General features: G+C 40.4%; 1 protein-coding gene and 2 long non-coding RNA genes across 7 annotated transcripts in view; 1 reads left to right on the forward strand and 2 right to left on the reverse strand.

The window, feature by feature from the left end:
* LOC122161031 overlaps positions 1 to 6,307 on the reverse strand; it is an 87,328-nt gene extending 81,021 nt beyond the window's left edge. For 3 of the 4 annotated variants that reach the window (XR_006169064.1, XR_006169063.1, XR_006169061.1), the window contains exon 1: positions 6,178 to 6,307. This is a non-coding gene — a long non-coding RNA (uncharacterized LOC122161031). Of the gene's footprint in view, positions 1 to 2,803; positions 2,879 to 6,177 lie in introns of those variants that run through there. The other variant, XR_006169062.1, reaches the window with a different exon arrangement.
* Positions 6,308 to 12,711: 6,404 nt separating this feature from the next.
* Positions 12,712 to 99,783, forward strand: NR5A2 (nuclear receptor subfamily 5 group A member 2). Of its 2 annotated transcripts, XM_042820031.1 has the most exons (8): positions 12,712 to 12,991; positions 21,387 to 21,524; positions 23,583 to 23,701; positions 24,913 to 25,054; positions 27,710 to 28,356; positions 62,858 to 62,977; positions 73,412 to 73,559; positions 96,616 to 99,783. In XM_042820031.1, the coding sequence occupies exons 1-8, from the start codon at positions 12,925 to 12,927 to the stop codon at positions 96,861 to 96,863; spliced, it is 1,629 nt and encodes a 542-aa protein (XP_042675965.1). In that variant the 5' UTR covers positions 12,712 to 12,924; the 3' UTR covers positions 96,864 to 99,783. The 2 variants fall into 2 exon arrangements, with proteins under 2 accessions (XP_042675965.1, XP_042675966.1); XM_042820032.1 differs by lacking the exon at positions 21,387 to 21,524.
* On the reverse strand, positions 76,208 to 85,032 carry LOC122160984. Its single transcript, XR_006169018.1, has 3 exons — positions 84,921 to 85,032; positions 83,732 to 83,846; positions 76,208 to 76,358 (listed from the first exon to the last, which is right to left on the reverse strand). It is a non-coding gene; the product is annotated as an uncharacterized LOC122160984 (long non-coding RNA).
* Positions 99,784 to 144,179: the final 44,396 nt, after the last annotated feature.

Consider the following 144,179-nt stretch of genomic DNA (forward strand, 5'->3'; position numbering starts at 1 on the left):
ACTAAGAGCCAGCCTCCCTCTAACAGCTGGCAGCAGCAGACAACACACTCCCCCTTCTGCATATCCCTCTCTCACTACGCAGTACATGTATACATAGATAATAGGAGATCACCTCACAGGCATAACCAAAGAATCAAAAAACCAAAAATATCTAAGGTCCTGCTTTTCCATACACTGACTGACATGTTCAGACTCAGTGATGTTAGGTTTTTATCTTAGGTCTTCCAACTCCTTCCCATTCTCTACTCAGATCCACAAGCACTGAGAAAGCTTCACAACGGTTAGCCCTCTTCTTAATTTTTACTTCCTTAAATCTTCAGTTCTCATCTCTTGACAAAATCCATTCAAACAGGGTTCTCAAGTTAATGGTTAAACTTGTTGTTTGTAGTACCATTAATATAGGTCAAGCAGCACAATAGTTACAACTGCTGAGAGGGAAGGTACATAAAGACACAGTAAGCAGTTCAGGACCTTATTACAACACGTCTATCAAACGCAGGAGTACAAACAATGTGCCTGATTCATCAGAAAGATAACTTCTGCTGACAGTACACAGTGTTCCCTGGAGTCTCTTGCACATGGCTCAAAAATTAAAATTGGAAATGTAAACTACAGACATTCTTACAAATACATTTCAGCACAGCGAGCAGTCCTATGCAAAGCAGCAGATACAGGCAGTGGGATGAATTCAACTCTCATTTGCATCACTGAGCACCAAAGAAACTCAGTAGCAGCTATGACTTTATTCTGCATTTTCTCTCACATAACCAAGGGAAGAATTTGTCCCACAGGCCCAAGGACACACATTTTTTTCACTGCAGGATGCACATGCATAATACCTAGAAGAGGGATTACCTTATGCCTTATTCAAGAAAATTCAAAAAGACCTCTGTGCCTCAAAAAGTTAGTATTTCAGGAACAGACAGTAAGTATTTTTTCAAAGCTAATGGCACCCTAAAGCTTCACAACATGGATCATTTCTGCTCAGTGCCAGTCATTCACTGCCTGCAAGTTCAAATACATCATGTTCCAGTTTGGCTCCTGAGCTCATTAGCCAAGGTTCCCAAGCTCAACTGAATTCCCAAATATGCTACTGGAGCCAAAGCTGAAAGAAGTCAGGCCTTAGGACTGCAAGAGCCTACTGCATGTGCCACAGTCACCCTTCTCTTTCCAATTACTTGCATCATGATGGCACACAGAAGCATGAAACAAGTCTGCAATGTGAAGCATGTCTCTCTCCAATCCCCAACATGACAGCGCTGCCTTTTGTGACCAGGCATTTTGAAAGCACAAATTGCATTTCAGATCGTTTGTCCTTCAAATTAAAATAGCTCTAATAGACTGAGGCAAATGAAATATAACTAGAAAGCTTCTTATGCATATGACCCACCAACTGTAATTCCAGGATGATCAGTTCAGCTGCTGTGAATCTAGGCTGAAGGGATGAAATTAAGCAGAATATTTTTCACACATAGCAAAACAAAGAACTTACACCACAAAACAGAACACACTGCAAATTATAGCATGTGTAAGAACCGGGGTTTTACAACTAGTAAAAGCTGAAGACTGTTTTCATCTGTCTCACTTATAATTTGTACTTCTGTATTATTTGTTATCTCTTATTTCACTGTGGTTTATGAACCTTGGACTAGATCTTCAGCAAGCAGGAATCAGCTCAATACTGACTTTAAAAAAAGCTCTCTTCAATTACAGTACCTGAAGTGATTAACTGACATTGCATGAGTCTTATAGACAGATTGGACATGTAATGACACCAGCTGACAGTGCCCTCTGGTATGAATTTTCTCAGATTAGTAGCATTCTGCAAAATCGTAACTTGAAACACTGGTTGAAGCTCTCCTAAAGCATTCTAACCACCTTAAACACGGACAAGCCTGTATCGCTTTGTGCATTTTACACATTGCTATGTATGCCACATTTCTGGTACCTTCCAATATAATAAATCACATCACACAATTAAAACACTTCTGAGACTGCAGATACAGTCCAGTGCACATTACTTATAGTACATAACAGTTCAATAGGCTACTGTCTTCTCATTGTGTTTATATTGGAAAGGCAGCCCATCAAGACAGCTTGGATATGACTGTTCATGTTAAGACAAACACTGGCACGATAAGGGAATTTTTACACATCATATGGATATTTTTTCCTATTCTGTATTACAGATCTGTTCTAATGCTTTGTATGTTGCATTTTCCTTACCAGGATGAAGCATGCTGCACTTAAGCACAGATGTACAGGAAATCCCACTACAGTATAGTTCCTCCCTATGAACAAGCTACATGTTTTTCTGTTTTTTATAAGCAGAGACTGCTTATATTAGCACTAACAGCATTGCCTCACACTACTGTTTTTCTGGAACATTAATAAAGATTTCATTTAATTCAGAGAAGGAGAAAGAACAAAGAAATTGAGAACTGTCCACAGCACGTGGAATAGGAAACATAGGAGGAGTCCACAGAACATGATGTAATTGCCTGCAAAAACACACGTGCCTCCTGCCTTCCTCCCAGAATGGATAATTCATGGTATGTACAGGCAGTTGGAGCAAGGCGGCTTCCTTAGGTACTCACAGGATCTCTGCCCTGTCATTCAGGAAGCATGAGCCAAGTGGCTCTCTACTGATGTTCACACTGCTAAGATAAGAAGCAAAAGGCTTTGCCTCCTCACCACCACCTCTGTTTCACCCTAAGATGCTATCTGCAGAACTCAGCTAATGACAATTCAACCCATTGAAAATGAGGAAGTAACCAGGCACTTAAATCCAGCAGAAACTTACCTAACCAAACCAGCTCTATCAGCCCCTTTTTAAGAATGGCATTCAATTCTAGAAGTTTGTCTTTGTGACTCTTCGATAAGCATTAAGTCAGTACAATTCAGCATTCAGACATATTTGCATTTCATCTGCCAGAACAAAAACAATTCACCTTGTTTGGTCTGAAATGTCAATAGAAATACATTTACCAATAATGCTTCTGTAACTTATCATACCTTTGTAAAATATTGAGAAAATGCTTTGAAGACCTTTATGCCAGGATAAAAACACTGATATGTCACATGAAACCTAGCTCCTTGCTTGCAAGTCTGTGCACCCAGTTATGAAGCTGGTGGATGATTCTGGAAACATCTCTCATCGTGAAGGAACATAGATATTAGCGGAGCTCAATCTGAAAGCAAGTTCACACTACACCTACTTGCTATTCTTCCTATCATCTCTAAGTTATGCAGTTCTTTCAAGGCATACTTTAAATGTGGTGAGCATTTCACAAAACTGTGAGTAGCAAACTCTCCTTCACAGCTCTTCAGGAGCTTGGTGGGACAACAGGGCCTACAGGTAGCTTCAAACTGAGAAGCCAACTCAGAGCTCTCCAGTGCACGCAGAAGTCTCATTTCACAGAGGTTTCATTTCAACATAAACATATATTTCCTAGTCATCTCAACACAAAGGTGGCTTGGCAGAATCACAGACAGAACTGAGAAAACTGCAGGAAGCTTCAATTTTGAGCAGGATGAACATACTGAACTGGGATCACAACTACTTCTAGAGTAATCAAGGTCTTATCAGCAGTTACCTCTCATGAATGACATATTAACCTGGCTGCCTGATCTAAAGCTTTTCTCAACCATCTTCTGCAATAGAATAAGGATTAGATTCTTATGGGATTTGAAGCTATTATAAAGTCCCAGAAACAGAGCTTTTTCATTGTTTTTGCTGTAAGAAACAGAATATGGCTTCTGTAAGTGGCAGCCACTGAGTTCATAGTTTCATGAATTGTTCTGCTCAGGGAAACCTCCCCACAAAGCAGCCTTTCCAAGCTCAGCTGCCTTCACAGCAAAGCGGAAATGGGTCCCAATAGCCCCCAGCATCAGAGGAACATGGTAACTGAATGAACCTTGCGGGTTGCAACCTTCCAGCACCACAAAAGTATGCAGATCCAACTCCAACTGTGGCAAAAAACATCATCAAGGAAGACAGGACACTGCGAGCTCTAAGGTTAAAAGCAATCCTTAGTCTTCCAAAGACAATGCAAAAAATGCAGTTTAGGATACTAGTGCTGCCCACTGTGTTAGCATTGTACGTGTAGATTTACCAAATCTCATTTTTCTAGAAAAGCAGCAATTTCAGCTACACTGTTACTCCAAGCAGTACTAAAGCCTAACTTGAGAAAAAGCTGAACTTCCTCAACAACTGCATTTCACAAGGTGCTCGGTGCGGGGCCAAGGTAAGAGAGAACTTGGGAAGCAGCAGCAAGAGAAATTCTGTCCACAGCAGAAGACAGCAGCAGACCAGACAAAAAGAGAGAAATGGTATCTGAAGTCAAAAGGGAGATGAGGGAATAAGATCAGATAGTAACAGAATAAAGAAGCAAGATGTAAATGTCAGTGTTCGATGTAACAAAATGTGCTTTTACTCATATTGTGGAAACATTTTGAGCTTGATTTCATTTGGATTCTGCTAGTTTCTTAAGCTATAGGAGAAGTGACACTGGAAGGCCTAACTTCATGCCAAAATCCTACTGTCTGTGCAAAATTACTTTTTAAACTTCAAAATGAAGACTCCCCTCCTGCCATTCCCAGGGTTTTATACAACCACAATGTCAGTGACTACACAAAAGAAGCTCACTCTGGGATAAGTTAGGACTCTGGTTAATTGTCTTCAATAAAAATGACAAAGCTGGTTTCCATCTCCACCAGCCCAAGTCAGTCCCTCTCTACGTTCACCTGAACACTGATCTTTGAGTCAGAAAGAACTTCCACCCCATTCCATCCCTCTTCTGTCATTCACTGTTTGTCATTTGTCTCAGTGTGCTTTGGGTAAATAATTGATCTAATGCATTTATTTATTTTAAGCTTAACAGACATTTGTTTCAAAACTGAAATTCTTTGTAAAATTGTCTATTTCACAGATGGTGAAGTTTTGATACCTTAACGACAGAATTTTACACAGCTTCTTGACACATAGGAGAGGGATACGGGAAAGAAAAGATGATGCTGCTTCTGCTGCAAAATAGCACCGCATACACTGGCAAACCCCACCTCACTAACTGATCACAACTTTCCACACCGTTAATATGAAATGAAAAAAATCAATTGTTATTGTTCAGTCATTACCTCCCATGAACTGATGTACAAGTGTCCAACATGGCAGTGAGTTAATGGTAACCCAAAGCAGTTGCTGGTCGGCAGAAACAGGCTTCAGCCACACCTTGTAGGTGCCCCAGCTCTCTCCAGCCTCTCATCAGAAGTCCTCTGCCTGCTGCAGGTGCAAGTAAAGTAATGAGAAGGGCACCTGCCATATTGCAATCACCTGCTGCAAGTTCTTCACAAGCAAGGTCATGTGAAGGTCAGTCAGATTCTGCACAGATACCACAGAAGAAACAGAGCATGTTCTTTTTAACTGCCATTCATTGTAGCCTCAGTGAGCAAAATTGCTTCTCCCATAATGAAATAAAAAAGCCAAAATTACACATCAAAACACAAAATCCTGTGATACCATGTAAATGCTACCTGAGAAAGATCCACGTTCCAATCGAAGAGCCTTTATATTTCAGGAGAAAGGTACACACAAGTCCCACCAAATCCATCTGCTTTGTTACAGAACATTAGAGCTCACTCCATGAAGGAATAAAGAGAACTTTTTTGAGAAAAGTGTAGAGAGAAGAGCAGAATGTGGAAAAATGAGCACGATTACTGCTGGCTTTACTCACAAGGGAAATCTCAGTAAACTAAACAAAGAGTAGCAAAAGCCTCTCTGCTGCATAGAAGTAAAATTAATCTTGCAAAATGAAGTAACACCAGTAACACCAATACAAGAACACTGACAAAAAAATCCAGACATTCAGAAAATGTATGTTTACCTAACATACAGGCCTTGCTTCACTGACTTCAGCACAGCCCTTAACTCAGGACTTTGCTCTGAGTATTTTTTGTTTTCTAAACCAGATCTTCTTGTGGGCTTTGAAGAAAAGAAACAGTAGAGTAGACATTCCTTGAGTAGAGTTAAGTTTTTCAACTGGTAAGTCTTAAATGAACTGAAAGCAGTAACTTCTTGGCACAAAGACTGTGAGAGAGCAGCAAAGGCCAACTGTACCTTAAAAGGAAACAAACTAGCAGCCAACAGCAAACGTAACACAAAATGGGTAGGAACCTTACCAAGAGCACGGTCCCACAGCGCAGGAGCTGGTTGAGCAGAGCAGCAGCGAGTCACCAACAGTCATCAGGAAGACTACAAAAGATATACAGTCAAACCAGAAAACTCAAAGAACAATGCACGATCAGACCCACATTCAGCACAGCTCAAAGAAACAGCTGAGGCTCCACCCAAGAGTTTATATGGCCCCACAGCCATGTGGGTAGGTGCACAGGTGAGGCCAGTCATGACTCAGGGGAACCCAGGTGAAGTCATTAAGGCCTGCTGGTCTCTGATGAAAGCTTCTTTTTAAATTATTCTTCCACTACTACTCTACTAAATTTTTCTCCCTGCATTTATCTATTTGTTTTATGGGGCTTTCTAGAGCTCACCGTTAGGTATCTAACTCAGTTGTGCACACCATTGTCTGCACCACAGAAAAACGCTTCAGTCTAGTGGGAGGATAGGCAGTGGTGAACAGAAGAAAGTATAGTGGTGTTAGCAAGAGATTGATGGGAATTTACAGCTATTAAGGGAGAGGGCTGAAGTACCCCCAAAGCCTCAGTTTGAGATGCAGGACTTGGTCTGAGCACTATGCAAAGAGGAGGGCAGAACAGCTCCACGCACAGCACAGCAGATGTGCCAGTGGTCTGACCTAAGGCTGTTCTCTGTCACCTGGGGCTCCTCAGAAATCCTACAGGTTCCTGCTCTTCCCAGAAATACAGACAACCCAATTCCAGAGTCATCCCTATGTCATATGGTCATCCAAGCATTTAAAATGAAATGAGGATAAGGTCTGACAAACTCTGGGCACGCAGTATAAAAAGATATAAAAATATTAATTAATATGTTATACTAATCTATTATTCATGTGGCTGCACTGGGGAGATACGCTCTTGAAGGAATTAAGCATTTCTCAGATCTTAAGTCTATTTGTTCTGTTTTTTAAGAACTGCAATGTTTATCGAGAGTGGTGCCTACATGACTCAGAAGACAATGAAAAAGCTGTGTTTCTTCACTGCTACACGTGCTTGTGAAATACATCTGCTGGACAGAATAGATACGGTGTTTTACCATGAAGCTTACATCTGAAGAAGTTGCGGGTGTCCAGATTTCATCATATGCCTCCAGAAAACAACTACCTTAAATTTTAAATTGTCAAGATAAAGACTAGTGCACTGTTTAATTATTACTGCCATAAACCAGAGCAATATTTACCTGCCTATAACAGAGCTTAGGAAAATCCACTTATCTCTCTTGCCAGGTGCCACATTTCTCACAGTTATTAATAAAATGATCAGAAATCATTATTTCTGAATGGCCTTTGCCCCACTTTTCTCTGCTGTCCAGTACGCTTCCCAACAAAAGCTGGCTTTGAAATTGGGACAAATATTGCACTTGTTTGTTGGGAAGACAGAAAGAAGCAAAAGCTCTCATCTGCACCGGACCCAAGCCATCGCACCAGCAGTAAACCTCAATTCCTCCTGCCTCCTGTGGCAGTTAAGCCAATGCAGTGGGCATTATGTGCCGCTCCTCTGTCCCCCAGCTCCCAGGCAGCCCTCGTTCCTGGTTCTGCTAGGAGAGCCCCCCAGCAGGACACAAAGTGCCATGCTGAGCCGCTTGCTTTTGCTGCCTTCCACTTTGCATTAGCAGCCAGCTCAGGTGCACCCACACAAGGCAGGGCAGCGGGAGGTGAAGCACATGTCTGGTGTCCCTCAGGGGGAGAGACTGGGAGAAACTCATCAGAGTACGCGGGGTGTTTCAGGACGCAGGGTCCTGAGGTGTAAGATTTACTGCATCCAGTCTGCCTCAAGTGAAGGTGCAGGGCCTTTTTTGCTTTTGGTTTTTGTGAGGGGCTTGTTTTTTGCAGGGAGCAGAGGGCATTACTGTTCTCCCTGCACATATCTTGAAAAAACAGATAATCTAGCTACCAAATTCAAAAGATTTTATGTGCCACTTAACATTCACTTTAGGACTCTTTCTCCTCTCCTCCCTCCAAGGGAACATATTCCTAATATTTTATTAATAATGCTCTAAGGAGAAGCTGCTTTCTGCTCCTGAGTGCTGTGTACGATGACGGATGAGTTCACAACACCTGTTACTGGTACATACGTGGAAGTAATTTCCCCTTGCCCGTTCCACAGAAATCTGTTCTTTTCTCACATAGTCAAATACCCTGTTCCTATTTCTAGCAAATAGCTGCTAGATAAGCTTTGAAAAGGTTTTGTAATTAATTAATATCTTTTTTCTTTGTATGCCAATAAGTTAGATTATTGAAGGAAAGTATTTGTGCAAGAAATTAGAATTGAAGCTGCTTACATAGATATAGATAGACAGACAGGCATAAAACTTGCCTAGAAAAGGCTTGCCAAGAAGGTTGATTTTCTTCAGTGCAGAAAGTTAGCATGAAATCGTGCCCCACCACAGCTTACCCCAGCTCTGCTTTGGTATTCAGTTAAGACCAAAGGAGGACTTCAGTAATCCACAGCTGCACAGAGCTGAGTTTTCTTCCTAAGCACTCCTGAAGGCTCCCCTATTGCTCATTTAACCTTGGGAGTATTTCCAGACATCTGTATTTACCTACTCCTCTGGATATTCACTTATCAGCAGAAATATTCACCTAAAAAAAAAACCAAAACTTTTTCTAAGTAATTATCAGGGAAAAATCACAAGAAGCAATTTTATAATTTCTACAGTTCACCTTTCCTCTTCAAATATGGTTTCTGTTCAATTACGTTCATCCAGTCAGAGAAGATAAACTTATAAGAGATGAAAATATTCCAAAAGATTAAAGTAGTCACGGGAAAAGATTTGCATTGTTAACACCTGTGAAGAACTCACCAAGCTTCTGTCCAACACAGCTGAATTTGAATATGCTGAAAATCACAAGTAAGGAGTAGCACACAGTGACATGAACTTTTAACATCATTACAATTGATTACTGAGGTGATAAGCATGACACGTTTTTATATACTGGGCTGCTCCAAAAGTAATGCCTCCAATTTTACTGTATCAGTCGGCAGTGTCAGAGGTGTATGTTGGCTCCCACCAGCATTCCATTGCATTTTCTGGCTGCATGACAGATGGCAGTAGAAGAGCAGTCTGAAAAAATGGTATCTGACATGCAGGAAAAATGGCATCCATTGCCATTCATTGATGCTTGCTGAATACTTATGGAGACCAAACTGTGGATGCAGCAAAATGAGGCAACGGATGGTGCATTTCGGCACTCTCCATTGCCAAAATGCTGGGTCACCTCCGCAGACTGTTGTAAGTGTGACATGCAGGCTCTTGTTCCTCCCTGGAGAAAATGCGCAGCTAATATTGGTGACTGTGCTGAAAAATTATTTTTTTTTTGTAGCTGAGAATTTGCTCTATGAATAGTGTTTTTATGCTATTTGTCCCTACTGTAGTTTTCATGGAAAAAAATAGGAGACATTACTTTCAGAGTGGCCTACAAGTATGTATGGATACATAAGAAAATAAGCAAGACAATTAACAGTGCAATCATACCACATGACCAAACAGTAACTGAGAATGAGCTGCTGGAAATAATCTCATAAATTAGAACTGTTACATTTCAGTACCAGAATTGTTTCACTGATAACCCAAAAGATGACCAACAGGTATATCAGATTTTCTTAATTTCTTCCACAGAAAACTGTATTTTCAATTCCAGTTTTGCACATGCAAAATAATACAAAGTTCACGATGGTGGAGAAAATACAGTGAAGCATGCAAAAGAATTTTAAATGTCTGTGGTAGGCCAGGAGGAATGGCAGAATGACTGAAATGAAACTTTTACAGAGTGATTTCCAGATAAAGGAATAAGGCTTGTAAATGTCCTCCCACTTAAACAAAGCTGCAGCTGAAACCAACTGGCCTACTGTCAGGACCAGGTAACAGCTCACACCTGGTGGGCACCATGCTGGGCTCAATGCCACATTTGCCCTGGACTTTCAGTTATATGAGGGTTCTGTCCCTCACTTGATGACTGTGCCAGGCTGTCTCAAACCCAGGCGGGGTTTGAGACTCTTGGAAGAGGTCACTGTTCATTGGTCTAGCTGTTTCCAGAGCTTCTTAACATCCTCACATGCCCAGATGAAATGCTATGAGAGAAAAATGTCCACAAGAGGAGAAACTCCTAATTCCATTTGTGTGATAAATGGTTGCAAAATAATTTGATGTACAAGAGTCAAAGGAGGGATCGTTGCCAAGCTTTTGAAATCAGGTGCCTTTTCTTTGAGGGACATTTGATTGAGGGACAAACAAGGGACAATTTCATCATACAAGAATGGGCAAAATAAAGACAGTAAACAGTTTTCAATTAATTATCTTTATCTTCCTGAAAGACCTGCTAAATATACAGAGATGCCAGATCATGGACTGATACAGATCGTCCTGGAGTTCTCCTATGAGTTTATTTTTTCCCCTTCGGACTCAGTATAAAGAAAGGCAAAGAAAGTCTGTCTGGTCATGCACCTGGCACACATTCTTGTATCCATGGAGACAAAGTATCAGAAAGGAGAAAAAGAACATTTTTAAGTGACCCTGACATTTGATACTGATGCAAAAACAAGGAAAGGAATGACCTAGTTGGAAGCCAAAAGCATGAAGTTTCTTCATTTCCTATGATTTAGTATCTCTCTCCCTCACATAGGGCAGATTCTTTTATAGACACTCCAGCATATGGGCCAGTGGAGCTCCAGCAATGTCTCCAAATGGCACAGTAGAAAGTTTCAAGCCTTACATTCAGCTTTTCTCTTTTAGCTCCTGTCCTGGAAGACATTCCAGGTTGCTTTATTATTATTATTACTATTATTTGATGGAATAAATGATTAGTTTGTATCTTTATGAACAGAACTTAAAAGCGATTTGATGATTAGATGAATTGGAATTGACAGAGAGACCAATTCGTTAGGTTTGTATTAAAACTGTGGTAAAAACTGGCTTCTAGCTTCCAGACAATTTAATCAGATAAAAAATATCAGTGACTTTGTAAAAACACCCATAGAGTCTGTTTAACCAGACTTACAAATTATTTTTTCCCATAATAAATAGAAAGATGTGTTTACATTGCCTGCTTTTGCTTTTAAAGCATCTCATAAACATTACAAGACAATAATTCACAGCATTCTGAGAAGTAGCCCGGCAGTTTGCTCACTTTACAAGTATAAAAACAAGGAAGAGAAACTTGATCTCAGGAAGTTTTTGGTGCACAAGTCAATATGATTTTACTTGCTACATGTCCCATAAACACAATGAATATTTATGATTGGGACTCATTAAATGGGTGAACAAATAAATGGCCTATTATACACACCATCAGGGTAGATAACGCATCTGACATGCACTTGCAGTTGTTTAACAAGAATTTGGAAAACCAGGTCCTCCCTCTAAAACCTGACTCCTTCGCCGGGGGGCTGCCCAACAGCACAGGGCTCCTGGCTATAATGCCCACGCCTTACAAAGTCACCGCAGAGTTTTGCCACAACAACCCCAGTCTCAGGAGAATCCTGAAAAGTCGTCCCCTTTCAGCACTGCTTTATCATCCAAGTCCAACCATCATGATGAACCACACAAAAGAGCAGATGTTGCTTTACAGCCCTCTGCAAATATCAAAACCGAAACTCCGGCAGACCTCAAGAGGCTTCAGATCCAGCCCACGATGGAAGAACTTGATTTTCTAAGAGCCTTGACATATCAAATATCATCTGAGCATTCAGGTGGGAGCCTGCCCTCACACCACAAACTGCACCTAGGCTGTAGTGAGCACCGAGGGCACAGCAGCGTACCCCTATAGGGCCCACGGCCCCTACCCACCTGCATGACATGGGGTGCCACAGGACCGAGGTGCCACAAGGCACAGTGCTGCAGGGCTGGGGTGCTGCAGGGCAAGGTGCCCCACACCTCCTCTGCCGGCCACAAAGCAGGACTTGGCCACTCAGAGCCAAGCTGAGCAATCACCCAGTCATCTGCCCAACTTTATTCAGAAGCATTACACTTTTGGCTAAGCGGCTACAACCTGGAGCTGCCTCCAGCCTGCAGGCTGGGCAATAAAATCCTTTGTCTGACAAACCCATCACAGAGGTTTGCTCACACTGTCACTCGGGCATAGAATCCCAAGCACATTCCCAAGCCTCCTTTAAGGAATTAACGCTTGCTTGCTTTGCCATCCCGAGAGTGTTTACAGAGCCAAAACAACCGTGCTTGCAGTACACTGTGCAAAGAGGTGATGACATCAGGAAGATAGGTCACAAGCTTGAGTTTATAGTCATTACACTTACATTGGTATGGCTTTTCATCCACTCGGTATAATCTTATGACCCCACAACTTTACAACCCTCCACTCTCTGGGTTTCATAGCACCTCTCCACTCCGGGTTAATCATTTCTCTGTCATTATCTGCCAAGAGTTCTTATCTCTTCTGCTGTCACTTTATAACAGGGCCTTCTTATCAAGCTGTACTAAATCACGTGATGGGGCCAAACCTATCACAAGTTCCAATTCTTCTGATTAGAGACTATCATGAAATGGGATACATGGTTTACAGCAGGTCACTAATGCTGGAAAAAGTACAGAGTCCACTGAAAGACATGCTTGTTACTTTCTGAATTCTGGGATAATTTTTTTGTTGTTGTTCATCACTCCGACTTTCACTGAGGGTTATTATAGCCTTGGTCTCAAGGCCAGAAAAGTTTACAGGCTGCACCTCTTCCGTACTCAATGCTGTACACCTTGCACCCAAGGGTACTGTATATTTACACTCAATGATGTCTTCTAGTTCTCACACGGCCATCATACAGGAATCTATAAAACATGGACTTACATCAGTCGGTAAGTAACAGTTTTCTGTTTTGATGACTCTGCGTAAATATATGAGATTGAGGCTGCCCAAACCAAAAAAAATCATTACGATTGGGCAAGCAAACAAAACTGATTAATTTACATGTGTTTTTAGGCAAATGAGAACTTTATGACGCTATGTAAAATGAAAGTAAACAGCCGATGACTGAGTGAATGATTTTTTCCTGCAGAGATAATGTGATTACCAAATTTACCATTGGACCATTAATAGTATTTTTAAATACTATAATTGCTAATTACTAAGAAATTGCATATGCGCGTGTGTGTATCAGCACTGGTGAAAAGCATAAATTGCTACCGGCCTGACTGTTGTTACTGAATAAAACCTCAGGAATGTTTTCAGGGTATTTTTGTTGTTGTTGCAGTTCTGTAAGTAACATGGGTGTTAAATACAGATTCTTTTTAGTATCTAAAACACATACAGATATTCATTTAGTAGGGATGGGCTGGATAGTGAAGGTCGGTTGATACCTCAGAGCAGTGAAGAAACACTTTCAGATATGGAACAGCACCCGCTCGCTCTCCACTGAGAAAGCCGGCTGGCACAGGTTGCTCTGGCTTTCCAACACAAGGGATCTGTGCCCCAGCTGCCCAGGGCTGCAGGGGCTGTGGTGAAGCCCCAGCAGGGCTGCAGATGGCATGCCAAAGCAGACTGCTCCTACATGGACTGGGAGGCTGTTCTGCCTGTGCAAGGCAGCTCAGCCACGCCGCAGGTTCCACAGCCCCTGGCTGTGCAAGGCTGTGCCTTGGCACGGCAGTTTATGGCAAGGATGAAAAAGGGAGCTTTGGCCCAGGGCCCACGTACCTGGGATCACTACCCTCTTCTTACCCCAAAGTGCGTCACTGTGTGCAGGCAAGGCACTTGTCCTGATGCAGGGTGTGATATGGGCCCCTTGCCATCAAGGCACTGCAGCAATGGAAGGTGCAGCAACAGCTGCAGGAAGTACCCTCAAATCTAGCTGAAACCTGATCTTGATCTCCTAGGTTGAGCTGCTCCTTCTCTGGAGAAGGGGAGGGTACCCATGGACAGGTTCCCACTTGGGACCCAGCTGTGCCCCAGGCCGCCGGCCCCCAGGAGCTCCTTGCTCACCCCCTCCTCCTGCTCTACACCTCCCACACAAGGGCCATGCCCGACATCACAGCACAGTTTGCTGGGCTGTGAATGAATGGCTGGAGGATAATGTGCTATAACAGTTCTGTAAGGGTACCCATCCACAACAGCAGAAGAAGGAAAAATGAGACATTCCTCTCCATCATACTTACACCAAATGTATTTAGGGTTCTCTAAATCATGTAGATACGAAGGACAGAGGGTCGTGAATTAGCAAAGCCCTGTTGTCACCACACTTCCAAAATGCACTCATGTGCCATACTGTGGTCATACCAGGTCAGATTCTCTAAGCAAGGCGCAGGAAAAGCAAATCTGAATCCTGTGCCAGTCTCTGAAATCCTAAGTGCTCTGTGTCCAGGGCAGGACTGTTGCCTTGTGTGGCACAGCACTGCCACAGCTCCTGCTGGCTTTCCTGACAAGTCTAACCTGATGTGTGTACCCTGAATACCACGTGCCCTTAGGGTTAAATGTAAGGAGGAGCAGGATCCTGCTCTTATTTGCTCTCCCTTCATGGAATAAGCACAATCTGCACAAATGCCAAGTAGACTAAATCCCATCTCTGGACTTTCCCTTCTGTCCAGTCCTTCCCAGCACATCCTTTGCTCTTTCCTCCCCACGCCAAAACAAAGCAGGTGGGTGTGTGAGGTGCTCCTGTTGGGGGCACTTGTGCATGAACAGCCAGTGCTTATCCACTGGGATAAGTCAGTCCGTGGTACAGAGCAGCAACATACCACTGCAAGGGTGAGCCTGCTTCCTCTTGGCCTTGTCCAGTTCCCATGAACACCAATAAAACTCCTTCTCTCATTTAAAGGGGAGTGGATCTGCCCCTCAGAGAGCAAACAGCCAGAATGGAGCTGACACCTGCTTTTAGGTTTACAGTCATGTAGTAAAAAAAAAGTAGCTGGAATTCACGGGATCTTACTAGAACATCACATCTTCCAGGTGAAGATCATCATACGGTCCTCTGGAAGTGCCTTGATTTTTTTCTGGTTGGATTCCTAGGCAGCACAAAGTCACTCAACCAGCTGGATTTTCCTCCAGTCATACCGCTGTCTTAGCATCCTTAGGGACACTGCAATTGGTGTAAGCATGACTATATGACAGAAGTACCTATATACCTATGACTATATAACAGAAATAACTGTTTCATTAACTTAAAAAAATAGTTGCAGAGCAGGACAAATAATCTCCTTGCAATTTCTTACTTTGAGGCTTTTCAGCTTGTGTAATAATTACTGCCATCTTAATTTTAATGTCATCAATGTAATCAAAATTCTGGTTAGAATTTACAGTATTCTAACCAGTGCTGTCCAGTTTGGCAAGGTTTATTTGTATGGATTACTACTATTAGTATGCATGTATCATGCACTTTCACATCACTGGCAAAGACAGCAAATGCTGTCTTTACAAGTTTGGATGAGGATTCTGGCCAGCAGAGCAAGCAAAGCTTCCACGGGAATGAGCAGAGGTTGAGTGCAAGGCAGCTTTTAACAGTGACATCTCAATGCTAATCTTGACTTCTACGCAGTTTTCCCCTCCTTAAATATTTCTGCCATCATTATACTGCAAATGAACTATTTAGAAAAGTGGCATATACACTTGGTTCTCTTCAGTCTTATAAGGAAGTTAAATTTTAAATACTCAAATACATGGAGCAAAACAACAATGATGATGCCTGTGGTTTCCAGAGGAAAAGCCTCCAGTCACCCATCCATGTGGGCATCTAGGAGGTCAGCTCCCAGCCAGTCCTTAACAGGGTGGCAGGGAAGAATTACCTGCAGCAAGAGCTGTGCCTTGCTGTGGTGAGGACAGAAACGTTACTGAAGTGTAGAGTTTACTCTCCTATTCCACAAGTATTGCAGAGCTGATATGTGCATCAGTAGGTATTAGATATATTAATACATAGTTATAAATGGACAGCCTTGCATACATACACAATCCTTATCGAGATTTCTCAATATAAACCTCGCTATTTTATCTTTTCATGGTTTGTTTTATGATTATACACTTATGTGCGGAGAACCCTTAGATGATACATATACATCTATGAGTTCTGGGTTTGCTCATGATAAAGATCAGCTATTAAATTACTTTTTGTAAATAAAGTTTGCAAGCTTCAAAACATAATCACTATTTGGGAGGGGAGGGGGCAGGAACGGACCTAAAACATTTCCTTTTTATTTTTTTTATTTTTCACCAGCAGATCAAGGTCAGTTGCCTCAGCAAAAGAAATTTCATTTTTAAGCCTGTCTGTGCAGGATAGAAATCAATTACCTCTTCTGGTACAGAGGCCAGCGCTCAGCCCTGACAGGAGCCTTGCTTTATACACAAATATATTTGGAGTACTTCCAGACCAGGCTGCAGCCTTTGTAACTAAGATGCTCCACGCGCAGCTCCAAAGGGGCAGCGCAGCCGAGACAAACGGACCCCACCGGCAAAAAAAACAAATACCTGGGTGGCTGTTTGCACCCAGGCGGTTGGGCCCGGCTCCGGCGGGCAGCGCTGCCGAGCACCCCTCGCCGCGCCGCGCCGCTCCGTGCAGGGCTGGGACTGCGGCTCCGCTGCGGGGCGGGCGCAGGGAGGGGCCCGCTGCGCGTCCTCGGGGCGAGGACGTTTTCCCTCCGCGCGGTTAGCGGCAACAGGTCCGAGCAGTGCTGGGATAGAATGCGCCTCCCCTACGAAAGGCATAGCGTTTAGCGTTAAGAAAGAAAGAAAACTAGCATGTTTTCTACTTGCAAAACCGACTCTTTGAGTGTGTTAGGCTAAAGGCTGGCTTGCGCCGAAGGCTGCGGCTCGCTGCCGGTGCCGCCGGTGCTGCCGATGCAGGGAACCCCTCGGCAAGCTCCGGGCAGGGCTCGCCTCTCCCGAGGCGCCCGTGCCTTCGGCCGCCCGGGCCGGCCGCGCTGCCTCAGCCCTCGCCTCCCCCCGGGCCCCGCAGGAGCGCCGGCAGCCCTTGGGGAGTCGCCGGGAGAGCCGCTGCCCAGAGCCGTCAGGGGGCACCGCGCTGCGCCCCGAGCCCGGCGGGCTGCGGCAGGACGGGGTGCGGCATCGCAACGCCTTCCGGTGAGTCACCGGCAATAAAAGAAAAGCAATCACGGAGGTGCTTTGCCACCCACTTGGCCCGACGCGCTCCTCGCCCTGGAGTATCCCGCAGTTTCGCATCACCCGTCGCTGCCAGGTGTTTATAAGGCAGCAGGGCGTTCCAGCGCGCAGCAGTAACCTCGGCCGGGCGTTAAAAATAGCTTCTCGGTCAATAATTGACTGCTTGGAAAAGGCTCTCCGGTTCGGACCGGAGAGGATCGGCATCTCCGCAAGGCAGCGGTGATGACTTGCAGCAGAAAAAACGCAACAGGCTTTGGAAAGTGATCCTCTATGGTGTGCGTTTTGCTTGAGAAAGCACTGCAGCCCGATCACTGTCTCTGATTTGCTGACAGCGGATCAAAAACATTACGGAAAAATAAAGCATGTTTTTGTGCTTTCTGCCGTTTTCTGGAAGGGACAGTTTGCTTTCTAAAGCCTGAGCTGGAGGCACTAACAACCTCCGCCCAACTGAATCCCTAGGAACCAAAAGTAACGCTCCTTGGCTAAGTGATGAGAGGACCTCGTGGGCTGTGCGACTCCGGCGGTTTCAGGGAACTCTCCCTGTCGTACCGTGGGGGTGACTGTGATGGTAGGGATGGCAGGGATACGGCGGGGGTGAAGACATGGGGTAAGAGATGAGAGGTAAAAAAAGGAGAAAGGAAAAAAAAAAAGAAAAAGAAAAAGAAAAAGAAAAAGAAAAAGAAAAAAAAAAAAAAAAAGGAATAGAGCCTGTGATAGATACATATTTCCTGGCATAAACAATCTCGTAAAGTTGGGAGTGAGAAGTGAGTGAGATGAAGCAGACGCAGCATTACAAATGTTGCAGCTGCAGAGGGGAGCTGCTCACGCCGCTCAGTCACACGCTGCTTGCCCGGGGGCACTGCCCGTGTATGTCCGGGGCTGGGCAGCGTGAGGGGCGTGGGGCACGGGGAGGTGTGCCGCTAGGGCTGGGCTGCTAGGGATCGCTTGGGCCAGCTCCGTGGCAGGGACTTCACCCACAACTGTCTGAAGGCACCGATTTTGGGGAGAGATCCTTGAGATTCACTCTGGGGCTAAAAACGTGATACTCGGAAGAAAAGCTTGCTTGCTGGGAACATAAACCCAACCTTCTTCGGGCCACTTTCCCCCGCAGAGGTGACAGGGAGCGCTACCTGCTGCTCAGATCATCGGGGATGGGGATGTCTCTGTGTGTGCAACATCAGCCCCAGTTCTGTGGCCTCTTTGAAGCCGTAAGAAATTGGAGCTTGAAGTATCGCCGCACAGAACCCTCTGCTTTCTAACAGAGAGGTGGAAGAAGTTTCAAATTATTGAAAATCAGTCTGTGTGTTTTTTTTTTAATGTAAATGAACATACATTTAAATAGGGAAGTGTAAAATATTCCAGGTCTTGCTCCTTGTACTAATCAAGGCTGCTGGAGGCTCCCCGAGCCATCATCTTTTATAATTATAATTACACGCGTCAATCAAGACCTTCAGGCAAAGTCAGAACAAGGCAGGCAAACTCAGGAGAGAAATCACGTTTAAAAAAAAAAAGTTTGGAGAACTTGGTAAGGAATGGAGAAGAGATTAGAAGAAAGGGTAATTAAGGTTGCTCAAGGCAATCGTGAGTGCTAGGACTCCATGTTAAATTAAACATAGCCACAAGGGACCAGGTATCATTTATAATGTGTACTGCCCTAAACTGTTACTTTGGAGAAACGTGGATGTGTAATAAGCTTTCCAAAGTATGTCCATCTGTAGCGATGGCTGGCAGAGCAGCTCTGCAGCGCTGTGCTCGCCCAACCCCTGCCCGGCAGAACGATGTAGAGTCCATGAGTGAGACCAGAGCTCCCGAGGCCCACCGCCAGGGCCGGGCCCGGGGTGAGGGCGTTTTGGACGTTCTGCCGGGGCTGCCCGCGGGGCTCTCTGCCCTATTTTTCGCCCAAACGCGGGGGCTTTTCTCGGAGCAAAACTCACGAGAGCAGAGGCACGGGGCGCCTCGGCGGGCGGCGTGACCGAGAGGGGAGGGAGCGGCGGTTCCCCGACGGCTCGGCGGGTCTCCCTCTCGCCGGGCCCGAAGCCGCGGCCCCGCCGAGAGCGCGGCTCCCGGCCCCAGCTCAGAGCTTCGAGCCACGAGCCCCGGGGCGGGCGGCCGAAGGAGCGGAGCCGCCGCTGCCCTCAGCCCCGGCCAGAGCAGTCGGGAGCCGGCCCGGGTGACGCCGCATGGCGACGCCGTCTCGAGGGCTTGTTTGTGACTGAGGCCGGGGGGAGAAGCTCCTCAGCGGCCACACCGTCTCGCCCGGCCCGCTCCTTACCGAGGCACGGGCGCACTCCCTCGGGGGCTCTCGGCCGCGCCGCAGAGCACCGCGCTGGTGCCCCGCGGCTCGTCACGCCTCTGCATCGCGCTGCAGGAGAACCGCTAAGGTGTGAAGTTACAGCTTGAGAAATAACGCGATGACATAGACCAAAACTTCCCTGCCCGGCTACACGCCGAAGGGGAATGGCAAAACGTAAGGAGCCCGTAAGCTCCGAACTTCAATGCGCTCTGGGTCCAGCCCCACAAAGCTAAACACCCTGCACAGAGCAGGAAAGACGGAACTCTCTGTCTGTGTAGGTTCGGGGTCTGCACTCAGTTAAGCAAAGCTCTCCCCGTAGGTGGATGAGAAAAGTTCGAACTGTGGAGAAAATGGCACACGCGACGCACTCCGGCCCCACTCCCTTTCATTCATCACAAGCGGCTGTAAGTTCGGACACGGGTCCGCTGCTCCGCAATCTGTCCTAGCCGATGGGAAAAGCGGCCCAGCGCCGGGGACAGTTCCGTGCCTCACTTTCAATCGGAAGCAGTTTTCGGCTTTTAATATACAGAACGGTGACTGAAATCTCAGAGCAGCACGGGCGGGGGGTCTCGGATGCTCGCAGAGGTGACAATAGCGCTCAGCCCACACCGCCCGGTGGGGGCGGCCGGAGCCCGCGGTACCAACCGAACGGCCGGGACGGGCGGGGCAGCAGGGCAGGCGGACCCCCGGCCCCAGCGCGGCTGTGCGGGGCTGCTTCGCACTGCGGGGCCGCCCGGCTCCCGCTGAGACGCCCGCTGGAGAGAAACAAGTTATCTGAGATAACGCGGGGAGCAGTGCCGCTCGCCGCACCGTGAGCTGGAGAAGGGAAGCTCTTGCTCAAGCGATGGCTCGGCCGGGGCATCGGATTTTGTGCAAACGGTGCAACCGGCACTGATCGATTTCGCAAGAAGTTTTAGGGAAAGGAGACGCTAAGAGCCAGAATAGATAGGCGAGCTCCCGCCCTCTACATTCAGGCTCTGGGGCAGAGAGGCGGCATCGGGTCCCGAGGGCCGGGGTTCCCCAGACGCCGAGGTTCCCGCTGCCCGTCCCCCCCCCGCCCCCCGCAGGGAGACAGGCGAGCGCCGGGGGTCCCGCGGGAGGCAGAGGGGAGCTGCAGCGGGGCGCGCGGCGGGCCGAGGGCTGTCGGGCTGCTCTGGGGCGGGCGGGTTCGGCTGCGGCCCGCAGCCCGGCCAACAGGCGGGCGGGGGGCGATCACGCTGTGTGCGAGCGTGTGTGCGCGCGTGTGTCGCGCGGGGGTGTCCTCGCTTCTCCTCCGCCGTATTGGCTGCGAGTTCCGTGTCGGTGCCCCCCTTCGCCGAAGCCCCCGCGGCCTCCGGGCTCCGGGAGCGCCTCCCCACGGGTCCGGGGCGAGAGGTCCCGGCTCGGCACCTCCGCACTTGTGGCGGGGGAAAGGGGGAGGAGGAGGAGGAGGGAGGAAGGGAGGAGGGGACCGGGGGTGGGAACCCTGTCCAGCGGCACCGGCGGCGGCAGAGCGCTCCCGTGCACTGCGCCTCTCCGCATGGATCGGGGCGCCGGGCTGCCGCCGTGCTGAGCCCCGGGCGGAGCTGCTGCGGGCTCCCGGGGTCGCTCCTTCCTCTCCGACACCCCCCGGTCTTCCTCCTCCTCCTCTCCTCTCCGCCCCCGCCCCCGCCGCCTGCAGACCGACAACCGCTCCGCGGCTCTCCCGGCCGCGGGCACCCGGCGGCGCTTCCCGGCGGCCGGGGCCGCTCGGCGCTCCCGCTGCAGCGGGGCAAGGGCCGGCGCGGAGCGGAGGGAGGGAAGAGGAGGAGGAGGAGGAAGAAGAGGCGTCGGCCGCCGAGCGCCCCGCGGTCCCGCTAAATCTGTGCTGCCGTGTCCAGGTGCCGGTGCCGCGGACAGACACGGAGCCCCCAGCCCGGCCCGCAGCCGCCCTGTCATGCTGCCCAAAGTGGAGACGGAGGCCCTGGGACTCGCCCGGTCGAATGGGGAACAGGGGCAGATGCCAGAAAACATGCAAGGTAAGGGGGGAATTGCACGGCTCTCCCCCTCCGCGCACGCTCGGCTCCCCACCCGTGCAAACCGCCCCCGCGTCCTGCCAAAAAAGTTTAGGGCTGCCGCCCGCGAGCTCCGCCGAACTCGCGCCTTCGCGGCTCGGGCACCGAATCACCGGCGCTGGATCGCGGTAGGGCCCGGCCGGGAGGCGCGGCCGCGGCGGTCGGGAGCCTCGCCCGAGGGACACCGGCGCTGGCGTCCCATCCCCACTCCGCCCGAAACTATAGCCAAGTTTACGGCGACGGAGCCGCGCAGAACAGTCCGGGAGAACAGCCCGCGTGCCAACCGCGGGGCCCGAGGGGACAGCACAGGTGGCAGCGGCCGCGGGGGAAACTTCGCCCGGAGCCTCGGCGCGCGTGCACCATTCCGGGTCCCTCCGCGGGCGACGGCGGGACGCACGAGCTGGAAGCGCCTCGCCTGGCCGGGCCGGGCCGGGGGCTGCGAGGATCGGTTCCCGCGGCCCCGTGAACGGGAGCTGCCCGCTCCGCCCCCTGCCTGCCCCGAGCGGCGGGTCCTGCCCCGCGGCTCTTCGGAAGCCGTCCTCCGTCCTCCCGGGAGCCCGCAGGGAAGTAGGAGTGGGGTGGGCCGGGGGCTCAGAGGTGCCGGGGGCGGCCCGCCCGCCCCTTTCTTCGCCCGCAGAGGAGGCTCCCCATCAAGCGCTCGGAAAACCCCTGCTTTCCCACTCGGGTTTTTTTTGGTTGTTTTTTTATTTTTTTATTTTTTTTTTCCTGCGAGGAGAGACAACTCGGTCCCAGCGCCGGATCCCGGAGCGGCAGCCGCGGGAGCAGAGGGGAGGGCCGGGCTTCTCTCCTCCCCCGTCCGCCACCGCCCCGCGTCCGCCCCACGCCGCTGGCAGGCGGTGACTCCGGCTGTGCCGAGGCCGCCCCGGAGCCGCTGCCCCGGCCGCGTTGCCGGCGGGTTCATGCCCCGGCGCGCAGCTCCCGCAGCCCCCAGCAGGGCTCCCCCCGGGGCGCTTCGGGCGGGCTACGGTCGCTCCGCCGCCCGCGACCCGCGGCAGCAGCGGGGCTACCGGGAAGGAGGCGACGCCCCGAGCGCCGCCGCTGCGCGCCCGGTGCCTCCCGCGACCGCTCGGGAACCCTCCGCCGCAGCCGACCCGAGGTCCAGGGAGGGAAATCGGCGGCGCCGCTCGGGACGGGCTCGCTTTCCGTGAATCGCCCGCCGGAGCGGCCGAGCGGGCTCTTCGGAGGGAGCCCGACTCGAGCGACCGCGCTCCGCGCCCGCCTTCAGCCCGACGTGCGCCCACCGGGCGGCTCCCCGGCCCCTTCCCAGAGCGGCCCGAACGCCGGGCGCGTGGCCCCCGACACCCAGGGACGCCGGTGCCGAGCCGGGACTCGCTCCTTGCCCGCGCCACCGGGGCCGGGCGGCAGCGCCGAGCCTGAGCGCGACGCCGTGCCCGGCTGAGGCAGGTCGGAGCTGCGGGCAGCGCTCCCGCTGCGGCTCGGGGCCGGGCTGCGGAGCGGAGCGGGGGGCGGCAGTCGCCCCGAGCCCACGAGCTCCCGCTTAGCAAGTAAGTAACTTGACTGCAGCGCGGCACAAAAGTGCTGGGCTGTAAGATACGAGCCTAGGCTAAGTAAATATTTGCAGGCTGATGTTGAAAGAAAACTTTAAAGGAAACAACCGAGTCACTTTAAATACGGCGGTGACGCTTCATCTTTCCACTGCACTTTCTTAAAGCCCGTTCCCGATCACTCTCGGATTTAAACGAACTCGTTAAGCTCGTGATTCCCTCAGCTAGGCGCTGAGTTAAGAGCACTCCGCGAACATAAATACTGAGAACTAAGCGTGAGGAGCCGAGGGGTTTGGCTTCACCTGTTCAGAGCCACACGGCTTTGCTGTTGGGCAAAAGTTGCACACTGCAGTGCCAGCCGTACTCTGAAACATCGAACTTTCTGCAATACTTTCTGCTGTACTTCAAAGAGAACTGTTCCTCTAGAACAGTAGCAGAAAAAAAGCGAGTTGTTAACGTAAATCCTAATAGAACGTGCTATTTCTCCTCTTCCCAGTGTCTCAGTTTAAAATGGTGAATTACTCTTACGACGAAGACCTGGAGGAGCTGTGTCCGGTGTGCGGAGATAAAGTGTCGGGGTACCACTACGGGCTGCTCACCTGCGAGAGCTGCAAGGTGCTGTACTCACTGCTTCATACAAACAGAAGTACAGCAAAAAAACTTTCAAAATAAGCAAAAAAAGACAAACTAAGGCAGTTAATAGTTGGGCTTATTTCTAATGTGTTTCTTGCTAGATTCTCACGAAAAATTAAGCACCAAAACGCTGTAGGATTAGAAGTGTCTTTGAGAGAGCTCATTTGCACAAAAGGGAAGAAACAATGTGGGCTGTTTTCGTAGCTTTAGTGTTACTTTAAAGTGTTTCGCTGTTGTAAAGTGACGTAGTTACAGCATAACTTTTACTCGTAACTGTCCCAAATATCGATCTCCGTTGATTTAGGTACGCTTAGGCTATTTCTTTTCCCGGAGGACAAAGCCAGAGTCTCCTCAGCACAGCTCACTTTCACAGTCTCATGCAGCTGTACCATTTCCCATCCCTCGGTGCTATACGGTACATTTCTGTGACGGTGGTGACTCGGCTGTTCTTACAGCAGCCAGACACTGCCAGAGCTCACCTGACACAAAGCTACAAACGTATGACTTGTTTTCAATTGTTCCTTATTTTGAGAATAACGTTTTTGTAAAGGTAACCGCCTTTAACTATTTCTGAATTAATTTATCTGCACGGTTTTGTTACACTCAAGTTTAAATATACATGAATTTATGGCGTGACCAATTTGTCAGGTAAAAATTTGTTAAGTTCTTTACAGCCATCTAAGTAATGCACTGTAAGGAAGCTCCATGGTTTGAACAAAGCAATTTAAAACACTTAGCTGCACGGCAAAACTAACTTGGCACATTATATTTTCATTAAAACAAAATCAATGAGAATTGAATAACAAGCACTTATGCCTTTAGCACACACCACTGGGATACACGTTCACCAGAAGTATTCTGCTTGTTTTCATCTTTGCCACAGTGTTCCTACTTATTTTACAGATAACTGCTTTGAAGGGAACACTTATTTTACAATTAAGTCATGCAGAAGGAGCTGCCCAGCCTCTCCTTCCACACTGCCTACAGCCTCTTGCTAAGCTTTGATGCAAGCCCAGAAGGCAGAGCCCTAGCTCAAGAGAAGCTCCTGTAGGGTCTGGTGCTTCTTTCCTGACTTTCATTTAAACCCAACTGCAGAACTGTGTAAGAAGAGTCTGTTACAATGCATTCTGTGCAATGAAATGCTGAAACACACCATTCAAGCAAGAGGGCTGACTTTCCTATCTCCCATGCAGGGATTCTTTAAGCGGACGGTGCAGAATAACAAGAGGTACACGTGTATAGAGAACCAGAACTGCCAGATTGACAAAACCCAGAGGAAGCGATGCCCTTACTGCCGATTTCAAAAATGCCTCAGTGTTGGAATGAAACTAGAAGGTAAGAGCCCCAGCCCTGCTCACACCAGCTGCAGCAGTACCCGTTATGATAAACGCTGGTTTATGAACATTATGCTGTACAGCACAGTTTTAAAGTTGTAGTAAAAGGTGGCTTGTGTTCAATGAGACTGAGGCTTCCTATAACAAGAAAATGGTAAAATGGTAAAAAATCCAAAAACTTGCCAAAACCATACACTCCATTTTCATGTATGTACGTACTTGGATATTTCAGTACTTCCAACCTTGCAAATGAAGGGCTCCAGATAGTGGAAATTAGTTCTGCAGCTTTAGAAAAGGATTTAATTTAGATTACACTAAATATGTAAGAGGCATCTCGGTTTTGGACATTCTTTGTTAGAGTGATGTGATCTTATTTCTATTTTATCCAGGTTCCTTTTATAGTATTATCTTCTGATAATATGGCACAAAAAGAGAGAGTGAATATACAAGTCCTTTCTTACAGCGACTTGCTTTTGGGATTAAGGACCAAAAACTTCTAAAGTTATGTCCTGTATTTTTCGTGGTGCTACACCTGAGATGTTATCACCAATGGAAGAATAAGGACTTCAAAGTATACTTTTTTACTTCATTTGGCTCTGTCCTGTACAGAGAGGAATGAAGAGGATACGATGCCCTTTGAGAAAAGAAAATGAAAATATGTCACTGAGATTCAAATGTGAGACTCAAGTTGATTTTAACATTGATAAATAAAATAAACTGAGATTTCAAAGCAGAAAGCATTTCTACTTAACCAAGCACATCCTTCTAAATTCCTTATTCTTCTTTTGTGCTGAAATGGCATTTACCTGAGACACCTAACAAGGAAGAATCAGACCAACAAGGGATACAATAAACCATTAAGGGAGCCATAAAGGACAAGCCCCAATCACCTGAGTTTGGCAGAGGAAAACTTCTGCTATAACTGAAGATCAACAGAATAATCAGCCCTCTGCAATCTGATGAATTCAACACTGTTCTGTCTGCCCATAGCCTCAGCTACCGCTGATGCTGCACTACACATCCCAAACCCTGCACACACATCCAAATTCAAGCAGTAAAATAACCAGACGTTGGGAGTCATTTTCCCCTTGCTGGCAGAGAACAAGGATAAATGGCATAAACTACTTTTACCTCCTCTCAATTGTGGGCAATGGTACAGGTGCAATTTTTGTGCTTCTGTGATTGCATGCAATGCACCCTAACTTCTGTAGGAGTTACACCAAGAGCATTTGCTAATAGAATTTGCCATGTAGCTGATAATTCTGGATACCTGGATGGACACTGTGCATGCAGACTTAAAGTTACATTTGGCAGCACTGTGATTTAATTAGTTTTCTGCATTTCACTCAAAACCAACATTCAGCAGCATTATTAGGAACATTTTGACTGCAGACGTAAGTAAGGTGCACGTAGTTTTAAAGGTGCTTTAGAAGTGTACTGTGTACTCCAACTCCCTTGGCTGTACACCCATACAACTTCTTTTCCTCTCGTTAGAGAATTGTTAACAACACGTGCTTCCGTGACTGTAAATACCTGTGACATTTATGTGTGTATTTCTCTGATAGTGATATATATATATAAACAGCCTTAAAGCCTTAAATCTTGTTCATAAATTACCATGCGCCAAAAAATAAAGAATCATTAAACGTTAAAGTCCTTATGATTATGCACAGTATTACGTGTATTCAGCATCCAGAATAAATTTTTAATGTCCTACTAATCCCTAAGATAAAAAGCTCAAGAACTTAACCTCCAGCAATCTCAGCAGTGCCCACATGTCACCCGGCTGTCAAAGGTCCCTCTCGCAGTGTAACTGCCGTTGGGCGAGGTGGGCTTGGCGAGAGCTGCTCTCTATTCCATGACACGTACAGCACGGTGACAGTCACTGCTAGGACAGACCACCGGCGTGACTCCCAAGGCAGCTGTTGACGTGGATTTGTTTTAATTATTTTTAATTCCAGACATATTACAAGCCAAAACAGCGCCAGTAGTGTCACTTCCTCCTTCTACGTGGAAGGCAGCAGGCTGGCAGCTTTTCTCTGCGCGTTCCAGCTGCAGCCAAACATTTCTGTAGAGCTGTTCAGATACCTAGAAATTTCTTAAAGTCACACACCAGCCTGAACGGAATCTTCCAAAGGAAGTATTTCCTTTTTGCCAGGAAAAAAAAGACATTCTCTCCTTTGTGACTACTGAACATTTCACAATTTCTGTTTCAGATGTTCTAATGGAATGACCATAATGAGGCACTGTGGTCTACTGGCTATGTCTCAGACATATTCTGGACATCAGCCCTAGTTTCTTAATGACATAGCAACTTGACATAAACCAAATATATGGTAAGATCTCCCCATGATCCCATAGCAGGTGTGAAATTCCTGTAGCCAACCACTGTGTCTGTCCCCGTGTCTTAATCACTGTAAAGAGCAGTCCTTCCAAGCTAGCAATGTGCATACGCTATTTCAGTTATCAGAAATAAGTGACACTTGCTAAATCAAATAACTCCTTCTTTAGGAGTAAGTACTACTTTGAATTTGAAAAAAATGAAATAAAACAAGGAGTTCCATGTCTACATTTATCCCTGCCCTAATGTGCGCTTCATTATGGAACGTCCATTTCCAGTTTTTGTTATGATTTACTTCTTCCTCTCCCCTGACAGCCGTGCGAGCTGACCGAATGCGCGGCGGCAGAAACAAGTTTGGACCGATGTACAAGAGAGACAGGGCGCTGAAGCAGCAGAAGAAAGCTCTCATCCGAGCAAACGGACTTAAACTGGAAGCCATGACTCAGGTGATCCAAGCTATGCCAACCGACCTGACAATATCTTCTGCGATCCAGAACATCCATTCTGCCTCCAAGGGCCTACCTCTGAACCATACTGCCTTGCCTCCTACAGACTATGACCGAAGCCCCTTTGTAACCTCTCCAATTAGTATGACGATGCCACCCCATGGCAGCTTGCAAGGTTACCAAACGTATGGCCACTTCCCAAGCCGTGCTATCAAGTCCGAGTACCCCGACCCTTACACTAGCTCACCAGAGTCAATAATGGGCTACTCATACATGGATGGTTATCAAACAAGCTCACCAGCAAGTATTCCGCATCTGATATTGGAACTCCTGAAATGTGAGCCAGACGAACCGCAAGTCCAAGCTAAGATCATGGCTTATCTGCAGCAAGAGCAAGCCAACAGAAGCAAACACGAGAAGCTCAACACGTTTGGGCTCATGTGTAAAATGGCTGACCAAACCTTATTCTCCATCGTCGAGTGGGCTAGGAGTAGCATCTTTTTTAGAGAACTTAAGGTAGGTAACAATTTCACATTGTATTATTTAAGAAAGATGATTTTTAATGTTGTGCTTTGAGCAAGAAAGCATGGTTTATCTGTTTCCCCAAGCACCTCTAATTTACCTGGCTTTAAGTAAGCAAGCTGTTATGGTGAGAAATTTGTACCCGTCTTCATCTTAGTCTGCAATAAGCCGATTTCAGTTTTACTCTTCTCTATTTTACTGTTTATCCTAATAGTTGTTTAACTCCATAGGAATAGCACAAATTTTACTCCTTCCATTTCAGCCTCTCTCTGCCTTGTATTCAGAGTTGAAGAATGCCTGTTACCATTCTGCACTCATTTACATAATTATTTTATCACCTCAAGTAACACAGTAACCTTATCTCTGCCCACCTATGTTCACTCCCTACTTAAGTGCATATTGGAATATTAACTTTCTCACTGGGCTATTATTTTGTATGTATACATGTAGTTAACCATGAAGGCTAAGTTGTAAGCAGGATACACATAACAGATAGCAAGGAGGAAGAAAGTATCTTTAGGACTCATTTGGTACTTATCACTACTGATACACCGGGGACTCCTGTACTCCACATCATCTACAACTACCTTTAGGCTCTTCTCTATGGACACTAGGCAGTTGGACTCCTCAGTACACCCAATCCTTACGCACAGCTCTCTGGTGGACAGAAATTTCCCCCTACACATTTGTCAGATGTCACTTAAGGCAATTTTGTTGTTTGTTGCGGTCAGGTCTGACACAGAAATCAGAAGCCAGAAATGTGGTATCAGCCACACCCTCTCAACCTAGAAGTTAGCTCCGAAATGAATAAAACACCTTTCACCTCAAAAAACAAACAAATAATCAAACACAAGACGAGAAACTTATATTAGGTCCAAACTTCCCTATTATACTGGCAGTTAACTGAATTTCCTGCAACACAGAGATGTTTTTGCTGTAACTATTTGCTGCTGAACTCTGCAAAGTTTTCTGATTCCTAACTTCTTGATTGTTGAGCAAAAGAAAAATAATAAAACATCCAAATAAAACAATAACTATGTAAGTTGAGAACTGAATCTACCTGTATCAAGAGCACAGAGGGGAGAGCCCATTAAAGATCTGCAGTCAGGATGCTTGCCACAGCAGCATTTCTATCACAGCCTTAATGATTCAGACACAAGAAATAAAGCCCATGACTACAAGAAAAGTGAGCTGTATATGTTGTACATACAACTCCACTTGTTCTCAGACATTTTCATGACAATGATTGAAGGAACTATTATAAACTCAGCCTAAATTAAGAGAAAAAAGGGAAGAAGTTACTCGGGGGAGAAAAGAAAATGGATCAAAAAGGAGTAAAAACTGTCACGTCTTTGTTTGTTTGCCATATGTTGCTTATAATCTTTTAGTAAGCCATGCTTCTCATCTTAAATAATGTTCAGATTAGAATGACAAACAGAATACGTTTCCAAGAGACTATGTCTTAAAGTCAGGAACCAGGAACTTTGAACCCATTCAGTTCTTAAGGTTGGAGTAATCGTTTTACAAAATTACTGAGATTTGCAGAAGATATTATTCAGTGTAAGGATTTTTAAGTTATCACGATCTGCCATAAAATTACAGTTATGATTAAAGTGATTATATGAAAAGATATTTGAGCAATATTTACTTTTCATGGTTCCGTTGCTTACTCTGTAGGCAGATTTTTTAGGCATTCAATGTGCTGTGCTGGGAACAGTCTCAGAGATGGTCTTCATTTCTAACCTCAGGCTGGTTGATACCTTTCAACTAATGCACGCTTACTAGTGTGGACATAAAAGGTGCAGAAATCTGTTTCATGAAAGTGCTGATAAACTGTTCCTAACTCTCCCAGTACGTGCATACAACTTCATACACACAGATCTCTAACAACATACATATATGTTCTAGAAACTCCCGGCATACAGGCTTTGGCTACATCTATCAGAGGGAATGGCTTCTTTTCAGTATTTGTGCCCTTGGTATCGTAGAACCTCCAGTTAGCTTTGCATCCTGTGGCATGCCCTGCTCATTTTTCTTAATTGGACAATATCTGCTAAACTGTACAGCATTCCAGAACAGCATCACACTCAGAAGTCCATCACTTAGGAACAAGGTTACAACAACGCTAAGAACTTCCAACGTTTCAGCCTGAGGTCTTACCAGCACGTTTAGATCAGACACCACACCAGTACCAGGTAGCATCAACTCTTTGCAGCTGAGAAGAGAGAATCAGAACTGAAATTTTTCCTGACCTTTCTGTCCATCCATGTTGTCAGCTCCTTCCAATCAGTGTAGCAACAGCTATTTCAGGTTGCTCTGGAGAACACGGGTACCTGTGGGGAGTAAAAAAAGGACTTAAGGATATGACAGAGATTGTAAATGCAGAAGGAAGGAAAAGGTAATTATGAGGAAGATTCAAATAGATTTTCAAAACAGTTAACTTGTTCCCTACCTACTCTGGGAAATATATATTTGCTTGAAGTATTTTCCTATTATTCTGGCTCTTCTACATGAAAACCAAACCATCAGATGCATTCCAGATAAGATATACAAGTGCATTAGCAGATCTAAGACTAAAATTTTAACAGCTTCAAATAATGAAACAATTCATAGCATTAAAAGGTACCCTTGTATGAGTTCTAAAAGTATGTAATGTAAAGATCATATTTGTTAAAGTGCAAAACCTTCCATCTTCATATTGGGTATCAGAAGTTAACGGAAGCATTAATGAAGCAAACTAGTTGGAATGAGTAACAATGCCAGAGTAAGAGCCAAAGCAGCAAGCTGCAGTCTAATAACCTGCATTTCAACATCTGCTAAAATCTCAAACATGCACCTGTCTTGTGGAGTAGGGATACTCTTTAATTAGTAATTACATTAGAAAAGTGGTTTGACATCACACAATTCTTGCATCAAAAGAAATGTTTCTGTATAGACAAAGTATGAACACAGAAAACCTCCGAGTACAGTGATAATACTAACAGTGAGGAAGACCTTTGCTATTCTGGAGTTGCTGAAAGCTTAGTAAACATAAAAGTAAGATATATCTACCTTATCCTCAGCTATGAAAACTCAGGAATGCCCCAGGGATGCCAAATTTGTAGCCAGCTGTCTGAGTCATGTGAAAGGTCTCTGTACAAAGCTAAAAAGAAAATATTGCAAGAGTTTCTAGAGTCCAAAGGTTATCTGGCCCCAAGAAAGGATGCAGACAGTTCCAGGGGACTGGTCTTTCCTCATCAGCTCACAGCAGGGAAAATTCAGCAACTACTTCCAAAGGATTCTTCAAACCATAAAAGCAAGCAGTCTCCACTTGAGGCAGGAGAAAATAAAGCCTGCACTGGAGAATAGTCCTCAGGATACTTCCACATGGCTGAGGATCAGAAAATTCACTGAACGTTGATAGTTATAAAAAAGGCATTAAAGAACCTGTGACTCACATAAAAATACTACCTTGACTTATTTGCTTATTTTAGTGGGGATGTCACAGGTCAAAGTACTACGTGAGCACAAGCCCAATTAGTGAATGATTGCAGGAAGAGCCAGCATACTTCATGTTGAAGAAGTTCATCCTAAAACCATTCACTGAGTTTGCCAACTGACTTAGGCCATTCACTGATGTCAGAGCACCAGCTCTGGAACACTAAGCACACATCTGTCCATTAGCTGGAAACACATCTTTCAAAGAAATGCTTCACCCACATTTCTCCAAAGGACCTGTCTGCAGGACTTCCACTGTACAATGGCAATACAGATGTTTTGGCAGCTAATAAGCAAACAGGTGCTCAGTTTTGTATTACGTGTTTCTCAAAAACACAACTATATTAGCAGAGTTTCAAATCATCTCTTAAAACAGTGCAAACTTAGTGTGAACTGGGTCAACAGAAGCACTGGAGTCCCTCTTACTTATCACATCAAACACATCTAGATAAATATAGTAATAATAATATTCAATACATCATGGTTAATTTTAAACTTCAATCTCCATGAAATTAAATATCAAGAAGTGCACAGAAAAATAATGAGTTAAGGTACAGAAAGTGAATTATTAAACCAAATACATAGAGATGAGGGAAGTTTTATTCTTTAGAAAAAAAAAATATCAGTAGTGGAATACCTTAAAAGTTTTTCTTCAGAGTGATAAAAGGTTGAAATATTATTTAGACCTAAGTAATCAAAGGCAATTTGATAACTTGAAGTGCTTTTGGACTTTGTAGCATCCATTTATCAGGGCAGGAAATGTAACTAACATAGCTGATGAAATAAAACTGCCATAGGAGTCTTTCAGTCAGGGAAGCAGTGAGAAACCGAGGTTGAGGATTTCCCTTAGTATCAGCAGTCTGACTACAGAGCGTGGTGTCATACGCAGCTATTGATTTTTGGGCTGGTTTGAGCATACTGGGATCTGAAAAAAAGTCACCATTTCTCAAACTTTCTAAATGTTGGGGGAAGTGGGAAAGCATGCGTCTTACTGACCCAACAAGTTACTTGCATTAGAAACATTAATTTGATTTAACTAAGTGTGTTTCATAGTAAGAAATAATTCTTTTTCTGAGATCACGTGGAAAGAAATAGTGAAATGACTGCAGTGTAAAGAAGCCTCACCAGAAAACCCAGGCTTAATGAAGCATGGAATTATACCTCCCGCCCCACTGAAACTTGTATAGGAAGCACTTTGTTAGAAGTCCATGTGATGATCTTCTTGACTTCTTCTGAACAAAGCCTGCGACTAAACGCAGTATTCCAGCATGCAGGAGTGTTGTCTGATAGCCCTCCTAAACTGCTTGTTCATTTCCAAGCCTCTGGTGCCTTTTCGAAGGGTAAAAAGATGACAGCATTCTCCTATGCTCATTCATGCCAAAGCAGTCTACTTTGCCATATGCTGCTGTCACCTCTGATAGCAGGAGGCTGAACTCAGCACTCTGCAGTCAGTCACTTTCCCACCCATTGGCGGATGTTCAGCAGCAAGCTGAGACAAAGCTACCGTGCTTCATGTGGGTGCATTTTGAAAGCCTGTCACTTCTAGCAAGCAAGTGTATTTTCCCACTGCAGTTCACTGCAGCAAGCTTTCTTCCATTCCCACAAACAGCCACTATGCAATATTTTGCCACTTATTACTAGACAGAAAAAACTGAGCATCCTAATGCTTATAGCAAGCATAGATGCAGGCTGTAGTATGGATACAGGGAGGTCTGCAGCTGCAGCCACTCCTGCTTGATAGCTTGAATCTCCCACTGCAGCCTTGGCAGGAAGGATGAGCTGCACATGCATATCCATCTGCAACTTGGTGCCATTTGTGTTATACAAAGTGGAAGTTTAACATCAGAGTTCAGTTTTTTCCTTCAAAAGAGCAGGATCACGATTAGAAGCACAGGACAGCTGACAGCAGTGCCAGATTATCCAGATCATCCAGGTGCAAAACGCACTCTTATAGGGCAGTATGAAAAAAAAAGAACTACCAACACTGCTGTTCAGAACTTGCATATGATGATGGTTTGCCGAACTTGGAAGTTCCTGCCACAAAAACAGCCCTCCCCTCCCCTTATAAATCACTGCATTTCTTAGAAGCAGGCACCAAGTCTTATGTAGGAAGATCATGGCTCTTAGCTCTGCGGAAATTGTCTCATTCAGGTCCAGTGCCTTTGTATGACACTCCTATCATTCTAATACAGTGCTTTTGTACAACACCAATTTCTGTTCATATGAGATAGTTCCTAAGCACAGTGAAAGTCTGCCTCTATAATTATATCTGGGCTGTTTAGATATAAGGATATTCTCCTGTTAGCAATAATGAAGTCACTCAGACTTCCTACTGTTGCATTGCCTCCAACACCTACCAACCCTGCCAAAGCTCTATAATATAAATTCACTATAATTTATAGTTCCATGTATAGAGATAAGCTGTTTCAGATCAGTGATGGTCACTTTTGCTCATACAGCACTGTGGAGCCAATAGGTTTCATACTAAGGCACACCTAATGCACCCCGCTCTAGGGCTTGAAAATGCTGAGAAAAAGCAGAGGAAAGTACGATTTACGAAGGAAAAACTAAGAGATCTAAATAACCACAGCTTAATGAAACAACAGGTATGGCCTCATGGCAGCCACGTGCAAGCACAGCATCTGAAAAAAAAGACAATTCAGAGCATTAAATGCATTCTGCAGCTTTATAGGCCCGGGAACACAGCAGAGGACTTCAGTCTTTTCCATTTCTGATTTAAAAATTCTTACAAAGCAAAGCTTCAGATGGAAGCAGTGACAGCAAGCAGCAGACAGCACTCACACCTCCCAGCGCACTGCTTCTCAGCTCCCAGGCTTTGCCCAGCCCGCGCTAATCAGTCTTTTATCTCCGTACAAGTACAGCCATGCACCGCTTTGTTTCGTTCACCGACCAAGCAGTCACAGCTTACTCCATTTCAGTGCCTCAGGTTAAAAGCATCCGAATCTGTGCCAGGCTACATATAAATGGAAACAAAGACCAATTCCGCGCTCTGCAAACAAGATTCAGTCGCTTACTTTCCCCCCACCTGTAGGCAAAGGTGCAAAAAAAAAAAAAAAGCCTCAACAAAGAGCGAGTTTTGGTGCAAGAGGAAAGCGCCCAATACATCGCAGCATTCCATCAATCCATTAAATACCAAGAAGGTCGTTTCGGGGGACAACCGCCGAGCAGCGAAGCTCTGCATTGACCCTCGTGACAAAGCACACAACCCGCGCACCGAACACGTGCAGCACAGCCGTGCGCTGAGGTGACGCCGCCGATGGAATCGCCGGTTAAAAGCGAGCTGAGAGTACCGCCATCTTCACCGGGCTGCCAACTATTTCGGCACGCTGACAGACGGCAGCTTTAGTCAGCTAACGCTCGCTAAATCACGACCCATCGTGCTTAAGTGCTATCTTACCCGCATTCTAGAAGCGACACGAAGCATAAGCGTTTACACACAGCGGTTACCCCCGAACGCCTCAAGCCGCTCATTTCTTCCCGCGCGCCTCAGGCTGCAGACCGCGCTCTTCCCGCGCGCCTCAGGCTGCAGGTTGCAAGCCGCGCGCTCTTCCTGCGCTCCGCGGACTGCAGGCTGCAGACCGCTCACTTCGCACGCGCCTCAGGCTGCAGGCCGCGCTTCTCCCGCCAGGACGGGCAGCGGGGAGCGAGCCGCTCGCCACGTGCGGGGCGGGCAGCCGCTGCTCGCCCTGGTCGGCTGCAGGGCGCCGCGGTCTTTATTTGCAGGATTGAGCAGCAAATAAAAGTTGCTGGTACACGCAGCAATGCTGCAGGCATGTCTGCAGAGCAACACCAGAACAAATGGAAGGGCGGGTGTAAGAAGGAGAACTCGAGAGAAAAAACGGCTCCAGTAGGAAAATGAAGCTACGATTTCGTTGGACACCTTGAGTAGCTTTTTTCCACTTCTGTAGCTGGTAGCTCGGGGCTGCAGGTGCAGGCTGGGCTGATAAACAACACCGTTATGGGAACACCTCAAGCATTAAAGCAACTGTTGTAGTTTTATATATGCTTATGTATCTGTATCTATAGATACAGATGTATAGAGATATAGGTGTATACACATATACATTTACATATATATATACATTTATAGGTACAAACTAGTAAAAAAAAAAAAGCAAAAAAAGCAAAAAAAGAAAATGCATTTTGTCCAGTTCTGGAATTGCCCATCGTACTCATCACTCGGAAATGGAAAGAAACTAAAATCGTTTTTTCAGAAATTCAGAAATAGAAAAATGCTTTTTTTGCATCTAAATACAGCTCTTCATTTGTTGAAAGAGAAGTTACTTTGATATTTGTTGCTAAATAAAATCTTGGATCAAGTAAATTTAATTTAAAAAATTAGTGAAGGCAACAATAAACACAGGAAATATACATGAATAAAGTGTTCTGAAAGTCAGGCAACTCTTTTAAGGCTATAAATATAACCTAAGCAAGGCCTCTATAATTAGCAAAGGGTGAACAAAAGAAGACATCCAGAAATAGATGGGGAGGGGGGAGGTGGGGAGGGTGAAATGTCTTGGTTAGCCTTATTCAAGTGTTCTTTCCATAGCATAGGAAGTGGTTCCAGCTAGCTCATGAGTTCTGTTGGTATTAACTGATTTTTAAAAGGACATTTCCAAGTTGTCTCCATGCCAAGGAAATTCTTTTACCGGCATGTTTGCTGAATACAGGAAACATCGTCCCGACTAAGTGACACTGGATGTGACGAAGAGTTGTGTCCTTACTCCGGTGTTACAGTCAGCACCCTCTGGTTGTTCCATCTGGAAACCATTCGGTATTTACTGGGGAACACTTACTGCACTCCTGTCATTCATCCTGAGCAATGAGCAATGGCCAGTGGTGCTGAGTCATGGTTGGTCCCTGAACCAACTCACTGCAGCCCCTTGGAGGGGCACCAGGGGTGTCTGTCTGGTCATCCACTATTCCATCTCATCCCTCTTAAAAGTTTTGGGGGAAATGTCTGTAGGAGCAACAGAGCGCTGGGAACCTCTCCATGCAGTGGCAAGAATTCCCTGTACGAGGAAATAAACATGTACCTACAGCTGCTCCTAAGCAGAGAGCTGAAGAAGTCAGTCTTGCATATGGTGATGTTCAGTGTTAAGCCAGGTTGTGCTTATGGGTCTGGTTTTGTTTGCTTATTGGAAGAACAATTCAGTGAGGCTGATGAGAACTGCAGTGTCCAAGAAGTGCAAGTTAAGATCTTGAGTAGCGCATTTCCAGTTTCTCGCACAGCATCTGCCAGTTTCCTGTTTTCTTCCGTAGAGCTGCCTGGCTCAAGTGTTTAAGTTTCATTTGCTATGTGTTGTTCCTAAATCCCCTTTTTGTTATTTATTGGCTCTTCTTTTCCTTTCTCCTTGCTGGGAATTACGTTAGCGGCACAGTCAGTACGTGGGCAGCAGTAACTGGGGCTATTTGTGGCCATGGGCTGCACAGACCTACAGAGGGTGCAGCAGTTCACCAACACTCAGTGTGCTTCACCAACACTCTCTTCAACTCCTTGCACAGCCTTTCAGGAAAAGATGGAAATCTTTGAGGAGAAGGCCTAGAGTGGGTGGTCATGCAGGCCTGCAGTCTCCACTTCATCTTCTTACTCCTGTAGCTCAGTGAAAATCACCAAAACCAATTATCTGGTGTGCAAGTGGAAGCCAAAACTAACGCTGCAGCTCATGCCCAGGTCACCAGGTATACAATAGTTTCAGCTTCTTCTGTAACCAGCGTGCAGTCACTGATGTTCTTCCTGCCTTTATATGGAGAAAACGAGACAGAAAGACAGCTACTCACAAATAGTACTGGACTATTGTTTTGAGAGGTACATACGCACTGATATCATACGTGAAAAATAAGATTAGACAATTTTCTGCCTTTGAGACTGAGATTCTAAATCTCTCAACAATGTTTTGAATATTGGCCCCATTACTAAGTTTCTGCGCAGACTTACTATGCCTTGAGAAATCCAAAACTGCTAAAAGGAGAAGTATCAGAAAGCAATCTTTGTGATGTAGTATTCAGAAAACAAGGGTCCTTTTTTAAAACACAGAGTTTTAAACAGCAATAAGAATAATAACTCTTTCGTAGAAATATGCATGTGACAATTATTTTACTTTGATCTGTCCTTGCTGAGATAGGTACTTATTCTGCAAGCATAGCACAACACTCCCTCCTAAGACTGAACTTTCATTGGGAGCATTTGCAGTGGGAAGTGCCATGCCTCAGAGGCAGTGTTTACATGCTAGCTCATTTGCCAACATTGAACAGCATTTGCCTTTCATTCGCATGCCTCTCCTTTAAGGCGCACTCTTTTCCTCTTGACTTTAGTGGGAGCTCCGCATGTTTTGCCTTTGGTTCCTTTGCATGCTGGCCATTCTAATTAATATCAGTTTCAGCAGAGTTTCTCTCTCCCTCTTTTTCAGTCGAAGAGAATAGCTTTCAGCAGCTCACCCCAACACCAGCTTGTGTATTTACTGATCAGGTGCTTGGGCATTATCAAACTGGCACATACTGCCCGTACAGAATATAACTTCATTTTTTCTCTGTCCCAGCCAAACAGAACTTTACCTTTTACTCCAGACCTAATAATAAATGGTGGCATAACTAAGAACAGAAGAAAATGACAATGATCATTCTAACAAACTCCTCTCAGTGTTGAAAACATTGCTTAGGTCTGTGTTTGTTAAACAGTTATAGTTTTAGCTAGCTAACACAGTCTTTCTCTATAGGATGCTTTCATTGTTGGTGCAACAAACATAAATCAGAACAGATCTGTTCTTTCTTTGAGACCACCATTCCCCAGGGCTGGATTGTGTAATCCAAACTAAGCCCCAGTCTGCTCTGCCCTTAGTAACTGTGCTTTGGTCTTCAGAGATACTTTATATGGGACACAGTACTACATAATTGAGGAAGACTGACAGAATCTGCTCCTTTTTTTTTTAATTTATTTTTTCCCTGCTGCTTGTGTTATTAAAAATAAATGTCCGACATTTTGATCTCAGACCTGCATATCTGCATGTACTGAGGGACACAATGAACACAGGAGCCACTTCTCTCCTCCGTAAAAACTGTTACATGTGGCTTTCTGTGCTAACATAACCCTCTTTATAATATTTCAAAAGATACAGGACTTCCCAGCATGATGATAAAGTTTTCCTGTGTTCCAATAATAAAAGTTGAACGTACCAGTAATTTCCAGTTCCTCTGAGGCTGGGCAGCCTGTGAGGACTAACTCAGAAGTAGCCAACCTGCAATATCAGTGTGGGAGTCGGAAACAGATGTTCACTGGACAATACGATTTGTTGTCACTGTCGATACTATATGGCACTTGTCCAAACAGAAATTGTTTGTAGCTGGAAAAGAATGTAAGGAATGATTCATGCCCCCAATTACTATTATTACTTTAAAATGTGAAATAACTTCTTGTTTTCTTTTGTTTTATATGAGTGATTCAGGGAGGCCTAAGGACTCAAAAAATACAATTAGTTGGACTTGGAGCATCCGCATAGTATGTCAACCAAACAATTTAAGGCTTTTTCATTGGGGCAAAAGAAATTATATACAAAAAACAAGAACTTCACTTCTTCAGAATAAAGGTGCTGTAACCTTCTGGTCTTAGAAAGTGCTTGATGTTCATTATGTGGGTACGTTAAAAGCACACTGCACTGGGTGAACTGGATGTTGTGTGTATGTCTGAGAGTGTTTATTTATAAAGGTTATGATTTATTACATCAACATAATGTTTTATACACATAGTAACATTTGCAAGTAGTTTCTTTATGCCCTAGAAATTCTAGCAGGCCATTTGGTCATTCAGAACTGATGAAACTTTTCAATGAGAAAAATCCTCTATTAGAGTAACATATGATGCTTAGCCTTGATTTCCAAATTTCATGAATATTACAAAAAAAGATGCACTAGATCATACTTACTGTCAAAGACAATGGATTAGGCTAGGTGCTCTATAAATTAAATATTAATTTTACAGGGATACATCAAATATATCAGAAAAAAAGCAAAAACTGGATGCAGAAAGCATAAATGAAATCAGGTCTAAATACAAATGAATATATTCAGTAGGAGTCTCAATGAGAGCTAAAGATCTGAGTTCCAGAACCCTTGGATATATCACCTATATTTTACATCAAAAAGCAATGCTCCAGGTATTTTCAAAAATGAAGACATCTGGGATCTAAATTGGAGTTCACTGAAATCAGTGGCAGAACTTGGATATAGATGCTGACTACTGTATCTCTGCCAGGCTTCTTTTAGAGATATATAACAAAGGAAAAGGTGTGTGTAATCATAGGACTGAAGAGCAAAACATTTTAGCACTGTAAAATCAAGCAACTGCCTTATTTTTACAAAAGCATGTAGTAACACTTCACAGTAATCTTCCTTTAACAATAACTTCTGTTTACTGTATTTACTGCCGCAGTGTACTGCAACAGAGTAGTTTAATGATCTATGTCAGGCTTTTGTCAATGAAATGATTTTCAGATGTACTTTTCTTTTTAACTACTGCAATGACTTGGCTTTAAGTCCCAACCACAGTTCAAATTTTTCATGATTTTAGATTGAGTGAATTGAGAAATACTTTAATAGTGGAACACTATCCGTTCAGATCATTTTGCATGAGAGTTTGAACTCTATACAAAATGTTCAAAGTCAGCGTATGATAAGACTGAATGAAATTAGCCAGTCAGATAATGCGTAGCACATGTGTAAGTAGCACACTAAATGTTGTGCATGTTCCTGTGCATTTTTATATATATTCAAGGATTAAACTGAGTTTTTCATCAACTAGGTGGTGGCAAGTGCCAAAATGATTTAGGATTAGGATGGGGTTTAGGCTGATCTATCTACAGTTGTATTTCTCATTTCATTATCATGCTTGGGATACTGCAACAGTTGTATTGTGTTTTTTTTTTTTTTTATTTTATGAAATGGGCAAAATTAAGTGTCCATACCGGACATACCGTTAGGTTCGTTAGGTTACGGGGAGTGGAAGAGAAACGCCGCACTAGACTGCTTTTGTCTGCACCCAGCAGAGATGTCCTGAATGTAGAAAACAGCTGGGAAACTTCCTATACACTACACTGCTTGAAAAATGACTTCAAGATTTTTCTAAAAAAATCCATCTGATTAGACTTTATTCCAAAAGACTGATACTGTGATTCCGTAGTATGTCTCTTTGTAAAATATGAATCAATACAGATGCTGCGTTATCTGGTTGCATTACATCATTTTTGATACTAACTCTGCTTTCATTGTAATTGTCATGACAATTGAATCTCAGTAAATGTTTTAGGCTTTGAAGGCTTCTCACTGCAATACCAGGGCAGGACATGTTTATGCAAGGCTTCATTGTCACTTAGCATTCAAAAAATTACTGGCTTAAAACAGACTCATTTGCAAAAGTGACTCTTCAGCCATTTTGATGTTTCTGATTGGTACGTGTTCATTTTGATCTGCTGATCAACATTCTGCTGTCTGCTGTCAGTTCACAGCTATGAGCCATTTCAGAAAGCAGCGGCTTTAAGAGGAAGCCAGTCCTGATGGCGGTGTTATGGGGATGGTTAGAGGGGCAGAGAGGTGAGCAAACGAGGCGGCTTCAATTAGCAGGAGCACAGCCCACCCTCTGGCTATGCCAGGAAGGGAGGCGAGCCCGGGCCGCTGCTGCCCGCACCAGAGTTAGTTAGAGCGCTCTGAATCTCATCTTTTGATCTCGGGCGATATTTTTCTCTGTTATGTCACAGAGGTCACCTGGCTCATGTGTGACAAACTGCCTGCATAAGTCACAGTGCCAGTGGCAGAGATTTGTAACCATGTCCCTGGTCCATTGCCTTTGAATTATTTCACAGGCCCTCTGCTTTACATTTACACTCTGTCGGAAGATGAACAGGGGAAGGGAGTAAAATCAAGGGCAGGGTCTCATCCTGAAGGACAAGGGGAAACAGGTGGAAGGTTAATGGCCCTGGAGCGTATCCACAAGCCTCTCAGGCTTGATATATGGGCCTCAGGCCTAAAACGGGCATTGGCTTTCAAAGATATATTATTTCATTTGAGGAGAGACATTCTGGAGTTCCTGCATTTGTCTGCTGATAGATGATCCTCTGTCCACAATTGGTTATGGCGTGTGAGTTTTCCTTGGGCCTGCTCCCGTACATAAAAATTTTGCTGAGCTCTCCAACCTTTCACATGCCTTTAAGAATGGGACGTGTGCAGGCCTTCTGGCAGGCTGCTGGATTTTTGTTGCTGCTATTTTTGTAGTTCCTTTTGAACCGGGAAGCAAGTGGGGGATGAAAGACACTTCTGTTCATTCATACATAGCTGGACAGGGGTGGCCTCGTGGGGACAGCATGGGGGAGAAGAAGATGTCAGGAATCAATTATGCATACGTGTGTCTACAGCCCAGAAGGAAGCGAGCCTGCCTAATCCACTCTTTTACACTGACACATGCCTGCGTAGAGATAAAAGCAGGCAAATCATTTACGTGATGTTTTTACAAGCCCTCTTCTTTTATTGTATTTCGTTTTCACAAGGGTTTTCACACGCTTGAGCTTACAGGAAAGAGCGAGAGCAGTGATCCCATGCCTTTTATCAGCGCCCTCTCCAGAGCGGTGACAACAGGCACCTCTTAAAGATGTGACGTTACCTGCTGCTTCTCAACCAAGATTCTGAAGACCCATAGCCAGCTCATGCCATTTTGTTGCCGATAATCTGAGACTGGCCAAAACAAGCAGGGGTTCAGGCAATGTGGCAGAGGCTTCTGTGCATAGAGGAAAGGTGTTGATGTATGTCCTACCCAGTGGTGTTCCCACAGCATCCTTTGTCCCAGCATACCCACTAAATGCCACAGAAAATCTTGTTAAAAAACAGTTTAGAAAATAATTAAAAACTCATAGCATACTTTGTGGTTTAATGTACCCTACTTAGCAGCTTGTTAGTCAAATTGTTCTTTTTATTTTTTTACATATACTTGTAATAACTGTTATAGTATTGTGTTTCTAAGACCCACTACTCAGTGACAGAATGATTTATTAAATTTGTGATGTATATTCTTACTATATATCCACTTAGACTTGTTTTAATAACAAATAACCGTTCTGTTTCAGTGGATAGATTTTGTTTGAAAGAATTCAGCCTGAATTATATTTTAATAGCTCCAAATTTTACATTCTTTTTTTACCTGTAAGTGTAGAAAAGGAAAGCAAGCACAGAACATACGTGAAATATTTTCAATATAGCATGCTTTGCTGTCAATATAGTGAAATTTCTACTTATAAAAATTGGGATAGTAGATTAAATTTAATCCTACCTCATGTCTCAGTCTGAAATTGTCATCGAAGTGCTGCATCTGCAAGTGCATCGTTTGAGTAATTAGGATCTGTTTTTCTGTCATTGAACCCAGCTGCTAAACGCTCAGCACCTTATTGTGAGCAGGATTGGGACTGTGCTGCACTTCAGTCAGTCCCTGTAGAATGTATCCTGTTGTAATGCAATTATTCCCTCTTCCATTAGTGCCCTGCAGAGTCTAAGTTAGACAAGTGAGTTAGAGACTTGAGAGACATATTTAGTGTCTACTGCAGCAGTAGGAAGGAAATCTGAGGAGTTGTTAAAAGGAAAGACTTAGAAACATAAATTCTACAAAGAGAACTGAACAGAATGTTAGCAGTCAGGAGGATCTGCTTTTCCACTTGTTGCTTTGATAACGGATAAAAGGCTGTCATGAACTGCTGGCTACCAGCTGGGAGCAGATAGAGTAATCCCAGCAGAGGCTGGCCCTGGCATTCCTTTAAATCTTAGAGATCATAGGAAAACTGTTTTTTTCCTACCATTGTCATCATCATTCATGTTGATGTTTTCCACCCGTTTAGCATTTCATTTAAGTTAATCTCCTTTACAATATTGTCTTGATTGAAATCTAAGCAAATATCACATCGATAAAGATATTTCAGCTATCTCACTCAACTGCCTAGAAATAAATTCCAGAGAACCAGAGATCAGGCATAAAATACCACTGCTGTGGGAAACGTGCTGTTTGACTGTAAAGGTGAACTGTACCCACCCTGCAGGCAGTCACAGGGATGGCCTGTAGTGTATGTCTTCCTTGTAATCAATTGCTTGCTATAATAAAGAGACTCAATAAATTAAATCTAGAGGATGTTAATTGAAAGAGAAGAGCAACAGAATGTCACTTGTTAGAAAATGAGCTGGCATGCTCCCTGCGTGGTACAAACAAGTACAAACACAGTGGCAGACAGAACCATGCATGTTTAACTTTACTAGTGTGCGCTGGGCCACAAAGGTCACATTAATGACACGCTGGACACATGCAGGATTGGGCCAGTAGCATCTGCTGGCATTTGTACAGATGCTTGACTGGAGCTGTGTTGTTTCTACCAGTGTTATTCCAGCAAAGGAGGAAAAATCACTAGAGACATATTTAAAGCTCTGATTGTCATTCTATACTCTTTACTTTAATGACATACTAAGGGGCCTAGCTTACTTCGTATTCTTATGTGTAATTACCCATATTAAAAAAAAATAAAATCAACACTCATTAGTGTTCCATTCCACTGACTTAATTATACCCCTTAATTAAATCTTGACTAACCAGGGGTCACTGCAGTGTCAGTGGGATTTGTCACTGTTTGTCATCAGGTGTCTGGTCACATCTATTTCTGGTATCCCTGTTGCTGCATTCTGTTGAAGAGTGCGGTCTTTTCTAAATGCAGAGAACAATCAGGCATTGCCTTATTGTGTTCAGAGCCTTACAATTAATTGGATGGCTAGTGAATCTGTTCTACAACACTAGCACTCTCCTAGTCTTCACATGCAGGAGGTAGGGAATCAGGCAAAAATAAACCTTTTCTAAACATACTTCATTACCTTACTTGTGCTCCTTTTCAAAGGTTTATTCTTTCTGCACTCAGAAGCCATGGTCTTATTAATTTATCAGATAATCTTGTGTTCAACAGGCATAAAAATATATTGCAAATAGCAGGGGTGCTTCCCCTTTCCTCCATCTCCTAAACATGAAATGAATTTGAAACATGACCAGCAAGAATGAGCTAAATCAATACTACATGCATAACAAATACAACATGGCTTGAGCTGCTATTGCTGTGCTGCTCAGAGTCAGAAGACTGAGGCTCCCAGTTCAGTGTTTCCTGAATAATTCAGTGGGAGGTCTGCACGTGCAGTAAGTGCATAATAGTGCTGTTTCTCTCTATTTCAAATTTGCATGTTTGGGTTTGTTATTTTGGAAAGTTACTTATGGGAAATATAATTCCCATGTTTATGCATATGATAGGCACCTAATGTTTATCTGAATAATTGATTAGTCAAGTCAGGCTTTCATAATTAGCTGTTGGCTTTTCAGTATAAGCCCACAAAACACTTGTCAATCTATAGATGTTTTTAGTTTATTAATATATATGTTATCAAAAGAGCTGTTGTCATTACCTGGAAAGCATTTATTATTTATTCTGTGAAGGCAAAGGAAGCATTTCCATTCTAGTTATGTATTTCCAATCTAACTTACCCAGTAGATCAACTTTTTATTGTTAAAGTTTTCATGAATGTTATCAGTCTGTAAGCTGCTCACAGTAGAAATCTGAATGAGGGTGTTTTAAAAAATGCATTTGGCCATTCCTCTGTTACATGGCAGCTAAAATGAGAGGTTCCATTGATTAGAAAATAATATGTATCACTTACTTGTAGGCAGATAAGTAACAGGCACCTAAACAGATACCACTAACGGATATCCCTTCTGCAGCCATAGATGCTGACACCAGATAGGTGCATCTGTTGATATCTCATGTGGCAGTAACACCACAATATGATCTGGAGACCTATAACGTAAATTGCAGATTTATAGGATAAATTATATTTATTATCAACTTAATGTCTTCATCTGAGCTCTGTTATTTAATGTTTTCTTGGTTCCTTATATTCCTGACCAGTTTTCATGCAGTTGCCATTAAAGAAGAGAAGCAACTTCTTACTCCAGAAACTTTGCATTTTATGCCCAAAATATAAAATTCATAAAACATTTGTGAAACTCGTAGTGAAAATTGGTCATTTTTTACTGGTAGTAAGTTAAAGACTTAATTGTCCGATAAAGATGACAGGACTGTAAATGGCGTGGTTTATCTTAAGGGGAAACAAACCACCTTTTCATTAGAAGGCAACTTTTACTTTTACAATTTTTGCAGTTGCTGGATGCGTGGCACTCAATTTATAAGGATATCATTTACAGAAAAGGTATTTCAGTTCCACATATGCTATACGTTTACTTTCCCTTGCTCCTGTTCAGAAGAATCACCACCATTTTAGTGAAAATACATGAGCTTCCACTTCTCGTCAGCAAGTACAGAACAAATGCTTCAATAAAATTGGAAAGTGCTTTCTGGAATCAATCTCCTCCTGAGGCTACAACCATAGGATGTGTACAAAGTTCTCTGCTTCACAAGTGAAAGGATACATATATAGTAGCAGAATTCTAAAAACATTTTAAGTCTAAAACATTTCTACAATAGCTTCTTTGTTTGGAAAGAGTATGATGTAAAAATCCCGTTGCAGTGGTGGAAAATAAAATGGTACACTAATTTTTCTGGTGTTACCCATTTTAATTGTGGTTTGCCACTGAATTATGTGGTTTTACACATCACGAAGTTCTTGAGCAGTACTACAGCATCTGGTATACAACATGAATGTACATGACATGCACGTATCCTGTCTCACTTTGTACTTAAAGATACAAGAAATTATAGAATCCTCTTCAAACAAATTTAATTACATGCCTCCCATGGAACAATGCAAAACTATTTCTAAGAGAGTCATTATAAAGTTCCTAATTCACAATATGTATGTATTGTACCAATGTAAATGTTCATTATCTGTTTTTATATCCATTGCAAAAGAACAGAAAATGAAACACCATATTGCAAAGAACACAATATATATATATTGGAATCAGAACTCAGTTTGCTACTGCTGTTTTAACTTCCAGTGTAATATTTTGTGCAATGTTAGAATTTCAATCATGGTATTATACTAATACATGGATTTTCTATTGAGATATTTTTAAGTACAGCATTTGCTACCTGGAAAGATTCCTGATTTTGACTAGTGAGCTAATTAAGGACACAAGCCATGCAAAGAGTGAAACATCTGCATTCTCACTATTAGTGCAGAAAGTTCTCACCAGTGCCCCTGTCTATTAACCTATGAGTTCAGAAACACTTCCCACGGGTATTGTATGGCTATCTTGGTCCTTCCATTTAGACTTCAAAAGAGTATTGTCTCAGAAAGTGTTATACAATTGGATATAGATGTATTTTGCTGAAGAGCTTCATATTTTCATGATTAGACAGGTGATCTGATCACAAGGTGGAAAAGAGATGATGTAAGTAAACAATGAATTAGAAGCCTGAATAGGATTGTTAAGTCTCTTTTTCTAAGTTACAGTTACAGGAGAGGCATTATGTGGGCTTTCAGATAAATTCACCAAGCTCTTATCTATACAAACCTGATAGATTTGCCATTATTCTTAGTGAACAACAGAAGTTATATCACTCAGTTTCATTAAAAATGCATTAATCCCTTTTTAGTTATCTTCTAATTCATTGACTCAATTATACATTGAACAATAAAAATGTTTGGTATAATAAAAATACAGTATTAAAATGTGGTTTATACATAAATATTTCATTGCAAAGAAATTTTTAAGGGTTTTAAAAGTATTAACAATATGAATATCATGTTCTGAGGCAACAAAGTGCAGTTTTGTTCAGCATCTCTGAAACTATATGTCAGAAAGATTAGTCTTTAAAACAAGCTGGCCTGAAATGGTTGCTTATGGAGTTCCTTGCAGTACTTAATGTACAGACATCCTGTAAAGTTAGTGACACTTACTGGCACAGGTCAACAAAGGGACAGGATGGGACTCAGGCTGTACACACGTACTGAGAATCCCTGCGCCTCCAAGGAGCTCTGCACAGCAGAAGGATCTTACCAGTTTTACTGGGTCAGGATGTGATCAGACACCAGATGTCCCATGGCACAGCCTGTGGGGCCAATTCCTGAGCAGCTACTCCATGCTAGCTGTTCAGGTAATTGACACCAAAGTCACCAGCCTTCGGCCTGAGTGACAGCGTGCTGTGCCTCCCTGGGCTGGGCCCAAGCTGGTGCATGTCATTGCTGGCAGCAATGTGCTCAGCAGTGTGAGCAACTCCACTGCAGCAGCAGCAGCCACTGCAATTCTGCAGGCACCAGGGAAATACCTCGGGCACTCAGCCTCACTCTGGACAGACAGAACAGCGAGAGCAATCCACTGAAGGCTTTCATTGATTTTAACACAGCTGTTGCTTTTCAGAGTTTTGTGCTCAATTTCTTTTTATTCATTTCTTTGTGGCAAGAAAGCAAAACACCTCTGGTTGTACTAACATGCCCTCAGCAGATTTTAGCCTGGTGCAGCCTAGCAGGTCCTGTGCCAGGCTGCCACTGGTGGTGGGAGCTGCAAAAAGCTGGCCCGATTTTTGCAAGCATTCCAAGATGAGACGAGAAGAAAGCACTTTGTATTTTCATTAGTCATCTCTTTGCAGATTTAATTTCAATTCTTTCAGCAAAGCAGATTATTAAAAGCAATGACCTGAGGTCTTCGTTCTGATATCAGACTTGCAATCCTGTATAATGCGTGCCTGAAGGCAGAGGTCACACTAACGAGTCTGTTAATGCGGTCACTCTGGGATAAGATCAATCTCCATACTTCACCATATTGATCCAATAGCTCATTGGCACTTCCCACTTTGAATTGATTAGCTCGTGTGTGAAAAGAGATGGATGGGTTTCCGACCCCGAGGAGCCCGTCAGGGCACACCCGTGGCAGGGGAAGTGGATGTTTTCCCTGCTTCGTTTGGGTGGCTCATTATGTGGATGACTCACAGGGAATAAGGGTCATAACATTGTTTTATGAATTATTTACAACAAAACATCAGGTTTTTCCTACATTTGATGTTCTACCTGTACTTAATCCCTTATAAATAGAACATGAAGAAATGGACACAAACAACTAGTAAATGCCAAATATTTGTGTAAAGGGAATCAGCACATACAAGTGACCTCAAAAAGTAATTTTACTAATATGAGGTAATAGTAATAGATATGAGGGTAGGAATAGACTTCATGGGTCATCTAGTCCATTCCCCTTATACTGTGACAGAATATTGATGATACCTAGAAATGAATTACATTTTAATTGCATATTTCTGGTGAAGTACTCACAGTGAATCTAGTTTGGACACCTCAGCAAACTTTGTATGCACATTATACTGTAGAAATGGGTGATCTGCATGCAACATGTGAGCTAAAAATAAACTATGCACATCACTCCATTGTTAGAAGTAACTTAAAAAAAAAAAAAAAAAGAGATTCAACTCCATTTATCAACTAGTCACATATTTACAAAATGCATACATTTGACACAGTAGATTGGATTTTGGTGCTGTGTGTGCTCATGCAAGAGGGAATACAAAAGGAGCTGTCGCCAGAGTCTGAATTCAGAAGTTGGCTTAGGTTAGGTTGTACTAAAAAAATGTAAGCATTAGCAGAGTCTTCCGAGATGTAAAGCAATACAAACTGAGAACCTTCTGGAAGTCTTCTACTGAAGAACAGGCTTTTTTGTTTTTGTTATGGGGTTTTTTTGTTTGTTTCTTTTACTTCTGACTGCATATGAACTGTTGAATAAGTCTCAAAGATGTTTAAAATGCAATAATTTATTATATACATCCAACCTCAGGATTGTATATAACACCATACCTAAGATGCTGTTATCTAGATGCCAGGTTATATAATAACCCTGTAAAAACAACAACAACAAAAACTGGCAAAAATATTCTCATTGTGTTGTTAAACTGATGCTTACATTTATGCAAGAAGACAGTGCACTTTGATAATAATATCTTGCTGTATTATTTAACTGGACATTCTGGATTTATTTGGTAGGCTGGCTGTTTAAACTGAATGATATTAAAATTTATTTACAGAGAAGTGTCCATGCATGCTGCACAAAAAAGGGCAACGCTTTTCTACTATCAGATTTACGGTAGCATAAACAGGTACTGCATAAAAACAGCAATTGGCAGACCTTCCTTAAAGGCTTTGTAGCCTGAAAGAGACAGACACTCAGGCAGATTGGTGGGAAAAAAAGAGCCAAAGAGAGAAATCAGTCTCTTATTTGTCAGTAAAATTATGCTGAATGTTTGTATAATCCTGAATTCATTTAGATTTCAAAGCCATTCAGGCTGCTATAGCTAAGAAAATTGCCCTGATACAGATTTACATGGACTTAGTATGGAGCCATACTAAAACGTAAGCTCCAATACACCTAGACAAGAGCTATTAGATTCAGCGTTGGAATGTACTTTCCCTTGATAAATCAGATAAATATGGGATGAATGAATGAATCCTCTTACATTTGGGTCTCAAAGCGATATTTTAGTCATAGTAAACCTTCGGAAAAAAATCTCATAAGCTTAATCAGAAAACAAAGAAAATGGTGTTCAGATCTAGATTAATAGCAGACTGACAGACAGGTGAACACAAGTTGTGTTCAAGCTGATTCTTTAAAAACAAAATTTATGCCATCTTATTACAAACTCTTGTCCATCGATCAAGGGTCTGCCATTCTGACTAGAACTCAGCTTTCGGAGTTGTAGCATATGGTGCACCCCAGGGTGAATGGAAAGTTATCAGAGCAACTTTTGTTGTTCATCTCCAAAGTTGACATCTCAGAATCATAGAATCCTTAGAGTTGGAAGGGACCTCTGAGGGCCATCTAGTCCAACTCCCCTGCAATGAACATGGAACATCCAGAAATGAACAAAAAAAGACTTATCAATTAGATGATTGATTAATCTCTCATTTTTCTAAATTCACAGTTATTCTTTTCCATGCAAATATTTAGGAGCTCAGCATAGAGGCTCAAAATCTAGATACCTGGTAACGTGTCCAGCTCTGACAACAGCTTGCTTAACTGTGCTTGCTTCCTTCACCTGTCCTCCATCATTTTTGCCCATAAAGATTTTCTCAATCCATGTTTTGTACTGTAAAAACTCTTCTCATCAACAGAAAAAGCAGCTCAAATAAAAAACAGTTTATTCAAGGATATCTTTAAACAAACATTAACATTAATCCTAACTGCAGTGCTTATATCTGTATGGGACCTGAGCAGAGTTGTGACAACCTTATTTTAATGATGCTTAAGAGATTTTCAAATGAGCTTACAGGAAAAAGGAAGTGGGATAAATGAAGCAATGCCAAATAAAGGGATAAATGAAAAAAACATTTTAATACTCTATCTCTTGAACATTCATTCAATCAACACTTCGTGTGATTTTTAATAGCATGGCTCTGTCTGCTCTTCTACAATTGCATTTGTCAAGAAAGAAGCTAACTTTTCATCTAGATGATATTCAGAGTTGAAAGAATTTAGCTAGATGGTAGTAGCTGCATACCAAAAGCCTCCTGCAATGCTTTTAAGACGTAAAGAGACGAACCGAGTGTTTTGGATCACTCCTGTATACAGTAACTCACCAGTTCTTACCTTCTTCTATGGCTTCAGCTTCCTTGGGGATGCTTTTAAGAAACTTTTCCTATTTAATTAGACAGGCACTTGTTTAGTACATGATAAACCCCATTTCCAATGCTAAACATTCTTTCACTTTCTCCCGTATCATTGCATCTTCTTTCTCTATCTCTGCCCCAGTGACTTACTATTACTGCTGCAGCTTCTGGGATGTAAGGTAACCTTTCTGCATTTTTTTTCCCATCAGTATTGCATTTCCTTTCACATCTTGAACGAAAACACTGTTTCTCAAGATTTCTTACCGCTTTCGCTGGTATTTTCTCAGCAGTTCAATTTACAAAGCAGGAAAACAGTGGGAAGTACATTTGTGTCACCAGTGCAGTGCCTTACCTGTTTCTGCTGCCAAAGGTGTAATACAGGTGACTTTCTGTCCTGTTTAACTGCAGCACCCAGTCTTGAGACTTAAGTTCTATATGTTTCAGTGATTCAAATATGGGCAAAAAGAAATATCTGCAGTTAAACAATTAGATGTTGGTCAGAAATATTTAGAGGATTATGAAAAGCAAAGTATAGAAACGTTCTAGTTTCTGACAAAGAATGAAATGCTCTGCAATCAAGAGAAAGAACACTTAAAATATAAAACTGGTCTTTCTATATTCAACATAGTTATTTGCACATATAACATATATATATTAAGCAGGCAAACAAGTAATATCAATACAACATTAGCGGAAAAGGGAAGTCCATAGGAGTCGCATCACGACATATTTTAATCTGGAAAATATTACTGATGCAATAAAACCAAAATAAAACAAAAACCTAAATGTTACTATGCAAATCAAAAAAGATCCTTCAGAATAAAAGTTAGTTCTACATTCACATTTGGTGCCTACTAGAAATGATACGTAACATCTGATTTACTAGTTTCTTTATGTGGTCTATAAAGTTTCCCATTCTGGGTATCTCTAACACACACCTGAAACATTTTTCTTCTCTCATTTATGCTGCTGTAACTTTAAAGTAACTCCTTTTCAGCCATGAAATCAGATTGCTTGCATACTTCCCATATGGGGAAAATAGTCTGGTGCTGTGCACACAAACCAGCATTTGTAGGTGTCAGCTGTTAAAAGAATAAGACTACTTCTCTTGGCTGACGTTCTTCCCATACTCCACACCCCTTGAATAGATGTCCTGGATGTAAAGAAATGCAAAATGGGAGGTATCCATATAATGCAATTTAAATTAGAGCCAATTTAAGCAACTCTTGTATAAATGTATGCAAAAACCGGTGTCAGGGGGCATACAGCACTTGAAGGAATAGGATGCAGTGAGCTGGGAGATTGCTCTGCCAGCCCATTCCCATATTAAAGGGCTCTTTTGAAATTAGCGCTTCTCTTGTGCACAAGCTAAAAGTATTTTTCCATATTATCCATACTTGAGTTTTAATAGAATATTTATTTTGTAGAAAATAGTTATTACCATGAGTTGAATATTTTACACTATTAACAGTATACCTGTGTGTTGTATTGATCTCTGTCGAGATTTGGTGTTATTATTTTAGGAAAAATGTTGTGATAATTTATCCAACAAATCATCGAACAGGAAAGGAACATTACATATTAAAACCCCTTTCAGATAATGCTGAAACACTTGTGACTTGGAGAAGCCCTTGGAGACTTTAATCGAAAGTTGCTGTATAATGGAGTGAAACTGCTGATTCAATATATTGAGAATAAATTCACTACCAGTACTTTAAAATCTACAAGACTCAGTCTTCTCTTCTGATTCCCCAGAGGACATCTCTATGGTTCTTAAAATGCAGATCAGACCCACAGTGATAATGATGAATTGTGTGGATCTGACATAAGTCTAAGGACTTACATTCATGCAAGGTGAGAGGTAAGAATCAGGCCCAGCAGATTTTGGAATTTAGTTTGTTGATATCAGAAAACACAGCAGTATTTCTGGAGTAATTCAAGTGAATTAAGCAGTTTTACTCTCAAAATTGCTACACAAACTACACAGCATTGCCTGATTTTTTTAAGTTCTAGAGCCGACCATGCATAAATGTATACTGTAATAACATCAGTAGAGATAAACACAGGAGAAGTATTTTGAAGATCAGTTCTATGGGTCCAGTCCTGAAGAAGACATCTCCTTCTTCACACTGTGAAACTGGTGCTGAGAAGAATAATTTTCCTCTTTCCTTTGTATTCGCTTTGAGAGGGAAAAAACATTGCATTGTAAGCAGAACTTTCAGTTGGGGCTACAAAGAAGTTGTTTCCTTATTTTCAGATTAAAAAAAAAAGAACCTAAGAAAAACACATTTATAATTCATCAGAAATATTGCTGACTGCAAAATACTAAGTAATCTTTGTGCAGTTTGCAAAGAGATGCATGTATTTTTCCGGAACAGGAGGAAAATAGGTTTTTATGTTACATTTGCTGCACTCTACACATAACGTAAAGTTTATAATGACAGACCTTTCATTTGATGTTTGAAGAACTTAAATATGTTGTATTTGGAGAGTGGGATGCTCTCCAAATAGAGAATCCAAAGACTAATAAAAGAAGAGAGGTCTTGTTCCTTAATAGGATAAGCATTTGCTGCATCCCTATACACTTCAGCAACCGGAGGCCCCTAGAACCATACACATTGTATTACATTCTTGCAAGAACACAGGATGGTCATGAACTGATGCTGAAGGCCGTTTTTTTACGAAAGTATTTGACTAAACAGAAGGTGAACACTGAAACTGGGAAATGCCTGGCCATGGCTGGTGTGATCCCCCCTTTCACAGTTATAGAAGAATCATAGAATCATAAAATATCCTGAGTTGTAAGGGACCCATAGGAATCGTCAGATTATCTTAGAGAGCTGTCCCAGGGCATGAGGGGAGAGAAGATGTTACAAAGCCATTGCTCTCCCCATGGGCATTTGCTGAGCAGGAAACACTATGTGCCATTCAAAGTATGGACACTGTGTATTCACTTCAAATTTTGTGAATACAAAAGCATGGGGCCTTTCTAAGACAAAACAATGCTTTCTGCTATAAATTCCTTATCTATGCCTTTAATAAAGTGCAAGGCAGTTTGATATTCCAAATATTAGTAGTTCTACAAGCAGGGAATTAATGAAGCATTTTATCCTTCTGTCTCTCTCTCTCTCTCGGTTCTCTGATGTTGAATATAGGGTAAGCTTATTAGTCTTTCCTTCAGGGTGGTACTTAGCACTTACTTTCCTCTATCTGGATACCGATTCCTGGAAAGCAAGTAGGAACGTAGCGACCTGGATACATGAACTCTCTGTTGAAGCCAGCTGACACTGGCTGATGGATTCAGAAGTTACTGAGGGCAAAAGTATGCACATATGCGCATACACACGCACAGGCACATACTGAGTATAATTGCATCTTTGTAAGATGCTCTTTACATGCCATAAAGGAACAGGAAAAGGCACACACTCGAATATTTCTATATTTCCTTTCATTTCTAAATCATGAAAAAATGTAGATTGCTACCAAACATGTCTTATGCTCCCTTCACGCTAGAGCTAGACACGAACAGGACAGTCATCTAATAGGGGCTCTAAAGATGCTCACTGGCTTTACAGAGAATGGGCAATTTTGCATAACACAAGCTTAAAGTAAAGAGATGGAACAATTGTAGTTAATATTAAATCATTTTTTCTTGAACTTTGTAGCATTTTATTACTGAGGTTATCAATGCTAATCACATTTTAGTAAGGTATTCATTGATGATGTAAGTTAGCGCATTTTCTTTCAAAACCGCACAGGCTTTTGGCAGCAACCTTGCACAGGTTTCCCACTGTTAGTAGCAACCCATGTGCAGAGCTCAAATGCTTTCCTACCTATGTAATGATTTGGAAACCATGTATGCGTTCAGTAGTAAAAATTAGCCTCTGGAATGCTCTTGTCTTATAAAACTTTGATCTGGGGCAATTTGCTTCATTATAGCATCTCAAAATGAAGTAACAACTCAAGCTATATGTCTGCAATGACTTGTAAGGGATCTCCAAAGTACATTTGAAAGGAAGTTCAGCCACCCCTTGAACCTTTGTGCTTCAGGCTGAACAATTCAGACAGATGTTTAATCACTTCATGTTCACAAGGAAATGGCTATTCAATGGCCGTAGAATTTGAAAGTGGCATTGGCATTCCCTGTTAGAAACATAAGTAAAAACAATTCAGCTGAATCCAACACATTATTATCACATAAATTTTAAACATATTTTTTGTTTTAAACATTAGATACCCTTTTAAATTTTCAGTAGCAGAAAAGCATAGAGCCATAGTGCCGGCTGATGCAATTGAAAAGATGAAAAAGGATTCTCAGAGAGGGAGGTGCAGAGAGGGGTAAAAAGTGAGCACATTGTTTAACTGTATCTGCAGCAATAATTATAGTGAAAATACTTAGTTTAAAGCAACACACACAAAAAAAGCGCATGACCCTGAAACTTTTAACAGGTATTTCATCAAGCGCCAGGCTGAAAATACCTTTTCAGAAGAAATATCGCAATAAGTCCATGGGTTATTTGTTACTGTACGCTAAATACTGTGAAACACTTTCCTAAAAGAAAGATACGGTGTGGTTTTGATAAGATTAAGGAGCATTTCAGCAAAATATACACATTATTCTTCATTTTACCATTTGACAATTTGAATGTTGTTCTTCAAAGACAACAAAAGTTTATAATGATTAACGTCCTATGCTGTGGGAAGCATACACTCTACAACAATACTACTCTTGTGTTGCACTAGCCTTCCTTATCTGTAACATCAGCACAAATAATTTTTCAGATGAGTAACTAGCATTTCTGAGATAAGTCCTTCCTTAAGCTGCAATGGATAATGTGGGATTGGGTACTGCAGTGTCAACAGAGGCCCCAGCAAGCCAGACAGCCTTCCAGTCATTATCCCCTCCCAACCCCCCGCTCCCCCAGAAAAAGAGCTCAGGGCCTGGCTGAGTGGGACTCCAGAGTAGGCAGACAATTGCAACCGCCTCATCACCAACTCAGTCCAACTTTCTGTCCCACCAAGAGATCATGTGTCACCACAGAACTCAGGATTAGACCTTCACACTTCAATCTGAGAATCTATTTCCTCCACCCCCAGAAATATCCTGCATGACTTGTTACATAGCATAAGATGAATTATGCAAACCAATAGTGGTGTCTAAATACGTTCTAGTCCATACTTGTTTTCTAATCCGTGCCAGCAGAGAACTCAGAACTCACAGAACTCGATTTCAAGTCCCCTTATAACTCCAGTTTGCAGGAAAGAACTTGGCAGTTCCTCTGGGAATCTGTATTTAGACCTCTATCAGGATATTTAACAGTGTACAGCTCACTGAACAGATGAGCAAAGCATGTGAATCTTCCATAGTGGACACAAAGGAGTGTCACAGTGCCACTAGGCCCCATGATCCTACTAAATCCCAGGGAAAAGGTCAGAGGACATGGAAAGAACAGAGAATTACATCTCTTTGTCTCACTTTTTACACAAAGTTGATTTTTTTTTTCATGTTCTGCAAGAGAAATACTACTGCATAGTGAAATCATGAAGGAAGATAATGCAGGCAATATCTCGTGCTTGGGGGATAGATCCACCTTTATCTGGTCAGGTCCTGAGACATGCTCTCCCCCCACCAAACCATACAGCAGTTCTGCAGTGGGGCTTTACTGAGAAGAGCTGGGATGCACAATGGCTGAAGGCAACCAGGGGAGAGCACAGCCTGCAGTCTTTTCAAGTGCTGTGACAAAGAGGCTGTGCAAGCAGTAATTCCCTCATCTGGGGGAATCCCAAAAATCCAGCACATCAATCTAGTTGCTGAGGGCTGCATCCTGAAATTTTTCTTTGAAGGGGAATTAATGTGTTGCTGTTTTGACCGCTGTTTTGACTCCAGTTTGTAGAGGTAACACTACATCTCATCACCAGTAATGATGTGATCCTGGGACCATCACCTTCAGCCTCATATTGGTTTAACAGGCCCTGACAAACTTGCACGCAGTGTTCTTTCTGTTCATGTGTGAACATTCTTGAGACTCACCTTGAGCAAATGTTGCAAGATCCCAACACCACCACCAATTTCCAATATTCAGCTCCATGTGCATTTCTCTGCTTGTAAGCCACCAGTGTGGATGAGCTGAGGAAATACTCTTCACTTTGTGGTGTGATAGCTGTGCATGGCCATCCAGAATGTGGCTTGTCCTTAACACCACCATAACCACTGCTGAAACAAATGCACCATCCACCGCCACTTTGCTACATTTGCTGTTTAGTCTCAATCAATGTTCAGCAAGTGTTGATGATGTCAGTGGGTGCAATTTTTCACATGGAGGAATTCAATGACACACCTCTGCTCTATACGCACTTCCATGTTAGACACCGTTTTGTCAGATCGCTCTTCTGCTGCCATCTGTCACACAGCAACAAAACATAATGGAATATCGATGGGAAGGTTCAATCTCTTCTTCCATACCACCAACATCCACTTCAGACATTGCAGGCCAACTTAATAAAATAGAAGGCATTACTTTCGGAGCAACCCTTGTAGATGCAGGGAGGCTTGTGTGTTGTGTTTTTTGGTGGTGGTGGGTGGCTGTGACAATGACCATTTATCTTCCAATTGTAATGTGAGAAAAATGCTCCAAGTAATCCAAACAGCACAAGGATAACTCCAAATTCTGACATGTTTCTTTTTCCTTGCTGTAATCATAGTTGAATAGGATTTTCTTATAAGAAAAAAGGATTGAAATAGGATGCCGTCATGTACTAAAGCTATTAGAAAGCTACTCCTTGCTCTACCTTAATATTCTTACTTCTTGAGCGTGGATAGTAGACATATCCATTTTCATCTCTGCTCGTGACAACTGCCATCCTCTGTTTGTCTGACACAAAGTACTTGCTCCTTCTTTGCCCCAGCAGTTTCACTTACTCTCACACAATCCCTTTAATTCTGTATGATATCCAACTTCATCATCTTCACCTTCATGGTTTTACCTGACGTCCAACTTCCCTCATATCCTCTCACTGCACAACACTCTTTCCTTTACAACCTCCTCCTAAGTACTCTCCTTGCTTCCTCTGTTATCCAGTCACTGTTTTACAAGTAAGACATCTTACTCCTTTCACAATCTTAACATTATTATTCTTTCATTCCACACTATCTTTGAGTCACACCCTTCCTCCTTAGCTTCCTTCACATCTTTCCTTAAAAACCATTTTTTCAGCAACAACTTCCAGTTACACTGTCCCTGACGATGAGAGTCATCATCTGAATGCCACTGGCCAGACAGGACCTAAATTTAACCATCTGAGCACAGTATTCACTCTTGTTTTTGCTTGAGGCTACATAGTTGTCAAATGGACATATCATTTGACAACTTGCTTAGGTGAGACATGGGTTACATTATGCTTATGTCAATAGTTTGTTATGGCAGGGAGCAGCTGCAGATCTGGGGAGAGTTCTTGTAGTAGCCAGTTGTTGGCCATATGATGCTCAATTTTTATTTATAAGCATTCTCAGTAGTTGTTTCAAAGGGCACTTTGTTATTGCTGTTAATTGATAACAGTCTCAAAAATCTCCACCAACCAAAAAAGCTTGAAATTTAGTCACCAGTACAAGCTTTTGGGCTTGCTTCTAACTGAATACATACTATGAACAAAACCAACGTTGATTACTGAAGGCTAATGACTGGAGCTAAGACATCGTGGTCACAGAATCTTACCCTTTCTTCTCCTCGCTATGGAGGAGAACTAGCATGCTTCAGCTTCGGAGTCACAGAAACTGAAGTCCACATGGTGCTTTTTCTGCAAAGTACTTCCTTTTCAGGATTCACTCTGCACTTTATCCACCAAAGCTTAAGCCTCATCGGCTTCAAGATCATTTTAAGATATGCATTTGTTGTGGCCAAGCGCTAATTTTTTGTTTTGTCAGACAATGTATGCTTATGCACAAGTGTGCCACAGAAACACAAAGGCATCTGTGCTCTGGATAACGTTACACACTTCCTAAAGATTGCCAGCTAATCCTAGCATAAGGTGTGCTATGTTACCACATTTACTCAGTGGTTTGTTTTGTTTTCTATTTCATATCCAGTATCTGTTAGCAGAGGTATGTGGTTTTCCTCATCTATACTCCTTTCAGAAGTAGGCTGTAATTGCTCCTCCATTTTATTAATTTGCGACCCTCCTCAAAGCCACTTCTGTTTCTTCCTAGAACAAACTGGGAAGCATTTTGCTGCCCTGCCAGCTTTCTTAAAATGGCAAAAGCAGCTGGATCTAATCGTTTCCTGAAGCCAACACTGTGTTTTGGATGTATATTTTGCTTTTTATGATATCCATTTTATAGGCTTTCACTGGTTAAATTGCAGTGAATACAGAGAGACAGATTTTCTGAACTACTAGCAGATGTTCGCTGTTGCTAGTTTTATGAGTCTTGTAGAACAGCAGGAACAGGCTATGTGCAAAACATTTTTTTGTGATTTTGCCATCTCACACTGTTCTCACAGCACTGGCTCAGTAATGACATGATAAAGCTTGGGAGGTAGGCTTTGATTGCAGACTAGCTGCTGTTGGGGCCTTCAGAAAGCCAGACCTGTAAAGTGCAGTTTGTTTTCAAAAGTTGCTGCCTGTGGCTGAGACAGATGGGTTAGCTAGAAATATGTCATTTATAATACAATCAAATGCTTGACCTCTTATTCAGGTATTCGTTGTTATGACGTGGATGTTCAGTGTTTAAACTGTCTCACAGCTTGTTTTGTTCAGATGTAAGCTGTGGTAGCTTTATCTGAAATGCTAATTTAGGATCAAATGTTGGCATTATGTATTTGAATTTTGTAACACTTTGTTATACACAGAAGAGAATGATCATGAACACACAAAACCCAAGAAAACCAAGAGTACTAAAATCCGTAAATTTTAAACAATTCCTTCTAAAAATGCTTCACTTCAAATCTGGCACACATTTTGGTGGTGAGTGTTTCACTGGGAGAATTCAGAAGACCACTCCTGAGCTAAAAAGTCACTTGGTTGTACTGGCTTTCTAGTCAAAGACATGTTGCAGGCAGGGGAATAGATACCTTTTAATACAGAATCAGCCTTGCTCTGCAGTCTGAACAGAAATGAATTATCACAGGCACAGACAGCATACAGATAGAGCAAGGCTGAGTTTGTGATAGCACAAGCTTTACTCTGACTTAGTAATATATCCATCTACAGAGTCCACACCTTCTGTCCTCCGACTCTGCTGCCCATGCCTATGTGGCTTATAGGTGTTATCTGGGATTACATGTATTAACTGTGACTGTAGGCAGAACAGCAATTATGTTCAAAGATTATGCTCAAAACCTCAAAGTAAAACTTTTGAAATACCAAAATTGAGAGTGTTTTATCCCATACTAATTCAGCCTTTCTTGTACCTATGCATTACTACTACAACAAAAATGCTGATTGGAAAAAAACAGGAATAGGACAGACAATCTTAACACAAGCATTAAATAATTCTGTAGTGATTAATTTTTGCAATCTTATATGTTATTTTGGCAACATTTAAAAATAATTTCCTTTGTTCTCTTTTCTTTTGGAATACCAAGAGAAAAACAAAACAAAACAAAACAAAAAGAGAAAAACAAACAGAAAATGCTATCAACATAGAAAACACAGTGGAGAGAATGAAGCATTTCCCAGCAGGGATACCTGCTGCAGTCGTGGAGAAGGTCCTAGCAAAGGCTGTGGGGGAGAAAAGGCTGTGTTGCACACAGGTGCTTCTACATCGGCTTCATGCTGATCTGTTCCCTTTCTCTCCTGATTTCATTTCCTTGCACAGTCCAACGAGGGGGAATAATTTGATACAGAAATCTAAGGGAGAAAAAACGGGACCAGAACAGCTGGGAGACAATTGTGACAGGGGAGAAGGTTAGCTGACAAATGTGGGAGGCAAAGAGAGAAGGGAACGTCTAAGATACTGAAGTTTGAGCCATATGGCAAGTGATTGGAAATGAGGACAAAATACTAGTTAACTTTCATAGGTGACACTTGGAAAATCCATTAGTTATAAACATTATCCCTTTCTCTACTACATAACTAGAAAACAAGTATTAAATGATAAAACGCAAAAATTCATTGTACAAATGATTACCAAATTTGAAAATGCCTATTGCAGTATTTAATTCAGCTTATGCAAGTCTGCTCTTCATACACAATTTCCTGGGCATTATCATAGCTCCAAATCAATCAAAATAAGAACCACTGGAAGACCTATGTTAATAGAACTGTCTCCGAGAAACTTAATGCAAGTGTCCACTGCAAATACTCTCTGCTAATTTCTTTTTTATTTCTCCTATTTTATATCATTTTAAATCTGTTCAGCAGTTACTACCAATGCAGGCTCTTAAAGTCCTTTGAACAACATAGATGTTATTGCCACATCCACCCTAGCCACTCAATTGTATCAAAATTAACGTATGCATCCTTTAACCCTTCTAAAACTGTCTGAAGTCAAAGGCTTTATTTTTTTTAGGGAGGAAGTCAGTAAGCACTGCAAGAACAAATCCAGACGATACTGTTGTTTACTCTGCATTACAGTTTTTCCCCATGTTCCTGCAAATTTTCATCAATTTTCAGTTTTTTAGGTGAATGAAACCGGATCTAGTTATCTAGTTGCAATTACAGTCAGTTTAGTGAGAGCCTTTATTGTCCAATATCCTGTGCATCCTAAATAGCATTATACCAAAAACTTAATACAGGCTGCTTGTACAGAATGCCCAGAATGCTCCTGCAGTCCGCAAGTGCAGGCAGTGGTACGTCTGTCACTGCCTTGTGTACATCTCTTTTGTGCCCTGCTGAAGACACCCAGCTCATGTTTATGTTTTATTTTTTCATACTTACGCAGCCATTCTTACCAAGAATGTTTACCTGTTTTTGGTTTTTTTTTTCACTTTTTCCATTTGAAAGGGACTTGGCTCTGACTCGGGCTTGTTGCAGCATTAGTGGTCTTGAACCAGCAGAGTTTCTCTGTTTACAAAAGCTGAGATTCAATGATGAACCCAATGATGGGAAGGTTCACATTAGCATTGGATATGCTATTTTTCTTTTTTACCAAAAACAATGTAATGCTGCTACAAGCATTTCAGAACTATCTTATTCTACTATTATTACTTTGCATAACATAATCAACTTAAATATTCTATGCCTTTTACAGATAATGATTTCAGCAGTGTTGCGTTTATTCAGCTGAGAATAGCAGCTTTGTGAACAAATAATTTTTGATAGCATTTCTGTTCTCATGACTATCCTGATATTTGAAGGAGGAGGCATGGTAGCCAGCTTTCAGACTCTGTAGTGTGATGGAGGACTCATTTCCAGTGTAACGCCACCAATGTCTGCTTTACAGGTTGATGACCAAATGAAGTTGCTTCAGAACTGCTGGAGTGAACTCTTAATTCTAGATCACATTTACCGGCAAGTGGTACACGGGAAAGAAGGCTCCATCCTTCTGGTTACCGGGCAACAAGTGAGTATGTGAGCTCAGAGAAGTATTGATGGCTTTTTAATAATCATTTTCAAAATAGCAGGAGTTTAACTAGGTCAGAAGCACTTCTGTATTCTCAGACATTCTCCACAAATAATGTAGCTAAAATGACTTGTGCACTCAGTTCTTGGTCTGTTGATTATAGTTAAACTTATAAAAGCAGATATAATCATAAGCACTTTGCTTTTCAAATATACTTGTATACCTCAATGATTGAAAAACAGCAGATGAGAAGTGTTTCTCAAGGATTTATATTCTTGGAGCTAAAATGGTTTGTTTCTGACAGCAACAACAAGACATCCCAAACTCTGTGCTTCAGGTCTAAGCAATTTATTTTCCCTTCAGAATAATGGTTTACTCAAAAGAATCACTAACTGGATCAGAAACCTAGATAACTTGCAGCTACTGCCTCAAAAATGCCTTGCTTTTAGAGAAGTATGCGCTTGTGTGAGAGACTGGGGAGCTGAGACACCTAAAACCAGGAAAATAATTCAGACCATAGGATATGCACACAGATATTGTCTCAGGAGCTGTCTTGGGGAACATGCACTCCAGTTTCTGCACAGCTTTCCAACAGCTAATTTTCTTTAGATGTCAAATGCTTGGGTTACCCAAAATGCAAGAGCCATAATGTGGGCAAATACCAGGAAAACTGTGAGAAAAATTGAATGAAGTAGGAAGATTTTACTCATCCATACTCTCCAAAGCACAAAGAAGACAATAAAGAACCTTATTCCTAAGATTCTTCTTTCTGAAAAAAAAATCTCAGTATCAAAGAGAAATGCATCTGTGTGTGATATTCCTGATTCAAAGTGAAAACAAATGATAGTCCACTGCTACTTAAGGAGCTGCAAAATGAACTGCCTAGATGCATACACACAAGGGAAAGAGTTCCCTTTTCTAACTATACAGATTCTCCATTTGTGCCTGTGTGCTCAGGAATCTGCTTATAGCTTTAGTCACAATTCTAACACTGTAGCCATTTCTTAATGCTAAGAAGTGTTTATAAAAATCATTATAAACACTTCTTAGCATTAAGAAATGGCTAAGGAAATGACTGTATTTATGACTAAAAGATGTACAGTAGAAGGGGAAAATGATCCACTTGTACAGGAAAAGTAGTGGGAAAATTCTATAGAATTGGCTCCTGCACCTGTGTGGAAAGTCCTCGATGAAATGAAGTGGTAGTCTTTATTTATATGAGAAAAAATTAGTTGCATCATTCCTGATACATATCAGTGCTACTGAATAAAATTACTGATTCTATTTATTTGCATTTCACAATCTGCAAAGCAGAAAGAATTACGCTGGCAACTATTTCATTTACCACACAGGGTTCTTGTGTGATTCCTCTGTTGTTAATCCATAAGCACATAGACTAATTTCTGTTACTGAATAAACTGCTAAATTAATGCCTCCTTTGTTATGTGATGAGCTAGCTTTTAAAGGTGCCGAGTGCATAAATTCCACAGAAACTGTTGAAGACATTTACATTCCTTTACGTTCTTGCCACTGCCACCATTTTTCCACAATAACAGTTCTTATCTGGATTAGCCACTTTTATCTTTATTTGCAGAAAAAAAGCAGCTGTACATGTTCTCATGGCAAAGCATAGCATTTTACTGCTGTTGGACAGCAGCATGCTAATTAAATGCACTGCTTAGAAATCATCACCTGGTTTTGGAAGCTGTATATTTCCAACTAAATTAAAACCTGGGTAAATTGAACAGATTACATCGATTTTTGCCCCAAGTCTGTCAAGTAAGTTTAATGCATTCTCCTTTTAACATAGTTTGGCTTTTCTATGCCAACATTTGTCACTTGAAACTGATGCAAGCACCCCTGAGTTTTCCATCCTCTGTGCATTCCTCTTCTCAATTAGGCTGCTTGGGGAGCAGGGAGCCGTATTATCAGAATACTAAACCAGACCCTTTCCTTCCAGCAAGTTTTTTCAGCATACGACTCTCTTCCTCCCTAAGCTCTGCTGCGAAGCAGAGAGTTTTAGGAGACCCAGTTAGCAAAGACTGATGCAAAGGTGGCACCGAGTACCTCAGTCCAGTCTGTGTTCACTAATACTAAATCACCAGCCAACTCCAGCAACAGTTCTACATTTTCCTTGTTCTTCCTCTACTAGTGATTTGACATCCTGCACAAGTCTCAGCTTTAGCTGATTTAAACAGACTAGTTTAAAATCTTCCTTACGTACTTAGACAGCGCTTCCATATTTTTTGTTCTGAGCCATTTCCAGCTTTCACCTGCTGTGCACTACTGCCTTTTGGCAGTGTAGCTCAGTACTGAATTTCCTGTTAAGCCAATCTGATTCACTACGACTACCTCTGAACATCAGAATGGACCATCCTGGCAGCATCAAGTTGGTCTGTTGTCCTTCTAAGGCATAAGCCTAGTTCAAATGTGCTTATGACAGGGGAATTATGACCATTGCTCTCACCAATAATTAACTGTAAAATAATTCTGGAAAACCACAGTTCTAGACCATGGCATTACCAGTATTTGCTGCTCCACTAAATGCTGCATACTTGCTGGATGCTGCCCGATACTTTCAGTTCCTCCAGTAGGAGGAACGGAATTTACAGAAATTAATTGATTCAAGTGTGGAAAGCACTCTGACACTTCTAATGAAAAGTGCTGTATATGTTTTTACTTACAGCTACCAGCAGAGCACTATGAGCAAAATTACAGTCAATCACCTTGTTTTCAAATATATTAACTTTAAACTGAGGTCCGGAGCTAGATAGCCTATTTTATTACCTGAGAGATCATGATTATCACCACAAGTTACCAAATTGGAGACCCTAGAAGCCTCATTCCTTGCTTACCTTAATATATTCCTCCATAAAAGTTACTCATAAACACAGTCCTTTTTACAATCACAGTCAAGAGAGAAGCTGTCAGGGGGGAGCTTACCACCACTTAATTAGAGCATACCTGCTCTCTCCACTCAGAGTGCACAGCCTCTGCTCCTCAGATATAAAAGTCAAACTTAATCTAGCTCTCCAGGGCCGTACCATTTTTTGTTCAATCCTAGGTATCTAAAATGGGCTAGTAGTTAGAAGCACACTCGATAATTTTCAAACACATCAGCTCACACCTGTTACCCCAGGGCATTCTTATCACATTACCATACACGTGCGTTTCCCTCAAGCCACTGGCTTATGAGTTTTTCCCAGTGTCAATCCACTAGTCCTACTTTGATGGCAAAAAAAAAGCACAGTCAGCAACAAAGAAGTGAACAACGTCCCTTGCACAAAAAGGCTGTGGTTTACTTTATTTTGTTATTTATTTGGTTCGAGTTTCATAAATGAACCTCTTTTGTGTGCATGTGTGTCAGGAAAGCACTTTTTTCATATCATTACAATTCCTCAGCAGTTCCTCAGAAACAAGTTCCTCCCTGTGCTGCACACTTCATTTTCTGCACTAACTACTGCCCCTTAGCAGCAGTAATTACCATTTCAAAAGGAAATAAAGTAGCACAAATGCATTTCATAATAGAAAACAGCCAAGGAGTGATTTGCAATGTGGTAGTTAATTGTAAATCATTGCCAATATGCTCTCCATCCGTAAAGTTTAGTTGGCTTGCCATGTGCCTTGTAATTTTAACAGACAATTTGTAATTATAGAAATTTAATGCATCCAACTTGAGCACTTTAGTTTTGTATCTTCTACTCCAACAATACATAGTCAATTTCCAAGATCCAGCACACACAGGATAGACACTGAAGTTCTGTACAGAATGTCACTGCTCTTGCATTTTCAGGCAGCATTCAACACACAACACATCAATTGTAGGATCAGCTCATTTTGTTCATACCTCCACTCCTCCGTGTTGCCAAACCTTCTGTTTGCTGAGTTTGGTCAAAGTGTTTCAGATTCAAAAGTGTGCCTAAGAATATGCCTAAATCTGATACTTTTTGAGACTGTTCAAGCTACTGATTAATTCACGTACATCAAACATATATATCCTCTCACCTGGACTTATATTCTAAGACAACACCTGAGGAGAGCATGAGGAATAACCAAGATCTCAACAGCATTTTGTTTTGAAGCAAATCATAATCTAACTTCAAGTTAGATCAGAATTTTGTGGCTTGAACTTCCACTGAAAAGGGGTGCTCTGTAGCTTTTTCAGCTGTACCTTACTGAAAGGTCTTGAGGTATCACATAGGGGCTTTGCCTGAGGAATTTTCTGTGGCAATGCCATTTTGTTAGACTTACCACTTGCAGAGAAGGCTTCTAATTCTCCTGATGTACATGAATTCATTGGCTTCAGAGAATCTGCTTGTCTAGGTGACCAACTTGTCTTACTGCTGAAAAGGTTCTTAGGAAATAGCTTCATTTTCAGATTGTAGGCTGCAGATGATTGTTTCACAAATAAAAGGATGACCCTTGCAGAAGCTGTTGTACAGATTTAGAAGAGTGGTTGAGAAAGAACATGCCTGTGAAAAAACTGATCTCTATTCACATTTGCTTGCTATTGAACCTGTTGTAGCACTGAGGTTTTAAGGATAAAATTCCAAATCCAGTTAAAAGACAGAAGCAATACATCTATCTGTCTCAACTATCCATAGCCTACCGAAGCAGCGATACTTTCGGGATCCAATGTAAATGCAACCAGTCTTCTGGACCAATGGGAAAGTGTTCAACTTAGTAGAGAAGAGATTCATGTAAGTGTGTAAGACAGAAAAATGAAATCAAAAGAGTTAAAAGTCCCTGAAGAAATAGACTGAATTAGTACAGTCCTAGTGAGGCTGCCCAAACATTTACAAAAAATTTCCATTGATGGATTGTCTTCCAATATTGTACATTCAGCAGTGGTTGCATATCACCTCTTCTATACATAAGAAACACAAAGACCATTGCAACACTGAAGCAAAGAAATGGATTCTACTGTACTCTAGTTCAGTTATACTTTAACATCTTCATATTAATAACAGTTTGAAGAATGGACTACCACAATTACTAAAGTAGGAAAATGTAATGTAACTGGCTAAAATAGCTCTCTAAATGAAACTTCAAAATATTTTTATCATTGTGCCTTTTGTGACATAAATATTTCTACTATAAATGAATTTATTTATGATCAACAACTGGGCACAGAGTTTTTCCAATCCTGATGTACTAGTCTTCTCTGAAACCGAGTTAGACATACTTTGCAATACTTTAGAGTGTTACCATTTGCATATTATAACTAATTAGCAAGCACAATAACATCATCCTAGGGGAAAGGCCCACTGGCAACTTAATTCATTATCTTCTATTATTGTATATCATGTTAAAATGACAAGCATCTTACACTGTGTAAGTCATCACAATTTTAATTAATATATCCAAAACTAATATGAGCATTCGCTGATTTTGTCTGTGCTGAATCCTCCTTGATTTTTCTGTAGGCACCTCTCCTGTGTGTTTTTCTACATACATTTGCTTTAAAACATAACATTAACATTTTTGAAATATAATTAATGAAAGTATTAATAACATGAAAATATTTAATGAATTTAATAATCACCACAATTGCCAGCAAAATATATCTTCTCTCCTACCTCAGGAAATAGGGAAAGTAATTAAGATTGTGATAGTAAATTAGCTTGCTTGGTATATACTATGCCTAATGCCTTTTTCTGGGAGAAATGCTCACCCACTCACATAGCCAGACACTAGAGCCAACTCAAAGGCTTCAGGGCTTCCAGTGCAGGTTGCTACCTGAGGATGGGAGCAGTGTCAGAGTCCACACAGCCAGCAGCAGGCTCTGCTACCAGAGTAGCACAGAGCAGAGCAGTGAGGAAGAGGATGGTCATTTTGCTGCACCCAGGTGCTTGCTGCCAAAACCACAGTGAGCTAACTTACTTCATGTGAGAAAAACAATCTGCTGTATCAGTCATTTCCATCTCTTAACTGCTCTGCTTATCAGTTGAGAAATTTTTGTGACACCTGACTTTCTAAAAGCTCCTGAACTGTAGGTACTTTACCAAGATATATTACTTTTAAGAAGAATTGTCATGAACACTCAGCACTGGCCTGACTTGCTTCCACTGTCATTTAAGGCATTTGGACTTTTAAGTCACTTTGAACTGGATCAAAAAAAGGGACTTAGAAAAAATACTTAGCATGGCCATATCTCTCTGCAGTCCCATTTAGCTATATGATCCCCTTTACTATCAGTTTTGTTTTTTTTTTTTCAGAGCTGTTAGTATTTCTGTATTCTCTCTTGCAAAGCCTGCTGCCTCATCCACCCAGCCCTTACCTCTGCAATGCAGCCGGGAAGGCCAGCAAACTCAGAGGTAGCTGTGAGAAGTAGCTATCAGAAATGGTGAAAAGAAGGGTATTACATGCCTGTTGAAATGAATTGAGCGCAATTTTCTATTTGGAATACAAAACTGGAAGTTCTCCCCCAGATCTCTCTTTCTGCCCAATATTCTTGATCAGAACGTGTCTACAAGATGTATGAGGCTTACCTGAGGCTACTTGATCTTTCTGACTGTCAACAGATGCCCCAACTGCCAGGATACACTAATATATTCCATGCACTCTTTGGACTAGAGATTTGACCCTGGACTTCTCACATCTCAGTTGACTGCTGAAAAATTCCCAGTCTGGCACTTTTGATGCCTTAGGTAATCCAGTCCACAGATATTAAAAGAGCTGTTGCATGAGCTGGACACACAGTTACTTTCCACTGTCATGACTGGAGTAGTCCTGGCCATGCTTAGAGCCAGTTTGACTCTCTAAGTGGAAGACAGACCAGCAAGGACTTTAAGCAAAGTTAGATAGCAGCAGAGTGGAGGTTTCTAGTACCTAATTTTAGATTTAAACACATCAGTTAGCAAACGGTACTACAGCACAGCCTGCAGTATAGCACATACAGTGATATCCACACTAACCATAAACAACTAAGTGTAAGTACCAGAATGGCAAGAACAAGTAGCAGCATAAATTATACAGTGCTGTTCTGTTGGCACTGCTTTGGTACTGAGCTAACCCAGTTAAATCTCAATCATTACTTCTTCATCATTACTATATTCACCGTGCAAGATAGCACAGAGTACTGGTACATGAGGAATTTACACCTCCAGTCATATGTGCAGCCATAACTTTATGCCATTTGCTTTATTTCTAAACTAGGTGATATGAAAGCATCACTGAAGCTTCTGTTTTCAAAAATACCAGCTAACTTGTCACCATCAATATCAACTAAATTGTGCAGTAATAGTAATTGGGAAGCCATTTGTTGATTTGATTTACCAAGTGGAATTTGTCATACAGTGTTAAGCAAATATTAAGATGTCAGTATGCAAGTAAGCATTTTGCTCAAGAACTAGGCTCTTTTTGTCTTTTAAAAGCATGTTTAATCATGAACTGAAAGGTGAAAGATTTAATACACCTTTTAATATTGCTTTCTGCATACAGAACCAAACAAGCAAGATAGTATACTCTTTAATGTGACCAATTTTTTTCCAAAAAGACATTAACTGAGGCTTTTTCATGCACAGTTGATTTTCTATAAACTGATTGACACCTTTGGGGGTCGTCTTTCCACTGACTTATAATTTTGCTCACTCTTGAAAAAAGCCTCCTGCACACCCAGTATTCTCTAGTTAAAGCCGAAAATTCAACTCATCATATTTACACAATAAAAAAAAATCCATTCTGCATTGTTTTTAATTGCAAATCCTACTCAAGGGACCAATTCTCCTGCTTAGGAGGCAGCCCTGTGCCTTCTACTAGAGAACCAACTGCAGTCAATTATGGTAATGAAATGTCAATAAATATAAAAATTTAATACAGCCTGCTCGTGGTGAGTGGCAGATGAGGACTTGCCTCCCAGACAAATTTGCTGGTGTTGCAAATATTAAATGCACCTGAAAGAGTAGCAGGTTGTGTGAGAGCTCTCCAGTAGAGGGATGGTGGGAGATCCAGACATCTACTGGGCTTTTCCATTACGGCATAATTGCTGCACTAAAGCCACTGATATTCTTGACATCCAGACATCTTAACATCTTATTATGAATTGAAAGGTATATTTCCCCCTCAAACTGGAACCTCAGTGAGGGATTTCGAGCTTTCTTCCTCCACACAACAAAGAATTAACATTACAAAAGGGAAATTAAGTTGAGAATGAGTTGATATTTGTATGTGACCAGTTTCTCAATAGGAAGTAGTAGAATCGTATCACCATATTAAACTGCTCTATGAATAAAAAGCATTTGGGCACTTTACTACTTATTTGTTACTATTTAAGTAAACATATATCCTTATCTATAACGAAATATGTAAATAAATTTATGTACGTGGAGGCCGCCCCCCCGCGGGGGGAGAGAGAGAGAGAGAGAACAGATGAAGTAGAAAGCAGTTTTTGAAAGACAGTTTGTCTAGGAGTCACAAAGACTGGATCCTAGTTTTGTCACAGATTTCTTTGGACGAGAATAAACAATTTAATGTCACCACTTCAGTGTTCCCAAGTATAAAAGACAGCAATAAAAACTATCTCATAGGATATTTAAGCATTATCCATTGGCTTCACTGAAACATAAGCACAACACTAAATGCTCTGCAGTGCTATTTTTAACATCCATGCCAAAAGAGTAACTTCATTTTTCTTGTACAGTTACTTCCAATCAATGTCTTGGGAGCACTAAGTATATATAAATAAAATGTCTTATTAAAATCTGTAACCTATTGATTACATAAAGGTCATCTCTAGGAGAGGTTAGTTTTAGACCTTTTCAATCATTTATCTTATCTTTCCTGGCTGAAATTTTGACAGGTTTAAGTCCTAGAGTTTTCTTCTTGCTTTATAGCTGTTTATGATTGAGCGAAATAATTTAACACTTTTAAAATAAAGAAAGAATATGTTTCAAAAGACAGTATCCATAGCACTTACTTAGAAAGTATAAATTCTAAGGGATCAGTGCCTGGAAAAACAAAATTTTCAGTACTGTTCTATTTCTTCTGGTGGTATCTGATCCTTCTTCATTAAATACTTTATTTTGAGAGACCTTAAAGACTAGATTAGAGCACTGACATCTTTAAACACACTGTTAACCCACAGTGTGCACTTACCATTAGAATTTGCCTTAGTTTAAAGCCGGGCTTCACCAACATGTGGTTATATGAAGTATGGCTGTCAATTCCCCTGTTGCTGTGGAGGCCCCTAAGAGACTAAAGCTCTGCAAATATTAGAATAGCCAGGCAAGAAAGGCATTTTGAAAACACCTAGCACATCATAGCTGCTGCGCTTTGTCTCTAGATCATGGCATTCCCTGAGGCCACAGAGCCTAAGCATGTCTCAGCTTTCATCATCCCATAACAAATTCCACAGAAGTTAGCAGTGACCATTCTCAGAGTGGCAGTGGCTGGTGCAGCCATTTGAATGGATGCATCCCCTTAATGACACTAGCATTTCCATAAGAATGTTTTAGTATGCACAGTGGTGAGGTTGACTGATTTCAAGAATTGCAGTTGAGTATATCAGCTAGGAAGGGTTTTAAGCACCCCTGGCTAACAAACATTGCGTTTAAAATAGAGTGCATTCATTGCAGCTTTCTGTTGGTCCTCTTCATACAAGAGACGTTTAGAACAGCTTGTGGAGAGGCCAGTCTCTCTGAGAAGGAAAGGGCAGCATGTCAAGGGCAGCAGACCTCCCCTGCAGTCACACTCCTTACTGTGCTGCAAATGAAGGGGCTTCATGCATCATGGTGACTGCCTGGGACTGTGTCTGTGCAGCTGGCCTGTGCCACACACCTGCCCACTCCTCCTCCCATAGCAGAAAAGGAACTGCTAGAAAAAGTCCCTTGGAGCCACCTCCAGAAAGTGCCAGGATTTTGTGTAGCTAAAGAGAACAGAAACTACCCTCACAATACCTCCACTTCCTGTGGGAATACACCGACATTTCAGGGCTTGAATAGAGGTTTCTGGCCAAGTTACGGGCACCAGATTATTTCCCACGAATAACTTTATATCCCTCAGGACTAATATGCCTGGTGTGGGGGCAAAGCCCAACTTCATCAGTCTCTCTCCGCAAGATCATACAGTTACAATGAGAACAAGAGACACCAAGTGTATAAGACAAACTAATAAGGGACATAGCTCCCAGTGTCATAAGCAACAGTCATATATAAAGCCTCGAACACAAGCTAATACAGACAAACCAGCATTCACAGAGATGTGACATACCATTAAGATGTATGGTTTAATAATAACTCCAATATATACTGTTGTGCTAAAATGGGTTTGTATATGAAATCATCCTGACTTGATAACATCATTAAATTGAGAGTGATTCTTTCATCCAGGAGTATCCTAGCTACTTGTGACTATGTGACTACTTGAAATATTCTGAAGTGGTTCTGTGGGCACAGACAGATATATTTCATAGAAATATGTACTTCTCTTTTGCAGGTAGATTATTCCATAATAGCATCACAAGCTGGAGCCACCCTCAACAACCTTATGAGCCACGCACAAGAACTAGTAGCAAAGCTTCGTACCCTGCAGTTTGATCTACGAGAATTTGTATGTCTCAAATTCCTGGTGCTGTTTAGTTTAGGTAAGTAAATTCTACTTTTCATGCTTACATTATTCCTTACTTATTACTGCTGCATTGTTTCTTTTTTCCCTAAAAGTGCTGAAAATATTTTGCTTTTATTATTGTTTCCTGAAAAACAAATATGATTTCAAAATATATTTTATGAGGTCCACAGTAAACAGATGATCATCTTTTAATTATAACTTGCAGGACAATTAAATGGAAAGATTAAAAGTGGGGTTTTGATTGAAGTGGTTTCTAAAACCTACAGAATTTAGTAGAGTATTACAAGCTGACTCTACATACTCTGAATATTCCTGAACAAAGATAACATTTTATTATAAATTCCAGAGAACAGAGGAAAATATAGATTGGTATATTTTTATGATATTTGTTTATAAAAAACAGATGATTTGGAGATATGATTAAAATATTCTTTTTAAAGGAACTTCAGGTAAGTATAAACAGTCTTGTTTGCATATGGTTGTCACACTGTAACACATAAATCAGGAAGATAACTCATGGTCTTTAAAAAGTGAAAGGAACTCTTGAAGCACAGATTAATGATAATAGCTTTATGACAAATCTAGGTAGGAAATAAGCTTTAAAGGGAAGATTGTTTTGCACTAGCAGAGAGGACGCAGAGGAAAGATACCTGTGCAAGACAAATTAGTTAAACCAGTGCCCTTCAATGAATCAGTCAAGAAAAATCACCAACGCCAGGAATAAAAAAAGGACTTAGGGGGATGGATTCCTATTGACTTCATGGGAACAGATGTTTCTCTTGTCTTCTGTTTCAGGTTTGCACACTGTTGACTTAATAGAACTGGTCTAAATAAACTTTGGCTAAGTGAATTTCTTATTTACAGTTATTTTTTATTTACAAGCAGTTGAAAAGAGAGACTTAAAAACTTAAATAAGGTCAGATCCAGCAATTTCTCCATAGCCAAAATTATGGTTTTACTCAGAAGTTGTTTGCCTACAAAGAGAGTGAACAGTCGAGCCAAGCACAACAATGAAAGAAATACCAGCAGTACTGACATTTAATGATCTTTTTCTTTAATTATCCTTTTTTTTTAAAGCTTCTCTGTGAAGGAATAAAATTCTACAAACAAATTATTAAAATACAAAAATACAATTGCAGATAAACAAAGAGAAGTAAGACAATTTTGCATACACTGTGAAAACTCAATTACTCTCTGAAATATGTCCTGTGTGGTATTTATAGTGTTTGAATCTGTTATGGAAAGTTTAGATGAAGTTCTCTCAAAATACAAATCGCATTTTTCTCTGATTTGCGCTACAATAAAAAGAGCTACTTCTCCTGCTAATGGAAGCCTTGCAGTCATATTGCTTCTTTATAGAAACAATGTAGCAAAAAGAGTCAGCACTTTCCCAACTATTAATTCACTAGTTAGTGCATTGCATAACTCAATTAGATAAAAGTCAAAATTAGATGTTATTCTGTAAATAGTAAAATACTACGATGTTGCCACTTGACCCAAAGAGCTAAGGCATATATTTGTAGAGAACGATGATAAAACTGAAATAAAAAACACACATAACTTTTCCAGCTAACTATGTTAGTTTATGCCCAAAAGTATGAATGAGTTGTCTGGATGAAGTTGAGTGAAGTTGAGGTTTTTTAAGACACTAAAGTACCCTGCAATGCTGGTAAGCATTCAGCAGAGTTGTAAAAACTAGCTAAGCAGCAAATTCAGTGGAAAAAATTGGGAGTAATTATTGTATCTAAGTACTGAGATGCATTCAATGCATATCTTTGTTTCTTAAGGTATCTTAACAGAAAACTGAACTTAATACTGAAAATACATTATTAATCAAAACAATATTTCAAGAGTCTGAGCTGACTTTCATTGAAAATCTGACTCTGTAACGTTTAATGGAATAAGAAGCATATCAAGAAATACCAACCTTTCTCATTTCTGAGGATGTCCCCTCCATGGTGTAAATATATACTATTATACTCTTGCTTCCGTGCACAGACTCAATAATCCACAACATTCATTTACTGAGAAGAAACCATTTGGCTTTTTATAATCACAGTTACAAAGCTACCTTGAAAAGCTGTCTGTTATTCTTGACTATACCTTATTGTCTGTATCTTTGTAGGACGGCCATCTCCTTGAGGGCAAAAAACACCGTCTCTTTTTTTTCCCCTAATGTATCAGAAGTGACAGTAAACATTTCAGAAGGCTTAGTAAACTAACAGTAAAATAACATTCAAAACTCATAGCGTATACAAAAAATTTTAAAATTACAATTTAATCGTATCAGTTGCTTGCTAGTGTTTAAATGAGAGAGGTAAATTGTTCATTATACATTTGCCAGAGGTTCCGAAGGATTTACATAAGAAAATGCTTTTGATTGCTGGTAGTGTAAAGATGCTGTGGAAGCTTAGACAGGTGTATATTTATCGCAACCTTAGTAGCCAGCAGTGCACAACTGTTTCTGCAGCCATACGAGTGGCACATCCAGGCACCGGAGATCTACTCCTTTCTCCAGCCACCTGTCCCATCTAAGCAACCTTGCCAAGTACATAATGATACAGCTGAAGAAACCAAAACATTTTGGTACCTTGCGTTTTTAGATGGTGTGCCCTCTCTTTAGTTTAGCCTACCTAGAATTAATACATTTAGAATTAGCTAACTTTTAAATTTCCCCTACTGGTTATAAAAAAAAACACTTTACCTCTCCACACTTAAAAAATTCTCCTTCCACACCAACGTATCTTCATACTTCAGTGACTGTCTGTTCGTCCTCAGTGGCTTCTCTTGCTATCAGTCCACTCACTGCCAAGCCCTGGAGAGGAATAAGAGATACATTCTCCTGTTAATTCCAACAGTGGAAGGGAGGCGAGCTGGTAGACTCCAAATCAAAATTGAAGTGTTACACTCAATTTTTTTCCACAATCTTAAGATATTAAAAAAAAATATTCAGTAGCTCAAGAGAGACATAAATAAAAATTGGATTTTTTTTTTTTTTTTTTTTTTTTTTTTTTACTTAGTTGCATTTGAGAGGCTTCTTTCAAGGAAGGTGAACTAAGCAATTCAACAATAGTCATTGTACAATTGATGGAAACATATTGAGCAGGCACATAGTAATAAACTGGAAAAGAAGAAAGGAATCTTTGAGAGACTTGGGTGTTGAGCCTACTTTTCCCATTTGCTCTGCAGGCTTCACATTTCTTAATTCATGTCCAAAAAACAGAAAGGGCATATGTGAGAAAGCTGATTATCAGATAGGTGTGCAAGTCTTTACCAAACTTCCCAATAAATAGAAATTAACATAACTGTCTTTCTAAAAGCTAGCCAAGTTGTCAATAATGCAATTTCTTTACCCACAGCAATACGACTAATTTTTCCATAGTATATAGCCAATAGTATATAGCCAATATAGTCCACAGTACACATCATCAAAAATTGCTAGCTTAAATCAACATATGTTGCAGACAGGAAAAGCAATTGAGTCTGTTTATCTCTGAATTACCACTAATGAATCTGACGGCAGCTTGGAAACTCCTTTTCTATTGTGACAGAGTTAGAAATTTTTTCTATTTTATTCTATTCATTCTAATTATTTATTTAAACGTTGAATTCTCTAATACTGGGGAAGAAATAGATTGCCATGACTCACTGTAGTGAAATCTTGGCTTCACTAAAGTCAAATAGAATTTCTCACTGATTTTACCAGAGCGAAAATGCGCTTCAATGTTTCTTTAATTTTCCTTCTATCACAAAATAAAGTTCAGATCAACTTTTCAACCACTCAATTTGATTTAAGTGATTTAAAAAAAAAGAAAAAATTGTGAACCAAACAACTGTCTATAATACAGGTTACTTTTTATTATCTTCTGATGTAACAAATCTCTTTTCATTTCACAATTCAGTAACATTACAAACTGTTCAGTTAAACTAAAATCAGCCACTGTTCACTTTTTCCCAAAACTTCCCATTTGTCCTGCTTGTTTTTATTATCTGAACTCAGCAAGGATGATTTGTCAAGCCTTCCATCAAAGCAGTTTATAAAGTGAAATGCCAATAGGAAGAAAGTTAGACATCATTTGACCCATGTCCAAGCACTTGTCTGCCTGGAGCTAAATGCTAGAGTAGGCAGCAACTTACTGGTACTGCTCTCTTATCACTGTCAGGGCACAGATAAATGTACTTCATTTAAGAAATGAAGGTTTTATCAATAGGCAAATAATTGCAGAGCCACTATCGATCTCACATCTCACTTAATGTGAGTCAAGAGGGACCTGTGGACCTGTAGAAATGGTAAACATTTACTTGCTATGGATGGCAAATAAAAGGAAGAAAGGGAGAAAAAAACCCAAAAAACTCAATTTTCAAACAAACCACAGCAGTTACTTAACAGTACAGCAAAGATCCACTCTGACTAGGCAATACTCCATACCCATTTCTTTTGGGTAAGAAGAATATTAGCAAATATTTCCATGCTTTCAGTCTCCCTACAGCTCGAGGGTAGAGATGGGAGGAGAGCAGATTTCAGTACTGGGCTCCACTGCAGGCAATTTTGGAAAAAAAACCCTTCCTGTTAGGATCTTCACGTAGATTAAACACAGTGAATGAGAAGCTTCCTGTGAACACACAGGAGTAGTTGCACAGAGCCTGCCTGTGCTTAGTTTCATTTTGCACCATTAAATCAAATCAGCACAGTTATAAAAAACCCTGGAGCTGGAAAAAAAAAAACAACAAACTTAAATCAGCTATTGCACTTTCTAGTATATTTTATATAACATCGTTGGTCTATCAGATGTACAGACTTCCCCTTCCATGGCTCCTCCTATTGATGGTTTAATTTGCAGTCTGATGTATGCAGATCAAAAATTTAGTGTATAAGCATCAACTGGAAGTAAAATAACAAGGGATACTGATTACGTGTTGGTGGTATTGATGACACTTAGGGGCACAGAAACAAAATGAACGACAAAGAAATAAAGGAGTTATTAAGGCAGAAGGTTTTGTCAGACCAGAATGGGCCTACAAAATGAAATAGGAAATACAAATGAAGAATTATACATGAAAGAATTCATGCAGGGTTATAGACCTTTAAACATAATGGCACAACTTAAGACATTTTTGCATATTTTGATTTTTTTTGCAGCCTGCCTAATAATCCCACTATACTTTCAACAGCTGCAGATGTGCCTTTTACACTTTCTAGTTAAAGAAATTGCACCAACTTTTCAAAGCTCAGTCCAGAAAAAAATGGGAACATAACTAAAAAAAGAGAATTAGTCAAAATATCTTCTTCTATTCTCCCATCACTTGCAAATTTTGGTATCAGAACTAAATAAATTAAGTTAGGAGGTGATCAGCTCAAAACGCAACCACATATTCTTCAAGACAGCAGATATAGAGAATGCTGTAGCTTTTGTGCTAAGAGTCACTCAGAGAAATTACTGGAAAGAAAATCCACCGAAAACTATGAAATACAGAGGACTGTTAGTTCTGTTTGTAACCTCTAGCAGCTGGAACATCAGCAGCTGCTGTTGGTAGGGATCATTCCATGTTTTCTTCTTACACTGTTCCCTAGGACATCTGTTCCTGGTTACTGTCAAAGATCGGATCACGATTTAGATGAGCCATAGTGCCATAGTATGGCTATTCTCATGCTCTTACAAGATAAGCGTAAGTCATTTATAAATTTCAGGGTCAAAGATTTCCCTTCTGTAAACTGGCCTACTATTTCTTCAGCAAGATAACAAAAATTACCAGAAAACAATACTTTATTTTCAGTAGCACTTTCAGTGCAAGATCTGAAGTGGGTGCTCTGAACATGCAAAGTGTACCATAACAAAGGCTGCCCTGACAAGCCAGTACAAGTCCATGGTGGAGCACTCATCCAGGAACAGAATGGTACTCACTGAGTCTCTTCTTAATTCCTCTAACAGAAAACACTTAAATCTTGAAGAGTGTCTTAAAGCCCCGAGACAGCTCTGAAGCCAAAATGCTCACTTTACCAGTTTACTCTTTTCATAGTTTGTAAATATACAAATGTTTTCACAATCAATTGCATACATATGTAATCAACAGCATGTACTTATAGTTGTGTCATTATTATGAGATGGTTTTATTAAATCCATTGCCAGTTTTTTAATATTCATCCAAAGTTCACTGAAGCGTACTTCTAAGACAGTACCTGGCGAACAGGCAGTCAAGGTGTTCTGTACAATCAGCATTCAGCCACATCCTTCAAGCTCCCCCACATCACATCTGAATTCAGAAAAATAGTTTCCGCACACTTATTAAATTCAGGCTCATATCACAGAATCACAGAATCACAGAATGGCCTGGGTTGGAAGGGACCTCAAGGATCATGAATCTCCAACTCCCCTGCCACATGCAGGGCCAAATCCTAATATATCCTACTATATCCTATCATATCTATCTACAATAGTATATGAGGATAATGTTGGCAAAGAAACTTTTTCCTAAATTTTATGTAATCATTTGGAATTAAGGAAGGATAAATTAGTATTCAGGAGATGTGACTTCAATATTTATGCCATTGAGATTTGGCAGAAGCAAATAATGGTACATAAAGCTGATGCTTGTCTTAATTAAATGCAGTGTAATAGGTGTTGAGGCTTTTTTTTCCCCTTAGTGAAGAGAGCAGTTTAGCAATGACCAGATATAACTCATTCTGAAGTTCAAAGTTTAAAATTAATCAATATGTATTTATAACAAGGGAGGGACTGAATGTAATTTATTGCTAGCTGAAAACTGGCTAATAGATAAAGACGAGATTTATTTTAGTACATTTTTCCACATACTAGTTTCTGACAAAATATTTGCTCTCTTTGATTCTTAATTATTTTTTGCTGTACTAACAGTATTTCAAATAGAAGACTTATTGAAGGAATTCCCCAGCCACAGAAAGGCTGGAAGAGACACCAGAGAACTTAAAATGAGACATCTATCAAGGAGGATCCTTTCACTGTGAAAAGCTCATTGTTCAAAGTAAAACTCTTAGTAGTATAACATTTCCTAATTTTCTGGTGAGGGATTCTTAACAGTCTATATTCCTTTAAAGTTTGTGATGCACATTTGCAATGATAGCTAGGTTTTAACTGGAACAGAATATTAAGTTGAGAGGCACAATTCCAACACATCTACAGCCCAGGGTCACTTTTCTTAAATGTCACAGTAAAAGCTTTGAGAGTGAATATGAAGTAGGTAGATCAAGAGTGCTGGGGAGAGCTCCAATTCAGCATGAGTCAGAGTGGAGAAAGCAGAAAGGCACTTAGCCTGGAAAGGGTGCGGGTGAGACAGGGATGGCATTGTAGGGCAAGCCAGAGGCAGGAAGTGACCTCATGATGCTGGTTGGTTGATGATAAATATGGAAGGAACAGCTACAGGACCTTGACAGTGAATACAGTGAATACAATTTTTGTCTGATGTAGCAGAGGAAAAGGGAGGATGCAAAGATAGCAAAGCAGTGAGATTGGAAGGGAGTCTTGAAAATGGTGTTTCCCAAGATCAAAGGAAGAAACGTTGTGGTAACTGAGACATAATACGATGAGGCTAATGCTATTTGTTAAGAATTAAACCCAGCAAACAATGGCTTCTGTTCATAGTCCATGGAAGTCTATAAAAACACATTTACAGATTCAGCTATGTTATATTAGTTTGGGATTAATTATATTAGAAATAGGCCTACTTAAAGGTCAACATTACTGTCTTTTGGGTGATCTCATCTATAGATAAAATGGAGGCTCTGTTTCTAGAAATCAAGATGAACAATTATTTAGATTACTTTGACATAACTGGATTGAAAATTATAGACTTAATGTACAAACCATCTAAATGGAGATATTCGACTTGAATTGAACAAAATGATGAAGGAGATATTGATGACGACTATAAAGGTCCTTTCTTGTATCCACATCAGCGAAAGCAAATTTCATAGGCAAGAAGTTCAAATTCATCATGAGTCTTGCAATTTCACTGTTTTTACAAGCTCTACCCAATCTTCCAAGTTATAATGCAATTCTATATGGACTCTCACTGCTGTATGTCCCACGTTAATGACAGAAACTAAGGATGACTGTTTCATTAGAGATTATGTGGGTCAGTAGAACAGTTAAATATCCAGTCTAGCCCTGAAACATTTAATTTGTCTCTGATTTTTTGGTAAAGCAGCCTGTCCTCCTTTCTATTCTGCAAGTAGAAGAGCTATTCCACTTTTCTACTTTAATCCTCTGGGAAAGAATGAAAGAGAATAAACAAAGATCATTTTAGGATCAGCTCATGAAGGACTTACTCCGTTCACAGAGCCAGCATATGGAAATACAGAAATCAATCCTCTTGTTTACGGTTGTTTCTGACTCCATTACAGACTATAGAGCTCAGAAGAATTTTATATGATATCTGAGTTACTTTATCTGGTAAATGAATACTAGAGATATCTTTGTAAAAAGTGGTGAAATACAGAGATACTATGTAAGATACAACCTAATGAAAACAGCTTTGTTTAAATAAGCTAAAGACCAAAGGCAATAGTTAAATCAACCTGATTTAAAGTACATAGAATACATTTTGAGCAAGTTTGATATTTTCCTTTGGAAATAACATTACAGGAGTTCCTTGCTCTATTTTCATGCTAGCATCTGAAACTGCAAAAACAATATTTTCAGAAGTGAATTGTAGCATTGTGTACAACATGCAGGACAAAGTGGATTTCCCTTTGCTGTGTTCTTTTATTTCTTTGTTTTTACTGAATTCTTTAGAGAAACAAAAGCAAAGACATCTTCCCTTCTCTTTATCTACCAAAATCTGTAGCACAGTTGAACAATTAAAAATCAGTCCCTGAAAGTTCTTAGAGACGCTAAATGATGATGAATGGAGTGAAGACTCTGATAAACAGACCTTTGCTCCTGAGAACACTTTTTCATGGAGCTGACAGGTTTTAGTTCAGCCTCCCATGCAGGTTTCAAACATAGCGCAGGAAGGATGAAAGAAGTCACGGCAGCAGCTATATTGCAGATATCTTTCTTGATGAAATGTCTGGTCAATTATTCTTGTGAATAAAATACAGATTACATATATATAGATAAATAGTGGGGTTATTTATTTGAGTTATGAACTAAACCAGTATTTATTAAATATAAGTTTTCAGTAATTCTTCTCAGCCTTGGATGCCAAAGTCATAAATGATAAACTTCTTGCAGAATTTTCAGATAGCATCCTATTTTGTGGTTGATCAAAGTTTTTATTTGCTTGTTTTTCTATAAATTACATTAAATTACAGATAAAATTTAATCACTTCTGATTTATCCTGATTTTATTTCACAAAATGTAATGAATATGATCATTACTGGTTTATATTATCTGGTTGTCTGCCAGTTGCAAGCCACGGAAAAAAAGATTTGAGCAAGTGCATTTCCTTTTCCTTTTTTTTTTTTTTTTAAATAAATAAAATGCATATATTAGAAGGTTTTGAAATAACAAAAGCATTAGATGCTTGAGAGAAAATTAGGTCATTTATTTGTTAAATACAAATCTCACAAGTAATTAGAAACATGAGTATCAAGCAGTATTTGCATTCTGTGCAGCTGCCTTTCTGTGCAGACAGTGAGGATTTCAGAATAACCCAATTGGTGTGCACTTTTACACTTTGTAATATGTCCACAGAATACTAGCAAGAATGGCTCAAACAGTTCCTACAAGTAGGAAAAATCACTTGCAAATAACTCAGAAGCACACTCGTGTCCGCTTTGGAAATATTTTTGGAATTTCTGTCCCACCTTCAATACACATTGTGGATGTTTAAGATACAAGCTTGAATGTATTTTACATGGAACAAATATATTGTTATATAAAATTTTTAGCTGGTATTGGCATAAGCACTTAATATCAGTGATTACTTTTGTTAGACAAGGCTCCCAGAGTCACTTACTGAGTATATTTAAATGTGAGAATATTTAAATATCTAAATAAACAAATGAATATTTAATTTAAATATATATTTTCCATTTGGACATATACTTAAATGCTTCTCTGAAGGAGGAACATGCTAAAGGAATGCAATGGCAAAATTCACTTGACTGTTTCTGTAACAGACCACTTATTAAATACTTTCTATACCACAAGGTACAGCCCACAGATTAGGAACTGCTTCTCACTTATTTCTATTGCAGAGACTCTTACCTGAAAGGCTGTTTGCTACTGTCAGCCATTCATTGGAGACACATTCACTGGAGACACACGTGCCCCACTCCCCTGTTCTTCTCTTATCCCTTTGATGCTTATGACAGCTTAGACACTGGAAGGGAAGGGAAACAAAAGCAGTGGTTGTCTATAACTGAGGAAAAAAGACCCAAAACACTGCAAAGAAACACTGAAAAATAGGTTTGGGAAAAAATACACAGAAGCCAGGAGAAGGAAAGAATTGCAAAAGTGGTGGGAGAAGAGCAGTAGAGAATAAGATATTGAGCAGAACAAGAACCAAGAAGGGGGAAAAAGACAGGAAGGAAAGAGAAACCATGGAACTGTGATCAAAGCCAAGTGAGAGAGGGAGAGGGAGGAAACAGTGGCAAACAGGAAAGAAACAAACTTTACAGGTCAGCCTTGAACACAGCTGTGATCATGAATTGGGATCAGAAGGGGACTGTGCAGAAACACTAATTCCCAAGCTCACAGCTTGGAGCACGTCCCACTGACTTATGTTGGCAGGAAATGGGAGTGAAAACTGCAGCTCCTCAGGCTCTTGCAAAGCCACTACTGAGGCTGGATGAACTTCATAGAGCACAGGTTCTCCCTGTTACTCTGAGCTTTTGCAGAGCCATCAAGAATGGGGCAAACTGAAAAATATAACATAAGCCTAAAAACAGTCTACATGGCTTCCAAAAGTTTAGTCTGCACACAGCTATTTTTTTAAGAAAATTTTAAGTATTCACTATATAAGATTATTCAAGAATTAATAAAGAAAATCTTACATTTAGAATCATCCCCAGTAGATGAACATTTTAAATATATTGTACAAGGCATCTGCTTGCCAGGTGAAGGCAATTCTCAGGAAGGAGATGAATTTCAGCATCAGAACAGGGAATTACACTACAACAGTATCTTTCCCCTCTGCCAACAGCAAAGATTGTAAGAGATCAGCAAACTGCTCAGGATGAGACAGACAATGTTATCCTGTCATCCAGTGGGGAAAATCCATATCCCAGAACAGAACATCTGAGGCAGACTGTTCTTCATGCTCAGCCTGAGGCAGGCTGAATGGGTAGGTTGAGAAAGTCATTTCCTTTTGTCTACGAGCATCTCTCCAGGGAAACGTTTGGTGCCAGAGAATGGAGAAACTGGCAAGGTTGAAAAGGACAGGTATCATACTCACATTCTCTAAAGAAGTGCTGGAAAACAGTACGGCACACTGAAAGTGTTCCTTCAGAGAGGAACATTGCCAAGAGTCTACTGCAGGACCAGCGTCCTCTCAACTGCCCACTGTGTTCCAGCTGGCCAGCTCACTTCTACTTGTCATTCTTCCTCCCTTTCTGTTTTAAGAGAGGAAAGTAAGAGCCCATAATTAATTAAAACCATAGAAAAATATCAGAGTTGATCCAGGGAGTAAGGAGAGAACAGAGCAATTAAGAACTTTCCTGCTAAACCCTCAGTGGGCACACTGTAAAGTTTTGAGTGTGCTGTGCCCCCTCAAAAACATGGCAGACAGAAGCAGGCACTAAAAAGAGCTTTCAATTACTTACATGCCTTTGGCGCCCTTTCAGGATGCTGTGGAGCTGGAAATGGCTGTGGTAAAGTTATTTTCTCTGAGTTTGCCTTTCATGACAGAACAGCTCCAATATTTTGATCTCAAGAATAATCAGGTCTTTTGTGTTTCCTTTTCAACTAACTGCAGACTTTTGCAAGTTAAAAATTAATGACAACTTCTCTTCCTTTTTTTTTTTTTTTTTTTTTTAAACATAATCTTTTTGTGCTTCCCTGAAAATAAAACAATCTTTTTCCTACAACCTCTAACTGCTAATCTAAACTGCATTCAAACCATTCTTTTGCCCTCCTTCTGTGGTAAGGCACAAAATGAATTCCACCACAACAAAACAACTTGCCTCGTGGAAACCATTATTCTGAAGATGAAGCATTGTGTGGTGTCCTTTACCACTATTACGGGCAGTCAGTCTGTTAGAACGTATTGGGCGATTATAAGCCAGCCTTTTCAGAGAAAGCCATGGGTTTCAAGTTAGCAGTAACCATCTATCAATTCCTGAGATTATGCCATGATTTACTGTCACAGCATCATGTATTCTCTGATTTTCTGCCTGCTATGAAACATTGTGCTTTCCTTTTCTATTGATGTATCAACTATAATAGTTACAAGCAGCTACAGAAAAATCAATAGCCAACTTTCATTACTGAGCACATAAAGAGTACCATGCTGTGAGAGCACCTAGTTGTTAAATAGTCACCAGCAGTAAGGTACACTATAAATGTCTGTTATTTTGGTCTACATGAAGAATGTCTGAATTTGAAGCATCAAATAGCTAGGATTTCTGACATCACTGGATTCCATGTCAAATTTTTTGAGTATGTGATTTTTTATCTGAGCGTCAGCCTTGATTTGTCTTTTCTGTGCTGGGATCTCTAGCTGACCCAGGAAATTAATATAAAAATAACATATAGCTGGGCTATCCTTCACTGGAAGCTCGTTATGTTTGGTTGAACAGAAGTGGTAAGAATTGTGTTAATGTTTATTGAACTAGACTGTATCAAGTAAATTGATTATGGTGAGTGGGCCAACAATGTCTGTGTTAATCTCACAAACAGAGCAGAGATTAAAAGCCATGCTACCCTATGGCTACAGGATCAGAGGTGCTCCTTGGACTATACACTAAAAAAAAACTTTTCAACACATGGTTGGGGGGGAAGGGGGAGCATAATTTTTGGTATAATATGTTTATTTGCCAGTGGAAACACAGAGCTTCAATTAGTGAATGTAAACCAGGAATGCCAAGAACAAAAGTAAATGCTAACAAGCATTGCTCTGAGCATGTTCAGGCCATTGCTGTCCTCAAGCACAGAGCTCCTGCAGGGCAGGCTCTGCTGCAGAAGTCAGTGATTACCTTGGCTCCTGGAGACTGTGCTGATTTACAGCTATGAATGCAGTGTTTGTTGCTGAATATCTTAGTTTGAAAGCCTGTGTATTGCCATGAAACTCAAACATGAGGATGCACATGGGTACTTACATGAATTGCACCCCATGAAATGTACATCCATCATCTATCACGGCCACAAGATTAGAAGAAAGCCATGTTTATTGCCCTGGACAAAACTTTTAGTAAAATTAACCTTTAAGAAAAGAAATCCAAATCAGTACTTCAAAAAATGCAAAAGCATCACAGAAATCTTGTAATAAAAAATCAAAAATAGAATAGAAATCTCATTCCCAATGGCAATTTAGTCCTGCCCATCCAGAAATACCTCCAGGTGGTGAACACCCTGCTTTGCATAGCATAGGGAGGCTGAGCTACAACTGTCCTCAACAGTGAGTGTCAATTTAGGTTGTGGTGAATCTGAAACTCAAAATCCTTCCAAAGGGTGAGGAGGGAAGACAAAATCCACAACCTAAACAAATAAAGCACCACGAGACTCAAACAAGAAGCATTACAGAGTGCCGTATAGCTGCAGACATTTTTGTTTGGGCTTCCTTTCATAAACCTCTTCCATAACACAGCACATACGTATCACAGGACAAAATGAGATCTGTAACTTTCCCTCAGACCAATAGGCAACAACAGAGACAGAAGCGTTCCTTTATTCCACCAGTGCTAGAGATTGGAAGAGCCTTGCCCTGGGGCCTGGGCTTTGCTGCCACTCAGCCAGGAGCCCAGCACTTGGTGCACTACAGCTGGGCAAGCACACAGGCTGCTGTGGTCAGGCCTGGTAATAATATGATCACTGATACAAACATATGAGGAAAGCCAAACTCGTCAACACATTTCACCTAAGCCTGCAGATTCTTTATCAACACTAATTTGATGTGGAATTGAAACAGTACCTCACAGACAACAGCTTAAATGTACCAAATTGTGGCTTGCTGTTACACTTACACAGTAAATAGCTGTAAATGTCAACAGTGAATTCTAGCTCTTCTAAGTAGAAAATTCAAGTGTTTGGTTAAGAGAAGTCTGTAGTTCTACTGTAGTTGTGCCATAGGGCTTTCAGCAGTGAGCAAGTAAATGAATGATGTTTTGCATCAGATTGTTTCAAAATAAGACAATAAAACACTGGTTATTTTACTGATTTTTTTTTTTCTTTCTTTTTTTAAATCAAAGTTTGGAAAAAAAGAAAGGATAACTGTACCACACCGATCCTTGTCTCAAATAAGGCACAGGACTTAATGTTTAAACTGTTTGTTGATTACACTGACAGAGTGTTGTGGTATAGTTCTGTATCCCCTAGAGCAGAACAGCACTAAAACGCCTTTGCTTTTCCTCTTTTAAAGAAAAGACATTGTAATAGCTTCCACTCCTGTGGGATTCTGGAAATAAACAGAAGGAAAAATTCACCAAGTAGTAAAAAAGTGGTATGAAGTTCTGCTCCTACCTAGAAACCACTATAATAATATAATTGGCTGGCCTAATATTTTTAATCAAGTTCAAAAAAGTTTGAAATATAATAATTAAATGCAAATACAGTCGTGATCCCAAAGACCAGAAGAATGCCTTTAAGCTAGTATTTATAACAAGAACTATTCGACTGAGCTGTCTTGTAAATTTTATCATACCTGAGGCAGTTTTCCTCAGTCGATTAGCTGAAAAGCTGAATATATCCTGAGGCAAACCAGACATCTAGTACAGGCTAAATTCAACTACTGGAGCTTAAATTTGGCTTAATATATCCCCACTTGGATCTGCCTGTTTAATTCTCTTTCATATGATAACGTTGGTTTATTCATAGTCTGGACTTGCCACCTGAACAAACTGTACCTCATATCTTATTCTAATGGAATAAGAAAACTTTGCAAAAACCACAAAAGTTCCTCACTGAAAATCAAATGCAAATTTGGGATTAAAAACTGTTTTGTAAAGTGACTACAAGATTAGTACAGAGAGATTTTTCCCCCAAGGAGCACTGCTTTTTATGATCATGCATTTTTTATACTCTGTAGAGACAGATGGGCTTTATAAAAGGATAGAGCCTGCTACTCAAAAGGGTTTCAGTGGCAGCTGCACTTCTGTGCTTTAACCTCAGTAGAAATGTATATAGGGTATTTTTCCAGAAAATATTTATACTACTTCTTTTAGGACTACATTCCCTTTTCGTGTAGTTCCAGTGACAGCAGCAGAAATACCTCTGATATTATTCTGGTCCATTATTCCTATTTTAAGCAGTACTTGAGTAACAGAAAAGAGGAACAGGGAGGAAAAGGATAGATAACATCTAAACTTCTCGTGACTGCAGAATACAAATCTAATAATTCAGAAAAGTTGAAAACATCTAAGCAAAAGCAGAGCAAACTTTTCTAAAAGGACGTGAATTTCTAAATTTACATTCTTTTTTGTTTCTGCACACTCAGTGGCTTCCCATCCAAACAGCAGACTGCTCCTTGCTCCTCTTTCCATTGCACTGCACAGCCGTTTATTGCAAGTTGCATACAACACCCTTTCTGCCTCAGTTCATAACTTCAAGGCTTTTGTATGATGTCCCTATCACCATTCACAGGAACTTCATAAATATTTATGACATTTTAAACCATTCACGCCCTACAAATTGTAGATACTGACAGCCAATTTCTTTAAAATATCAACAATCCAGTACTGTTCATGCGTTACTGAAGATTGAAGTGATGTTTCAGAAATTAAGTTGGGAAACCACTTGGTTCATTAAATTTACTGTTTACTCTTATTTTGTTAACTCTTATAATAATTCTACTTTTCTTGTTTTCTCAAATGTAATTCTTTTTCTCTGGTCACTGTGTGATATAAAACTAATGGTAGGGCTGTAGGTCTGCCCACATTCAAATATGCATATACTGAAGCCTGTTGATATCATGACATTTACTTTCTTAGCTGTTTTCCTTAGCTGTGCTTATTCCAACTGAATATTTGAAAGACAATCATTTCTAGCTCAGGCATACACTAAGGAGCTGGGAATAGGTGAGGAGTTTGGAAAAATTAGTCTTAAGTGATGTTCTTTCTTAGTTTATCCATGAGATCTTCCCTAAATTGTTTCAGCCCCAGCTTATCAACACATGCCTGCATACAAATACAACCACGGCTACATAGGACAGAGCTATAGAACTTGTCCCTGAAAAAGAGACTTGGGTTGAGTCATTTTTTTTCTAAGACTGATCTGCAGGTTAACTGAAAGAGTCACCCTATCAAAAACACAAACAATCCTGAAAGCAGGAACCAGAAAGCCATGTTGGACCAGGCAGCTGTTTCACCATGTCTCACCACCAGCTTGCAACAAGACTTTTAATTTGGGCTTAAACCCTTGTGTTCTACCTTTCTCTGCAGCAGCACAGCTTCAACTCAAAGACTGGAGCATACCTCTAGAATGAACAGCTGTAGCCAGCAATAGCTAAGATCACCCTTTGAAGAGTCGGGAGACTCCACTTTCTTCTTTGAATACATTCAGGTTGGATATTAGGAAAAAAATTCTCTTTGAAAGGGTGGTCAAGTGTTAGAACAAGCTGCTCAGGGAAGTGGTGGAGTCACCATCCCTGAAGGTGTTCTAGAAACATGCAGATGTGACACTGAAGGACACGGTTTAGTGGACCTGGTAGAAATGGGTTGATGGTTGGACTTGAAGACTCTGGAGGTCTTTTCCAGATTCTGTGATCCCATGATTCTGTGAAATTCCTGTCCTTTTTCTGTGCCTTCAAAGAAAGCAGCAGCAACTGTCTTATGCAGAACCTAGCTACATCAGTGAATGCTAAGCATGCATTAACATATCAACAGGTTGCATACAGTGGATGCTAGGCGGAGCAAAGAGTTAAGCACATGCTGTACAGCTCACCCAATCCACAGATAAGAATGCAACATCAGCAGGAAATTAACTCCAGGCATGTAGGGAACTGGTGGGTAAAAAAGTTAGGCGGTCCCTACAGATAAGGCATTTCTAAAATGAAGTGCTACCTGTGCAACCACTGCTTGGATCTGATGTATCTGGTCCATCCATATCTCCTCTGGGATAACCTGCTCTCCCCATTGGCTCTCCACAGCTCTAGCTGTGTTCCTGTACCTAGTCCTGCTTTCCCTCATGAGCCCCAGTGAGAAGCACTGGACTTTACATTTGGGGTCAGGACCTGTGAGCAGCTCTTCCTCCAGAAGGGGCCTGGCAGGATCCTGCTTTGTTATGTTTCAATGACTACCATATCATATATGCGTCATTTGAAAGGCATAAGGATGTCCATTCCTGCATTGCCAGGATGAGAGGCAGGTGGAGATTTTGTTTGTTTGCTTAACTTTAAAGTCAGTAAACTCTCAGCCTGAGCTGCTGAAAGTCAAGCTGTTTATTTTCCTGACTGATGACTCAGTCAGTAATTACACCAGTCATAAAGACTGACAAGATCAAATCAGGTTTCATCCTTTGACTTCACTGAGAGTGCAACAACAGAAACAACTGAAATTTAGTAAAATATTTTCACAGTTGTGTAAAGAGAACTCAGATAAATAATCCCTAACTCCCTTTTCATTGGAGATCTAACAGTAGCAAAAGCAATTATAAAATTATTTAATGAAGTAAATAAATACAGGTCCTAATAGAGATCAGAAGCTGATATTCTCAGTACGAATCTGTGATTTTACAGACTTTTTGGCAGAGAAAAAATATGCCTCAATATTTTAAATACTATTAGAAAGACGCCTATCTCTATGAAACAACACCAAAATATGTCTTAGCTGATTTCTGAATTGTTCTGAAACAAACCAAAAGTCCACCAAGATCAAATATGGGGGATGGAATACGTTTGGACTATGAATTACAGCCTCCTTTCTCATTAGTGTCCTATTCTTACCATGGAAATACAGTTGTTGGGTTTTTTTGCCTAACACCTAATTAATTAAATGCATTGCTAGAGAATAATTTAATTAAGATTTTCAAAACAATGTGCCCATTATCTGATGTTATGTTCAACTCAAGATGAAAATTGCTTTAGGACCCTCATAAACAGTCAGAGATAAATCTTTACACTGCTAGAGACAGAGAAAGAACCCTTTAGAGAACAGGAAAAGTTTTCAATACATTTACTTCAGATTTGGGAAGGTCTACAAAGACAGATGTGTAAAATGTAAAAGTTTTTCAAGTTCTGGGAGGTGCTGACTATAGCACCTTCCAATCAATTAATAAACACATCTAAAATAATTTGTTTCCCATGCCTTCTAAGTAAATAATATTCAGTACAAACAAGCTCAAATAAAACCAAGGGGAATTTTCCAATAAGGAGTTCATCTTTAACACAAACCTTCCTTCATTATAGTAGTCTGCTTGTCAAGAGAAATTAGACACAGAATGTCATATATCTGCTATCATGGCAGATGCGCTAGGATGCTCCTGTTTAAACTACAGAGAATCATGAACAATTTTCAAGCTGGCAGTTACCAACCATTACTACTCTTGCTCTCAAAGATTTCTTTATCACCTATCAAAATTTACCAACAAAATTTCCAGTCCAGCTGGACAAAATTCTTGAAGACGAGCTTGAAGGCCATCCTGGCATAGTTTAAAAAACGTGTTATAGCTATACTTTTTTGACCATTCCGAAGAGTTGCTAAGCACTGGGGCCTGTTGGCTTTAATGAAATCCCTTAGCCTCCTTACATAGATAGTGCTGTACCCTTTCAAGGAGAGGAAGATGAGCCTTGGGCTGGGATCAAGTCTTACTGCCTGCAACGTCCATTTCCAGTCTTATGAAAATGAGGGACTTCTACCCTCAGAGAATCTTGAACATAACCTTATTTCACCTGTGAAATACCATAATTTGCAATGGTGCAAAATCCACAGTGGAAGTCGATGTAGCAGTGTGTGCACCTGTTCCTCGTTTTACATGGAAAAGGTGCCTGATAAAATGTGTGCAGTACAATTTAACCAGCTTTCGCTAGGAAATATTTACGCTGCTCCTAAGGAGTTACTATTTTTCAGATTTAAATCTCTCATTCTCTTTCATTTTGCTTTTCAGAATTCCCAGACCAAAGGAATCTCTCTACAGATTAATACACCACCAAATTTTCAGTATTTCATGTTCAGAATATGAGAGGGAGAAAACCTCTCTGAAACCTAAATATTTTCCCCTCTGAAGACCAGACCCATTTTTGGGAAAAATATGCAAAAGTGTTCGTGTTGCTCTGAATGTTGCATGCAGTTTCAGCTAAAAACACAGCTTTACAGCAGATGTATAAAAGAATCAAAATTGGGAGATTTGTAGGAATAGTAGCACATTTTTATAGTGAGTGCAGAGCAGCTCCTGACACAGTATAATACTGTTTTTGTCTTAATCGTCAAAAGTAAGCTATAGAGAACAAAAAATTCTTTGTTTGACAGAAAAGCAATTGCTATTTCTTGTAAAACATATAATATATTCCAGAAGACCTAAGGGTTTACTTTCCAATAAGGATAGAAATAGATGTGCGCCCCACTGTGAGCTTGCAGTAAGGCTGTTTCATGTAAAAAGTTCGTAATTAGTCCCTGAGTGAATAAGTAGAAGAGATAAGAGGCTGATACTTACTGTAAGCAACACAAAACAGTTTTTCTAGCTGCTAGATTTAAGGGTGTGTGGGTGGGAGGGGGGGACCTATTCCTACTCATTTAATTTACAAGTGTCTAAGCACTGGAAAATTATTTCTTGCATTAAGCTTAAACATGTGTATTTTAAATTGTTACTAACTGAAATAAAATTGGTAAGAGACACTGCAATTCTAAAAAGCAGACAGGAGTGAAGAATTACACGAAAGCACAAAAGACTGATGTGTTGTACTTCAGTAGCAGATTTCATGCTCATTATACAACTCTGACTTCAGCAGAGTTACATCAGCATCACCTGGTGTTTTGCCAGTTTACCTCATTAGCGTTCAAAGGATCCTTATCGAAAAGGAAATACTTGGAAAACTAAATCAAGCTCCTTTAGCCAAAGTTAAATAATAACTGTCAAGAACAGAAACAAACCCAAAGCACGTGAGAAATATCTGCAACAAAAATAAAACTGTAGTTAGATAAAATCACTATCATCTAAATACTAAATTGCCAATCTTGGTTATGCCATGAGGACCTCACACAAGACACAACTGGTCATCAGGTTGCCTCCACACCATCTCTGTCATGACTGCGCTGCCAGAGAGATCAACACACAGATGTCATGATGTCCAACACCATAGTCACTTGGACCAGGAATGCTCCGATTCAGTTAGAAAGAGTAAGGAAAATTCCTTGCATTCGGACTGATTAACTAAAACCACCTTGTTTACAAACATCTGATTCTCATCACAAATGCCAGGAATACATTAAAAGTATTTCCTCTGCCTGGATGCAGCATAGAAGCCCCAGAACTACTTTTTGTTTACTGTTCGTGTTGATTGTACTTCTTTTTAAATCTGACTCTAATGCTTTTGTTGCCATGCACAAGTATTTAAAGAACCGTTTAAAATGATTTTGAAGTTATTTTTAGCAGGAAAAAGGTTTGACATGCTAATTCTAAAATCATTATACGATTTATCTGCTTGTTTAACACAGTTTAACACTCCAACACAGGCCACATTTTCTGGGGAAATTTATGTTCTGCCAATTCATTCATGATTGCAACTTGCCTCTGAAAGCAATCTATTAATCATAACAAAACACTTAACTTTTAAATCAAGTCACACTCACTGCAAAATACCTTGGGAGTTTTAGGTACCTAAAAACAAACAGTTCTTAGAAAACATCCAGAGTAACATACGAAAACATGATTTACCAGGGACACGGGCAGAAAGACTTCAGAGAAATAAGTGTGAATAGCTCAGAGACCACGCACAGTGGCTCTGAAATTTCCAGTTCTCCTCACTCTGGATACTGAAATTTCAGATGATTCTAGTTGGACAGTCATCGTCACCTAAGTACTGCTAGTGAGTTCTTTAAAGCCAGATAGCAAAATTCAAGCAGATGGCATGTCTTGGCTCCCAAGCAAGCAGCATCAGATTTAGGGAACCACTTGCTTCATTTCCACAGTGAAACTGGGACAGGAAAGAGGCAGAGAGTAATGACAGCAGGAACCATCCACCTTGCAGAAAGCCCGTGCAAGAGTGAAGCTAATAGGCAGCTGGCAGCAAGTACAGCATGCTCCTGAGAGGCTCCTGCTCAAAGCCTGTGCACGCTGTCCAGCTCTGCCATTGAGATCCATGGCTTCCCTCTTGTTTTCTGATCCTGAGGAAAAATGTTGGCCACCTTCAACCATTTTCCTCTTATTCTAGCACAGTTATGAGCAGGAACCATTTGTTCTATTTAAAGCTCTTCTAGGAAAAGGTGCAATTAGATCCAACTTACACAGCTTTCCAGTCCACTGATGGATTGGGGAACCAAAGTGTGTTCCTATTTTACAAAGGAAAACACTCATTTCCCCTCCATTCAAAGGCTAGGATTTACAATGAACCAAATTCTGCCAAATTCCCACTCTCCCTTGCTCAAAGAACATCCATACAGGGACACATTTGTCTTTATTCAAAGAAACTGTATTACAGTACTCTACTGATGGTATAAATGATTGAACGTCAACCAAAATAAGTTCTCCCAGCAAGAGCGCTTTGATTGCTTCCTACTTTCTGCATTATAGCAGCAGTCTGATTTGCAAATTTTTGGATAATTTCTGCAGTCTTCACATATGTCAAAAGACAGCATGGAAACAGGTTTTACAAACGGACTCAAACAGTAAGGAGTTAGTATATTGGCAGACTCCTTTCAGCAGTGCACAGCGATAGGACAAGGGGAAAAAGCCACAAACCATAGCATAGGAAGTTCCGCACAAATGTGCGCAAGAACTTCTTTGTGATAAGGGTGACGGAGCACTGGAACAGGCTGCCCAGGGAGGTTGTGGAGTCTCCTTCTCTGGAGACATTCAAGACCCACCTGGATGCCTACCTGTGCGACCCACTCTAGGGAGCATGCTTAGGCAGGGGGGTTGGACTCAATGGTCTCCACAGGTCCCTTCCAGCCCTACAGTTCTGTGATTCTACGATTCTCTGATTTATCTCTGACTGCCATTTCCATAGCTTAAACTTCCTGCATCGGAACAGAAAGAAGATAATCAAAGAGAGGCAGAGTGAACAAATCTTGCCTACCTACCGATGTAAGCGCCTGTGTTGTCCAATATCAAATAAAATTAGCCTGTTGGATTTCAGGAAGCACAGTCAGGCTAAAGGGCACCATTCTTATCTGGTATTCCACCCACAGGACAATGATTTCAATTTATAAAGATCATTAGTCAATGAAATATATATTTTAGAGAGTTTCTAGTAGGGAAGATTATTTTGGCAGTCACTGGAGTGTACCAGATGGTTCATTAACATAGACTAGACAAGTCAAAGGCTTTCAGAATCATTTAGAAAATGTCAAACAGAAACAAGACCCCTGTCACTTTTTATTAGAATTAACTACATCATACCCTGGACACAGATTTCACCTTGGGTCAGAAAAATTAATACAGAATTATATGAATTGTGTAACATACTAGGTTAAAGATAGGGCTTCCTCTTGGGACTCATTTGCTAGCAATATATCATGGTCTTCTACTTTAGGAATCCTCAACCTTTCTTTTCGTAAGATATGAAAAGAGCTGACCTTGCTCAGACTCCATTGGTGTCTAATTGATTTGAGGTATATGCAGAATTTCAACAAGACACTCCGCTAAAGCTCTTTTGCGATCATTTTCCCAGGAAAGTTCGCAAAAGGGATCACTGAATATTCAGCAGCTTGTAGAGTATGCTTTTGTCAGGAGGAAAAAAAATACAAAAAACCCACAACATTTAGTGAAAAATTGCCCTAGTAAGCTGTAATTAAAATGCAACTCAATTGTTCTTACTTTTTTTTGTTGTTTTAATTATCATTCAGATGTCAAAAATCTAGAGAACTTCCAGCTTGTGGAGGGTGTTCAGGAACAAGTGAATGCTGCTCTGCTGGACTACACGATGTGTAATTACCCACAGCAAACAGACAAATTTGGGCAGCTTCTCCTGCGACTACCAGAAATCCGGGCCATCAGTATGCAGGCAGAAGAATACCTCTACTATAAACACCTGAACGGAGATGTTCCATGTAATAACCTTCTCATTGAGATGCTGCATGCAAAGAGAGCATAAATTATATCCGTTAGAGCTTCTGCTTTCAAGGAAAAGATATACTCTGAACTGCTCCAAGCAACACTAATTAAAATGTGGTTTTAAGACTTTGCAAAATGGTATAATAATCAAATACTAATAGTAAATAAGTGATGTATCAGGGTATTTGTATTGCAAACTGTGAATCATATGCTACACATCCCCAAAGGAATCTCTTTAGGACTTTATAAACTGGAGTGAAGTAAACTTAAAAAGTGGATACTATCACCAATGTCAACATGAATAACAACAGAATGATTCTTGTATATTTAACTTCTGATTGCCAATGCGAAGAAATTTAGGGGAAAACTGATCTGTATTGTTGAGCTAAGAGAGTGGGGAATTTGAGTGCACTAAATTCCTTCATTGTACAGCAGGACTTCTAGAACAGTTATAATAGATGCAAATCTGCATCTATACCATCTTCTATCATTCTCCCAAGGACCCAACACTTCTTCTGTGATAAACGATGTGGCATCCATTTAACAGTCTGTACAAGAGAGTTGGCCTAGGCCACCTTCTAGGTAGTATGGCCACCACTTCCCTAGACGCTGGTTTTGACAGTCTCTCAGGCCTGCAGATAGCTAATATCAAGAGTCTGTTTTCAAGTTAGCTTGGCATTCTTACTATGTTCTAAAGTCTGTTTCATTACGTGTTCATGTCGTTAAAACAGGCAGTATCCTTCTTCTACTACTGTCACTGGCTGTCATTAAAAATCTAACATAAATACGCAACAACAACAAAAATTCAATTCAAATATATACTTCACTACTGCAGTGGCTAAAATACAGCTCTGCTATGTACTCATGGCCTTTTCCAAAAAAAAAAGAAAAAAGAAAAAAAAAAAGGAAGATACCCAAGCCACTAAAAGTGACAACTTCTTCAACAAACACTGTTGTTAAACGAAAATAAAATAAAAAAGAACAGAAATGCATTAAGCAATGCAAGAAAAGGCAAGTAAATTGTACACTTTTTTAACACAAAAAAGAAGAGTGATACTGCTTTGTCTATGTAGGCCAAAGTCTGCTGCAGAACAAATACTGAAGAAGAACAAACAAATCTCTCACTGTCCAAATGAAGGTATCAGTATTAAAATGTAGTGCCACGGTTCTAAGTCTTGCCTTATTTCACTATCCTTAAAGGTAACTGTGCAGATGTGGATCAACATATATTTAAAAATAAAGTATTAGCCTCTAACATTAACAAAAAAATAGTGTTTACATTCTTTAGGTCCTGTGGGAAGAAAGAAAGAAAAGAAAAAAAAAAACAAAAAAACAAAACTGTGATAAAATTGCAAAGCAGTGATTTCCTTAATGTTGCTTTCAAATTGGTAATTATTTTACCAGTACTTAATTACTGTATGTCGTGAGACACTAAAATCAGTGGGGGGAGGGGACTTTAGTTTGACTTTAATTTTGAGATTATCAGCTGTACAATCACTTGTAGAAACTGTATAAAATCCTAATTCTTTGATTTTTTTTTTCATGAAGATTGCTGGCTTTTGAATAGTTTATTTATACTGTATATGATAGTTTCCACTGTAGACAATTACGATGCTAATTTATTGTTTGTTGGTTTCATCTTTATCTAAGATATAGCCAGAATGAAGAAGCCAAATATATGTGTTTACTGTAGCATGTCTTCAAGCTAGTGGAACATAGTTCAGGGACACACAAAGGTCTTCATAAGTTTAAATCATTCACTTGATTGTCTGTAAATCTTCATAATCTTAAATGTAGTTTATTTAAATCTATTGTAAATTATGTGAGTTGTAGCTTTTTCTGTTTCATGTGAACTTGAAAAGGTGCATTCTCTCATTTCTTTCCAACTATCCACACACTGTATACCAAAGACATTAATTATTTCATCTGCATTAGTTAACGTTATTTTAATCACCTGTATTAATCAGCTGTATTCTGTCCATGCATAGGGTACAAACACAGCAAAGTCCAATGTCTGCACCTCCTAGATGCCTGCCTTGAATCACAGAATGCACACAGTGACATACTGGCCAAAAGCAAACCATATATACACCCCCACGGTCATCCCACACAGCAAGCATGGCAACGTTATTTTCCTAAGAGCATGCTCCGTCAAACAAACTAAATTAACAGATAGTAAGATGCAGGTGGCAATTGACTGTGGCTGTGATATCTACATATCATGAGTATAGTTCAAAGTTTGGTCATACATTTCCTTTTTAAAAGAAAAACAAAGCATATTTCAAGTGTTTGCATTTTCTTTTTTTTTTTTTTTTCCTTATTGAAATGCTACAGTGAATATCACTGAATATTTACACAAAAAAGCTTTAAAAATGTTACTAGCTGTATTCGCAGCATGATAATCTACATACAGAACAAAAGAATTTGAATAAGGATATAAGAGAGAAGAATTTTTGCATACAATTTAAACAATTGAAACAATTTCAGATAAACTACCATATATTTGCCTATATCTGTCATTCCAAGAATCCCACTTGATTGCCCAAAGTTTGCTAACAAACGAAAAAAAAAAAGAAAAAGAAAAAGAAAATAACCTAACCTCATGTTAATTGTTAACTACTTTGTAACCAGACATTTGCTTTTGACTGTCTTATTGATTACAGGACATATTAGTAAAAGCAGACTAAAATTCAAAGGTTTTGGCTTTGGCTGATTTATTATAGTTGTTCTGTGTGTGTAAACAGACAATCTGTAAAGTCTGACTATTTGTACTACAGATGTTCTGCAGCTGCCTTGGATTTAAATCCATGCAACTCTTAGAATGTGCAGTGAGTTACTTGTTGAAGTTGAAGTTTTCTTACTGTATCAGTGAAATACATATTGTCACGTCAGTTCTTGCCAGAAGTTTCTCATCGCCAATGGATTTTTTTTCAGTATTTCAATAAATATTGATATGTTCATGCTGACTACTTTTAAATTGTCTTTATGCATTCCACATCATTCCACCAAAATGAAGCACTAGTCAAAATACAGTTTCTCAGAAGAGAAGAGTGAAATATAAAACACAACAGAGTCCCCAGAAAAATAAACAAACTGATGCTAAGCGAAAAGTACAAACGTAGGGAACAGCACTTTCAAATGCTCAGACAGCAATGGTGAAATTGCATAGGCTGAAGCAAAATAAACCCAGCAAAACAGATCAGAAAAGCTGTGTTGACTCAAAAAGGAATATACCAGCTAAAAATATTAATGCATTTCATCTCATTCTGCACAACTGATTTCACTCTAAACATTGTGCAAAAAGGGTTAAGCAGCCAAACAATCGGAGGAGAAAAATGACAGAACAAAAGAAAATCAGGCAACAGGATCCAGCAGAGCTCAGGTTAACCTCTCAGCAATGTAAATACAGCACAGGGCCAGGGGCAACTCCAGAGCTTCCAGCACAACTGCCAGCAGAGGCTGCCAAGGAGGCAGATGTTACAGCTACTAGAGACAAATATTCTCTGAAAGTTGCCCTCTGGCTCATTGCCATTTCAAGAGCAGGGGGTGAAGTGGTCCAACAGCTTGTCAGTAGCACCCTACTGTTCTGAGATCAAGTCCACTGCTTCCCCTAAGCTGTCTTGTAGCTGAAAAGGGACTGTTCTGCACAGTGCCAAGTGTTCATGCTTCAAGGGGAAGAAACAGGTCCATAATTAGTTATTTACAAATACCGTGTTTGAATGAAACAAAGCCATGTTAGTGTTGCAATAAAAACAGAGTCAAATAGAAAGGATACTTCTAACTGTTGGGAATCATAACTGAAAATTACAATATCTCATAAAATCCAGGTGAGGTCTCAGGATTAAAATCTCATCTAAGGAAAACATATTTTTTTATATTATATATAGAAAGACTATATTTAGTATATGTACTACAGATTTAAATTATAATGGAATTTATTTTTAACTGTGTTTGACACTGGTTTTGGAACAATCTGCTGTGTGTTTTTATTGGAAACATGGAAAGAGTGAGTTCAGTGTAACACAGGTCACCAGTACCATACTTGGTGATCTTGACAATTTCCTGGAATACTGAATAACACTTTTCATTAACCCTTAACATGAAGCCCACAGTCTAGATACGTGATAAAACTTCTAATGACACTCTTAGCTACTCCAGTACAGTTGCTATAATTTTCCCTGTGCAGATGTACTTGCTATAGACTGCAGTTCAGAGAATTAGATTAAACTAATAACAATACAAAAAAATTCCAGGTAAGTTTTAAGAGCACCAAATCTCACAGCTTTGTAAACCTGTGATGCTGGCATGAGAGTAAATACTTCTGTGCCCATCCCATATTCTCAGCTGCCTATCAGCTTTTAGAGAAAAGATTCAGTTTCTAACAGCAGTTTGCCAACAATATGGAAAACTTTGCTAAATTATTAAAGGTAGAAGACAGCCTAACCTCACTTCAAGCAGACATGCCTACCCTGATGTCAGTGGAACCAAGCTTGCTAGCAGCTGCATTACTTGGTAGTTTCAGCCCAGTCCAGCCCATGCCAATAGAACAAGACAAGGCTTTCCATCATCAAAGGTTTTCCAAAGCCCCTTTTTTTGCTCATCTGCGGGACAAAAGTCTTTCCAATTTATTTAAGTCTGGCATGCAAGATTGGACTTACACAATAATAGGTGAGCTTTTTCCATCCTCCAAGAAAGTGATGACCCCTGTTTCCTGAAATCACTCTAATGTCCTTTAGTCCTAGATTAACATTCAGTCTTATGGTAGTTTCTGCGCACACCCAGGAGGATAATTCACATGCAAAGTAAAGCAAAATGTGGATGGAATACAGACTCCTGATGGTGCCTATATTAACAGTGGCTCAGCTGTAGTACTCTGCTCAGATCACTGGAGCCCAACCCTATTGCAGACCACAGGGCTTATAATACAGGCTGAAACAAACAGTAGGAAAACTTAGTGTTGTAGTCATCATTTGTCCTCTTAGATTTTGCTTTTCCTATGCTTTGGGATGAGTAAGTTCACTGTAAAATGGGGAAATGATTCTTGTGTGAACATAGAAACACTTCAGGAATACCAGTTGCTCATTGCATGTGCTGTTGCAGCTACACGAAGCTGTGTGATCCATGGTGTAACATCAAGTGCAATATCCCCAACCAAAAACTTCACGGAACAGGAGCTTCCCTGCAGGCATTTGTGTCAATCACACTATGACAGATATTACAGAATGTTTGCTGGATACTATCGCTGCTGACTGTTGGTTATACAGTAATATGGGGACTCTGTATCAGAGGGAAAAAAGTATATTTGCAAGACACTGTATGTACAACAAAACCTGCTGAAGGCCATTTAATAGCTACTGACATGCCTACAGATATGCACACATGCCACAAACCACTTTTGGGAATTCCTCAAGAACACTCAAAAATCCAATTCTCTGGTTGCTGTCCAGGACGATTTGTGAGGCAGTGCTCCCCATGGGGATAGCTAGAGCTCTGCTTTGCAGTCTGCCTTTCCACTCACGTAAGCAGAAACATGTTGGTGCAGAATAATACAAGAGAGGGGCATGCTCTTCTAAACAATACAACAGCATTTATAACATGTGCCACATCATAGCTGTGGTACTCTTCACCACTTGATCTACACCTGCAAGTATCAAAAAGGGTAAGTTCTAAAAAGTGCTTCCAAAAGCACATCACAGCTTTATGTAAGAAGAAGGTCTAGAAAAATGCCTGAGTTTGAATCCCACAGTAAGAAACACAGATGCCTATTATAATCAGTCCATACAGTAGAAAGCAAAAGAAATAACTGGGGGCAGGGGTGCTCCAGAAGAAAACATAAGAAAAACTAAGCACAAATGTAGAATATGCAAACTGATATTTCTGTTTCATAAATATTTCATGATTCACTTTTAATGTAAAGGAAAAAATAAATAAAATATGGTGGATTATTATCATCAATTGGCAGTATTAACAAGGCCTGAATAAATTATTATTTATATATTTTACAGACCTGTCACAGCAAGTGATACTGTTTCTAATTTTCATTTAATTTTACAATTTTTATACGTTTCAGATAAAAATGACATGGAATAATTAGTTAAGAATGTTTAATCAATATATTAAACTCCTGCTGAGACAACTGAAGCTTATCACTGGAGTTTATTTTAATTTAAAACAAAACACTATAGCTCCTTCCCAAAGTTTACACTGCTTGTTTTTCTTAGCAAATTCAGTGAAATGCTCTACAACAAATTCTTACTCTTTCAAATAAGACCTGTCCACAAGTTCCACACCACTTGGTTTTGCAATTATAGACCTCCCCCAGGTCTTACATGTCTTTGGAAACAAAACTGAAGCTGAGAGAGATGCTGGCCCCAACACGTTGGAGCTGAGCACATCTCGTGACTTTTGTTTCTCTGTATTAGTGTTTCTTCTCTGCTCATTTATGTTATTTAAAACCCACCTGATTCTTCCAGTGATGACATCATTACTCTTCATATGAGCTCTCGCTGCCTTTCCACATTTTTCTTTCATTTCTGAAATTTCCCTGTTTAATTTTCTTTTTCTTTGTACCACAAAGAGAAAATCACAAGTCAACTTGACCCAATTTGTTCATATTTTGAGAAGAGTCATCTATACGTTTGAGGGTTGGAGGATGAAGGGAATAAAAACAGGAGTGTTGAGGATTTAGTTGTAAGTGTCTGCATATTTAGAGGCAGCAGAGTGACCATAAATGTCAAAACAGGAAAACAACTGCTGAAACCTGGCCACACCAGGCTAAAGCAAGCCCAGCCAAAAGCAAGACAAGGTCACCAGTCAGCCCGCTATGTCTTAGCTTACAACAACCAGTTAAAACATCAACAGTCCTCACCAAACATTGTTTTCAGAATGAAAATAGGAAACATAAAAGAATTTTAGTTTAACAATAACACTAAAATATTCATAGTGGAATCTAAACAGAGAAGCAGCATCAGTGCTAGAATAAAATTATTTTAAGACAGTCTTTTTTTTTTTTTTTGCTCCAACAACACACATAGTAATATTCAACATAACCAAGAAACAGCCTTTGCCAAGAAGAGTAAAGGGAACAAAGTCTTCCTTTTTTAAATTTGTTTGTATATCCAGCTTTGACATAGCCTTACCCCTTGAGCATCCTGCAAGGAAAAAAAATAAAACTTCCCAAAAAGTGCCGTACTTTCCAGGGTGACAGAGTTAAGGCACTTTTGCAGGTCAGAAAAAGCTGGCTGATATCTCACCTGGTGTTCCAGAGCCCTCAGGAAGCCTGCCTGAACAGCATCAACCATGTCTCAGCACTGTTTTGTTCAAGAATGAACAACAAACACGCAACAGAGGTTGCTGCAGGCACAGCCTGAGCGCTGCCTATGTGGGGATACAGCACACCGGTGTCACAAGTGGTCAGCCTGTGAACAGAAGCAGAAGGAACATTTTGTGAGATCATCTAGCACTATATCCCCCTATCTACTACACAACCAACGTCCACCTTTCTAACATGAGAGTCGTGAAGAAAACAGCAGTATTTTACTAGCATATTTTCTAATATTTAGACCAAATGATTCATTAAAAGTTCACTGTACCAATGCCATAGTTTTACCCAGCTTATCTCTCCTCTCACCTCCCCTGTATTTACATTTTAGCTTTGTTTGGAGGTCAATTTCATGTGAACAACAACACACAGAAATAATATACACAAAGCATGAAAACAGCTCCAGAAAGGAAGTGATCACTTTAGGTTGATAAAATTGAGACCAAGGACACTAGAAAAACCCTGCTTTCTTCCTGGTAGCTACTTTATAGTTGTTCTCCTGGGTTTTTTTAATGTTTCTCATGAAAACCATAATTAATAGAAAACAAACTAATTTAATCCAGAAAAAAAAAAAGGTCGTTTGTAGTTTAAGAAATTATGTTAGAATAAGCAAGTACACACATACTTCATGTAATTTAGAACAGAGATAAAAGAGCAAAAAGTCTCAATCCTTAACTTTTTCTTTAAAAATAAATATTTTTAAAATGTGTACTATTCCCATAGGGCTGCCAGTCCTGAGCTGCATGAGGTTCAGGTCTGTAGCAGAGCTGGTATGAGCGATGCCTACTGGGATCCAGAGCAGCCAATGCTGGTATCCCTAAAACCCTCTGCAGTTACAAACTCCTCTGAAATCCTGGAAAATTCCCAGAGTATCATCTGTAACACACAGACAAGTCTGACCTACTTGCTACGCTATTCCAAAAACCTGATTATTTGTCACAGTAATATTTAAAACACAAGGACTAGTTTATAAATACCATTAGGATCTGAACTGTTACTGGCACATCCACTCTAGAGGTCAGTGAGCACCTCAAGAGCACTCAGCCACTCCAAAGGGGCAAGTGGAGGCAGCAAACTTGACTGGTTGGATTTACCAGGCAGAAGGTAACTATTCAGTGTGTCTCTTGGCATACACATATATAGGATGGTGTTCTACTGACAGGCTCCCCCTTCCCAAGGAAGGAAAAAGAGAGAGCTGAAGCATGAAGGAAATTTCCTGGGAGAACACATGAACGAGGCCAAATTACTTTTTTTCCATTTCGGAGGATTTTTCTTCAAGTTATTTGATACCATTTCAATCATCTCAAAGTAGAAACTTCAACATTTTTCTTCTGGCAGCATTAGCCTCTCTCAGTCAATGTGCAGCCATACCCACACTAAGTTACATGTTCCCCCCTTAGCTCATTATTTCCACTCTTTAATCATTCTTTCAGCCTTCTGTAGTACTATTGTTATCCCAATCGTGTTGGTGGTGCTTTCCAAATATGGATGAGTAACAGTTCCTGCCCCTAAGACTTTATTTTCATGAAATAAACCTTTGAAATTCTCCACCCAAAACAAAATACAACAATTGCAGCCATCTTCAAAAGTTTTTAAAAATTCTGTTAATTCCCATTTCTGACATGAAGCCAAATACTCATCTTTTACGTGTGTAAAGATGAGAGGGGTCCTTTCCAAGTAACTCAGTTTGTATTGCAAAACCGATCTTTAGGATCTGAACTTCCCCAGAAATAAAGTCCTCAGTTTTAGATCTTTGTCACGCCTCATTCGCATACCTCAGAAACTGCCAGTCTCAGTATCTCAGCCTACCTGGTTCATGAGCAGAACTCACAAGGCACATCTGTGATATCCATAACTGAGACCTTGCTGAAGGAAGTATTCCTCCCTTTACTGATAGAGCTGTTACAAGCTGGTAAAATTCACTGCACAGCTAAATGAGAATGGAACAACTAGGAGATGAGGTTTTAAAAGAAACCACACAAAGCCCCAGCAGAGATGTAAACAAAGTAATTCATTCCAATTAGACAGAAAAGAGAAGCTGAAAATGATTGAGGGCAGTCAATTCACTTTATCCTAAGAGTTTATTTGCACAGCTCATTCACATAACATAGTTTATTTGGTTTCTGTTCATTCTAACACATTGCAGAATGTAAACACCACAAGATCATCAATCCAAGAATGTTTTTCTGCAAGAGCTAAAAGGGAAAGGATCACATGGAATCATTAAGAAATAACTAAATAAGAGTGGGAAAAACTGCAGTGCAGAAACAGTCTCCAAGCCCAAAGCTTCACAGTTAGTTTAGGAATGGGTCTCATTCTGTATTTGCCAGTTGCACTCCTAAGCACAGAGATATGCATGGTGATACTCTGAAATACTCAGTTACTGTAGTGTGATGGTTCTGCTCCAATTTTGTTAGAAACTCTATAAATCATTTTCAATTAGTAACAGTTGGTTAGTATTGTATGAAAACTAAAAGGGGGATCATTTTTCAATTAGTTTATTTAAATGCCATTATTGCCATTAAAAAACAAGCAAAAAAAAACAAACACCAGCACAAAAAATTCAGCCCAGGAAGAGCCACAAGCCTGTGTGCTTCTGAAGATGGTAGTGTTGGTGACTCAGCTCACACAAGCCACGATGAAATAACTGCTATGACAGATGGTGAGGGACCCACGGGGCAGCTTGGGAGCACAAGGCTGGTTCCTGCCCATGCTGCTGAGTGTCCTAAATGGTCTCAAAGCTCCTGCAGAAGATAACACAGCCTACAAATCAGAGTCTTCACCCAGGAATCGCTAGGTTATTCCACTATAGCAGTGACACAGACCACAGGAATAGAAGGGACAAGAGTGAATCGAGGAAAATGGCTAGCAAGAGAACACAGCAAATTATAGAATATGCAGAGAGAACAAGAGGGGACCCAGAGAAACGTGTTCTCAAGGGTGAATCAATGTTTTGACTGAAATACATTAATTTCTTATCTCATTCACATTATAAAACATCTCTCTGGAGCACAATGACCTTTGATTATTACAGGCAGGTTTAGAGGCACTGGTTCTCCTGATTTGTTTTGTCTGCTGCTTAATTTCTTCAAAGTTACACACAAAAAAAAGCATACTCCAGTCAGGGGAGAACATTTTCACAGCTTATGACACGCAGGAAGTTTTACTGCCGAGTTTTCAAAGGCACTTAGCCCACCATGCGGATACTCAGTCTATTGGGTCGCTGAACTGTAATAAAAGACATCATTAAATGAAACATTTGATGGAGGTACTTGGCTCATTGGGTCAGTGGTTTTAGATATAAGGAACTCCTTGTGAAGCTAATAGAGAAAAAAATTAGCCATTTTGATTTCCAAGACCAGCCTCTCTTTTTAAAGAGGGATACACAGCAGTTCCTAGTAATACACATAGTAACCACAGATATTTTCAAGGACACTACATGCTGCCACCAGCAGTTTAACAATACTGATGTAAATGGTATGCACAACCAGCACTGACATCAATAAATTGATGCTGAAGAGCTTGCTGAAACCCCACATCATACTATGATGGGAGTTCTGGTGTTTCTCATGATTCTCTTCTCCAAATCCTCCAAAATCTGGCTCACAAGAAAGCCAGACAAATCTACTGAAAAACCATCGGTTACATATTTCTTCCCAAAGACATGATTCAATAGCCCCTGTAAAGTTAACAGAGATCTGTTCCTTTTGTTCTTCCTCTATCCTTCTTACCATTCATTTCTTACTTATCTGCCTTCACAAGTGCACCACAAATTCTCAAGCCTAGCCCAGATCTAACTTGGTCCTCCACATCATCATTTGAAATGAAAACACCTTACAGACACACACCACAATAGATAAGATGACAGTTCTGATCTAAAACACAGGAGTGTGGTAAGTACTATAATTCAGAATCGGTTGGCCAGTGGACAAGCCTCAGGTATTTCTACTAAAGATGTGTCTCCAAGCAAGTGGGCCAAAAAACCACCAATCTCTGTTCTGTTGTCCACCTCCCTACCCTGATGCATCCCCTCTGGCCACCACTGAGCTGCCTCCTCCAGGACTGTCTGGCACAGAGAGCTGCTGCCAAGAGCTGCGGGTGGAAGGAAGTCACCACACAACAAACATCTCAGGTGGCTCACTGGAAACATTTGGCATGTGAAAGCAGAGTAAGAAGCCTTTTACTTTTTTACAGTGTTAAAGTAGATGTGTTCACAACATAGTAACTCCAGCTGTAGGGGAAAAGACAAATACAACTGGAATACAACTTCCAACTTTCCTTCGAGAGAGCAAACTACTCCGGAGAAAACATCACTAATAAATTTTGGCCTGGACTTCATAGTTCAACTACCTAGTTCAAGCTACAAGTAAGAAAGAGCCTCCTTTCTTCTTTGACACTACTGAGGGTTTTCTTAGGAAAGTGGCAAGTGACAGGCAAACTACAGGATCACCAAGGAGGGAATCACATGCGCTCCACCTTCATGGCTTCCTCAAAGAAGATGCTCAGTTTCAGAGGGAACACCTCTGAACATACCAGTACAGAGCAGACATATGACTGATGCTATGTAGTTCAGTAAAGCACAAAGCAACAGAGCATAGCTTTCACAGTCCAAAATACTTTTTTTTTTTTTTTTTCCCTCTCCTCCACTCCAAGACTGAATTTCAAACTTTCAGAACAGCACGCTCACACTCCAGCTCTGGCTGATTGATGCACCATAGTTCATCAAGAGTGAAAAAAGGAGCATTCCATTTCAAGCCATTTCTATGTGGTTTTCTATCAACTTACCTTAGCAGTGTTTATTTTCAGGACAGAGATCACAGCATGCACGTCTACAACTGGGAGGTAGAATCATTGATATTATCTTCATGACTGCTAAAAAGAAAAAATAAAATTCTACCCGCTGTGCAGGAAGCTGGATTTTATCACCAGTATGACAAAGCCCTGACCTGGCTGAATATCTAGCTATTAGCACAAAATAAATTTGAAAAAGTTTAATGCTTAATAAAAGTATATATAACAACACAACAGTGTTCATGACTCTATCTATTACAGTCTGCACAAAATGATTATTAGCTACTTTGCCTCTTGGTCTCTCAGGCTCTAATCCTTTCATTCTTATGCCATCTCCCTAACTTTAATCGGGAAACAAAACAACAGGAAAAAGAAAACAGATAATCACAAAACAGCTTTCTGAGAATACATTTACCTGTCTTCTCCAAGACTGGTATCACATGACCAAGCAATCATTAAAATAATTAGGTCTAATGGCACATTACAAATGATTTTCTGAAGACTAAAAATAGTTCTATGAAATACACTGCTATACTGGAGGAAGTTGGGCATTGCTTTCTAAACAATTCATTACTTATTATACATAAATTCTGATCTCCAAACACAAACAGCTTTTGCTATCCTTTACAACAACCATCCCAAAAGAAACAGGATTGTGGAAGCAAACCTTTACTAAGCCTCAGGCAGACACCGAGATGCCGAGCTCCTGCATCACGCAAGCTGGGTCCCAGAGGCTGTCTGTCACTTGATATTAGTCTACATCAAACTGTGGCACACACACAGCTACACACACACACATTAGCCTCTCCCAAACATGTGCAGTGATCAGAGACCAGCAAGGCAACATCTGCGAGGTCTAGGAACTGCTTCTTGTCACAAACTATGCCAAACTGTCAAATTGCCTGTGACCTATCACAGCTACCACTTGCCACACTGCTTGAGTTGCCAGCAAAGCCAATGGGACAGAAGCCACAGTGACTGAAGAAATCACTGGAAGAAGAAATTGCTTGTTTTTTTTCTCTCTTTACACTTCAGTATCAGCAGCAGTGTTGCAAATCCAAAGAAATACTTTCCCAATATTATTAGCAGAGAATACCTATTGCTTCCCAAAAAAATACAAACAAGTCTGTTGTTCTGCTACTAAGAAACCTAAATTTAAATTCTATTTCTGCATAAGCAAGGTGGGTGTGAGTCTTGAGCCCCATCCAAAGCACCTTCCCATTTCTGAGGCTGGAACACACCAGTGGCACTCCAATTTCAAAAAATTCAGGAGAGCAAAGGTAGGAAAACAAAAGTCTACTTTAAACATCCCTTTCTTCACCCTTTTATAGGATCATATTTACCTTCCTGTGATTTTCTTCAAGCTTTTCATCCAAATTTTTAATAAATAGAAGTAACATTTCACAGAAGCTAAGGCTATAGCAGCATGACCAAAAAGCAGCTCCGGGATTTTCCAGTCTCAGTTTTCCTGCTGCAAAATACTGTTCTGTTGGCTTGAAGATGCAAATCTACACAGATAGATCTATCTTAACATCCCTGGTTAGTAGCACCAACTATAAGACGTCTCATCACAGGATGCTCAAGGAACACCAAGTAACTTCATATTTTCTGATAATCTTATACAAGAGGAGTGACCTGATCATAAGTTAAGCATGGCAATAACTATGAAGGCTGCTCTGAAAGTAATGCCTCCTATTACATTACGACTAAAACATCAGAGGTAGATGTTGGTGGTATAGCAGTAGAGGTTGAACCTTCCCCAAGTATTCCTTACATTTTTGTGCCATGTCACAGATGGCAGCAGATGGGCAGTCTGATATCAAAGTTCATATGAAGCAAAGGTGCATCACTGAATTCTTCCATGAAAAGAAAATGGCAGCCATTGACATTCATTGATGCTTACTGATTGGCAGCCATTGACATTCATTGATGCTTACTGATTGTTGACAGAGTCTAAGCAGTGGATGGTAGCACAGTAAGGTGGTGGGTGGTGTGTTTCAGCAATGGCAAAAGAGACATGAAAGACAAACTATGTTCTGGATGGTGATTGTTATGAGTGTGGTATGTTCATTACTAGCAAAAATGCACAGCTAATGGTGGCGACTATGTTGAAAAAATAGTGTTTTGTAGCTGAGAAATTGCTCTATCAAATAACATTACTGTGCTCTTTATCTCTGTTGTAGTTTTCCAAGAAAAAATAGGAGGCATTACTTTCAGAGCAATGCATGTATTATGGAGATTATTACCAGGAAACACACAAAAGAAAAAATTAAAATGGTAACCCACTAAGCATGATGACTGCGTTAGAGCGCAGAAGCTAGCACATTCCAACACCACTGCCTTCCTTGGGCTAAGTCTGAGGTTGCTGCAGCTGCAATCTGAGCTGTTTTCCTGCACTCAGTCAACTGAAAATTATTTGGGAACAGGAATCTTCCGCATATGAGTATGTGAACTACGTCATCATTTCTGTAGTCACCGTGCTGCCAGTGAGCAACTCTTCAAAATTAAGGTATGGCCTTAACTCTGGATACTTGAGGATTTTCTCATCTGGTTGGGCTTTTTGAATGGCAGGAAGGAAGTTGGGGGCCATTGAAGACAGGACGTTTCAGCACCATCCATCTCTTCCCCACTTATCTTAACAATATCAACGCCATCTAGTGGTCAATATAGCAGGATGTTAAAAACTGGGCAAATTTGCACATTGTTCTGGCTAATAACTCTCAGGAAGCAACTTGAGAAATGCAGCTTTTTATATGCCTGCCAACACAGAGAGCAAAAGAGCAATTTATACTGAAGTTCTCAGTACCCAGAAATGCTCTTGAAAGCACTTCTCAATGTGTTCAAAGTACAGGATTTTACATATGACTCTGGAACCTTCTGCAAAGGAAAAAAAATCAACACATGGGCAAATCTTGCTCAACAAAAAAAGTAGTGGCAAAACTGAGATAATAACACTAAACAGCAATATTTAAACTTATCATTGCAAGACTAGTGCATTTATGACCTAGATTGTCAACACAACCTAGGCTGTGCAATGAAGGACATATGTCCAGTCAACAACACCCACAACATCCATTCAATTATACTGCATTTGCAGAAGGCAAGAAAGTTCAGAAGGATAAATACACACTTAACACATACAGACATTCTGTTAGAAAGCAGTGTGTGAGATCAGTATCCATCATCATCATATCAGCACTTAACAGATGCTGTAGTATCTTTTGGTCAAATTTGATATCCAGCTTAGGGCAAAGGGTTTTTCAGTTTGGTTCAGAATGCTTTCCCAAAGCTTGTCCAAAACTAGATATGTCAGAAACTGTGGTAAAAACGAGTTTTGAAAGATGCTTAGTGCTAACCAGATATCTTATGCTCCTTTCTGAAAACAAAAGTGGCTGACATACACAACAAATGCTAGCAAATAAAAGTCAAGGCAAAAGAGTTTTTATGTCTGCATAAAATCTATCCAGCCTCATTTTCCCAGAAAATATGTTAGCAAAGTACAAGGTGGAGGATAAGGTGCAAAAAGTACTCTGAGAAGAATCATATCAGCACATTTTGGGAAATGCTGAACTTGTTCCTGTATTACAGCATGTATCACATTACTCTTCAAAAGGAAATGAAAACTTGTTATTGTTTCTAATAAAGGCAATTTCTCTTCCCCTCAGCAAAGCTTCTGTACATCTTTCAGACAGAGATCTTTCAAGCACAGCTCCCACCTCAATTTTGGTCCCATCGAGCTCAATCCTCTCTACAGAGGCTTCCAGTTTTCTAAGATTCCTAGACTGCTCTTGCACATGCACAATTTTTTTTAAATTTCACTGTACTTTCAAATATAGAAATACTTGCTGTCTTCTACCTTATACACACAGATGCTTGTGCACTAACCCAAACAGTTTGTAATGTTTTGAGTAATGCATCAAAAGAGCAATGGCACCTTAACGATATATTACATTAATACATCATCAAAGCTATGGCACTCTTATGATATATTAGATTAATACATCATAGCGGTGCCATGTCTTGGACAATGTATTACTCCAAAACACAGCAACAGCCAGAAAGCTCTCAAAATAAGTTTTGTGTTTTTCGAACTTATTTACATCCTGTGAGTCTGGACTATTTTTTTAATTTCTCAGAAATAATGGCGTTCACAAGGGACAGAAGCCTGCAGCTACTCACTCACGTCAATATTCCCAAGAAGCCATTTCACAGTCTACCACCTAAGACACTCTTGTACACACACGAGAAAGATGCTTTGGTGACTAAATTAGCAAAGCCAGCTTTCCCCTGCTACAAGAATTTCTCTAGTACTTCACCTAAATCTGGTGGCATTTACCCAGACCCTTTGTTTCAGTTACAGCATGCAGCATGACTGAGATTCTATGTATACAATGCAGTGTTTCAGGAAAAACATATGTCCTCAGCATAGCTTCAAGAAGAAGTGGTCAGATCACAGTACGGATCACTGTGTTGGAGCATGCAAAGCCGGAGCAGCCAAGGCTGATATGCGCCTGTTCTTCTGACCTGAGCCCTGTGTGTAGTGCTGGGGCAGGGACACTGCCCATCACGGGACTGGAGCCAGTGCGGGCAGTAACACTTATCACCTCTTTCATAAAACGTCACCCTTTGGTTTCTGTGATAGCAAAGGATTGCATTGCATTCTACTTTTTACACAGACTATGGCCTTCCCTGGATGGTTTTTTGCATTAGTGCCAAAAACATGCCAAGTACAGTCTGACCAGTACGTTTGTGTGTCTACAAAGCAAATCAGGTTATGTGTGCACGCAAGATCTTGGAAGGGATATTTTGCACAAGTTCAAAGACAAAAAGCAGAACACCTCCTGGAAAGTAACAGAAAAGAACGTACAGAAGTGAAAACAAAGTTCCTGCAGCAAAATAAAGATGAAAAGGAGAAAACAAAATTATCATCTCAAAACCAGAATGACAAGAAAAAAAAGAACACAAAGAAAAATCCTCACACAAATCCAAGGTGAAAGAAACAGGATTTTCCGCCATGCCGACTATGTGGGAAGGCGCAAATAAAAATTACTGAGAACCGCCTGGCTGTTCTTTGGGGCCTCACGAAGAGGTGAAAGTTTAAAAGGTTAATCCAAAATTACTTTTATGGCCACAATGTAAATCTTTCCTCCTATTATTTATTCATAAATTACTCATTAATTTCACTTAAAGCACTTCAAACACAATTACGCAGGTGCTCCAATTCTTGCAGAGAACAATAGCGGTGGTGCAAAGCGCCCAGCTGCACTCCCTCCCAGCCCGGCTCCGCCCTGGCGGCTCCACACAAGCTACAGCCGAGCCGAGCCCTCCGCCTTCTCACTTACCTGCTTCCTGAGGGCCCGGCTCCTCCCAGGCAGCAGGTACAAAAAGATTTAACTTCAAAGCGTTTCGCTGAAGCTCCCGCGAGTGTTCGGGCGCCTTCCCCGCGCCCGCCACGGGCACCTGTCCGACCGCCCGCTGGGGGTGCAGCTGCGTGGGGCAGCTCGGCCTCCCCGCGTCCTGCCGCACAGCACGGGCTTGCGCCGGCGGGAGGTGAGGGCACGTGCCGGCACCTCAGCAGCCTTAGGGCCGCCTGCTTTACCTGCAAGAGACGTTGTTTTCCCTTTGTGACACATTACCTCTGTGTTTGAAGTAAAACCATCTTGTTTATTGCACAGGATAAGGTGCATCATTACCAAGCCACAGTTAAGCCATTCTCTATTAAAGTACACTTGTTCATATTCCTGTAATTTGCAGACAAATGCAAGTCTGGATTCTACTTTTATCTCCCTATGTTTCAATACACTAATATTCCTCCATTCCTTTGGTATATAACATTGCACGTTCTCCCATAGCTCTGAATCCTATGGAAGCACAGCATACAAGTAGTCGTGGCATTACTGCAGGAGGATAAACTGCACAGACACAGCTCAACATCAGAAGTCTTGACAGAGATGGAAAAAAATAACAGGTTTAGATAATAATAAAACGTAGCCAAGAAAACAGAAAAGAGTTCCAGAGGGATTTGGGGAATGTACAGAGCACCTTCGGGAGTACAGAATAGAAATGGAAAATAATCTATCTTCAGCTCCTACCCTGTTCAGTAGCTTAGCCCTCAGTAAGCAATGTGCATCCAAGGGCAGGGTGACACCCCAGGGCCCTGAGCTTCCACCAGCACCCAAAAAGCAGAGCTGGGGGGAAGGCAGAGGGCAGAGGCCAGCCCCTGTGCTGCCCACACCCACCAGTGAGATGGCAACAGGAGCCTCTCTTGCCTCCCCTTCCTGCCTCCCAGCTCAGAGGATGCTTTTTGCTTGATGAGCCACCTTGACTTGCTGACGCAGCAAAAGTATCACCCTCTCCAGTGATGATTTTTGAAAACCTCTAACCAGCTCCTAACCCCAATACTTCTATCAGAATGGATGCTAATAGAAACATCATCAAGACATGAGTGAATGAAATAACAGAATAGGTCATATGTCTGAAGTACTAATAAATATCATTCTTAAGTAGCAATAGACTTTGTGCAGAGATCTAGAGCCTGAAACACATTTTGGATAAATTAAAATTACATGACAACTTACTGTAATTCTAAGATACTAATTATAAAATATCAGCACCTAAACCATTGCTGCACTGTCTTTATGAAATCCAGGTACTAAGAGGAGAGTTTAAGGGAGGAAATGGAAATTATCATTTCACTTGAACTATAATTAAAAAAAAAAAAAAAAAAAGAATAGTCACAAAACTGCACAGTATACAGGATCCCTAAGTTTGACAGATGAGCAGAAAAATGCCATGAAGTTTTTAGCCTATAAACCTAAACGTCAATCCAAACGCAGAAATCAGTTCTGCACAGCAAGAGTGAGAGCAGAAATAAGCTCAGGAGAAGATGCAATGGATCCTGAAGAGCCCCCCAGCCAGTGCTGGGTTCATACTTCACTCTTAGAGCAGATCACTCTGGGATGTAGTTGGGATGTAGTTGCTGTACTGAAGCAACACATAAAGTAAATGGAGAATTTGTTTTCCTGTTTTTCACCTATACATCAACGGTGATGATGATAATAGAGAGGAACACACAGGAAACTGTGTGCCATTCCAAAAAGAGCACGATTCTTACTGGTGACACTCTGGGACGTTCCCATACATTAAGGAGTATTCAGATGTCTTTGGTGTCAACAGTAAACAATGAACTAGCTAAGGGACTTCAGTGGAGCTATAGAGAATGTTTTCCAGAGGGTTTTAAATCTAAGACATCCTTTGGTAATTACTAAACCCAGGTTCCAATGGCTCACAATGCTCCCTCCCTCTGAGTACAGCCACACAGAGCTCTGGAGTTCAGCACAGAGAGCAGAACCAAACAGTGCACTTGTCAGCACTGGGAAGAGCATACAAAGCACAGGAGGAAAGAATAACACACTTTCTGTTTCTGAAAAGGAAAACAAGGGCAGACAGGCACAGACACCTCAAACATCCTATTTCTGTCAGGTCCCCAGGACTTGCACCCACACAACACTGCTGGAAGTTGGGGCTGTAAAGCACCCCACGTGGAGCAGTGCTTGCCCTCAAGGCAGCCCCTCCTCAAGAGGAACAGTCACTGTATCTGTAGCAACATCCTGCTCCTCCGTAGCCTGCAACATTGGGGAATAAAGGAAAGCCATGAAAAGGCATTGCTACTGCTCAGATCAACCTTCAGCTGCCCGTGGCCACAGGCACAGCAACAGTGCTGTGCAGCAGTGAGGCTTCCCCAAGGACCAACATGGAACAGGGGATGGGGGAGAACCCTCAAGCCCTTGGAAGAGCTACTGGGACTTTCTGCAGAGATATTTTCTGCATTGTAACTGATGAACCACTCTACCTTTTGCCTGGCCAGTCTCTGAAAGCTGCCTAACCCCTGCTGTAACCAGCCCAAGGAACCTGTTAGAGAGCTGTATTGTGGATTTGTTACACCATGCTTAAATACCATAGCATTGCTTGAGCCTCACCATTCATTACATGTTAGTAAATATTCAGGGGAAAATGGGCAAGAAAGGAAGCAGCCTACTCACATGTAAATCCGAGGTTTCCTATTCTGGGGGTGATTTGAGCATTTTCCTGAGATGCTTTCTGGAGGAATAGAGAGACTAAAACAGCTGTTATGTGCAAGCCATCTGTAAAAATTAGACACACAAGGAAAATCAGAACACAAGGAGAGGCGTGCAGTATTAGAAATATTATCTGAAATCCAAGGTTCAAAGTGATTAGACAAAAAAAAATATTAATCCTCCATATAATTCAACTTGTACTTAAATTCCTCTGGTATCAGCTCTCCCCACCAAGTCTTGTTCAGATCACTACAGGAATTTATTGCAAATTTTGCAGGGCTTTTGACCTGTATCATCTTATTAAACTTTTATGAAAAATCAATGGAGTTCAATCATGTTATGAGCTGTTCTTCACACACCTGTCAGTGGCAAATGAAGAAGTCTCTTTTTCCCAATGTCTAGAGTGAAGACATTAAATTGGATACAAGTCTCTGACCATACATCCGTGGTGCGGATGAGCTTGGAATAAACATTGAAGAAAATAAAATAAATGCAACTTTGGTGAAAACGAGGTGAACAACTAATGGTTTTTGAAGATGGGAGGATAACAACTTACATGTATGTAAAATTAAATAATTTTATCAAATAAATGTTTAAAATAGATGACCTAAGATTCTTTGTTTTGATTCAAGGAGAAGTAGGCAACTTCATCATACAACCACATTACTAGAATCACACCAGGAGAAAAACATACTTTCCCCTTTTCTTTTTTAGTAAGTCCATGTTTAACAGCACAAGCAGGACTTCAGGGCATATTTGGGCAATAGAGTTGTTAGTGCTCCTGTCTGAGACTCTGCACAGTAAAGCAGTCTTCCTCTAGCACACACTGTGGCTTTGCTTGGGAGCAGCAGTGCAGGATAGTTCAGACAACTCAGGGTAGGATAAGAGGGTAAGATGGACCTCACCTACTGAGGGGATTGACAGCACATCCAGACAGCCCAACATCACCTGTGCCTGCCTGGTGAGTCCCATCAATGCCAAAACTGTGCTTCAAAAATGAATAAATAAACCAACTGCCTTCCTGAATAAACTATCACACCTTGAGTATGGAGTCTGGGCTGCTCGGCCACTGTTTGCCAGTTTACTGCTTTTTTACCCATTTTATGGGCACAGAGACATTGCTAGTAGTATAACACTGTCTTTTAATGGCAGACACTGAAACAACCAGAAGCCACATTCTGTAGAAACTCTCCTGGGTAAGCATCAATAAGCTCCCGTATTTTGAACAAGCACTGCAGAACCAATTTAGCTTCAACAGAGAGGATAGTGTCTCTTGTTTGTTCTATTTCTTTATTTTCCTTACCTATTGTTTTGTTTTTAATTTCCGTGAGTAAGCTGTATTGGTATCCTGCTGGCTTCCTGCTAGCCACAGGAGAAGGAAGGGGAATTTTTGCAATAATTTAAAAATACACTGAAAGTATGGAAAGGTGAAGAATTCAGATATAAAATGAAACTAAACAAAGGCAAAGCAAATTGACAAAGTTAGCCCCTAATCTTATCACCAAAATAATGAAAATTCTACAAAAAGCCTAGAAAAACTGTGTATGGATTAAAAGATATGGCCATGTCATTTTATTTTTTTAATAAAGCAAAATCTGTGGCAGTCTCCAACAAGCGATCCCAAGGTGCAGAACAGTAAGACCAATACTGAAGCTGTTTGAGGGTGTTCAGAGGGCCACAAAGATGCTCAGAGAGCTGCAGCATGAAGGAAGTCTGAAGGAGCTGGGCTTCTTTAGCCTGGAAAAGAGAAGCTTCTGGGGAGACCTCACTGCAGCCTTCCAGCACTCGAAGGGAGCTTACAAGAAGGAGGGAAATTGACTTTTTTTTTTTTTTTTTTTTAACACAGGCTGATAGCGATAGAACAAAAGGAAAATGGTTTTAAACTGTAAGAAGGGAGACTTAGATTATCTACTAGGAGGAAGTTTTTTTTCCTCAGAGGCTGGTAAGGTACTGGAAGAGGTTGCCCAGAGAAGCTGTGGATGCCCCACCTCTGGAGGTGAGTTGGACGGGATCCTGGGTAGCCTGATCTAAAGGATGGCAACCCTGCCCGTGGCAGAGGAGTTGGAACTAAATAATCTTTAAGGTCCCTTCCAAACCAAGGCATTCTAATATTCTGTGATGCTGATTCTAATCACATTTCTCAACTACAGTACAATGAAAATGGAAAAGTAATCTTTTGAAATTAATTGCAACTTTTTTTTTTTTTCTTAAACATCTGGCCAAATCCACAAGCTTCTTGCTTTTATGCCAGCCAGCTTTTTTTCCCAGCAAAAAGGCAGTTGATATGTTTCTTGTACACAAGCTGTGTTTTGCTATAAATGATATTAAAAAAAAAAAAAATAGAAGTGACAATCATAAGATGAAAACAAATCACGTTTTGAAATTTTTAAAGTTACAAAATATTTCACACCATTTCACCTCCAAAATAAAGGAAGAAATTAGGGTTAGATTTGTATTAGTTACATTAAAGAAAACATCTGGAAAGTCTATTTACATGCATTATTCATTTAATTACAGCCTGAGACATTTCATGCTGCAAGCACAGCTTGGCAGAGATATGTAGGTTTACCCAAGTAGTGAACCAGGGCCAGTAGGCCAACTATGACTAGCAACAGCCTGAACCTAGGGTGCTTTACACAAAGCAATGCTTTTTGCTGTATTAATCTGCTGTCTTGTATTTTTTTGCTTAAAACTTCAGCGCCTTAAAACTCAAGACATGAAGAAATGTAAGAAACTGAAGACACATTGGAATATAATGCAAAAAGGAACTGGTACCAGAGCTTTAACAAATGTTGAGTTCATTTTGTTGTTGCATCCTCTAAAGGGAATGCTGTTTTGCTGTCTTCAGCTTTGATTACTGTGGGGAAAAGCCCTAAATGGGATATGCTTTTGGCCTGATAGTCAAAACATGTGTGTTGATGCCTCTCACAATGTGAACACAGTCATCAAGGGAATTGCTTAGCCATTGTGATGTTAACTTGGGTACTGCAAAGTTGTTTTGTGATGTTGTGTTTACTGAAAAGACAATTGAGAAAAAAAGGTTTAAAATATTTTTTTTGCTATTTCCATCAACTACTTCTATAATGCAAGAAGCAAACAATAAATGATAAAAATAGAAAATTATAGTCAAACAATACTCACTTTGCTCAAGATATAAATACTCTCATCAGCTATTATTTAGCAAAATTTATCAAGACAACGGGGAATGTCTGGAAAGAGGCTGTAGGCACCCTTCCGACCTAAAATAACATAGGAAATAAACTTGACTGCATTTAGTCATTAGTGTAACATCTATTAAAACCAAATTTCCAAACCCCAGCTCTGCACTATCATTACATATAATCATCCCTCAGGAGAAAAAGAATTCATTCAGTTGTGTATATGAATGATATTTTCTGTAATGTCTTTTCCAAAGCTGACTAGTGGCCTGGGGTGGTTTGTTTGCAGGTTGTTTTTTATTTTTGGCAGGGGAAGGGAAAGAGTTGAAAAGTGGGCAAAAGTTCAGAACATCAGTGTCAGGTGTGAAATTTGGATACGTAAGTTTAAGGGATGAGTGTCTAAGCCCACCTGGGGGCTACGCCTGAAATCACCAGGGCTTAAGTCTCGAATAGTCCTAAACCATAAGTAGCACGGTCACTGCTGCATAACATGGTCTGTAAAATAACATGGTCTGTAACAATGAGATTTTTCTAACTCACAGTGGAAGTGCTAAATTAAAATCCATTAATCCTTGGCAAGCATTTAGGTACTATAGCAATATAAAACACATCCATAAGCAAAGATCGCTCTACTGAGTTTAATGATATTATTCCCAAACTATGAATGAGTGACCAAATGAAGAACTTCTGTTTTCATTAGGAGTGCTTAGATATTTTTGCTAGAATCTCTGTAAGTACCTCACAAGATATATTCTTTGACAGAGTCAATGACAAGAGGGTCATTAACTTTAAAGCTAGGCCAACTGACCCCTGAAATAATGCTGAATCCTGAGTATGATGAAAATATTACTTCTAATTCTGTTCCATTTGCAGAAAACTTCAGAACAATCTCTCTTTTTCTTCCCAATTATGCAGGTTCAACATACTGACTTTTTATTATAAATTGACTCTGCTCATGCCATACATCAGTTATTTTAAGGGATAAGCTACTGTTAGATTAATAAAATTTCTTCCCATTTCAGTTTTGTGCTGTTACAAATCAGTGCAGCTTGTGACACAGATCAGACTTCAAATTACAGTAAAGCAACAGAAAGGTGGATGTACGGAGGAATATACAGTTCCTTGGCAGTAATTTCATCATATAACAGTGACTTTTTTTGAAATTAAAACTCGATTAGCCATCTTCTTTCACAGACACTACTCACCTTTAGCTTTTAAGCCAGGCATGTAGGTAATCAACAGAAACTTCTTGCTACCTGTAAGAAAACCAATTAAATTTAGAAAAAACTTCAGTTTTTAAAAGAAAGGAATAAAATAGATAAAGCAGAACTCCAAAATAGGGCTCTGATAGGGCTAACCTGGCTATAATGTGAATTACTCGTTGTAATCTGATTTAGGGGGAAAGGACAAAGCACAGCAAATTTAGTCAGGTATGTTTTGGTTTTAGTTCACATGGACAAGCAGAAAAAAAAAGAAAAAAAAAAAGGATGAATTAGAAACTAGACTGGTGAATAACAAAAACAATATCTGAGGAATTTCATAATTGTACCAAGCAATCCTTCTGCTAAAAATATTGAATTAACCTTATGACAGATAGAAAAACATAAATTTTTAATATCCAAAAGGTTATTTTTAAATTACTAGACCAGGTTTTAATTACTGATAACCTCAGGTCAGATATACAATAGGCCAGGCCTCTGTGAAGCCTGTAAACTTGGCATCAGTTCTCTACATTCAGGCAGAGTCTGATCAGATTTTGTTTTGCAACAGTCACTTAATTAGTAGTATCAGTAACCCTTACTACCTTAACATTATCTTCCTTTAGCCAATGATATCATTTTGCATGTGTTAAGTAAAACAGGAATTAACAAAATTCCAATGGCTTACTTAAATGGTAAATAACAAGTTGTTTTAAGGAAGAAATCTCCTAGGGAGTGCGGAAAAACCTGCAGCTGAAGGCAAGCGTGTCAGGATGTGTAACTCTGTGCAGGCATAAACAGGAAACGGAGCAGCTTGCATTTGGATTGACAATCTGGCTCCAAACGTCTCATCTACAGCGGGCACAATGCTTGAACCCTGTCAAACTTGAAAACTCTGGGTTTGTAACAGTTCTCTGCGCTGACACCTCTCAGGGCTCCCTCATATAAGTACAATCTTCTCCTCTTTATCATTCTTCACTATCAGGAAAGGTTTTGCTTAGTGAAACACTTAAAATTAATAACATCACTTCTGTGCCAAAACATTTTCTCGCACATCCACTTCCTATGGTTTTGGTAGTAAAACCCTTGGGCCAGAAACATCAAAGATTAATCATTTTTAAATTGTGAATTATATTAATTTATTTTATCGTCACGTTCCAACACAACAGATGAACTTGCTGTACCTTCTGAAAAAAAATTATCAAACGTCTAGCAGAGCCAATAGTGTTCAACTCTACTTCTTCATATTTTTCTGATGCATTGACCCCATAGTAATTAAACATTTTGCAAGTATGCTGTGCAAAAGCTTAACGAGGTGCTTCTAGAGTACATGTCCTGCAAGCTAAGTTCAACATAACCAAAGCAGTCTGTGTACTTTCTAGGTTCAAAGATTAATGGGATGTGAAAGGAGAGAAATAGTATGGACAAGGTGGATCATAGGCCCTTTGTGACAGATGTATCAGACCCTCTCCATTACAATCCCCAAAAAAGATTCTTCTGGGAGCCATTTCATCTCTGAAAATGTTGTGGGCATTGCAGAGCCCAAAGGAAACAACTAGCAGTAACTTTCTTCCTAAGGATGTTTGCCAAGCCAAGGATGTGGTCCCTGTAGAACAGATACAGCGCTGAGAGAATTTAGCCATTTAAAAACAACAACAATAAAATAGCAAGAGCACAAAAATCCTGGAAGGTTTTTTTTTTTCTTCTGCATCATTTTAGGAAGAAAAAAAAGCCCACAAAAAACGAAGTTTTCAAATCAAGAGCTTACAGTTAAATATTTTACTAAAGCTAAAAATTAAATGGAAGACTTGACAAAGTCATTCATATCAATGCCAGCTTATTCAGATACTTCAATTTGAATCTAGGAAACTCACATGCAAAGTTTGTAAAAACAGGAATTGGGCTTGTATTCAACAGCATGATCACTGTCTAGAACAAACCAGGCAAAAATACACTACTTGCATTTGTATCATCACATTCACATCTAATAGCAAAATCAAATATTAACATTTCTATTTCATATTCTGGTCACATATTGTTGTCCTAACAGAAAATGGCTCTGTAAAAAACTACATTTTCATTTGTACAGTACCCCCATTTTGTACATTAAGGACACCAAGATGGAGGCATTTCAACTGTTCACTCATCCATTTGTAAAGAAGCAATTAAAATCATGCTTTCAAAGTCACGAATCACTTCACAGTTCTCAATACTGAGATAGAAGTATCTCAATATCCAAACTCTTGTAATCAACACTGTAATTAACAGGCTTAGAAACTAACAGAACTACTATTTGCAAACAAGCAAAAAAGATTTTTCAGCATAAAGTGATGTACTTAAATTATAACATTACAATTTTAAAAAATATTAATAGTTTATTAAAGGAAACTCTTGAATTCAGAATGGTAATTTCTCTAAGCATTTTGTTAATGCAGTAATTTTGAAAATCAACAGTACTACTTCAAAACTCTTCTGTATTTTTAAACATTTTACAAATATCCTTAACATACTCAGCATAAACCCTTTTGACAGCAGTGCTGTTTAGATGCTACAGAGCTCTATTTACTCAAAACCTATGAAATGTGACAGGATTTCTCCCTCAGAAGATATATGCATGGTTCTGTTCGTTTTGTGCAAGTTGTTGTGAAACGAGAAGCTGAATGATATAAGCTGGAGTAAATACAAATGGTAATAAGAAATAATAGTGAAATCCCTAAATTAAATTCTTGTCCTTAAAAATGTTTTTCAAGCACCTTTTTTTTTAAATTTTATTATTTGTAGCATGGTGACTGGCATCAACTGCTAGGTGTACAGGGCACAGGAGAACAATCCTCGCCTGAAAAAGCTGAGGGTCCAGTTCTATCTTTTCTAAGACCTGAAAAATTTGATGCTTGTAGGGAAGAAGAAGAGCTGGTTAGGCTTCATTTTAAAACAAATGGAATAAATAGTTCATTTGTATTTTGTAAGCTAGTATTCTGCAAATGCACAATAGCTTTGAAGTGGTCTTTCGCTCATTTGAAGAAAACCATTACCTCTCTCAACTGGTTAAATCATCTCAATTTATTGTTTTTGAAGAGCTTTAAGCACCTTTGATCATCCTTTCATGAGCGGCACGCAATTAACAAGAAACTATGCTTGCAAAACACAGTAACGTTTTGGAAAGTTTTCCTCATTCTCAGTCTTCCTAGGAATTTCACATCAGCTTCATGAAAAGCAATAAGCAAGGGAAGCTTGTGCCTCACCAATTAGTTTATTTCAGCGGACCTGGACTTTCAGTAATGCAGATACCAGGAACAAGGGTCGGGGGAAGGAGATGCAAGGCATCCATTTGTCATTACACACCTCTCCCACAGACAGGACAGCGGCAGACATCTTAGTGTGTGAGAGAGGAAAGGCGTGCCCCCAGCAGCGGGGCACACACAGCGGTGGCACACAGCTGCGGCAGCGAGGGATGAGTGCCTGGCGGGAGCCGGTGCCGCGCTGTGTGCTGTATGTGCTGGCTGGAGGAGGTGCTGGAAGAAGCCTACGCTAGGGGAAAAGCAAGGGGAAATTAGATGGGACAATCAATTACAATATTTGAAAGCGTCTGATTAGCATACAATGACCAATTTCCTATCAAAAAAACAAAAAGGTTCAGCGGCGTGTACTTGAGGCATATTCAGAATGTTATTTTAACACATAAGCAACAATAGTTTAGAAATCCCTGATATGAGCTGAGGATGGAGCTAAGCACCCCAGTAGTGACACAATATAAACTTCAGCACATGAAATACTGGAAGTTGATGTAAACAGCTTTTAATAGCAGCGAACATTTGCTCGCTTTGTTTAGACCATCTGGATGTTCCATTGTGTTCGGTTCTACACCGACTGCCATCGGGTGACAGTTGATATATGTTAAGTACAAGCAAAGTGCCTCAGCCCACTCCAGGGACCCCGAGGAGAACTTCTCAGTATTTTGTGGAATACACTGTCAGATCGCAGCGCGGTTGCCTGCATCCTTAATGGCTCGGGGCCAAAGTCCTCCGGCTTTTTTATCAAAGGAGAGTTTTGCCTTTACTGTTTGAAAGGTTAGGAAAACTATGCCAAAGTTCTTCCAGGCAGCTTGCAGAGCATCAGCTGACAGGAACGATTTTCAATATGGAGCAAAGAATAAAGAGAACCACTAGTCCTGAGAGATTCCAGGTCCCACTCATTTTACATGCAATGTGGCTAACGGCCTTTTATGTGCAACAAAAGAAAAAGTTACTAATAAACATGATGATGTAATTGTTCTGGAAAAAAGTTAGGAAATCAGCAGCTAGGAGCAGACACGTTTTTCCATGCTTGTCAAGCACAGAACACAGGAACGACAGCAATCTGAATGCTTATTATTTGGGTGCATTCATGCAGCAGAAAAACACTATAAGTTTTAGGGTACAAAACTGAAATAGTTTAGGCTCAGCCTTTCTAAGGACACTGACTACTTACAGCAATCTTTTTTTTCCTACCAGCAGCATAATTATTCAATAAATCATGATACATCTGGAATGCCAGTGAAAATCTTAACTGTACTCATTATATTCATAAAATCTCATATTAAAAGGAACAAAACTACTGAAAAACACAAAAGAAACCCACCCCAGTTGCCTATAACACATGACATTCTCTTCTTTCTCTTTGTCATACCTGTTAGATTACTTATCTTTTCCATTATTGGCTTTTTCCTGCAAATTTTAACTCTTTTGAGTCTTATAAGGCATTGCAAGGAACTATTTACCCACCCAAACAGCAGCACATAAGCAACAGCAGTCCAAGGTTTCTCACAATATACCACAGCCCTGACAGGGGCTGGGAATGCGTATTAGTTTCCATTTCACTTCACTTAACAACCTCTCACAAAGGCTATTCCAAGGAGTACCAGGTGACAGCAGCTGTTTCAGAGGTGCCCACACCAAACCATCCTGTGAGAATCAATCTCATTCCATGCACTTTGGAACAACCCAGCAACCGTTATGCAGGTGGCGGTTTTGGTCACTTCTCTCTCCTTCATTTTTTCAACCTGAACTGAAATTGAAATATCTTCTTCTAATCAGATGGCAGAGTGCCTCCAAGTTGCCTACAGAATAATATCCGACAAAGTATACGCATTTGCATAAAGGTCTTCTTTTTCAAAAATACTGAGAAGTAATATATGCTGGTGAAGCCAGGAAATAGTAAATCCATTATGTGAATTAAAGAGTGCCTCACATATCTCAAAAATAGCCACAACTTGCAGAATCAGATAAAGAAAATAAGTGATCAATGATTCAAGCTAAAAAAAACCACCAAACAAACAAACAAAAAAATTAAATTACAACATTCAAACATAGACTACTACTCCTGCAAATGAATCGCTTCCCAGGTTAAAGTAAATGTCCAGCTGGACATAGGAAGGCCTATATTTAGGACCACATCTCAGTTCTATTACTTGACAAAAGTCAAAAGGACAGATCAAGTCAGCTGGATTTCTGATGGAAGACAAAAATATATCCTCAATTCCAACATGTAGGTAACTTCTAAACCTTCCTGTCTATCTTTGTCATGTCTTAGCTCTCGTAATTCTGTAATTACAGCAGTTAAACCAGGATGTCTATTTTCAAATTTACTTCCCTTAGAATGGTTTTGGAAAGCGTAACAGTCAATTAATCATTTAGAAATGTAGATTAGATCTGCAATTTAAATTTACATTCATGCTAAGATTTCAAGTAGTTTTAGGAACATTGAGTACATACTGTAATACTGTCAAACTACAAGTACTACACATTACATTTTATCTAATTTCCAGAAAGACAAACAGACACACAAAAGGCAACTTAGTCAAAGGGCGGCACATGGCTTCCAGCTCTGGATCAGTAGAGGAGAACATCTATACCAAAAGCTGCTGATGCTTAGGCACTACCTTTTCCAAATACTATTTGAAAAAAAAGAAAAAGAAAAAAAAGAATCCTTGTTTTCAGTTTAAGACCACAAAGTGCCTACCTGCCAGTTCAGTTGGGCGAGCCGGGTTACAAGCGTACCACACAGACTCTCAATTAACTGTTGAGTAAGCTGACCTATGACGTGAAAGGAAACTGAAGCTGCTTATTTACAGACCAAGCAGCTTGTGAACAAATGTTGCACACATATATATGTCTTCACATTACATCCATTACATCCCTCCTGCCCCTGTAGTGTACAACACAGGTACAATAAATGCAATACAGTTATCTTATCACAGTAATAAGGTTTGAAAAAATTGTTAACTGATGATTAATACTGCATCAGACATAAAGATCTATTGTAAATTAATAAATCATGAAATAATTTGCTCTTTCAAAACCAACTTAATCAATAGTTCTCATGCTATTTCATATCATCATACGGTTAAGAAAAAGAAAGCAGGTAATATTACAATGCCTTATTTGGGAAAATCTCAAGAGTTTCTGCCTTACTTTTAAAAGACCACAATGGATATCATCAGTTTATGAACATTTGTACATAAACCAGCTGAGTATTTAATTTTTTACGCTTGTGCAGCAATGTAATATTTCAAAAGAAATTTAATTTAATCGGTTGCGGTAGAAGTTATTCAAGAGCTGACAAATGGGTGCACTGTAAAATGTACTGTCACCTAGTTAAAAAAGAAAAGAGAGAGAAGATGCTAATTCTGCTGATGAAGATATTGTTTTTCCCCTCTTGTGCCCTATTCATTATGCAAGGCTGCAGAATATGAAGTGCGGTGTGTGATCCGGGCGATCTAATGATCTCCCACACCTGCTCATCTGGTACAATTTTAATTAACACTCCAAGGAGGTTTGTCAAGAGTAATCAAAAACATTGTCGCTTATAAAGCTGTGGCAAGAAATCAATAGTTTTCATCAGAAAAGGTAAGGTCTGGCATAACTGAACCATTTAATTGCTTCATTCCAATAAACAAAAACTGCACATTTTAATGACTTGATTTTGGAGATCAATATCTAAGCACATATTGCATTAAACAGCAACATGTGGTGGGATATTCACAGTCATTTCAATTCAGAATGAAGCATTCCTCTTTTTTTATTTCATCTCGAATGGCAATAGGTTGCTGAGCCTATGCGGTGCTATGATTTATATCAAATGAGTGACCTCTAGGGCTGTAAGACTAGAACGGGTGACTAGTTCTCAATGGTAAGCTACTGGCACTTGACAAAGTGCCTGAAGCAGAATGAATTTACTTCTCTTTTCCTCAATCATCAACAGGCTCTGCCCTGACCCCCATACTGACTCCTATAACAAGATCTCCTGTCTCTGACTGAAAAATTTACTGTCATGTCTGCTTTTCATTGAGCTCAAGTGAGTACTTCTGTCACCTTCAGTGAACTGAGTCTGTAAAAGATTTAACTAAACACCAGTCACAGTTTAAAAACTAAACAAGAACAACTCATACAAAAAATACCGCTTTCAAGTGCTTCTATTTCTTTAAAACTCCACTTTTCTATCGTGATTTTGCCTCTCTAAACGTTTGTTATTAAACTGCTAAAAGCTTCTGCTCTGGGAAGAAACAAGCAAAGGAGTCTCAGTCTGATGCAGGTACCGTAACTCCAGTAAAATCTAGCCATTCAGGTACAACTGCAGGCAGAGTTCAAATGCTTATGAAGTACGAAAGCTCCAAGAATGTGAAATCTTGCCTAAGAAGAGAGATCAGCCATAAATCACACAGCCGTATGAATTCATGTTTGGATTCTGACACAGTGAAGAGCATCCCCGCGCTCAAAATATATCTACATACAGTGGTGATGTTAACAAAATATTATTTTTCATTATTCGAGGGATTTTAAATTTTAAAGCAATAAATGTAAATCATTTTTTCTACACTCTTTCAATAACATCAGTTATGACAGAACACGTGATAGCTAGCCACACGAGAGCAACACATAGCATAAGTTAATCATTTTAACCAGTATTTTACTAATATTTAACTCTATAAAGTAATAAAAACTAATATTGCAAGAACCTTTTCTATCCACAACGAGGCAGTTAAAAGGCTGACACTTGATGGTTTACTCCAACATCTCACTAAAGCCTTACACAAAATTTTCACTCCCTCTTTAATTTTCAATTCTTCTACCCTCCCTGCTTCACAGCTCCTGGCTATTGGCTTTTACAATCTGTCCCTAGAGAGCCAGGAGTTATTACCCCTGTCGATGGAAGAGAAAGGGATGTTATTCCCCTGTCACCCTCTCTGGCTCCAGCAGATTCCTAGCTCTGATCTATAGCCTTCATTGGAGAAAAGCGCCTGACACGCTGTTAGTTCTCAGCCCTGTCAGATCCATCTACCCATGCTACTGGCATTACTTACTGGAGCCAGAGTCACAGGAGTCACACCAAAAATTTTAGAAACAAACACTACATATGCTTCTGTTTGAGTTTATACAAGAAAAAACATCTCCTGTAAAGCATGCAGGTTTTCAGGAGATGCTATGTGCCACATACACTCTGAGCCTGAGCTTAGAATCAGCTAAAGAAGCACCTGGAATTCTTCATGTTTACAATACAAAATAGAGCATAAGCTAAGCAGCACCTGGTAAACCCAAAGGATACAGTACAGACAACAAAACAGACTTAAACTAATGCTTCTTTCGAACGCACTGTTGCTTAATTTTGAAATGCTTTTTGTGCAGCTGGGAGATGGATTCACTGATCCCTGTGGGTTCCTTTCAACTCACGATATTCTGTGATGCCAGAGGAGAGGCAACTTCAATAGCAAGAGTGAAGAATCACAAGACAGCTGTGAGTCTCAACACCTGCAAGATGTCTTCTCACAAAATAAATCTGTACATCAGCATTCTGAATGAACTGTTTTACAGGACTTTAAGGTAACCTTTAATTAGCAAAGAATAGATTCATTCTCCCTTTGCAATTTTTACAAAGCCCGCTCCCCCTTTCCAGTATTTCATCCTAAGCAGGGAGGTTGAATGGGGAAAATGTTGCTGCTTCCACTTCCTTTCCCTGTACTCAAAGGGGAGCACGTAAGCTAATACTGAAGGAGCTACTGGCTCAGAGTCAAGGCAGGACGACAGCTACTGGACATCTACTTTTCCAGGTTGCAACTTGTTTTTGACCAGTGAAAACTCCATTTCATCCTCAAGAAATCAGGAAGGTTTGCTAATGTTCCATACCTGAAAATGGAACAAGTAGACTTCAAGATTCATAGGAAGGACCATCTCTGCAGAGGGGAACAGCAGGTAGCAAAATAAGATTTTGATCTGGAATCTGTTTCTGTTGGAATATAAATAATAGAGTCCTCACTTTTGGTGCCCCCCCAAACTTAACTACATGCTACCCGCAGGAACTCATTCAATAGTAAGAAGTCAGTTTGCAATCCTCCTGGGTCAGCTCTTGCCTGCTTTGTGACACTTCAAAAGAAAAAGTTTTCATGTTTTTCTGATTCTCCCACAGAAAGAGCAGTGCCTGGAGGACTGCAGAACATATTTCCCAATTGCGAAGCAACAGAAGAGTCTGAAATTTCACAAGACAGACCAGCAACATTTTCAGGATAATGATGTTTTGGACATCTTTTATGCAACCATACCTGTGTCTCTCACTTTCCTGAGATACAGACAGAGCTATAAGCATAACCACTTTTATCTGCCAGAACCAGCGAACAAAATCTTAAACAGATTTAAGTGGCACAATCAGAGTTTGAAACCACAAGTACGTAGGATCTCACTAAGAAGAAAGGAGAGGGGAACAACGGTATTACTTAGGATATTGTGTGTGAGAATATGAGGTTATGCTTTCTAGAGTGAGCAAAAATGGGAAATGTTTAGTGTGTTTAACGACGAAACTAAGAACTACGGAGGAGAACAAAAGCTAGGTACTTTGATAGTGTACAGTGGTAGTTGCTTTTTCTCCTGGAGACACTAAACTCTGCAGGAGAGGATAGGATACAGACTGCTTTTTCATGGCAGTTTCAATCAAATTCATTTACTTTATCCTCCTAAAAATTAATATATTTCCCATTGTATGAGATTATAACTGTAAAAGATAATTAAATGCCTGCCTCAAATGGAGTGACGAGAAGACAGGGACTATGTGGGCAGCTGGAATTATACATGTTTAAGTTTGCACACGTAAAGGAAACTTTGGCAGAGTTTTGCACTCCTCATCTGGAAAAAGTTTTGTAAGGAAAACTGTATGATACGTATACACGAAATATTACATACCAAAATGACCAACTTAATTTTCCCTGAGCATAGCTGCTGGTATTTCTCATTCTTTCCTCAGTTATTTTTGTCACTTAATATTTAATTTAACGAGCACATAACATTTAAAAGCAATGCAAAATAAACAGGCAGAGGTCAAAATTAAATAAAGCACAAGGTGGCCAGGTAATGCAAACATTAGAAGGTAGCAGTGTTTTCATGTCTGTGTTAAGATATTTTTATTACTTGTAATATTTGTAACTTCTTGAGTATATAAGAACCATATACACTTTGATATAGAATCAATGTATGTTGCCTAGTTTCAGAACTTCATTTTCAATTTCGTTTTGCATTTCTTAAAGCTCCAGCTCTCCAAACAAAGTAGTTCTAAGTGCTTTGGCATTTCTTTAGTGAAAACTGAGACACTGTTTCTACCCTGCATGGGAGTGCACCCACATTTCAAGAAGGTGAAGGGGCGTGGGAGCGTTTCTAACTTAAACAGGTTTGCTGATTCCAGGATAATTAACACATGGCAAACCTCTGCTTTGAATCAGAGTCCAAACAGCTTTCACGTAGTTAAGCAGTCAAGGAAAACTGCAGCAGGGCCTCCGTTCACTGCAGGATGACACCAGTGACTGTGGGAGAGGAAAACATCCTGACACAAGTACCAACCATAAATATCATCAATTTTGTATTCTGAACAAGCAAGCACATATTGCCAGTATACCAGAGAGGCATTTAGGATCAAAATATGAGCTTTGCTTTTGTTTTGTTTTTATTTTTTAATTTGTATGCAGTCCAAATAAATGGTAGTGTAACAGTATATGGCTGGCAGTTAAGGGTATGCCAACTACAAGCAACAAGCACTGAAAAGCCTCTCAATCTCCTATATAAATCCCTCTGAACTTTGGAAAATCAACATGAAATGCATTTTAAATCACTGGGAAGAGGTCTCAGCACTGCAGACCTCCAGTAAGCTTATTAAGCATTCTCTGTTCTGTTCATTGATTCTTTGATATCAATTCATATCTTTTTTTTTTTTAAGTTGCAATTGAAATTATTCCTGAATGTGCATTACTGTGCAGAAGAACCCTTCAGTACCATCTCATCTCTTCCTGCTAACAAAATGAAAAAGTGGAAAATTCAATGTTCAAGCTCCTGAGTTGCACGTTACTTGCTTAGAACAATACACCAGATCCTCCTCTTTGAACTAACAGAATCTTTATTTTTTTAAATACCATATAAACCTTTTGATCTAACCTCAAACAGCAGAAGAGAAGATGCCCCTGATGGGTAGAGAGGAAATAATGCAACAAGGAAATAAGCACAGCAGGAAGAAGAAAAACTTGGGGACTTTGGGACAACAGCAGACAAGGCAAAGGACAACAGTCATGTCACTGATACGGAAACTGAAAAGAAAGCTCTCAATGAATCAGACAGGCTTTGGTGTATCCTGAGGTACCAAATAAGAAAGCAGCATTATTCATAGGATTGAGGACTGCAGAGAGAAGAAGAGAAACCAAACTGGAAGAAATTGTATTAGTTAAAAAACAAACAAACAAACAAACAAACAAAACCCTAGTTACTACAGCAAAAGACAAATATTTTGTTGCAGGAATGAAAACAAGCAACATGCACAGGAAGAACTAAGAAGGTTTATCCACCAAGATAAAGGAAAAAAGGCTCAAGAGTCAAAATCAATCCCTTTGCCATGAGCATTAGGAGCAATGATGTTAAACAGTGATCGGGATGGAGCTAGAGGTAACTAGATATTTATACTATATATACTAGATAGATAACTTAGATAGCTAAGGAGTTAAAGTCAGAGATGGAGATTTCAGGGGGAACCTGGATGTCATCAGCATGAAAGCACGGTTTGAAGCTTTAAATGCAAAAGAAGTCAAAGAGAAAATACAGGAAAAAGGAAGAGAATCTGAAAAAAAATATTGTAGAGAAGACCAAACTGAAACCAGTAACAGTGAAAGTGAAGGCAAATGTGGGAAAAACAACAGAAAAACACTGATTGAACCCTGGAAGCTCTAGAATGAAAGGAAGTGGGAGGGAGGGACAGAGAGAGAGATAGAGAATATTGCTTGTACAAATAGAAGCAGCAGATCGTGCTTTGAAAAATCAGTTAGTTACCTTTTTTGGAGAAAACTTAACTGTGGTGAACAGGCAAAGATTCTAACTATTCACTAGACAAAAATTTTCAAGAAAAGATGGGAAAAATACTGGAGGTGACATACTTATGTTTGAAAGGTGTAGGAAGGAAATGGTAAAAGTACTTAGAAGCATTCATAAAGTTGAGAGATTTAATGTATTCTACCATGCAGTGCTTAGTATGTTTGAGAGTGCACAAATGTTTCTATTTGTGAACTTTATTTTCTCTAGAAAATTCCCTGCTGTGATTTCAGCATAACACTGTGAAGAACAAAGCTCCCTCCAAACCTTAATACTTTGGCCATTCCATGGCAGATACAAGACAAACTCAAACTACAATCTTGAAAAGGCTGTAGAGAGCTACATTTCTTCCACTTAGACAGTATTTTCCCATCTGATCTCAATTACTGTCATCTCTAGGATTTCCCCCCTCATTTCAGTTCTTAATCATAAGCTAAATCATCTTTCACACAATCTATGTTATAAACACAATACATCTCAAAATGACAGTTTCAGGTCTAATTGGTTGAATTTCAGCTGCTCTAAACACCTAACAAATTACATTTCTTTCTGTTCTGCAGCCACATGGTATAGTATCCTTCAAGAAGATGATCCTAACCAACACCAGCTGTGCCCAACTGCCATTAACACTACAAATCCAGAAAACTGAAGCAATCTAAAGAACTGACAATCTAAAGCTCCCTTTTAAGAGAATATCAAGGTCATAAAATTCAAATCCCATATTCTAAATCCACCCCTCATCAGTGTTCGCAGCTCACAAAAAGTCACATGATCACAGCTGGAATTAAAATGGGGCCTTGCTTTTTAATCCAGCAATAACCACCATATGCTGCATTATCCCAGAAGCATCAAAGCAAGAGAATGGATGTGTCTCCAGCTCAGCAACACATCAGTCAAATCAAGCCAAGCATTTCTTTACCCAGGTATTTTTCTTCATTTAAATTAAAAAAAAAAAAAAATACACAAATAAAAAATGCTACTGATAATTGGCAAAGTCTGTTTCTTTAAAGTGTGCTAGATGGGAGCCCTATTTGCTCCTCAAAGTACCAAGTAAAATTTCTATCTTTTCCAGGTGCACCAAAACGAAAATTTTTTTATTTATTTTTTTTTTTTCATGGGTTGATATTGACAGGGCAAGGGGGAATGGTTTTAAACTAAGACAAAGGAGACTTAGGTTGGCTATTAGGAGGAAGTAATGCACTCAGAGGATGGTGACACTGGAACAGTTTGCCCAGAAAGGTTGTGGATGCCCCATACCTAACGGCGTTCAAGGCCAGGCTGGATGTGGCTACTGGCTGGGAACCCTGCATATAGCAGGGGGTTGAAACTGGATGATCTTCAAGATCCTTTTCAATACAGGCCATTCTAGAGTTTATGATTTATTTATTTTTTTAAATCTCTCTTATTTACAGCTTGTTCTGTGAGCATCATTATTCTTGTTGGAGAGCACAGGAAGAACTTGTCTCTCATGCAGAGCCACACACCATTGCAAAAATGATGTAATTATTACCATGGCAGATGGATGAGAGAGACAGAAAAAGGAGAGAGATGGAAAAATGAGAGATGGAAAGGGTGGGCATGTAGAAATTAACATATTATTTGACCTCCAACAGAACATTCAGTGGCATTCAGGTTAGATTATTTGCTTAGAACCAGGAAGAAGGAAATCTGCTGAATACCAGCTGGGTTAGGATGTCTCAAAACCTCGAAACGAGTGGCAGCAGGCAGTGTAAGAGCTTGCAAGGCCTGCCCCATCTGTTCCTACCACCAGTATACCTTATGGGGACCATAAATTCTACTGGGATGTGCACCACACTTGCATCCTACATGTCTTCAGAAAAACCTATCCTGGAAAACCGCTTTGTAATTGTGCAGCAGCCACAAAAACCTCTGGTGGTGCATTTCAGCTCTTCAGTAACCGTCAGGATGAGGTGGGTGACTTCACATGAAACCCTTTGGAAGAAATGGGTCCTTCGTTCCCCTTGAGAAGTGTTTATTACCCTTAAATCACAACATCTCTGCATTATTACTTCATAAAAGCATAAACTCTGAATGATAAGTTTTCTAAACACCATAAACCTCTGCCTAACACCACAATTTCTGTACACAGCACTGCTATGGAAATACTCTACATTTTTTATTTTGGAGGACAGGAAATTGGGGAAGTGAATCCATTCTTTATGACGACGATTTTGAGCAAATTATAAAATAGCCTGTCATTTTCAGTACTTCTTGACCAGGTAAATAACATTTAGTACTTCTCTTGTACTTTCCCAGTGAGGAAAAAAAAAGTATACGAGGAAGGTTAAATTTAACTTGCATGTGAAGAGATATTACCATTGTCTCATAAAGAAGATACATAATTAAGGCTGTGAACTGCACAATCAGTTCTATCGTTAGCAGAAGGGATTTCTCAAATCTGTATTGATTTTTCCTTGTGAATCTGTATTAGCCTAATCCTCATATACAAGCACTATGAATCCACAAGAATTGATTTTTTTTCCCCTTCGTTCACAAAAATCTCATGGCTGAAATTTGTGAGAGAAGACTAATGACAGGCACAAGTATTTTCCAAGCACATGCATGTAGAAGAACAAAGACAGAAGTAGGGGAGCTTTCTGCTGTAGACCCTGATTTGAATATATTGACACATCTTCCAGGCAAATCATGTTTGTTTTACATTATTTTACAGGAACTCAGAATATAATCTATTGTAAATATGTAGCAAACATTAGACATGGAATGCTACAAAAACAAAAAACAAACAAACAAAAAAACAAAAAAAAAAAAAACAGAAAGCAAGGAAAGAAATCAAAATATTAATGGGGCACATTCATCTGTTACAAATACAGTGATGTAACATTTGACAGAGTAGCCCAATCCAGAAACTCTCTCCACGCTCTCAGACTCCTTGCTGCTCCTACTTGTTGGCCACGTACCAGATTTAAATGCAATATATTATTGAATCAAATGTGTTTCTGACAAAACAAACAGAGCTGAGGAAAAAAAAAATTTAAAAATGTAATGATCATTAGTCTACCTTGTTCAGCTCTCAGACATAAAATCAAAGATTTCTTGCTGCAAGACTACCTGCAAACCCGGAGGCAGTTTTGGTAAGAGAGGCCAATGTTCAAAGCTCTGTGCTGAGGTCTGAGATACCCTCACTACACTCTGCATTTGCCAGAAGTCCCTAGCTTCTGCCCAGCCTTCCTGTGGCTCAAAGCCCATGGCACGACTCAGAGCACACTGTGCTATAGGGATACCCTTTCTCATCACCTCGACTTGACCTGGGCTGTGGGCTCATGTTCCTGTAGCATGGAGGCTCCCTCTTCCTGCTCAGCGCGCTTCTGCTATGTGCCATCCCCACAGCATTACCCCCATGCCAGCACCCACATGCCCCAGACAAATCAGCAAAATGACTTGCTCATAGAATATGTGGTCACAGACCACTACTAAGAGAAACAAACCAAATTCGATCTCTCAGGCTTGAGGTTCATAAGAAATACAAGCAAGCTCAAAATGGCAGCAAGAACTGCCCTTTCAGGGAAATGGTGCCACAAAGAATTAAAATGCTGACTTTGTACCACACCTGGAATTACAAAGGACTAGCTTAAAGATCAGCTTGTTTTTAACTTGAAAAAAATTACTTGGGATCCTAAATGATCAACTTACAATTTAAAAACCTACCTTGGTATATGTGCACCCCTTTTCTTTTTTCCTCTTTTTTGTTTTGTTTTGATTTGCTTTAGTTTTGCTTTTAATAAACAAAAGCTGACCTGTAACTACGGAGAACCCAGCACATCTGTCAGAGGCTGACAAAGAAGGGAAGTTAGATGCTGGGACAGCAATGCATTTTACAGTTCCTCTAGGAATCTAACTCCAAGAGCCAGCATGTGTTATTAAAAACAAACTGCTTGCGGTAAAAATCTATTTCTGGGGATTGTTTACTGAAATGAAATGTTTATTCACTAAGGCAGTATTTAAAGCTCTGCAGATAAGTGCAAACAGTTCCTGAAAAGATACAAGATGTAATCAAATGCAAAAGGGAAACGGTGACAATATTAGCTTTGCTCCAACTCATTTACAGTAATTGCACATTTCATGTATGCAAATGAAAGGGAATTCCCAACTACAGACTGCTTGCACAGTGATAGAAGGCTTGCTGTGTTTGCTGCAGTATAATTTTCAAAATTTCCAACTTCTTCACAGAAGCTCACAATTATTTGGGGGATTATTGCATAGCTAAAGCTGTACAAAGTGAGGCATGACAGAGAAAAACAGGCATTCCAGCAAAATGATTATTGGCATAGATCCACCCCATATCAGCTTAAAATACCCTACGCTGTTCTGTTGGCAGGATCGCGTGTTTACAAGCATTGGATTAGAGGAGTAACCACACCTCCAGACTAATTTAAAACAATTTCTGTTAAACAGAAACAGTAGGCCCTGATTTCTTTCACTTGGAAGGGGAGTGAGGGGAGGGAGGGTGGAAAGTTGCGCAGGACACTGGGGTAGATGTTGCTATTATAGCTCTCAGCTCATTGGAGTAATGCATGATTAAGGTCAAAGTATCCATTTAAAACCGAGTTGACCTCAACAAAATTAATTAATTCAAATAACAAAGCTTTATTTTTAAATGTTGATAAAGCATTTAAAAATAGACTGCGTTGTTATGGAGAAGCATCTTAGAACACTAACTGCTTTCAAAATACTCACAGCAAATCCTGCACATTATAATTTGTCACAGGATTCTTTTCTCCCCTAACTAGGGACACTCCAGCAGCAACAAAGTACTTTCACGATGGCTGCAAACCCTTTTCCAGGATGAATACATTTTTATGTAACGTGTTAGTTTATAGCTCCATTGCAACTTTTCTTAGAAGTTCTCTTTCGAATGCATTTATACAGTATAGCAGTAAGGAGGAACCATCTAAAAAAAAAATAGTAAGGAAAAATTCTTGGGTTTTATCGCCTCAGAACGAACACTGAGTCCAAACAAATGTTCACCGGCATCCAGTTTTGTATCCTGTGTCAATTCTTACCATTTGGCACATAGCTACAGATTTTCAGCTCTCTCACCAAGTACAGCCCAACCAGTCCTTCATGTCCATATTCTTATTATAAGAACTTTTAAAATGTTTACCAACTTATTCCCTTCTTTGAAAGGCTATAATAAAATATTCCCTTTGTGTGGTTAGGATTTGGTTTGTTTTGTATTTAAATAACCCATGTTGACCACTGCCCTAACTAATACCTTATGCATCAGAAGGAAAAATGCTGAGGATGTTTGTCAGCCGTACTGTCAAGAAAGTGAAAAGCTGATACGTGAGAAAAGAAAGATTATCACATTAGACACAGAAGAAAGATTAACCTACGAGAGCAGTAGAAGCAGAAAGATGAGCAAAAAGTGGGGGACTGGCTGTCTCCAGGGGACTGGTAATGGGTTAGACTGCCTTTCTCCTCTAGATCACTGGCTCACATCCAGCCCACATCAGTAGTGACTGAATGTCATTACCACCTGATGGATTTTTGGTGACCTCTGCAAAAATGAATTGATGGTTTCAGTTCAGCTGAATAAATGTTCACATCAAAACAGGTACACCACTGTCTCAGCAGGCGGGGAGCAAACAGACAAGAAAATGTACCTCTATCCCCACGAACCACTTTAATACATGAGAAAGGCCACGTACTAGAAATGTCACTGATTTTTTTTTAATACTTTGATATCTAGAAGATTGTGCACCCTTTTTGAAGCCTTAGTATTCAGCATCCCTCGATGATCTCCATTCCTCTTTCCTGGATTCTAGCTGCCTGTAACCAAATCAGGGCAGCAGAATGAGACATGTGGAATTTGAAACTGTGTTCTGTACCACTGCTAAAGCTCTTCCCATACTAAAACAAAGTAAGACACTAGTTTTAAATGTGCCTCAAAGAGCTCAGTTTAGAAGCTTTGTCATATTAACTTGGCTGAATTAAGTGTGCACTCCCTCTGGTCCAACTTTTAGGATGTACTCGTCGTCTCTTAAGTGATAACCAAAGAACAGCTGAAATCCCCTGGCTGCCTCAAGTAGGGGCCTAGTCATTTCCTTCTTGCCAAGGAAGCAGGTGCTGAAAGAAACTGCAAAGAGCACTTGCTCTGACCTGAGGATGCAACAGCAAGAGCTCCAGATAACGTTCAACATGCTGTCATTCTCTCTCTAGCCCCTACAAAACAGAGAGTCAAGAGCAAATATTTCTGAGCTACTAGAAAGAAAAGCCACCATTACTCATCATAAGAGAGCAAAAGGCTTGACATTTCATTTTCTTGTAGCTTATTCAAATGTTAATAGGAATTCTTGCAGTCTCAGTGATCCCATTTCTTTGCTTTACTCCTTTTTATCCAAGGTGAATAAACCCATGCATTTTCCTACCTCATGACTTCTTCAGAAACACAAGTTTCTTCATAAAGACAATGGAAAAAGTTGTGTACACTGGCTGAAGGAACTTAAAATATGTTAGCAAATAATATTCTGTTTTGATGTTCATCATTCAATTCTGCTCTCCTGAACAACAATTTGTATATTTTAATATGAATTGGAACATGAATACAAATAGAAATATGAGTAACTTATTTGCTTTTTTACAACATTTAGCAACTGGCCGCATAGAACTAAAGCACCTTATTCAAGCATTGGCAAAGGTAATTCAATACTTTTACATCTGCCTGCCTGCCATTCTTCATTGCAAACAGCATTTCACAGTGATTTGTCTGCTCCAGAAAAATTACACCGATGAATAGCTCTGAGTTGTTTCAGTAAGCAGTCAGAACACATTACAACAAACAGACTTAAAAAATAAAATAAAATTTCCTGATATTTTCAAGTAAGATGGAGAGGAAAGAGAGCCTGGAAACAGCCTCTCCACTGAATAAATTGATCAGATACAGCTGAGAGGTTTGACAACAGCGAGGAGAAAAAAAGGATCCTGTGTTTCTCTAAGAGAAATATTATGTGAGTAGATCTGTATCACAACAGACATACATATGCTCACTGCAAAATCTCAATGAAAAATCCAGATTTCACTATTCCTTCAAAAGCTTCTTTCAATTCACTATCCCTTCAAAAGCTTCATTCTAAATTTTATCAACATTTTTCTTTCAAATCTGTAATTAGTTATTTGCTTTTTGCCCCCTAAGTTTCAAGCATCAGAAACTTCCTAGACATTGCAGTCTGCTTCTCTAAATGAAAAGAGAAAGAAGTACATCCCTGTTTTAACTTGTCTAGACAAATACTCTCATATGAGGGAATTGCTGTCCTAAGAACTTTTCTTAATACCACAGAACCAAATAGAAGATACCAACACAGAAAAAATCTTAATCTGTCTGTACACTTCAGTGCTCTTTGTTTAGTTTGTAGTAAAGAGAAAATCACTAGCACATGTCCTCACTGTGGCAAATTAAAGCTCAACTTTGTCACCCTTACTAAAACCAAAGAGCAATTATTCCTGCAAATAAGTACAATGGTACTATTCATTCAAGTAAATACTGTTCCCTGCAAGCATTGCAGAATCAAGACCTGCAAGAAAAGCAGAACTTTTTAAATTGCATGTTTGGTCTCCATTTTCAAAGAGAAAATGAAGATCAGTCAATCAACCTGAGGGATACAGTGATTATTTGAAATCTGAATACATATACACAGATTCTTTTAACTGCATTTTTAAAGAACTTCCCACTAGCAAAAGAATATATTTGAACCTTATATCTGATTTCCTTATTTGAAGCCTAAGCACCTGATAAGTGTGTAAAGTGATATACCTCCAGACACAGCAAAACAAGCAATTACTCATGGGGACTATAAGCCGCTAAGTAGCCTTTCGCAATTGTCTTGTCATACCTTATGCTCTCCTCAGCTCCTTTGTTCTGCTAGCCACAAAGCTTTATTAAAGTAGAGTTCAGTCATTTGTTAGCTGCAATTCCAACAAACTGAGCCAAATGAACCATGTTCAGCCATCTGGAACCCCTTCCTCCAGAGCTCACTCCCTTTGGGCTGCAGAATCAGTCTATTACCCTGGCATGACATGATCCAGAAACTTGCTACTGCTACAGGACCTCAATTACAATTCCCAGAACGGGTTTTGCTGTCAGGGATTCTGCAGGGCAACAGACATTGTGTTTGTACCTCATAGTACTGCAAAGCTATTAAAGCCTCTGTACTTGGAATTCATGAACAACATTACCAGGGCTAAGGACCAGAGAAGTCTGTTCTGCCTCAGCTGGACTTAAAGTCAACCAAGGGCACAGAGACTATCAGCAGCTCCACAAGTCAGATGGAGGCAGGGCAGACAGGCAGTCCTACCCTCTGCCCTACAGCCACTTACTGCAGCAAAGCCACTTGGTGCTTGGCTGGGGTGAGTAGAGGGAGGCATAAAGGGCAACTCTGTGCAAACCCTCCCAGTAGCATGGGGAGAAGGACAGACCAGTTAGAAAAGGAAGAAAAAAAAAAAAAGAAGAAATGCTGGTAACCTGCACTCTGCTTTTCTCCAAACAATACAAGGGACATTAAGTGCTGGCAAGTCATTATCTCCTAACCACCCCTGCCTGACACTTGATTCAGAGGAAGATGTGCAGCTCTCCTGCCTGTTCTACTTGTCAGCTAGCCAGCCAGGGCACGCACAAGTTCACACAGCAACAGGAGAAGGATGTTCCCACACTGACAACCCAACCTCCTGGAAAGAGGCCATTGGTTGCACTGCTCCTTCCTCTGCCTAAGAGTCATTTCTTCATCAATATGCAGGTCAGGCAACATAAGGAGCTTAAGATGCCATGGCCAGGTAGCATGGATGAAATAACAGGACTTAACCTAAATATATCTGAATGCAGTTTATTCTATTTTTTTTTTTTTCTATTTAGCAAATAGTGAAATCATAGCAAGCAAGAAAAATAAGGCATCAAGCTTGCAATATTTCCTCAAACACAGCTAAGAGAGTGGTCCTTTCAAACATGCCCAGAAAAATCCTGAAGTAGCTTATTTTTTCCTTTCCATATCGATGTCCTTTAAACAGCCAAAGCTAATCATATATAAAACCATATTGAACTCAGAACTCCCTCAATCTTGCTGTCAAGCATCAGTAAGAATGTATATGAGCTCAGCAACTAGAATTTTAGTTTGCGTTAGGCACCAAGTTAATGGCCTGATTATAAAGCCCTTATTAATTATCTCAGGAGATATGTAAGGACATTTTCCTCTGATGTGCCAACACAAACTGTATGTTAGCAAAGTGTGTGCTAATAATTTGATTGATAAAAATAAGGGTTTTTTTTTCCTTCCACTGAAGCTAGTTTCATCGTTGGTGTTCGAGGGGAGTGGTCACCCTTGTCACTTCAAAACTATCACTACACAGAAGCTCTGGCCTCACTAAACACTTAAAAGCATTCCTTAATGTAAAACGAGCAACACTGTCAGCAGCAAGTTTAACACAGAATGCAGAAACCAAAGCTCCAAGTTCCACACACTTTCCTATCCCCCAGGGCTGCCTCTTTATTCAGCAAAGCACAGCTGCTGCACCAAGGAAGCCCACCTCCCAGAAGCTTCTCTGTGCCACAGTGCAAGCTCTGACAATCATCTGGTGAGTAGGGAGGGGTGGGGGAGCGAGTGAGCAGGTTTTATGCATCTCCACTAACAAGATGAGCTGAACTGAGGAGTTTAAAACTTGAAACATTTGACCTTTTTCACAATATTTGATAATTTTTCTTCTATAACTGTGTTTTATTTGCACCTCTGCGAATAACAGAGATTATATATAGAATTAAAATCCAAAAGAAGGTAAAAGCTCAGAGCATATGGGAAACTCACTGTTCTATTCAGCCCATGAAGGCGTGCTTATAATAAAAAAAAAAACAAACAAAAAACAGTCCACATCTCATGAATAAGGCTACTAAGATCCTAGAGGAGACAGTGCTGATCATCTTTCAGAAGTCAAGTTATACAATATCTGCTGCTTTCCCTGGCACAAAACCAGTCATCTCACCACAAAAGCTACCTGGATAGTCAAGGCACAATTTGACTTTGGTGAATTCAGTGTTGGTTGTTCCCAGCTGATGGCTTGCTCTCCCTGGAAGCAACTTTGGGATTATTTGCTCCATAGCTTTCAGAGGTGCAAAGGTGAAGCCAACCAGCTGCTGAGTTCCCCAGATTCTCCTTCTTGTGCTTCCTGAAGGTGAGCATGGTGGTTATTTTTCAGGTCATCAGAATTACATTCCACTCAAATTATTTACAAAAAACATTAAACGGAAATAACACAGCTGCGTATTTTTCATAATTGCCTTTCATAACATTACAGAATGCAATTCTTCCTTCACATAAAATTTCATGTGTGGCCTTAGGTATTTCTATGGGTAGGAGGGCTTTCCCACATTGATTAAAAAAAAAAATTAACTCGGATATTTTGAAAATAAAGTGTTATTTCT

Source organism: Centrocercus urophasianus, unplaced genomic scaffold (assembly GCF_019232065.1).
Source record: "Centrocercus urophasianus isolate 14NV4802_14NV808 unplaced genomic scaffold, USGS_Curo_1.0 seq_18, whole genome shotgun sequence".
NCBI lineage: Eukaryota > Metazoa > Chordata > Aves > Galliformes > Phasianidae > Centrocercus > Centrocercus urophasianus.

Coding starts and splice junctions, on each gene's coding strand:
- NR5A2 (XM_042820031.1), top strand. CDS start 12,925: ATGATGTCTTCTAGTTCTCACACGGCCATCATACAGGAATCTATAAAA. Junction 62,978..73,411: donor TTCTGGTTACCGGGCAACAA/GTGAGTATGTGA, acceptor TCTCTTTTGCAG/GTAGATTATTCCATAATAGC. Junction 73,560..96,615: donor CCTGGTGCTGTTTAGTTTAG/GTAAGTAAATTC, acceptor ATTATCATTCAG/ATGTCAAAAATCTAGAGAAC.